Consider the following 143802-nt stretch of genomic DNA (forward strand, 5'->3'; position numbering starts at 1 on the left):
TGCTTTACCAGCCCTGTAAGTGTTTGATGGGACAGTGTAGAGGGAGCTTTACTCTGTATCTAACCCGTGCTGTACCTGCCCTGGGAGTCTTTGATGGGACAGTGTAGACGGAGCTTTACTCTGTATCTAACCCGTGCTGTACCTAACCTGGGAGTGTTTGATGGGACAGTGTGGAGGGAGCTTTTCTCTGTATCTAACCAGTGCTGTAACTGCCCTGGGAGTGTTGATGGGACAGTGAAGAGGGAGCTTTACTCTCTATCTAACCCGTGCTGTACCTGCCCTGGGAGTGTTTGATGGGACAGTGTAGAGGGAGCTTTACTCTGTATCTGACCCATGCTGTACCTGCCCTGGGAGTGTTTGATGGGACAGTGCAGAGGTAGTTTTACTCTGTATCTAACCCGTGCTGTACCAGCCCTGGAAGTGTTTGATGGGACAGTGTAGAGGAAGCTTTACTCTGCATCTAACCCGGGCTGTACCTGCCCTGGGAGTGTTTGATGGGACAGTGTAGAGGGAGCTTTACTCTGTATCTAACCCATGCTTTACCTGTCCAGGGAGTGTTTGATGGGACAGTGTAGAGGGAGGTTTACTCTGTATCTAACCCGTGCTGTTCCAGCCTGGGAGTGTTTGATGGGACAGTGTAGAGGGAGCTTTACTCTGTATCTAACCCGTGCTGTACCTGTCCTGGGAGTGTTTGATGGGACAGCGTAGAGGGAGCTTTACTCTGTATCTGACCCATGCTGTACCTGCCCTGGGAGTGTTTGATGGGACAGTGCAGAGGTAGTTTTACTCTGTATCTAACTCATGCTGTACCTGCCCTGGAAGTGTTTGATGCGACAGTGTAGAGGTTAGCTTTAATCTGTATCTAACCCGCGCTGTACCTGCCCTGGGAGTGTTTGATGGGACAGTGTAGAGGGAGCTTTACTCTGTATCTGACCCGTGCTGTACCTGCCCTGGGAGTGTTTGATGGGACAGTGTAGAGGGAGCTTTACTCTGTATCTAACCCGTGCTCTACCTTGTAAAGTCTGTGGGTTGTTTAGTTAATTAATACACAGACTCCAAGTGTAACTTAAAACAGGACTTTACTATTCGAAAGTCAGGGCGAATCTGCCCAATAACTCCTGGCACAACACTTATATACTGGTGTGGTCACCGTCGGTATTACCGTTTCCAGAAGCCAAACAAAGTAGTGCCACACCTAAAATAGTTCTCTTAAAGGTGAACGGTTACATACAATAGTTCTCTTAAAAGTACATGGGTACATACACTACAATCCTCCCTTTTTAGCTTACAACATACTTATTCCCCATTAAACATTACATATAATCAACTTCATGTAAAACAATTCACAGATATAGTCTCTGCGGGAAACAGTTCACAGATTCAGTCTCTGCAGGATCAGTTCACAGATTCAGTCTCTGGTCTTGACTCGGTCCGGACAACACCTCTGTGGTGTAGCTGGTTCACATTTCTAGCGTGACTCATCCAATAGTCTTTCCCTTGGCTTAACAGCTTGAACTTCCGTCCTGCTGAACCAGCAGTGCTGACTTTTACAAACAGCTGGACTGCCTTGGTAATTTTTCCTACTTTCCAATTGATTTGGCCCCCTTCGTGGGCCCACGTGCATGATCTGATAGAAGTGATAATGATTTAGATGGTTATCGTCTTCTGCTTCGACTTTTTCTTTTCTGCTTCTTGGAGACTCTCGGGGCTCCCTTATCCGCTGCCAGCTGTAGCGCCACCATCTCCCTATGTTCCTTAGACTTTAAGTGCTTCATCCTGATTTCTGCACTTTGGGAGTTTTCATCACAAGCTGGGCAGACCAAGTCATCGTAATATTCCGTGTCACTCAACAGGTCATGGTAATATTCGGTGTCGTCCTGAGCTAGTCTAGCGAGAGGGCCTGCTACTTCTTCCGTACCCAACTGTGCGTTAGCCGACTGTTGTTCCCTCCCTCGACATCTTTCCTGAAGAGACTTCTTCATGCGTTCATATTCATCCCACTCTTCCTGGGTTTCCTGCAAATCCTTCACTAATGACCTCGTTTGTGATTTCAATACTTCCCCTTCCCTCGGGGATTGATTGATCAGGCTATTCAATCCTTCTACTGGAGCAGCTGTTTCAACATTCTGCTGTTCACATTGACGTGATTCAGCGTACTTTTGGCATCCCTGTAAAATCTGTGTTGCAACCTCAGCTATTTCCATAACTTTTGAGAGCTCCGAACTCCTTCCCTTTGAAGATTGAAGCTCGTGTTCAGATTGTTCCCATTGCAGAGTCTTGTCCTTCAGCATATGAAGGAGTTGGCTGACCGTTAACTCTTCCACGGGAACACTGTGGGTCAGAGTCTTCTCCATTTCATCCACCTTTTCCTCCAATGCTTTCACCTTCTTTTCCTCTTGTACTTTGGCTTCCAGCGCTCGGAGAAGTTGCGCCTTGATGCTCTCTAGCTCATGTTCAGAGGCCATTCTTACAGTCTCTGTGTTTCTTACAGTTCCCTTTTCTTCCACTGAACGGATTCCCAGTTGAATCTGTTCTTCAAGTTGTTGAATCTCGGTCATTGCCGCCCCATATTTGTCTTGGGTTTCCTTTAATATTTTTATGAGTTCTTGTACATCTTGTCTTTCATGTTCTGCCATGTCTTTCACCTCTAATTTCTCATCTATGGATGGAACTTCTACCGATGAGTCTGTCTTGGCCTTGAGCTCATCAAGAATTTCCTGCAGCCTTTGGACTTCTTGCTCATGTTCAACCTTCAGTTGCTCATATGCTTCCACTGAAACTAGCTTTTCGGAGGTTGCCGAGTTAACCCCTTCCAGAATTGTAGCCTGGGCCTGTTCATACTGTTCTTTCAACTTCTCACACTCTGCTTGTAAGGAGTCGTAGAGAAGAACTGGAATAAAATCCTGGCTTCCTGAAGATTCCTCTTCATTTGCTTCTTCCTGCAAATATTCTAACTCCTGAACAGCATAAGGGAGATGTGATCGGTAATTGGTCACGATGGCTCTATGGTCGCTCTCTGCTTGAGCTGGCTGCTTCTGTTGTCTTTCCAGATTCTCCCATTCGGTGTCATAGAACTTTTTCATTGTTTTCATCTCTTGTACGAGACGGTAACTCAATTGTTCTAATTGTTGTCGTAATTTGAAATAAGTTTGAGTCCGAGCTCGGTGTTCTTCCGTCATGGATATGTCCGTAACTTGAACAGGCTCAGAATTTTCTGTCAAACTAGGTTGTCGTTGTTCGGTGGAGTTCTGCTCTGAAACTTTGTTCTTCTCTGGAGCATAAGCCTTTATGCATGCCTTCGTTTTTCCAACCTTCGTCGGCAAGTCCATTTCAGCCTTGTCTTTCATATTTGGGTTGGTCTTATCGTCATCCGTTTCAGAATCTGAGCTGATTGTCTGCACCGAGTCCTCACTCGTTATGGCTTTTAGATAGTGCCATTCCATGTCTATTTTCTTGATCCACTCCCGTCCTAGAAGTGGTGGTCCTCCCTCATGTAGTACGTATAAGTTCATTCTTGGGTGTTCTTTACCCCTATCTCTCACTTTGACTCTTATCTTTCCCATGGGGTATACTTTATGCCCCGTGTATGTCTGCAATACGAACTTGGTATCTCTTAAGGGTATATGTGAGAATAGCCGGTGGTAATCCCTTCGATTTATGACTGATAGAGCTGATCCAGTGTCCAACTCCATTTTCACTTGGATTCCAGCTATTTTTAGCATGACCCAGATAGTTTGTAGGTCAGCTTCCTTACTCACATTGTGAATTCTCAGACTACCCAGCTCCTGGCCATTTGGGTCTGAGTCTGAATTCTGTTCATCTGAACTCTCCTCAGCCACCTTGTGTACCTTGTTGTACTTTTCCTGTGATGGCTTCCTTTGGTTGTTGGTCCTTTGGTTGTTGGTCTTCTTCCCTGACCGGCATACCTTAGCTATGTGACCCAGTTTGCCACATTTCCTACATTCCTGGTTCTTAAACCAGCATTGGTTCTGGTCGTGTGTTGTCTTCCCACAACGATAGCATTTTGTTGTTGTCGAGGTAATTTGATCCACACTTAGTGCTGCTGTCTTTAGCTGCATTTCCGCAGTTCCCTTCACTGCGGCTCCGTGCGATGCTGCAATAAGGACAGCCCTGTCAAGTGTAAGGTCGTTCTCTTCGAGTAGTCGCTTTTGTGTTCCTTCCTTTGCCAACCCGCACACGAACTTGTCTCGCAATGCCTCTGTCAGATTCCCTCCAAACTGGCAGTATTTCGCTAGTCTACGCAGTTCGACCAAGTATTCTGCGTTGCTTTCGTCTTTCCGTTGCGTTCTCGCATAGAATTTGAATCGTTCCGCCAACATCAACGGTGTGGGGTTCAAGTGATCCTTCAAAACAGCCACAATATCATCGAAAGTCTGATCCGCCGGTTTAGCTGGTGATAGTAGATGCTTCAAGAGCCCGTATGTCTTCGCGCCCATCGAGTTTAGCAAGGTTATAGCTTTGTCATCTTCTTCTATTTTATTGGCCTCACAATAGATCTCGATGCGTTCCACGTACGTGGCCCAGTCTTCTACCTCGGCATTAAAATCGTTGATGTTTCCACGCTTAGGCATCTTCCTCTCTTTCTGATAACACCCCGAATTATTTCTTTAACTTATTTTTTTTTTCTAAGATGGCGGTTTTCCCGCGAAAATGGCGGTTTCCCGCGCTTATCTTCTCTCCCCGCCCACTTCAATGGCGGTTTCCCGCTTCTGTCTTCTTCCCCGCCTAATGGCGGCTTCCCGCGTTTCTTCCCTAGCGGGAGGGGTACACTTTCCCCCACAGGCGACGGCCGCTGGCTTTCAGATTCACAGCCTGCGCGTCGGCTTCAGTGCTTTCCCTTTTCTCGGCAAGGCAACCGGCGCTGGGTACACCCCGTTGACGGCGAACAGGTTCAGCCGCTGGGCTGGCTCTCGCTCAGTTCCCCTTGCTCGGGCTCGGTCTCTCTCCCGCTCTCTCGGCTCTACCGGCGCTGGGTACACCCCGTTGACGGAGAACAGTTTCAGCCGCTGGACTGGCTCTCGCGCAGTCTCCCTTGGTCGGCTCTGCCTCTCCCGCTCGCTCAGCTCTACCGGCGCTGGGTACACCCCGTTGACGGAGAACAGTTTCAGCCGCTGGACTGGCTCTCGCGCAGTCTCCCTTGGTCGGCTCTGCCTCTCCCGCTCGCTCGGCTCCCAAACGCCTCTCCCAGCCGTCTCGCAGTCTGGTGCTTCCCTCCCCGGCTGCGGCTGAGTTTTTATATCTTCCCGCGCCTACGCTCCTGGTCGCAGCGCTTCGTGGCTTCGGTCGCTGCCCGGCCTTTTTCGCCGGTCGCGGTCTAGCTGTCTCACGACGCCGTTGCGTCCCCAGCCTGTCTGTACCGCGGCTTCCTTGCTCCACGCTGCCCCAGTCTCAGTGCCTCTGGGCCCGACTTCTGTCCGGCTCCTTTCCCCCTCGACCGTGGTCGAGTGCACCGCCCTTATCCTCCGGTTATTCTTTTTACTTTTCCCTTACTCACAGTCACCGTGGCCGCCTTGCTTCTCGTGCTAATCGGCTCACTCCTCACCGTGGCAGAAGGGACAGTCAGTGCCTGTTGCTGATGGAAGCCTTTGTCTCTGAATTCTTCCTCCTTTCCAGCTCTGCAGGCTCGAGTTTTCTCCCAGCAGAATGACGAGGGCGGTTGCCTCTTCTCGACGCTCGTTAACTGCTTCGGAATTATTATTGCCGCAGGGTACGATCGGACTCATCGCCACTGTAAAGTCTGTGGGTTGTTTAGTTAATTAATAGACAGACTCCAAGAGTAACTTAAAACAGGACTTTACTATTCGAAGGTCAGGGCGAATCTGCCCAATAACTCCTGGCATAACACTTATATACTGGTGTGGTCACCGTTGGTATTACCGTATACAGAAGCCAAACAAAGTAGTGCCACACCTAAAATAGTTCTCTTAAAGGTGAACGGTTACATACAATAGTTCTCTTAAAGGTAGACGGGTACATACACTACATACCTGCCCTGGGAGTGTTTGATGGGACAGTGCAGAGGGAGCTTTACTCTGTATCTAACCCGTGCTGTACCTGCCCTGGGAGTGTTTGATGGGAGCTTGTAGAGGGAGCTTTACTCTGTATCTAACCTGTGCTGTACCTGCCCTGGGAGTGTTTGATGGGACAATGTAGAGGGAGCTTTACTCTGTATCTAACCCGTGCTGCACCTGTCCTGGGAGTGTTTGATGGGACAGTGTAGAGGGAGCTTTACTCTGTATCTAACCTGGGCTGTGCCTGCCCTGGGAGTGTTTGATGGGACAGTGTAGAGGGAGCTTTACTCTGTATCTAACCTGTGCTGTACCTGCCCTGGAAGTGTTTGATGGGACAGTGTAGAGGGAGTTTTACTCTGTATCTAACCCGTGCTGTACCTGCCCTGGCTGTGTTTGATGGGACGGTGTAGAGGGAGCTTTACTCTGTATCTAACCCGTGCTGTACCAGCCCTGGGAATGATGGGACAGTGTAGAGGAAGCTTTACTCTGTATCTAACCCGTGCTGTACCTGCCTTGGGATGTTTGATGGGACAGTGTAGAGGGAGCTTTACTCTGTACCTAACCAGTGCTGTACCTGCCCTGGGAGTGTTTGTTGGGACAGTGTAGAGGGAGATTTACTCTGTATCTAACCCGTGCTGTACCTGCCCTGGGAGTGTTTGATGGGACAGTGTTTTATGGGACCTATACTCTGTATCTAACCCGTGCTGTACCTGCCCTGGGAGTGTTTGATGGGACAGTGTAGATGGAGCTTTACTCTGTATCTAACCCGTGCTGTACCTGCCCTGGGAGTGTTTGATGGGACAGTGCAGAGGGAGTTTTACTCTGTATCTAACTCATGCTGTACCTGCCCTGGGAGTGTTTGATGGGACAGTGTGGAGGGAGCTTTACTCTGTATCTATCCCGTGCTGTACCTGCCCTGGGAGTGTTTGATGGGAGCTTGTAGAGGGAGCTTTACTCTGTATCTAACCTGTGCTGTACCTGCCCTGGGAGTGTTTGATGGGACAATGTAGAGGGAGCTTTACTCTGTATCTAACCCGTGCTGCACCTGTCCTGGGAGTGTTTGATGGGACAGTACAGAGGGAGCTTTACTCTGCATCTAACCTGTGCTGTACCTGCCCTGGGAGTGTTTGATGGGACAGTGTAGAGGGAGCTTTACTCTGTATCTAACCTGTGCTGTACCTGCCCTGGAAGTGTTTGATGGGACAGTGTAGAGGGAGTTTTACTCTGTATCTAACCCGTGCTGTACCTGCCCTGGCTGTGTTTGATGGGACGGTGTAGAGGGAGCTTTACTCTGTATCTAACCCGTGCTCTACCAGCCCTGGAAATGTTTGATGGGACAGTGTAGAGGAAGCTTTACTCTGTATCTAACCCGTGCTGTACCTGCCATGGGATGTTTGATGGGACAGTGTAGAGGGAGCTTTACTCTGTATCTAACCAGTGCTGTACCTGCCCTGGGAGTGTTTGTTGGGACAGTGTAGAGGGAGTTTTACTCTGTATTTAACTCATGCTGTACCTGCCCTGGGAGTGTTTGATGGGACAGTGTGGAGGGAGCTTTACTCTGTATCTATCCCGTGCTGTACCTGCCCTGGGAGTGTTTGATGGGACAGTGTAGAGGGAGCTTTACTCTGTATCTAACCCGTGCTGTACCAGCCCTGGGAGTGTTTGATGGGACAGTGTAGAGGACGCTTTACTCTGTATCTAACCTGGGCTGTACCTGCCCTGGGAGTGTTTGATGGGACAGTGTAGAGGGAGCTTTACTCTGTATCTAACCCATGCTGTACCTGCCCTGGGAGTGTTTGATGGGACAGTGTAGAGGGAGCTTTACTCTGTATCTAACCAGTGCTGTACCTGCCCTGGGAGTGTTTGATGGGACAGTGTAGAGGGAGTGTGATGAAATATGTCATTCATCAGACTCTGTATTTAACTACATACATTGTATTGCCTGCTCTGGTGTTTTACCTTGTATTGTATATAGTGCACCGCCCCCTTTCTCCCCATTGGGTGTGTCGGCGCCGCCCATACCTGGCCCTACTTATGACAAGCCCAGGCTTGTCTTGCAGCAGAACAGCAGAATGCTAGGTGAAGCTAGGTGAAGACACAGGCATTTTTCTTTGCTAATAAAAGCCTTGTTTTATCCAGTTAACTTTGAGCCTTGAAGTTATTGAGGCGCATCAATTTTAATAGCAAACTTTCAACGATGGATCAACTTTTGAAACCGGAACGCTTGGATTTGGATCCGCATGCTTCGGATGCATCGGCACGGTTTGGACACTGGTTCCAGTGCTTGGAATTTTTTATGGCCAACTCCGAAGCCGTCACAGCCTCTAAAGCCACCGGAGATGTGAAACTCGGGATCCTGCAGAATCGGGTAAGCCACCGGGTTTTTCCACTCAACCAAGATGCCGCCACCTACCTGGATACCTGCAACATTCTAAAGGCCCACTATCAGTGGCCTACCAATGAGGTGTACGCCAGGCATCTGCTTGCTACCTGCACACAGCGACCCGGAGAGTCGCTAGAGGACTTTCTAGTCACCCTAAAAATGCTTGGCAAAGACTGCAAATGCAAAGGCGTGAAAGCCACGGTATACACAGACGAGCTTATTCGGAATGCCTTTATCACAGGCCTTAGCTCTAATTATATCCGGCAGAGACTGCTAGAGAAAACGGGCCTAGATCTGACACAGGCTGTGGACACAGCGCGATCGCTGGATGTGGCTCAGAAGAACTCTGACTCCTACTCGTCAGGCTGCGCGGCCCACGCCGCCTCTGCTTCCCCGCCCGGTAGCCCAACACCGTCGGGGCCCTGCTCTCCCCCCAGAAGCCCTACGACCACCGCGACGCATCGGGGCCCCAAATGCTACTTCTGCGGGCAGCCGAAGCACATCAGGAACCTGTGCCCGGCGAAAGGCACCACCTGCTGTAAGTGCGGTAAGAAGGGGCACTTTGGGAAGGTGTGCAGAGGGAACCCCGCAGGCAAACCCGCCACCACCGCGTGCGCGCCGTGGGAGCGGCCATCTTGGACGCCATCTTGTCCGACCTCGTGGGGTCCGCCATCTCGCGAGCAGACATCGTGGACGCCATCTTACCCGGCCTCGTGTGGCACACCATCTTGTCCCGATCAGGGCCCTACAGTGGCGTCGATCACAGTGGAGCAGTCCAGACCGCACCCACTATCCAAATCGATGGTGGACATCGAGGTAAACGGGTGCAAAGTTAAATGTTTAATTGACAGCGGGAGCACGGAGAGCTTCATTCACCCTGGTCTGGTACAACGACTCTCTCTAACTATAGTCCCTACTCAGGGCACGATCTCTATGGCCGACAAAACACAGATATCGACTATTGCGGGTTACTGCGCGGTACTTTTGCGGAAGCATGTGAGGGGCCACAAGACGGACCCTCTCGTGGAGCCAGTGCACCTGCTCCACGCCAACCCACAATATGCGTATGTCCGGCACGCCGACGGACGGGAGGACACTGTGTCCATAAAAGACCTCGCCCCAGCCGGTAACAACAGCAACAACGACAACGACTACAACAACAACATCAACAACGACAACAACCACAACAACTGTTACCCACCCACTCCACCCACTATTCTTTCATCACCCCCGGAAGAACACCAGCCAACGGTACCCCCACCACCTACTCCTTCAACAACCCCGGTGGCGCCCCCGGCAGAGACCCAGGAGGTCACCTGGGACACCCAGCCGGCACCCGCGGCACCGCAACCGTTACGTCGGTCACAGAGGACTATCACACCCCTGGACAGGCTAAATCTGTAGAAGGGGTGAATGTGATGAAATATGTCATTCATCAGACTCTGTAATTAACTACATATATTGTATTGCCTGCTCCGGTGTTTCACCTTGTATTGTATATGGTGCACCGCCCCCTTTCTCCCCATTGGGTATGTCGGCTCCGCCCATACCTGGCCCTACTTAAGACAAGCCCAGGCTTGTCTTGCAGCAGAACAGCAGAATGCTAGGGGAAGCCACAGGCATCTTTCTTTGCTAATAAAAGCCTTGTTTTATCCAGTTAACTTTGAGCCTTGAAGTTATTGAGGCGCATCAGGGAGCATTACTCTGTATCTATCCCGTGCTGTACCTGCCCTGGGAGTGTTTGATGGGACAGTGTAGAGGGAGCTTTACTCTGTATCTAACCCGTGCTGTACCTGCCCTGGGAGTCTTTGATGGGACAGTGTAGAGGGAGTTTTACTCTGTACCTAACCCGTGCTGTACCTGCCCTGGGAGTGTTTGATGGGACAGTGTAGAGGGAGATTTACTCTGTATCTAACCCTTGCTGTATCTGCCCTGGGAGTCTTTGATGGGACAGTGTAGAGGGAGCTTTACTCTGTATCTAACCCGTGCTGTACCTGCCCTGGGAGTGTTTGATGGGACAGTGTAGAGGGAGCTTTACGCTGTATCTAACCCCATGCTGTACCTGCCCTGGGAGTGTTTGATGGCACAGTGTAGAGGGAGCTTTTCTCTGTATCTAACCCGTGCTATACCTGCCCTGGGAGTGTTTAATGGGACAGTGTAGAGGGAGCTTTACTCTGTATCTAACCCATGCTGTACCTGCCCTGGGAGTATTTGCTGGGACAGTGTAGAGGGAGCTTTACTCTGTATCTAACCCGTGCTGTACCTGCCCTGGGAGTGTTTGATGGGACAGTGTAGAGGGAGCTTTACTCTGTATCTAACCCGTGCTGTGCCTGCCCTGGGAGTGTTTGATGGGACAGTGTAGAGGGAACTTTACTCTGTATCTAACCCGTGCTGTACCTGCCCTGGGAGTCTTTGATGGGACAGTGTAGAGGGAGCTTTACTCTGTATCTAACCAGTGCTGTACCTCCCCTGGGAGTGTTTGATGGGACAGTGTAGAGGGAGCTTTACTCTGTATCTAACCTGTGCTGTACCTGCCCTGGGAGTGTTTGATGGGACAGTGTAGAGGGAGCTTTATTCTGTATCTAACCCTTGCTGTATCTGCCCTGGGAGTCTTTGATTGGACAGTGTAGAGGAAGCTTTACTCTATATCTAACCCGTGCTGTACCTGCCCTGGGAGTGTTTGATGGGACAGTGTAGAGGGAGCTTTACTCTGTATCTAACCCGTGCTGTACCTGCCCTGGGAGTGTTTGATGGGACAGTGTAGAGGGAGCTTTACTCTGTATCTAACCAGTGCTGTACCTGCCCTGGGAGTGTTTGATGGGACAGTGCAGAGGGAGCTTTACTCTGTATCTAACCTGTGCTGTACCTGCCCTGGGAGTGTTTGATGGGACAGTGTAGAGGGAGCTTTATTCTGTATCTAACCCTTGCTGTACCTGCGCTGGGAGTGTTTGATGGGACAGTGTAGAGGGAGCTTTATTCTATATCTAACCCGTGCTGTACCTGCCCTGGGAGTGTTTGATGGGACAGCGTAGGGGGTGCTTTACTCTGTATCTAACCCGTGCTGTACCTGCCCTGGGAGTGTTTGATGGGACAGTGTAGAGGGAGCTTTACTCTGTATCGAACCCGTGCTGTACCTGCCCTGGGAGAGTTTGATGGGACAGTGTAGAGGGCACATTACTCTGTATCTAACCCTGTGCTGTACCTGCCCTGGGAGTGTTTGATGGGACAGTGTAGAGGGAGCTTTACTCTGTATCGAACCCGTGCTGTACCTGCCCTGGGAGAGTTTGATGGGACAGTGCAGAGGGAGCTTTACTCTGTATCTAACCCCGTGCTGTACCTGCCCTGGGAATGTTTGATGGGACAGTGTCGAGGGAGCTTTACTCTGTATCTAACCCGTGCTGTACCTGCCCTGGGAGTGTTTGAAGGGACAGTGTAGAGGGAGCTTTACTCTGTATCGAACCCGCGCTGTACCTGCCCTGGGAGTGTTTGAAGGGACAGTGTAGAGGGAGCTTTACTCTGTATCGAACCCGTGCTGTACCTGCCCTGGGAGAGTTTGATGGGACAGTGCAGAGGGAGCTTTACTCTGTATCTAACCCCGTGCTGTACCTGCCCTGGGAATGTTTGATGGGACAGTGTCGAGGGAGCTTTACTCTGTATCTAACCCGTGCTGTACCTGCCCTGGGAATGTTTGATGGGACTCTACACTGGGCAGATACAGCACGGGTTAGATACAGAGTAAAGCTCCGTCTACACTGTCCCATCAACAGCAATTTTTATCAGCAATGTTAACCCACCCCAAACATGGAATCACCGACAAATATCACTCACTGAGTTACCATGATCTTTTCCAATGGGGACAGGTTCCTCACTGCTGTAGAAGCACAGAATGTTACAGCACAGAAGGAGGCCATTCGGCCCGACATGCCCGAGACGGCTCTTTGAAAGAGCTCTCCAATTAATCCCGCGCCCCTGCTCTTTCCTCATTGCCCTGTAAATTTTCCCCGTCAAGCATTTATCCAATTCTCTGTGGAAAGTTACTCTTGAATCTGCTCCCACCGCCCCTTCGGGCAGCGCATTCCAGATCACAACAACTCGCTGCGTAAACCATTTCTCCTCATGTCGCCTCTGGCTCTTTTGCGGTGTCATTCCAAATGTTGTTTTCAGGGTTTCAGAGATGTCATAATGATGTATATAAATACATATTGAAATCTTACTTTCTTGGGTGGCAATGACCTCTGAGTCATAAGATAGTGGGTTCAAGTCCCACTCCAGAAATGTGACCACATAATCGAGGCTGACACTCCAGTGCAGTACTGAGGGAGCGCCGCACTGTCGGAGGGGCAGTACTGAGGGAGCGCTGCACTGTCGGAGGGGCAGTACTGAGGGAGCGCTGCACTGTCGGAGGGGCAGTACTGAGGGAGCGCTGCACTGTCGGAGGGGCAGTACTGAGGGAGCGCTGCACTGTCGGAGGGGCAGTACTGAGGGAGCGCCGCACTGTCGGAGGGGCAGTACTGAGGGAGCGCTGCACTGTCGGAGGGGCAGTACTGAGGGAGCGCCGCACTGTCGGAGGGGCAGTACTGATGGAGCGCTGCACTGTCAGAGGGGCAGTACTGAGGGAGTGCTGCACTGTCGGAGGGGCAGTACTGAGGGAGCGCCGCACTGTCAGAGGGGCAGTACTGAGGGAGCGCCGCACTGTCAGAGGGGCAGTACTGAGGGAGTGCTGCACTGTCAGAGGGGCAGTACTGAGGGAACACTGCACTGGCGGAGGGGCAGTACTGAAGGAGCACTGCACTGTTGGAGGGGCAGTACTGAGGGAGTGCCGCACTGTCAGAGGGGCAGTACTGAGGGAGCGCCGCACTGTCAGAGGGGCAGGGCTGAGGGAGCGCCGCACTGTCAGAGGGGCAGGGCTGAGGGAGCGCTGCACTGTCGAAGGGTTAGATACAGAGTAAAGCTCCGTCTACACTGTCCCATCAACAGCACCTTTTATCAGCAATGTTAACCCACCCCAAACATGGAATCACCGACAAATATCACTCACTGAGTTACCATGATCTTTTCCGATGGGGACAGGTTCCTCACTGCTGTAGAATCACAGAATGTTACAGCACAGAAGGAGGCCATTCGGCCCGACATGCCCGAGACGGCTCTTTGAAAGAGCTCTCCAATTAATCCCGCACCCCTGCTCTTTCCTCATTGCCCTGTAAATTTTCCCCGTCAAGCATTTATCCAATTCTCTGTGGAAAGTTACTCTTGAATCTGCTCCCACCGCCCCTTCGGGCAGCGCATTCCAGATCACAACAACTCGCTGCGTAAACCATTTCTCCTCATGTTGCCTCTGGCTCTTTTGCGGTGTCATTCCAAATGTTGTTTTCAGGGTTTCAGAGATGTCATAATGATGTATATAAATACATATTGAAATCTTACTTTTTTGGGTGGCACTCACCTCAGAATATAAGGTCGTGGTTTCAAGTCCCACTCCAGAAATGTGATCACATAATCGAGGCTGACACTCCAGTGCAGTACTGAGGGAGCGCCGCACTGTCAGAGCGGCAGGGCTGAGGGAGTGCTGCACTGTCGGAGGGGCAGTACTGAGGGAGTGCTGCACTGTCGGAGGGGCAGTACTGAGGGAGTGCTGCACTGTCGGAGGGGCAGTACTGAGGGTGTGCTGCACTGTCGGAGGGGCAGTACTGAGGGAGTGCTGCACTGTTGGAGGGGCAGTACTGAGGGAGCGCCGCACTGTCAGAGGGGCAGTGCTGAGGGAGCACTGCACTGTCAGAGGGGCAGTACTGAGGGAGCACCACACTGTCGGAGGGGCAGTACTGAGGGAGTGCTGCACTGTCGGAGGGGCAGTACTGAGGGAGCGCCGCACTGTCGGAGGGTCAGTACTGAGGGAGCGCTGCACTGTCGGAGGGTGAGTACTGAGGGAGTGCTGCACTGTCGAAGGGGCAGTACTCAGGGAGCGCTGCACTGTCAGAGATACATTACTGAGAGAGCGCTGCACTGTCGGAGGGTCAGCACTGAGGGAGCGCTGCACTGTTGGAGGGTCAGTACTGAGGGAGCTCTGCACTGTCGGAGGGTCAGTACTGAGGGAGCGCTGCACTGTCGGAGGGGCAGTACTGAGGGAGCGCTGCACTGTCGGAGGGGCAGTACTGACCGAGTTCTGCACTGTCGGAGGGGCAGTACTTTGGTAGCGCTGCACTGTCGAAGGGGCAGTACTGAGGGAGCGCTGCACTGTCGAAGGGGCAGTACTGAGGGAGCGCTGCGCTGTCGGACGGGCATTACTGAGGGAGCGCTGCACTGTCGAAGGGGCAGTACTGAGGGAGCGCTGCACTGTCGGAGGGGCAGTACTGAGGGAGCGCTGCACTGTCGGAGAGTCAATACTGAGGGAGTGCTGCACTCTCAGAAGGGCAGTACTGAGGTAGTCTTTCTCTCTTAGGCAGTCCCTTGGAACCAAGAATGACTTGCTTCCACATTAAAAATGAGTTTGCAGGTGACTGATGAGTCCAATGCGAGACCTACAGTCTCTGTCACAGGTGGGGCAGATGGTGGTTGAAGGGGCGGGTGGGTGGGGTGCTTGGGCTGATGTATGCTCCTTCCGCTTGCTCCCGGCGAAGAGTCTCGAGGTGTACGGCTCCTTCCCGGCTGCTTCTCCTCCACTTTGTGCGGTCTTGGGCCAGGGACTCCCAGGTGTCGGTGGGGATGTTGCACTTTTTCAAGGAGGCTTTGAGGGTGTCCTTGAAGCATTTCCTCTGCCCACCTGGGGCTCTCTTGTCGTGTCGGTGATCTGAGTAGAGCGCTTGTTTTCGGAGTCTGGTATGGGGCATGCGGATAATGTGGCCCATCCATCAGAGCTGATCAAGCGTGGTCAAAGCTTTGATGCTGGGGATGTTGGCCTGAGCGACAACGCCGACGTTGGTGCGCCTATCCTGCCAATGGATTTGCAGGATCGTGTGGAGGCAGCGTTGGAGGTACCTCTCCAGTACTGAGGGAGCGCTTCACTGTCAGAGCGGCAGTAATGAGGGAGTTCGGCACAGTTGGAGGGGCAGTACTGGGGGAGCGCTGCACTGTCAGAGGGGCAGTACTGAGGGAGCGCCACACTGTCAGAGGGTCAGTACTGAGGGAGCGCCGCACTGTCAGAGGGGCAGTACTGAGGGAGCGCCGCACTGTCGGAGGGGCAATACTGAGGGAGCGCCGCACTGTCGGAGGGGCAGTACTGAGGGAGCGCCGCACTGTCGGAGGGGCAGTACTGAGGGAGTGCCGCACTGTCGGAGGGGCAGTACTGAGGGAGCGCCGCACTGTCGGAGCGGCAGTACTGAGGGAGCGCTGCACTGTCGGAGGGGCATTACTGAGGGAGAGCCGCAATGTCGGAGGGGCAGTACTGAGGGAGCGCTGCACTGTCGGAGGATTGTCCCGAGGGAGCGCTGCACTGTCGGAGGGGGATTACTGAGGGAGCGCTGCACTGTCGGAGGGGGATTACTGAGGGAGCGCTGCACTGTCGGAGGGGCAGTACTGAGGTAGCGCCGCACTGTCGGAGGGGCAGTACTGAGGGAGCGCCGCACTGTCGGAGGGGCAGTAGTGATGGAGCGCTGCGCTGTCAGAGGGGCAGTACTGAGGGAGAGCTGCACTCTAGGAGGAACAGTACTGAGGGAGCGCTGCACTGTGGAAGGGGCAGTACTGAGGGATTCTCTCTCCCTTAGGCAGTTCCACGGAACCGAGGACGACTTGCTTCCACATTAAAAATGAGTTCTCAGGTGACTGATGAGTCCAATGCGTGACCTACAGTCTCTGTCACAGGTGGGGCAGACGGTGGTTGAAGGGGCGGGTGGGTGGGGTGCTTGGGTTGACGTATGCTCCTTCCACTTGCTTCCGGCGAAGTGACTCGAGGTGTTCGGCGCCTTCCCGGATGCTTCTCCTCCACTTTGTGCGGTCTTGGGCCAGGGATTCCCAGGTGTCAGCGGGGATGTTGCACTATTTCAAGGAGGCTTAGAGAGTGTCCTTGAAGCGTTTCCTCTGCCCACCTCGGACTCTCTTGTCATGTCGGAGCTCTGAGTAGAGCGCTTGTTTTCGGAGTCTCGTATCGGGCATGCGGCCAAGGTGGCCCATCCAACAGAGCTGATCGAGCGTGGCCAAAGCTTCGATGCTGGCCTGAGCGAGAACACTGATGTTGGTGCGCCTATCCTGTCAATGGATTTGCAGGATCGTGTGGAAGCAGCATTGGTGGTACCTCTCCAGTGCTGGGGGAGCACTTCACCGTCGGAGGGGCAGTACTGAGGGAGTGCGGCACAGTCGGAGGGGCAGTACTGAGGGAATGCTGCACTGTTGGAGGGGCAGTATTGAGGGAGCGCTGCACTGTCGGAGGGGGAGTGCTGCACTATCGGAGGCACTGTACTGAGGGAGCGCTGCACTGTTTGAGGGGCAGTCCTGAGGGAGTGCTGCACTGTCGGAGGGTCAGTGCTGAGGGAGTGCTGCACCGTCGGAGGGGCAGTACTGAGGGAGTGCTGCACTGTCGAAGAGGCAGTATTGAGGGAGCGCTGCACTGTCGGAGGATTGTACTGAGGGAGCGCTGCACTTTCGAAGAGGGAGTACTGAGGGAGTGCTGCACTGTCGGAGGGGTAGTACTGAGGGAGCGCTGCACTGTCGGAGAGGCAGTACTGAGGGAGCGCTGCACTGTCGGAGGGGCAGTACTGAGGGAGCGCTGCACTGTCGGAGGGGCAGTACTGAGGGAGTGCTGCACTGTCGGAGGGGCGGTACTGAGGGAGTGCTGCACTGTCGGAGGGGCAGTACTGAGGGAGTGCTGCACTGTCGGAGGGGCAGTACTGAGGGAGCGCTGCACTGTCGGAGGGTCAGTACTGAGGGAGCGCTGCACTGTCGGAGGGGCAGTACTGAGGGAGCGCTGCACTGTCGGAGGGGCAGTACTGAGGGAGTGCTGCACTGTCGGAGGGGCGGTACTGAGGGAGCGCTGCACTGTCGGAGGGGCAGTACTGAGGGAGTGCTGCACTGTCGGAGGGGCAGTACTGAGGGAGTGCTGCACTGTCGGAGGAGCAGTACTGAGGGAGCGCTGCACTGTCGGAGGGTCAGTACTGAGGGAGCGCTGCACTGTCGGAGAGTCAGTACTGAGGGAGCGCTGCACTGTCAGAGGGGCATTACTGAGGGAGCGCCGCACTGTCAGATGGGCAGTACTGAGGGAGTGCCGCACTGTCGGAGGTGCCGTCTTTTGCATGAGACTTTAAACCGAGGCCTCATCTGAATTGTGAAGATGATGGAATTTCATTCAGCCTGCGTGGCAGTCCCCGAGTTGGATTGTGAATCTAAGGTCAGGTATGAGTCGCGAATTCATCAATCCTCGGAGTAATTGAGTGAAAATCGGTGCTGGTCCAGTGCGGTGTGTGAGTGAAACTCTGCTCTTACTCTCTGGGGTGCTGTGAGTTTACTGGTGATTTGGAATCACAATCCATAATTCTGTTTAATTTCCTGTAATAGCTAAAAACCATAATGAATGCGTCTCATCCCCAAAGCCCTGTAGCTCACCAGTGTGTGGGTGTTTACACACAACACATCAGGATATATACATCCATTTATTTTCAGATACAGGGATATATAATCAGTTACACACTAAGACTAGGAAAATATGTGAAATGGAAAACCAACTAAAGGACTAAAGTCTCCCAGAGAGCTTCCATATTCATAAACCATACATCCCAGTCTGGGCAGACGGTCTCTTTCTCTATATTCTTTGGGCTCATGAAGTGGAGGGTTATCAGTGCAAGGAATGGAATCATTTTCTCAAACCAATGTGGAGTCCCAGGACAGGTACAGCACGGGTTAGATACAGAGTAAAGCTCCCTCTACACTGTCCCATCAAACACTCCCAGGGCAGGTACAGCACGGGTTAAATACAGAGTAAAGCTCCCTCTACACTGTCCCATCAAACTCTGCAGGGCAGGTACAGCACGGGTTAGATACAGAATAAAGCTCCCTCTACACTGTCCCATCAAACACTCCCAGGGCAGGTACAGCACGGGTTAGATACAGAGTAAAGCTCCCTCTACACTGTCCCATCAAACACTCCCAGGGCAGGTACAGCACGGGTTAAATACAGAGTAAAGCTCCCTCTATACTGTCCCATCAAACTCTCGCAGGGCAGGTACAGCACGGGTTAGATACAGACTAAAGCTCCCTCTACATTGTCCCATCAAACGCTCCCAGGACAGGTACAGCACGGGTTAGATACAGAGTAAAGCTCCCTCTACACTGTCCCACCAAACACTCCCAGGACAGGTACAGCACGGGTTAGATACAGAGTAAAGCTCCCTCTACACTGTCCCATCACTCCCAGGACAGGTACAGCACGGGTTAGATACAGAGTAAAGCTCCCTCTACACTGTCCCATCAAACACTCCCAGGACAGGTACAGCACGGGTTAGATACAGAGTAAACCTCCCTCTACACTGTCCCATCAAACACTCCCAGGACAGGTACAGCACGGGTTAGATACAGAGTAAAGCTCCCTCTACACTGTCCCACCAAACACACCCAGGACAGGTACAGCACGGGTTAGATACAGAGTAAAGCTCCCTCTACATTGTCCCATCAAACACTCCCAGGGCAGGTACAGCACGGGTTAGATACAGAGTAAAGCTCCCTCTACACTGTCTCATCAAACACTCCCAGGACAGGTACAGCACGGGTTAGATACAGAGTAAAGCTCCCTCTACACTGTCCCATCAAACACTCCCAGGACAGTTACAGCACGGGTTAGATACAGAGTAAAGCTCCCTCTACACTGTCCCATCAAACACTCCCAGGGCAGGTACAGCATTGGTTAGATACAGAGTAAAGCTCCCTCTACACTGTGCCATCAAACACTCCCAGGGCAGGTACAGCATGGGTTAGATACAGAGTAAAGCTCCTTCTACACTGTCCCATCAAACACTGCCAGGGCAGGTACAGCACGGGTTAGATACAGAGTAAAGCTCCCTCTACACTGTCCCATCAAACACTCCCAGGGCAGGTACAGCACGGGTTAGATACAGAGTAAAGCTCCCTCTACACTGTCCCATCAAACACTCCCAGGGCAGGTACAGCACGGGTTAGATACAGAGTAAAGCTCCCTCTACACTGTCCCATCAAACACTCCCAGGGCAGGTACAGCACGGGTTAGATACAGAGTAAAGCTCCCTCTGCACTGTCCCATCAAACACTCCCAGGACAGGTACAGCACGGGTTAGATACAGAGTAAAGCTCCCTCTACACTGTCCCATCAAACACTCCCAGGGCAGGTACAGCACGGGTTAGATACAGAGTAAAGCTCCCTCTGCACTGTCCCATCAAACACTCACAGGACAGGTACAGCACGGGTTAGATACAGAGTAAAGCTCCCTCTACACTGTCCCTTCAAACACTCCCAGGACAGGTACAGCACGGGATAGATACAGAGTAAAGCTCCCTCTACACTGTCCCATCAAACACTCCCAGGGCTGGTACAGCAAGGGTTAGATACAGAGTAAAGCTCCCTCTACACTGTACTAATGAATAAGATGTGTCCTGCCCCTGTACCAGAGACCTCAGTAAAATTGGGAAGTCAGGTTGCGGCACTTGTGCATACGGTGAGATCTTACGATGCCCACAACTGGCAAAATAAATGGATGTTAAAGACCCAATCTTTGCTAGCAGACTCGCAGGAGAGCCCTGCTACTGTCATGGGCCAACACTGCTCCCTGAACCAACACCACCAGTGACAGGGCATTCATCTAACTTACTCTTTGTGGCAGCTTGCTGATGGAAAATAGCTGTCACCATTGCCCACAAAACAACAGTGACTACACTTCAAAGTAATTAATGGTATGTGATGCACTTTGAGAGATTGCTGGGAGGTGATAAAATACAAATCCTACTTTATGTAGTCATTAAGTATGGAGCAGTTCCAGACCATCAATGACTCATTACACACAAACACTTCACTCGTGCAGTTGACTCGTCCTTAAGCAGCAAAGGCCAAGGCAGCCGTTTTATAAACAAGAGAGCTGTTTTCTAATCGAGGGAGCCATTTTATAATCGAGGGAGCCATTTTATAAATGAGGGAGCCATTTTATAAATGAGGGAGCCATTTTATAATCGAGGGAGCCATTTTATAAACGAGGGAGCCATTTTATAAACGAAGTAGCCATTTTATAATCGAGGGAGCCATTTTATAAACGAGGGAGCCATTTTATAAATGTGGGAGCCATTTTATAAACGAGGGAGCCATTTTATAATCGAGGGAGCCATTTTATAATCGAGGGAGCCATTTTATAAACGAGGGAGTCATTTTATAAACGAGGGAGCCATTTTATAAATGAGGGAGCCATTTTATAATCAAGGGAGCCATTTTATAAACGAGGGAGCCATTTTATAATCGAGGGAGGCATTTTATAAACGAGGGAGCCATTTTATAAACGAGGGAGCCATTTTATAATCGAGGGAGCCATTTTATAAACGAGGGAGCCATTTTATAATCGAGGGAGGCATTTTATAAACGAGGGAGCCATTTTATAAACGAGGGAACCATTTTATAAATGAGGGAGCCATTTTATAATCGAGGGAGCCATTTTATAATCGAGGGAGCCATTTTATAAATCAGGGAGCCATTTTATAATCGAGGGAGCCATTTTATAAACGAGGGAGCCATTTTATAATCGAGGGAGGCATTTTATAAACGAGGGAGCCATTTTATAAACGAGGGAACCATTTTATAAATGAGGGAGCCATTTTATAAACGAGGGAGCCATTTTATAAACGAGGGAGCCATTTTATAAACGAGGGAGCCATTTTATAAACGAGGGAGCCATTTTATAAATGAGGGAACCATTTTATAAACGAGGGAGCCATTTTATAAACGAGGGAGCCATTTTATAATCGAGGGAGCCATTTTATAAACGAGGGAGCCATTTTATAATCGAGGGAGCCATTTTATAAACGAGGGAGCCATTTTATAAACGAGGGAACCATTTTATAAACGAGGGAGCCATTTTATAAACGAGGGAACCATTTTATAAACGAGGGAGCCATTTTATAGCGAACCAGTGCCTCTAACCATGCATTTAGAATAACAGACACCTTGGAAGGGAGGTAGAAAACCAATAAAGGTGTTGGAGTAGAATTAGCACCATACTGTGAGAGCAAATAAAGAATGTTAAGTTTATAGAGCCTTGTTTGTCCACTTTTATAAATATCGACTGAAGGCAGAAACTGTCCGTATCCTGTGTGGAGGGAGCCAGTCCTTCCCTCGTTCCCACGGGAACTGTCTTGACCTTTTAATTCTTATCCAGTCTCATTAAGTGCTACAATAACTTAAAGTAGTCCGTAAAAGGGTGGAGGTACGAGTCCCATTGGACAGGTTGGCCACATCCTCCTTAGCACCGTGAGTGATGTGAACGAGCACCCAACAAAAGACGGTGACTTGAGCAAGCGGAGAGATACAGGGCAGCACATCACAAGATAAACGGAGGGGTCACCAACACTCCAGGATTGTCTCAAAGTCTCCAGGAATTGAAGGCTAATTTCCGGGACACTGCTGCCAACAAAACCAGGGAAAGAAAATCACAGGGGCCTGGGAAAAAAATTGTGTTTTTTAAAAAAATTCCTTCGAACACTTTTGTTTATTAGATATAAAAATATCGGAGATGGGGGGAAGGCTGTTGATGAATCATTCAGTCAGGTAACAAAGAGTCTGTTGGATTTCCGATTGGTTAAGGAAGGCGGGGCACGGTTATGATTGACATGCTGGGCGATAAACAGAAGGAAAAACAGAAAGGCAGAGTATTATTTAAATGGTGATAGATTGGGAAATGCTGATGTACAAAGGGACCTGGGTGTCCTTGTACACCAGTCACTGAAAGCAAACATGCAGGTGCAGCAAGCAGTTAGGAAGGCAAATGGTATGTTGGCCTTCATTGCAAGAGGATTTGAGTACAGGAGCAAGGATGTCTTACTACAGTTATACAGGGCCTTGGTGAGACCACACCTGGAGTACTGTGCGCAGTTTTGGTCTCCTTACCTAAGAAAGGATATACTTGCCATAGAGGGAGTGCAGCAAAGGTTCACCAGACTGATTCCTGGGATGGCAGCACTGTCGTATGAGGAGCGATTGGGTTGACTAGGCCTGTATTCACTAGAGTTTAGAAGAATGAGAGGGGATCTCATTGAAATGTATAAAATTCTGACAGGGCTAGACAGACTGGATGCAGGGAGGATGTTTCCTCTGGCTGGGGGTTCTAGAACGAGGGGTCACAGTCTCAGGATACGGGGTAGGACATTTAGGACTGAGATGAGGAGAAATTTCTTCACTCAGAGGGTGGTGAACCTGTGGAATTCTCTACCACAGAAGGCTGTGGAGGCCAAGTCACTGAATATATTTAAGAAGGAGATAGATAGATTTCTAGACACAAAAGGCATCAAGGGGTATGGGGAGAGAGCGGGAATATGGTATTGAGATAGCGGATCAGCCATGATCATATTGAATGGCGGAGCAGGCTCGAAGGGCCGAATGGCCTACGCCTGCTCCTATTGTTCTATGTTTCTATAATGGAGTGAGTATGGGGGGCGGGGCGGTTGGTGGCGGGGGTCAAGCGAGGAATCATCCAGGAATGTGCCCAGTGAGGCGGTCAGAGAGTGACGCAGGCAGGACTTTCTCTCCGGGTCACGATGTGGGTGTAGGCTTGTTCTCCTTCTCTGGCCATTGGGCAGGCCATCCCTGGGCCTTTGCCTCATTTACTCGAATGGCTGGTCTGATGATGCGCTTGCTGTGGAGTTGAAACATCTCACAAGCTTCTGTGACAATCCCAAGGGCGGCAAGAAACCCTCAGAGAATGATGTTGCCCGTCAGGTTTTGTTCCCCCCTCTCCTGAAGGTGCCGACAGCTCCACAGACACCAGCTGACACCTCCAGACACCAGCAGGCCTCCACAGACACCAGCAGGCCTCCAGACACCAGCTGACACCTCCACAGACACCAGCTGACACCTCCACAGACACCAGCTGACACCTCCACAGACACCAGCTGACACCTCCTCCAGACACCAGCAGGCCTCCTCCAGACACCAGCTGACACCTCCAGACACCAGCGGGCCTCCTCCAGACACCAGCTGACACCTCCACAGACACCAGCCGACACCTCCACAGACACCAGCCGACACCTCCACAGGCACCAGCAGGCCTCCACAGACACCAGCTGACGCCCTCCACAAACACCAGCTGACGCCCTCCACCGACACCAGCTGACACTTCCAGACACCAGCTGACACCTCCAGACACCAGCTGACACCTCCAGACACCAGCTGACACCTACAGACACCAGCTGACACCTCCACAGATACCAGCTGACACCGCCACAGACACCAGCCGACACCGCCACAGACACCAGCCGACACCGCCAGACACCAGCCGACACCGCCACAGACACCAGCCGACACCGCCACAGACACCAGCCGACACCGCCACAGACACCAGCTGACACCTCCAGACACCAGCAGACCTCATCCAGACACCAGCTGACACCTCCACAGACACCAGCCGACACCTCCACAGACACCAGCCGACACCTCCACAGACACCAGCCGACACCTCCACAGACACCAGCAGGCCTCCACAGACACCAGCTGGCCTCCACAGACACCAGCTGGCCTCCACAGACACCAGCTGACACCTCCACAGACACCAGCTGACACCTCCACAGACACCAGCTGACGCCCTCCAGACACCAGCTGACACCTCCAGACACCAGCTGACTCCTCCACAGACACCAGCTGACACCTCCACAGACACCAGCCGACACCTCCACAGACACCAGCCGACACCTCCACAGACACCAGCCGACACCTCCACAGACACCAGCCGACACCTCCACAGACACCAGCAGGCCTCCACAGACACCAGCTGACACCTCCACAGACACCAGCTGACGCCCTCCACAGGCACCAGCTGACACCTCCAGACACCAGCCGACACCTCCACAGACACCAGCCGACACCTCCACAGACACCAGCCGACACCTCCACAGACACCAGCCGACACCTCCACAGACACCAGCCGACACCTCCACAGACACCAGCTGACACCTCCACAGACACCAGCCGACACCTCCACAGACACCAGCCGACACCTCCACAGACACCAGCAGGCCTCCACAGACACCAGCTGACACCTCCACAGACACCAGCTGACACCTCCAGACACCAGCTGACACCTCCAGACACCAGCTGACACCTCCAGTCACCAGCTGACACCTCCAGACACCAGCTGACACCTCCAGACACCAGCAGGCCTCCACAGACACCAGCTGGCCTCCACAGACACCAGCTGACGCCTCCACAGACACCAGCTGACACCTCCACAGACACCAGCTGACACCTCCACAGACACCAGCTGACACCTCCACAGACACCAGCTGACGCCCTCCACAGACACCAGCCGACACCTCCAGACACCAGCCGACACCTCCACAGACACCAGCCGACACCTCCACAGACACCAGCCGACACCTCCACAGACACCGGCAGGCCTCCACAGACACCAGCCGACACCTCCACAGACACCAGCTGACACCTCCACAGACACCAGCTGACACCTCCACAGACACCAGCTGACGCCCTCCACAGACACCAGCTGACACCTCCAGACACCAGCCGACACCTCCACAGACACCAGCCGACACCTCCACAGACACCAGCCGACACCTCCACAGACACCAGCCGACACCTCCACAGACACCAGCCGACACCTCCACAGACACCAGCCGACACCTCCACAGACACCAGCCGACACCTCCACAGACACCAGCCGACACCTCCACAGACACCAGCTGACACCTCCACAGACACCAGCTGACACCTCCAGTCACCAGCTGACACCTCCAGACACCAGCTGACACCTCCAGACACCAGCAGGCCTCCACAGACTCCGCTCAGTAAATGCCAATTGCCCTGTGCCAATTATCGATCCGTACGTAATGGAAATGGAGGGGTTCACATCCAGAGGAGAAAGGTGGGCACAACACGGAGCGAGGAAACCACAGAAACAGGCTGCAAACATGAAGAAAGAAACATTAAACTGTCTGGAGAGTGTCCGGAACATTCTCTGGCTCCACAGGCCAGCAGGAGCGGGTTGGAGCGCAGGCTGTGACGGGCACCGCTGGTTTACTCTGCGGGGGACAGGCTCGGACACAGCGACGGAGAGGAGACTTGGACAGATTCCGCTTCACCGCCTTACGCCTCTTGATGGTCGATCGGAAAAAGGGCTCATCCCCCTGCGGAGAGATAAAGAGAGTGAGAGTGAGAGAGAGTGAGAGAGAGTGAGAGATAGTGATAGAGAGAGTGAGAGAGAGAGAGAGAGAGTGAGAGAGAGAGTGAGAGAGAGAGTGAGAGAGAGTGAGAGAGAGCGAGAGAGAGTGAGAGAGAGAGAGAGAGAGAGTGAGAGAGAGAGAAAGAGAGAGTGAGAGAGAGTGAGAGAGAGAGAGTGAGAGAGAGTGAGAGAGAGTGAGAGAGAGAGAGTGAGAGAGAGCGAGAGAGAGTGAGAGAGAGAGAGTGAGAGAGAGTGAGAGATAGTGATAGAGAGAGTGAGAGAGAGAGAGAGAGATAGTGATAGAGAGTGAGAGAGAGACAGAGAGCCAGACAGAGAGCGAGAGTGAGGGAGAGAGAGGCAGTGAGAGCTAGAGATAGAAACAGAGAGAGAGAAACAGAGCGTGAGACAGAAAGAGACAGAGAGTTAAAGAAACAGAGAGACAGAGAGGTAGACAGACAGAAGGAGAGAGACATAGACTGAGATAGAGAGACAGAGAAACAAACAGAAAAATATTGAGTATTGCCCCTCCGACAGTGCGGCGCTCCCTCAGTACTGCCCCTCCGACAGTGCAGCGCTCCCTCAGTACTGCCCCTCCGACAGTGCAGCGCTCCCTCAGTACTGCCCCTCCGACAGTGCAGCGCTCCCTCAGTACTGCCCTTCCGACAGTGCAGCGCTCCCTCAGTACTGCACTGGAGTGTCAGCCTGGATTTTGTGCTCAAGTCCCTGGAGTGGGGACTTGAACTCACAACCTTCTGACTCTGAGGCGAGAGTGCTCCAACTGATCCATGGCTGACACCGTTTAGCAATTCAATGGCTGTGCTGGGTTACCTGATGGGAAGATGCCCAGTTGATATATAATGAGAGTTCCTTGCCTGTTTCTTGTAATAAAACCTTTTTACTTTAGTGTAGAACTGATCCAAACGGGTCTGTTTCTCTACGGTGAAAGCCTTGCTCCTCCGTTCGACAGTGCGTAACGACTCCCGGAGTTTCTGGATCCGATTCCGCACCCGCTTCTCCCTGGAAAACACAGTGTTGCAATAATTCTGTGGAAGGCGTAGCTGCCAGTCCCTGAAAATATTATATCAGATACCCAGCAGCGTTAGAACTCCGTAACACACAGTGTGCGGCTTATCTGAGGAAGGATGTCCTTGCCATGGAGGGACTTCAGCGAAGATTCACCAGGCTGATACCTGGGATGGCAGGAATGACGTATGAGGAGAGATTGGGTCGATTGGGCTTGTACTCGCTGGAGTTTAGAAGAATGAGAGGGGATCTCATTGAAACTTATAAAATTCTAACAGGACTGGACAGACTAGATGCAGGAAGGATGCTCCCGATGGTGGGGGAGTCCAGAACCAGGGGTCACAGTCTAAGGATAAGGGGTAAGCCATTTAGGACAGAGATGAGGAGGAATTTCTTCACCCAGAGAGTGGTGAACCTGTGGAATTCTCTACCACAGAAGGCAGTAGAGGCCAATTCATTAAATATATTCAAGAAGGAGTTGGATATATTTCTTAAAGCTAAAGGGATCAAGGGATATGGGGAGAAGGCAGGGACAGGGTACTGAATTTGGATGATCAGCCATGATCTCATTGAATGGCGGAGCAGGCTCGAGGGGCCGAATGGCCAACTCCTGCTCCTGTCTTCTATGTTTCTATGTTTCTCTGTTTCTCCACGACCCGCGACCTCGACCACCTACAAAGCCAAGGGCAGCAGGTGCCTGGGAATGCCAGCACCTCCTGGAGGGTGCAGTCAATGCTGGGGCGGACTGTAACAATTACAAGAAGGTATTAATAACCTTGCAGAATGGGCATAAGAATTAGGAGCAGGAGTTGGCCATTCGGCCCCTCGAGCCTGCTCCACCATTCAATGAGATCATAGCTGATCTTCGACCTCAGCTCCACTTTCGCGCCCGATCCCCATATCCCTCGATTCCCCTATTTAAGAAAAATAGGGAGGTCACTCATTACTTGGAGGGTGCGAGTCTAGGTGGGGGAGAGGAACAAAGGGATCTGGGAGTACAAATACACAAATCACTAAAAGTAGCGACACAGGTTAACAAGGCCATAAAAAAAGCAAACCAAGCACTAGGGTTTATTTCTAGAGGGATTGAATTGAAAAGTAGTGAAGTTATGCTAAACCTGTATCGAACCTTGGTTAGACCACACTTGGAGTACTGTGTGCAGTTCTGGTCGCCATATTATACAAAGGATATAGAGGCACTGGAGAGGGTGCAGAGAAGGTTTACAAGGATGATACCAGAAATGCGAGGGTTTACATATCAGGAAAGGATGAACAGGCTGGGTCTCTTTTCTCTTGAAAAAAGGCTGAGGGGTGACCGAATAGAGGTCTTTAAAATTATGAAAGGTTTTGATAGAGTGGATACAGAGAGAATGTTTCCACTTGTGGGGAAGAGCAAAACTCGAGGCCATCAATATAAGATAGTCACCAAGAAATCCAATAGGGAATTCAGAAGAAACTTCTTTACCCAGAGAGTGGTGAGAATGTGGAACTCGCTACCACAGGGAGTGGTTGAAGCGAATAGTACAGATACATTTAAGGGGAGGCTGGATAAACACATTAGGGAGAAAGGAATAGAGGGTTATGTTGATGGCCCAACACAATCGTCGCTAAGCAAAAGGAAAAATATCTGTCATATTGGGCAGAAACAACAAAAACCCAAAGCAAACTCAATTACTACTTGGCCCTAAACAGACAATACAACATGGCTGATTACCTGACCATGGTAAAGGATAGCAAACTGAGAAAAACTTTGACAATGTACAGACTTAGTGAACATAACCTGGCGATCGAAAAAGGTAGACAAAGGCAGACGGGGCTACCAAGAGAGGACAGGATATGCTCTCACTGCAGTCAGGGAGTGGTGGAGACAGAGATGCACTTCCTCACAGCTTGTAGAAAATATCAGGGCATAAGGGAGAATTTCTACCCAAAATTCACAAAAATATGCCCGGAATTCAGAAATTTGAATGACGACCAAAAACTCCCATACCTACTAGGGGAAGAGAGAAATTGCATAACACTAGCGGCACACTATGTTACAGCTTCCCATAAACAGAGGGACAACCACTAAATATAAGAAAAGAGTATATATAAATTATATGAAAGTATATATTTATACACTCAGGAATATATCTGTTTATACACCTACTGCTCACCTCTTGGCTGCAGCACAGTAGACTATATGATTACAGACTTGGACCCATCCTCTTTCAGAGCATTCACAGTCAAACCACAAACAACACTGTCAGATCACAGCCAAATTACTATGTTTCTCAAAAAGACAGAAACAAACAACATAGAAACACAACCCAGTAAACTGTACAACACCAAAAAATCGTACAGATGGGCCAAAAACGACACGGAAAAATACCAGAAAACAATTAGCAATGCATCAACTCAAGCTCTCTTAGACACCTTTCTGGATAACATATACACTCACAATAAAGAAGGCGTAAACCGGGCAGTTAGTAAACTAAACAATATTTTTGATAATTTGGCAACAAATGCAAACTTGAAAGCTCGCAAGAACAAACCCAAAACAAAAAACTATGAAAAATGGTTTGACCATGATTGCCATAACATGAGGAAAAAACTTAGAAAACTATCAAACCAAAAACACAGACATCCAGAAAACGAGGAATTACGCCTTACTTATTGTCAGACGCTAACACAATACAGAAACACACTCAGGACCAAAAAAGAGCAATTTATTAAGAATACACTCAGCTCCATGGAGGAATCCATTGAGTCGAATTGTTTCTGGGACAACTTGAAAACACTACACAAAAAACAACACGACGATTTGTCCATTCAAAATGGGGACACATGGGTAAACCACTTTGAAAAATTATACCAGAAAAACACACTAGGACCAGAGCAACACCAAATACGCAAAAAACTTGAAAAGCTTGAAATGGCCATAAAAGATAACCAAAACCCGCTAGACGCCATAATAACAGAAAAAGAACTTCTTGAAAAACTCAAGGACCTGCGACCAGGAAAAGCTTGCGGGACAGACGGCATACTAAACGAGATGATTAAACACGCAGACGACAAACTGAAACTGGCTATCCTAAAACTCTTCAACTTGGTTCTGAGTGTCGGTTATTTCCCTGACATCTGGAACAAAGGACTCATAACACCCATATACAAAAGTGGGGACAAAATCGACCCAAACAACTATCGAGGCATCTGTGTAAACAGTAACCTGGGGAAGGTATTCTGTAGCATCATAAACAAAAGACTTATAAACTTCCTTGAAGAGCACAATGTCTTGAGTAAAAGCCAAATTGGATTCCTGCCAAACTTTAGAACATCCGATCATATCTTCACCCTACAGACCCTAATTGACAAACACGTTCACCATAACAAAAGCAAAATCTACGCATGCTTTGTAGATTTCCAGAAGGCTTTCGACTCCATCTGGCATGACGGTTTATTCCTGAAACTTATCGAAAGCGGGGTAGGAGGTAAAACATATGATGTAATTAAATCAATGTATACAAACAATAAATGTGCAGTTAAAATTGGAGACAAACAAACAAAATACTTCCCACAGGGGCGGGGGGTGACGCAGGGCTCGCCAATCTCACCGACACTCTTTAATATTTACATTAATGGATTGGCAAAACTACTTGAACAATCTACAGCACCCGGCCTCACCCTATATGAATCCAAGGTTAAATTCCTCCTCTATGCCGACGACCTGGTTCTGCTGTCACCAACTAAGGAGGGTCTACAGCAGAACCTGGACCTGCTGGAGTCGTACTGCCAGACTTGGGCCCTGACAATAAATCCCCAAAAAACCAAAGTCCTTGTGTTCCAGCAAAGATCCAAACAACATGGACCCACAATAAATTTCACAGTAGGAACAACCAAAATTGAACAAACCACTCACTACACATACTTGGGCTTAAAAATCAGTTCTACGGGAAACTTCAAACTGGCTGTGAATGAACTGAAAGAGAAAGCAAGAAGGGCTTTCTATGCCATCAAAAAATCAATCCAAATAGAAATCCCAATTAGCATTTGGCTCAAAATTTTCAAATCAGTAATTGAACCAATTGCACTCTATGGCAGTGAGGTCTGGGGACCACTAACACAACAAGATTTTGCAAAATGGGACAAACACCCAATTGAGATCCTACATGCGGAATTCTGTAAAAGTATCCTCCGGACTCAAAGGAAAACAGTAAACAACGCATGCAGGGCGGAACTAGGCCAATACCCATTAATAATCACTATCCAAAAAAGAGCCACCAAATTTTGGAATCACCTACAAATGAGCAACCCCCAATGCTATCACTACGACGCCCTGAAATGCCAAGAGCTGACCATAAAGAACAATACCCTCAGTCAACTAGTCCTGGGACTCAATAAAGTAACTAATAACAATACTAACAATAACCAGTCCCAGGACAGTGACAGGGTAACACAAAGAATTCGACCCAACACAATCGTTGCTAAGCAAAAGGAAAAATATCTGTCATATTGGGCAGAAACAACAAAAACCCAAAGCAAACTCAATTGCTACTTGGCCCTAAACAGACAATACAACATAGCTGATTACCTGACCATGGTAAAGGATAACAAACTGAGAAGAACCTTGACAAGGTACAGACTTAGCGAACATAGCCTAGCGATCGAAAAAGGCAGACACAGGCAGACCAGGCTGCCAAGAGAAGACAGGATATGCTCTCACTGCAGTCAGGGAGTAGTTGAGACAGAGATGCACTTCCTCACAGCCTGTGGAAAATATCAGGGCATCAGAGAGAATTTCTATCAAAAATTCTCACAAATATGCCCTGAATTCAGAAATCTGACTGACAACCAAAAACTCCCATTCCTACTGGGGGAGGAGAGAAGCTGTGTAACACTGGCGGCACACTATGTTACAGCTTGCCATGAACAGAGGGACAACCAGTAAACTAAGACAAGAGTATATATAAACAAGGCGAAAATATATTTATAAACTCAGGGATATACCTGTTTATACACTGTATGAATGGAACCGCGTTTATGTGTTCAACCATAAATGTATTTTGATGCTTTGGCAACATAAGATGTACCTTATCATGCCAATAAAGCGATTTGTATTGTATTATTGTATTGTATTGTATGGATAGATCTGTATTTTTGTGAACAAACATGAATGTTTTCCGATGCTTTGGCAAAATAAGATGTAACTTGTCATGCCAATAAAGCGATTTGAATTGAATTGAATTGAATTGAATTGAGATGAAGAGGGGTGGGAGGAAGCTCGTGTGGAGCACAAACACCGGCACGGACCAGTTGGCCTGTTTCTGTGCTGTACATTCTATGTAGTTCCCCTCCAAGTCACAATCACCATCCTGCCTTGGACACGGATCTAGACTTGGGAATTCCAGGATTCAGACACAATGACACTAAAGTGGGTTGAGGTGTGTTCCCCATAACCGGACGCGTTGTGACGGGGCCGGTAATTACAAACGTTCAAAGTATTTAAAAACCTAAATATTTCACAAAGCAAAGGGTCAGCAAACAGCGTTGCACCCGAGGGGAGGGTCCCTTTAAATATCGCTGGGAGCAGCGCTCGCCAGTCGGGGCGAGGTGTTCAACTGACGGCGACAATACTGGCAGCACAAATCTGGGGCTCGGGGTGCTAAATCAAAGCAGGAAACCCCAGTTAACACAGTGACCGTACAACCACAGAATCACACAGCCCAGGAGGAGGGCAGTAGACAGAAGGCTGGAAACTATAGACCGGTTAGCCTAACATCTGTGGTAGGTAAAATTTTGGAGTCCATTATTAAGGAGACAGTAACAGGACATTTGGATAATCATAATTTAATAGGACAAAGTCAGCATGGTTTTATGAAGGGGAAGTCATGTTTGACAAATTTGCTGGAGTTCTTTGAGGAAGTAACATATAGGGTGGATAAAGGTGAACCAGTGGACGTAGTGTATTTAGATTTCCAAAAGGCATTTGACAAGGTGCCACACAAAAGATTATTGCTTAAGATAAAAAATCACGGGATTGGGGGTAATATTCTGGCATGGATAGAGGATTGGCTATCTAACAGAAGGCAGAGAGTTGGGATAAATGGTTCATTCTCAGACTGGCAATCAGTAACTAGTGGTGTTCCGCAGGGGTCAGTGCTGGGTCCCCGACTCTTTACAATCTATATTAACAATTTGGAGGAGGGGACCAAGCGTAACATATCAAAGTTTGCAGATGATACTAAGATGGGAGGGAAAGTAGTGAGTGAGGAGGACATAAATGTAGTGTATGTAACCTGTACCACCTTAAGAGGATACCTTAAGGTGATGGACTACTTTTTGATGGCTCCTGTACATTGTAGTACCGGTGGTGACCACACTGGTATATAAACCCTGTTGAGCAAAGTGTATTCCAGTTCAGCCCTGACCCTCAGTTACTAAAGACCTGTTTAAGTATTTCTGTAGTCTGTGTCCAGTTATTCAGCATAACTACATTTGAAAGCACAGACTCAACAGTGGCGACGAGTCTGATCTTACCTAGCGGCAGTTGCATCAAAGGAAGCTTCGCCTCTGAAACGGGCGTCGATCAAGGACATCCACCCTCAACATCCTGCTGGGCACTGCATAGCACGGGAGGCAATCGGGAACCCGGGTTGGGTTCTGGCCACGAAGTCTAACATCAGTGAACATCCCTTCGACGACAGCGGCGGGTAAGCCCGATCGAGCGGCACGGGGGGGAAGTCGGCCGAGTTGTCAGTAAGAGAAGGGGAGGGAAACGACGAAAAGGGCGGAGAACACGACCGCAGCCGGTGTCAGGGGCCGGACTGCAATCGGGGCAGAGACGCGCAGCAGCCAGAAAAGCGTTTATGTCCACAAGGACCGCGGGAGTGGCGGGGAACAAGAGCAGCAGCGTAGGGGAAAATAAAGGACCGCTGGGAGGCGAGAATGGCAACAGCGCAGTAATCGCCATTTTTAGTCGGCGGGGGAAGAAGACAAGCGCGGGAAAAGCCGCCAAGCGCGGGAAGCCGCCATTTTGAAAAATAAAATAAAATAATAATCATAATCCGAAGGAAAGGAAACTCAACAAGGATGCCAAAAACGGGTAACATCACTGCTTTTGATAGCGATGTGGAAGATTGGGCCACTTATGTGGAACGCGTTGAAGTTTACTGTACAGCGAATGAGGTACCGGTGGATAAGAAAGCACTAACCCTATTAAACTCGATGGGTGCGAAGACGTACGGGTTATTAAGGAACCTTGTAACACCAGATAAACCGGTAGGAAAGAGTTTCGCGGATATTGTTACTATCCTGCAAGCGCATTTAAACCCCACACCGCTGCTGATAGCGGAACGATTTAAATTCTACAAAAGAATTCAACTTAAAGAGGAAAGCAACGCTGAATTCTTAATCGAACTGCGCAAGTTATCAAAGTACTGTCAGTTCGGTACAGGACTAGCAGACGCACTGAGAGATAAGTTTGTGTGTGGGCTCCTAAGGGAAGGAACCCAGAAGCGACTGCTAGAGGAAAAGGATCTTACGCTGGACAAAGCTTTCAGCATTGCAGCATCGCACGAGGCAGCAGCACGAGGCACTGCAGAAATGCAACAAAGGCCATTGGAATTCAGCACCAATGAAATGGCATTGGGCGCAGTAAAGTGCTATCGTTGCGGAAGGACAACGCATGACCAGAACCAGTGCTGGTTCAAAGATAAAGAATGCAGGCAATGTGGCAAACTTGGTCACATAGCGGGAGTATGCCGGTCAGGAAAGAAGACCAGCAGCAAAAAGTCGCCGCAGGAGAAGTACAAAAAAGTACACAAGGTGACAGAGAACAGTTCGGATGAACAGAAGACGGATTCAGACTCCAGCAGTAAGGAACTGGGTTGTCTAAAAATACATAATGTGGGTAACACAGCAGACCACCAAACTATCTGGGTCATGCTTCGAATAGCAGGAGTCCAAGTGAAGATGGAATTGGACACTGGATCGGCATTGACGGTCATGAATAAGCAAGATTACAAAAGGTTATTCTCACACATTCCCCTGAGGGATACGGAGATTGTATTGAAAACATACACGGGGCAAAGAGTATACCCCATCGGAAAGATAAAGGTAAATGTGGTCTACAATGGTAAAGAAAGTCAGGAAATGGACTTGTATGTGTTACCTGATGGAGGTCCGCCACTACTGGGACGGGAATGGATCCGGAGAATAAATGTGGACTGGCATTCCATACAAGCACTAACTGTAGATTCCTGTAAAGAGGACGACGTCAAACCTAAACGACTGTCCAAAATATTGGACGATGCTAAGGAGGTGTTCCAACAGGGACTGGGAACACTGAAAGGAATTACGGCAAACATCAAGGTTGAAGAACATGCAAACCCAAAATTTTTCAAAGCCAGACCGGTGCCTTATGCGATACGACCTGCTGTGGAAGCAGAGCTGGAAGGGCTAGAACGTTCAGGAGTACTGTCAAAGGTGGACTGGAGCGAATGGGCCACACCCATTGTTCCCGTCATGAAGCGTTCGTTGAGCAACAAGCCGGGGGAACCTGGGAAGGTTCGCATCCGTGGCGATTTCAAGATCACTGTTAATCCGGTTCTTCACATGGTGCAATATCCGCTTCCGCGGATTGAAGATATCTTCGCTTCGCTGTCTGGCGGGAAACACTTCACCAAGATAGACCTGGCACAGGCGTACCTACAGATGGAAGTTGATGAAGCGTCACGCCAGTATCTCACGATCAACACACATAAGGGCTTATATCGGTATAATAGACTGGTTTTTGGAGTGGCATCGGCTCCAGCGATTTGGCAAAGGGCCATGGAGCAGGTATTACAGGGAATTCCAGGCACACAATGCTACCTGGACGACATTCTGATTACAGGAGATGATGATAAGGAGCACCTCGCGAATTTGGAGCAGGTGCTCACCAGATTGAAAGAATATGGACTCAGAGTTAATCGCCAGAAATGTGAGTTCTTTCAAAAGCGAATCTCGTACTGCGGCCACGTCATTGACCAGGAGGGGCTCCATAAGTCACCTGACAAGATCGGAGCTGTTGTGAAAGCTCCCGCTCCGGAAAATGTATCCCAGTTGAGGTCATTCCTTGGGTTGGTTAACTATTACCACAAGTTTCTTCCAAATTTATCCACGGTGTTACACCCGCTGAACACTCTTTTGCAAATGGGAGTACCATGGAAGTGGAGCGAGGACTGTAAGCGGGCTTTTCAAAAAAGCAAGGCACTGATCACCTCTAAGGAAGTGTTGGCTCACTTTAACCCAACGCTGCCTATTCGCTTAGCTTGTGATGCTTCTCCATATGGTATCGGGGCAGTGCTCTCACATAAGTTGCCAAATGGCTTGGAAAGGCCAGTCGCATTCGCATCCAGATCATTGACCTCCGCAGAGCGCAACTATGCTCAGATAGATAGGGAGGCTCTCAGCCTCGTGTGGGGAGTTAAGAAATGTAACCATTACCTGCAAGGCCAAAAGTTTACGCTGCTGACAGATCACCAGCCGTTGGTTTCCATTTTTAACCCTAAGAAGGGCGTTCCGGTTATGACGGCGCAGAGGCTTCAGAGATGGTCCCTTTTCCTAGGGGCACATCAATATGATATCGAATTCAAAGGTACAAAGCAACATGGTAATGCTGATGGGCTGTCGCGCCTGCCACTACCTATAGCGGAAGAGGCACCAGCAGTTGACCCTGTCGAGATATTTCACTCGACCATCATCGAATGCTTACCAGTCACCAATGCGAGTATTGAGAGAGAGACCCGAAACGACCCGACACTGTCTCGGGTCTACGATTTGACAGTGAAGGGATGGCCAGCACATGGCGACCCACTGTTACCAGCATTCTCAGCCAGACGAGAACAGCTGTCCGTCTGTCAAGGAACATTGATGTATGGAACAAGGGTGATTATTCCTCCTAAATTAAGGGAGAGAGTTCTGAAGGAACTGCATGAAGGTCATCTGGGGGGAGTCAAGATGAAAAGCCTTGCTAGGGCTTATGTGTGGTGGCCAGGTATCGACAAACAAATAGAGGATCTGACTAAAAGCTGCTCAGGGTGCCAAAAAGTTCAAAACGCACCTCCAATTGCACCTCTGCATCCGTGGGAATGGCCTTCAACCCCATGGCAACGTGTGCATATCGACTTTGCAGGTCCATTCATGGATTCCATGTTTTTGATAGCGGTAGACGCACATTCTAAATGGCCAGAAGTGATTAAGATGTCAACCACTACCTCGGAAAAGACGATCGCAGTTCTAAGAACCATATTTGCAAGGAATGGGTTGCCGGAACAAATATGTTCAGACAACGGACCACAGTTCGTGTCAGAAGAATTCCAGAAATTCATGAAAAAGAATGGGGTGAAACACTATACATCTGCCCCATATCATCCGGCTACCAATGGGTTGGCCGAGAGATTTGTACAAACGTTCAAAAAGGCGATAAAGGCCATGAGCGAAGACCATATTCCACTACAACACAAGGTGGACAATTTCCTGATGGCATATCGAAACGCCACGCATGCAGTGACAAATCAAAGCCCTGCCATAATGTTCTATAACAGGAGGTTGTGGTCCCGGTTGGATTTGTTAAAACCCAATGTGCGTAGGGAAGTCGAAAACAAGCAATTCCAGCACGTAAATAACAAGGCCACTCGGAGTTTCGAAATAGGACAACCAGTGTTGGCCAGGGACTATAGGAATGATAAATGGCAATCCGGAACAATTCGTGCCCGACAAGGACCCTTGATGTACACGGTAGACGTTGGAGAGAACGTAATACGACGTCATGCTGACCAACTTGTGGAATCGAGAACAAGGGTCGACCCCATGTCTACGGCAGAGACACCAGTTGAAGAAGTTATTGAGCCTGTAGCATCCACCTCAGACTCGAACGTACATGATGATGTTCAATCCATAGGAGATCAAATGGATGAGTCACCCCAGCAACGAGAACCAGAGACCCCTGAAAGGCGTTATCCGGCCCGGATCAGGAGGCCTCCTCAGAGACTGAATCTTTGAACAGTTTTGTGTGAAAGTTGTATATATGTTATCCATGTAATGTTTAAATTGGGGTGTACACTGTTCAGCTAAAAGGGGAGGAATTGTAGTGTATGTAACCTGTACCACCTTAAGAGGATACCTTAAGGTGATGGACTACTTTTTGATGGCTCCTGTACATTGTAGTACCGGTGGTGACCACACCAGTATATAGACCCTGTGGAGCAAAGTGTATTCCAGTTCAGCCCTGACCCTCAATTACTAAAGACCTGTTTAATTATTTCTGTAGTCTGTGTCCAGTTATTCAGCATAACTACATTTGAAAGCACAGACTCAACAATAAAAAACCTGCAAGGGGACATAGACAGGCTAATAAATGGGCAGAGATTTGGCAGATGGAATACAATACTGGAAGGTGTGAGGTTATGCACTTTGGCAGGAAAAATCGTAGAGCAAATTATTATCTTAATGGCAAGAAACTGGAAAGTACTGAAGTACTCGCAGAGAAGTGCGAAAATAATAGGGTAATAATAGTGGGGGATTTCAACTTCCCCAATATTAATTGGGATAGTCAGAGTGTGAAAGGCTTAGAGGGTGCAGAATTCTTAAAGTGCATCCAGGAGAGCTTTTTGAGCCAACATGTAGAAAGTCCTACAAGAGAGGGGGCGGTAGTGGACCTAATTCTAGGGAATGTAGCCGGGCAAGTGGTGGAAGTGTCAGTAGGAGAGCATTTTGGAGACAGTGACCATAATTCGGTGAGATTTAAGGTGGTCATGGAAAAAGACAAAGACGGCCCGGAAATAAGGGTTCTAAATTGGGGGAAGGCCGATTTTAATATGATAAGGCAGGATCTGGCCAAAGTGGACTGGGAGCAGCTACTTATAGGAAAATCCACATCAAAGCAGTGGGAGACTTTCAGAAGGGAAATAGAGAGAGTACAACGCCAACATGTTCCTGTAAAGGTCAAGGGTGGGACCAACAAGCAAAGGGAACCTTGGATGACAAGGGATATACAAAAATGCATTAGGAAAAAAAGGGGGGCTTTTGGCAGTTACAAAAGACTAAAGACGGAGGAAGCCCTAGAGGAGTATAAAAAGTGCAGGGGCATACTTAAAAAAGAAATTAGGAGGGCGAGGAGGGGCCATGAAATAACACTGGCGAGCAAAATAAAGGAAAATCCTAAGATGTTTTATAAGTATATTAAGGGCAAGAGGATAACCAGGGAAAGGGTAGGGCCCATTAGGGACCAAAGTGGCAATCTGTGTGTAGAGCCAGATGATGTAGGCGGGGTTTTAAATGAATTTTTTGCATCTGTGTTCACTATGGAGAAAGACGGTGTAGACATAGAAATCGGGCAAGGGGACTGTGACATACTTGAACATATTAGCATCGAGAGGGAGGAGGTACTAGCGGTTTTAGCAGGCCAAAAAGTGGATAAATCCCCAGGCCTGGACGAGATGTATCCCAGGCTGTTGTGTGAGGCAAAGGAGGAGATTGCAGGGGCTCTGACACAAATTTTCAGAACCTCTCTGGCCACAGGGGATGTACCAGAGGACTGGAGAACAGCTAACGTAGTACCATTATTCAAGAAGGGTAGCAAGGATAAACCAGGGAATTACAGGCCAGTGAGCCTAACATCTGTGGTAGGGAAATTATTGGAAAAAATTCTGAGGGACAAAATTAGTCTCCACTTGGAGAGGCAAGGATTAATCGGGGATAGTCAGCATGGCTTTGTCAAGGGTAAATCATGTCTGACAAATCTGATTGAATTTTTCGAGGGGGTGACTAGGTGTGTGGATGAGGGAAATGCTGTGGATGTGGTTTACATGGATTTCAGTAAAGCTTTTGACAAAGTCCCGCATAGGAGACTGGTCAAGAAGGTAAGAGCCCATGGGATCCAGGGTGCCTTGGCGCGTTGGATCCTAAACTGGCTGAGTGGCAGGAGGCAGAGGGTGATGGTCGAAGGTTGCTTTTGTGACTGGAAGCCTGTGTCCAGTGGGGTACCTCAGGGATCGGTGCTGGGTCCCTTGTTGTTCGTGATCTACATAAATGATTTGGATGAGAATGTAAAAGGTATGATCAGTAAGTTCGCAGATGACACGAAAATTGGTGGGGTGGTAAATTGCGAGGAGGAAAGCCTCAGGCTACAGGACGATATAAACGGGTTGGTCAGATGGGCGGAAAAGTGGCAAATGGAATTTAACCCTGAAAAGTGCGAGGTGATGCATTTTGGACGGACAAATAAGGCAAGGGAATACACAATGAGTGGTAGGACCCTAGGAAGTACAGAGGGTCAGAGGGACCTTGGTGTACATGTACATAGATCCCTGAAAGCAGCGGAACAGGTAGACAAGGTGGTTAAAAAGGCATATGGGATACTTGCCTTCATTAGCCGAGGCATAGAATATAAGAGCAGGGAGGTTATGATGGAGCTGTACAAAACGCTGGTGAGGCCACAGCTGGAGTACTGTGTGCAGTTCTGGTCGCCTCACTATAGGAAGGATGTGATTGCTTTGGAGAGGGTGCAGAGAAGATTCACCAGGATGTTACCTGGGATGGAGCGCCTCAGCTATGAAGAAAGACTAAACAGGCTGGGGTTGTTTTCCTTGGAGCAAAGAAGGCTGAGGGGGGACCTGATTGAGGTGTACAAAATGATGAGGGGCATAGATAGGGTAGATAAAGAGGAACTTTTCCCCTTAGTAAGGGGGTCAATAACAAGGGGGCATAGATTCAGGGTAAGGGGCAGGAGGTTTAGAGGGGATTTGAGGAGGAACTTTTTCACCCAGAGGGTCGTTGGAATCTGGAACTCACTGCCTGAAAGGGTGGTAGAGGCAGGAACCCTCATAACATTCAAGAAGCATTTGGATGAGCACTTGAAATGCCATTGCATACAAGGCTATGGACCAAATGCTGGAAAATGGGATTAGACTGGACAGGGGTTGATGGATGGCGCAGACACGATGGGCCGAAGGGCCTCTTTCTGTGCTGTATAACTCTATGACTCTATGACAAAGGGATCTGGGGGTCCTGGTGCACGAAACTCAAAAGGTTAGTATGCAGGTGCAGCAAGTGATTAAGAAGGCCAATGGAATGTTGGCTTTCATTGCTCGGGGGATAGAATATAAAAATAGGGAGGTATTGCTTCAGTTGTACAAGGTATTGGTGAGACCGCACCTGGAATACTGCATACAGTTTTGGTGTCCATACTTAAGAAAAGACATACTTGCTCTCGAGTCAGTACAAAGAAGGTTCACTCGGTTAATCCCGGGGATGAGGGGATGGACATATGAGGAGAGGTTGAGTAGATTGGGACTCTACTCATTTTGAGTTCAGAAGAATGAGAGGCGATCTTATTGAAACATATAAGGTTGTGAAGGGTTTGGATCGGGTGGATGCGGGGAGGATGTTCCCGATGATGGGTAAAACTAGAACTAGGGGGCATAGTCTTAGAATAAGGGGCTGCTCTTTCAAAACTGAGATGAGGAGGAACTACTTCACTCAGAGGGTGGTAGGTCCATGGAATATGCTGCCCCAAAAAGCTGGAGAAGCTACATCATTACGTAAATTTAAAACAGAAATAGACAGTTTCCTAGAAGTAAAGGGAATTAAGGGTTATGGGGAGCGGGCAGGAATTTGGACATGAGTCTAGGTTCGGATCGGTCATGGCCCTGTGGGTAGTGGAGTGGGCCCAGGGGCCGTGTAGCCTGATCCTGCTCCTATTTCATGTGTCTAATTCTGTTAGATTCAGGAGATAGTTCTGTGATAGTAGATTGGCGGTTAGGATCAGATCAGCCATGATCTTATTGAATGGCGGAGCAGGCTCGAGGGGCCGATTGGCCTACTCCTGCTCCTATTTCTTATGTTCTTATGTTATGTTCTTATCGTGCCTGCCCAGCTGTGTGAGTGAGCTCTCCAATTAGTCCCACTCCCCCTGCTCTTTCCCCATAGCTGTGCAAAATATTCCCTTCAAGTATTTCTCCAATTCCCTTTTGAAAGTTACTATTGAATCTGCCCTTTCAGGCAGCGCATTCCAGATCGCTGTGTAAAAAAAATTCTCCTCATCTCCCCTCTGGTTCCTTTGCCAATGATCTTAAATCTGTGTCCTCTGGTTACCGACCCTCCTGCCACTGGAAACAGTTTCTCCTTATTTACTCTACTGAAATCCTTCATGGTTTTGAACACCTCTATCAAATAAGAACATAAGAATTAGGGGCAGGAATAGGCCACTTGGCCCCTCGAGCCTGCTCCACCATTCAATAAGATCATGGCTGATCTTGGGCTCAAAGCCACTTCCCAGCCCGCTCCCCATAACCCTTCACTCCCTTATCTTGCAAAAATCTGTCTATCTCCACCTTAAATGTATTTCATGACCCAGCCTCTCCCCTTAACCCTCTGCTCTAAGGAGAACAATCCCAGCTTCTCCAGTCTCTCCATGTATCTTAAGTCCCTCATTCCTGGAACCATTCTAGTAAATCTCCTCTGCGCCCTCCCCAAGGCCTTGACATCCTTCCTAAAGTGTGGTGCCCAGAATTGGCCACAATACTCCAGCTCTCGCTGATTCTGGGCGAAGATCGCATCGCACAGTTTCTGCCACGATCATGAGCCAGAACGGTTTTGTCGCGTTTTGAGTCCCTGTTCTTGCCCCGATCACGGCGAAAGGTCGGAGAGACTGGGGGGGGGGGGGAGGAGGGAAATGGCGCCCGCAGGCGATGCTAGTCACGTACTTGGCGTTTTTCTCATGCACGAGTAACTGGACCAGGCCCTCCTCGTCCAGGCTCCTCCACTCCAGAGTCACCTCCTCGACGTTCACCACCTTGGGCTGCAGGAACAGTTCCCGGGCCTCTCTGAAAGGCCAGCCCTCTGGCGGACGGTATTTCTGCCAAGGCAAGAAAGAAAACTGAGCCAAGGGGTCGCCCTTGGGTTGCCGCCGCCAACGCATTTGTTTCTGCTTCTCGTTGTCCATCTGACCGTTTACCCACTTCGCCCGTGTCTCGCTTTACTCGGTCATCCTCCCCATGCCCCTGTCCTCCTCAGCGAAGGAGGCCATTTGGCCCATCGTTCCAGTGCCGTCTCTCTGAAAGAGCTCTCCAATCAGTCCCACTCCTCCTGCTCTTTCCCCACAGCTCTGCAAATTTTCCTTTTCAAGTATTTATCCAATTCCCTTTTGAAAGTTACTATTGAATCTGCTTCCTTTCAGGCAGCACGTTCCAGATCACAACGACTGCAGTGTGATGGAGTTGTAGTGGGATTTCTACGAGATAGCTGTGGGGTCCTGGTAGCAGTGTGGTGGGACATTTATGAGCAACATTGGAAGTACTTGAGATAAGTGTCCCTTACTCTAGGCTGGAATCGGTAGTGTTAACGGTGCCGAGTGATGACTGTAGTCATTGATTATCTGTGGCACAGTGCCCAACCTCTCAGAGTTAGCGATGTTTCTCCGGCACTTACCAAACAGTCAATGTTCCTGATAACCTCCTCGATGCTTTTGTGACTTTGAATAAGGGGTAGAGCTCGCTTTAGTCCGATGCCCTTAATCTTATCGCAGTAGTCGCATCCCATCAGAATGCAGAGATCAACGAACTAGAAAAGCGACGGAAGAAAAGAGGTGAAGTCAGGAACGAGAGGTCAGTTATCTTCCCTCTGGTGATGGTCAGAGGAATACCCTGCCAAAGGGCCACTCGTTTACAGAGAATGTACAGCACAGAAACAGGCCATTCAGCCCAACTGGTCCGTGCCAGTGTTCATGCTGCACACGAGCCTCCTCCCACCCCTCTTCATCTCACCTCTTCATCTCACCCTATCAACATATCCTTCGAATCTATCGAGCTTCCCCATAAACACATCTCTGCTATTCGCCTCAACCACTCCCTGTGGTAGCGAGTTCCACATTCTCACCACTCTCTGGGTAAAAGAAATTTCTCCTGATTGGATTTATTGGTGACTATCTTTGGACTCCCCACAAGTCTAGACATTCTCCATGTCCTAGTGTAGTCTAAGCTATCTTGCAGCCTTGATGTGGTCAGGTAACACTGGGTAAAACAAACTACCCGGATATTCCTCTCACTGGTGATTTTGTCTCCAAGCAGGTGAACAGGCTCTGCATTCTATCAGATTGCTGGCTTTGTTCCCCCCCCACAACCCCCTCCTCATCCCGTCACCCTCAGAGTCTTCATCCAAGTGGCCAATCTTCATCTGACTCGAGGCTACTTGTGTCAGGTTTCTCCGGCCTATCCTTCCTCGTTCCTCCCAAGTTACATAGATACATAGATACATAGAAGATAGGAGCAGGAGTAGGCCATTCGGCCCTTCGTGCCTGCTCCGCCATTCGATGAGATCATGGCTGATCCTTTAATTCAGTATCCCGTCCCCGCCTTCTCTCCGTAACCCTTAACCCCTTTTGCCCGTAGAAATATATCTAATTCCCTCTTAAATATATTTAATGAGCTGGCGTACACTGCCCTCTGTGGCAATGAGTTCCACAGGTTCACCACTCTCTGAGTGAAGAAATTCCCCCTCATCTCTGTCCTAAATGGTTTAGCCCTTATCCTTAAATTATGTCCTCTAGTTCTGTTCTCACCCGCCAAGGGAAACATTCCTTCTGCATCCAGTCTGTCTAGACCTGTCAGAATTTTATACACTTCTATGAGGTCCCCTCTCAATCTTCTAAACTCCAGTGTGTACATCCCTAAACTACATAGTCTCTCCTCATAGGTCATTCCCGCCATTCCTGGTATCAGCCTGGTGAATCGCCGCTGCACCCCCTCCATGGCAAGAACATCCTTCCTCAGATGAGGCGACCAAAACTGTACACAGTACTCGAGGTGTGGTCTCACCAGTGCCCTGTACAGCTGCAGCAAGGTATCCCTGTTCCTGTATTCTAACCCTTTTGCTATGAAGGCCAGCATACCGTTTGCCTTCTTGACCGCCTGTTGCACCTGCATGCTCGCCTTCAGTGACTGGTGTACAAGAACACCCAGGTCTCTCTGTACTTCCCCCTCTCCCAATCTATTGCCATTTAAATAATAATTTGCCCTCCCGTTCCTGCACCCAAGGTGGATAACTTCGCACTTGTCCACATTATAGTGCATCTGCCATTTATCCGCCCAATCGCCCAGTCTGTCCAAATCGCTCTGGAGCTTCCTGGTCTCTTCCTCTGAGCCCACCCCCCCTCCTAGTTTAGTGTCGTCTGCAAATTTGGAAATGCTGCATCCGACTCCCTGATCCAGGTCATTAATGTAAATTGTGAACAGCTGGGGGCCCAGGACAGATCCCTGTGGTACCCCACTTGTTACTGCCTGCCATTCAGAAAATGAGCCGTTTATTCCAACTCTCTGTTTTCTATCTGACAGCCAGTTCCCTATCCACGCCAAAACTTTCCCCTTTATCCCATGAGCCTCAATTTTCCATGCTAATCTTTTATGTGGGACCTTATCGAAGGCCTTTTGGAAGTCCAGGTACACCACATCTACTGGCTCTCCCCCATCTATTCTACCAGTTACTCCCTCAAAAAATTCCAATAGATTAGTCAAGCACGATTTACCCTTTGTAAATCCATGTTGACTCTGTCCTATCCTGTCCCCATTTGCTAAGTGCTCCGCTATTTCATCCTTAATGATGGACTCCAGCATTTTGCCCACAACTGATGTAAGGCTTACAGGTCTGTAATTACCTGCTTTTTCCCTACCCCCCTTTTTGAATAGTGGGGTAACGTTAGCTACCCTCCAATCCATCGGCACTGTTCCCGAGTCTAATGAATTCTGAAAAATCATCCTTAGTGCATCCGCTATCTCTAGGGCCACCTCCTTCAGTACCCTAGGATGCATGTTATCAGGCCCTGGGGATTTGTCCACCTTCAATCCCTTTAGCTTCCTTAACACCATATCCTTAGAGATATTGATTTGCGTCAGTTCCTCCTTTGCCAATGTCCCTATTTTTCCCGATATCCCAGGGAGGTTTTTTGTGTCTTCCTTCGTAAAGACTGACCCAAAGTATGCATTTAGTTGATCTGCCATTTCCTTATTTCCCATTATATATTCCCCCGTATCTGACTGCAATGGACCAACTTTGGTTTTCACCAGTCTTTTCCTTTTGATATATTTATAAAAGCTTTTGGAGTTAGTTTTTATATTTTCCGCCAGCTTGTTTTCGTAAGCTATTTTGCCCCTCTTGATCATGCCCTTTGCCCTCCTTTGCTCTATCTTAAACTGTTCCCAATCTTCCGCTCTGGCGCTTTTTTTGGCTATTTTATACGCCCTATCTTTGGATTTTATGCTGTCTCTAATTTCCCCTGTTATCCACGGTTGAGTCACCTTTTTAGATTTCCTTTTATGCCAGATTGGTATAAACAATTTTTGCAATTTTGTCATTCTATCTTTAAATGTTTGCCATTGTTTATCTACCTCCAGTCCTCCCAGGAACGTTGTCCAATCAGACCTACTCAGTTCCCGTCTCATGGCATCATAATTCCCCTTGTTTAAATTCAGGACCTTAGTCTCTGAGTCAATTTCTTCGCTCTCCATTTCGAGTGAGAAATCGATCATGTTATGATCGCTCTGACCCAAGGGTCCCCGTACAACAAGATTACTGATTAGTCCCTTCTCATTGCACAGTACCCAGTCCAATATAGCCTGTTCCCGAGTTGGTTCCTCGACATATTGATCCAGATAACCATCCCTTAAACACTCAAGGAATTCCTCCTCCTCATTATTTTTACTGATTAGGCTAGTCCAATCTATATGTAAGTTAAAGTCACCTATGATGACAGCTGTGCTCTTATTGCACGCTTCTCTAATTTCCCTCGTGATGCCCTCCCTAACCTCTATTTTACTATTTGGAGGCCTATATACCACTCCTATTAATGTTTTTCGCCCCTCGCTATTTCTTAGCTCCACCCATATAGATTCTGTATTAACTGAGTTAATATCCTTCTTTTCAATTGCATTTATCCCCTCTTTTACTAGCAATGCTACCCCTCCTCCCTTTCTATTCCCATCGTCACCTCTTCTTCCTCCCCACATCCTCACTGTGAAGAAGATCTTGCATTTATATAGCGCCTTCCACATCCTCGGGACGTCCCAAAGCGCTTTAGAGCCACTGAAGTACTTTTTGAAGTCTGGTCGCTGTTGTAATGTAGGAAACGCAGCAGCCAATTTGTGCACAGCAAGCTCCCACAAACATCAATGAGATAAATGACCAGACAATCTGTTTTAGTGATGTTGGTTGAGGGATAAATATTGGCCTTAGAACACCAGGGAGAACTTTCCTACTCTTGTAGGCTGATGCCCCCTTGTTCTGGACTCCCCCCACCAGAGGAAATAGTTTCTCCGTATCGACCCTATCAACTCCTTTAATCATCTTAAACACCTCAATTAGATCACCCCTTAAATATCTATACTGAAGGGAATACAAGCCCAGTCTGCGCAACCTCTCTTCATAATTTAACTCTTAGTCCCGGTGTCATTCTGGTGAATCTGAGCTGCACCCCCTCCAAGCCCAATATATCCTTCCTGAGGTGCGGGGCCCAGAACTGAACCCAGTGTCCAGATGGGGTCTGACCAGAGCTTTATACAACTGAAGCATCACTTCCTCCCCTTAGTATTCCTGCCCCGAGATAACCTTGGTGTTGTCCTGCCCACCCCCGCCGCCCCCCGAGGCCTCGGCCCTTCATCTAGATTTCTCCATTTAAAACGCAAAGCGAGCGTGAACTGTGGGACACGGTGCTCGCGAGCCGGATTCTAGTCTCACAGTCGCAGGATAAGGGAATGATTCTACCTTCACAGCCCAGGGACAAAGATGGATGGCATTTGAAGCTAGACGGATGGACAAATGGTCAGAAACTAACGGAGAACATGGTGACTTGAACTTTACGAACCTGCTCCTGACTGAGGTCCAGAGCTTTCAAGATATCCGGCAAAGAGAATTCTTCGACCCTTCTAAAAATGAGGGAAAAATGACTCAATCAATGGAACATGAGAATGTTTAGGTACAGAGAAGACTGTTAGTTCCAACAAGCGGAGGTCAATCCCACCAAACCTTCTAGCCTCTCTCTGTCTCTCTCCCGCGGTCTGTATGTCTCTCTGCCTCTCTGTGTGTATGTCCCTCCTTCTCTCTCTTTCTCCTTATCTCGGTTTAGATACCGAGTAAAGCTCCCTCTACACTGACCCATCAAACACTCCCAGAGCAGGTACAGCACGGGTTAGATACAGAGTAAAGCTCCCTCTACACTGTCCCATCAAACACTCCCAGGGCAGGTACAGCACGGGTTAGATACAGAGTAAAGCTCCCTCTACACTGACCCATCAAACACTCCCAGGGCAGGTACAGCATGGGTTAGATACAGAGTAAAGCTCTCTCTACACTGTCCCATCAAACACTCCCAGGGCAGGTACAGCACGGGTTAGATACAGAGTAAAGCTCCCTCTACACTGTCCCATCAAACACTCCCAGGGCAGGTAAAGCGCTGGTTAGACACAGAGTAAAGCTCCCTCTACACTGACCCATCAAACACTCCCAGGACAGGTACAGCACAGGGTTAGATACAGAGAAAAGCTCCCTCTACACTGTCCCATCAAACACTCCCAGGGCAGGTACAGCACGGGTTAGATACAGAGTAAAGCTCCCTCTACACTGTCCCATCAAACACTCCCAGGACAGGTACAGCTCGGGTTAGATACAGAGTAAAGCTCCCTCTACACTGTCCCATCAAACACTCCCAGGGCAGGTACAGCACGGGTTAGATACAGAGTAAAGTTCCCTCTACACTGTCCCATCAAACACTCCCAGGGCAGGTACAGCATGGGTTAGATACAGAGTAAAGCCCCCTCTACACTGTCCCATCAAACACTCCCAGGGCAGGTACAGCACGGGTTAGATACAGAGTAAAGCTCCCTCTACACTGTCCCATCAAACACTCCCAAGGCAGGTACAGCACGGATTAGATACAGAGTAAAGCTCCCTCTACACTGTCCCATCAAACACTCCCAGGGCAGGTACAGCACGGGTTAGATACAGAGTAAAGCTCCCTCTACACTGTCCCATCAGACACTCCCAGGGCAGGTACAGCACGGGTTAGATACAGAGTAAAGCTCCCTCTACACTGTCCCATCAAACACTCCCAGGGCAGGAACAGCACAGGTTAGATACAGAGTAAAGCTCCCTCTACACTGTCCCATCAAACACTCCCAGGGCAGGTACAGCACGGGTTAGATACAGAGTAAAGCTCCCTCTACACTGTCCCATCAGACACTCCCAGGGCAGGTACAGCACGGGTTAGATACAGAGTAAAGCTCCCTCTACACTGTCCCCATCAAACACTCCCAGGGCAGGTACAGCACGGGTTAGATACAGAGTAAAGCTCCCTCAACACTGTCCCATCAAACACTCGCTAACTGTTAATTGGTACGGTGGTGTAGTGGTTATGTTACTGGACCTCTCCGCGTGACTGGCTTTATCTGTAAAATCTGTGTGTTATATTGCAAATTATTACACAGACTACAAGGGTAAACTTTAACAGGACTTTACTATTCGAAGGTCAGGGCGAATCTGCCCAATCACTCATTACACAGCACTTATATGCCGGTGTGGTCACCACCGGTATTACAGTATACCGCAGCCAAGATAAAGTAGTGCAACACCTAAAATAGTTCTCTTAAAGGTGGACGGTTACATACAATAGTTCTCTTAAAGGTAGAACGGTTACATACACTACAATCTTCCCTTTTTAGCTTACAACATACTTATTCCCCATTAAACATAACATCATAACATATATCCAACTTCATGTAAAAACAGTTCACAGATGTAGTCTCTGCGGAAAACAGTTCACAGATTCAGTCTCTGTGGAAAACAGTTCACAGATTCAGTCTCTGTGGAGGCGCCTCCTGTGCTTCTTGACTCGGTCTGGACAACGCCTCGGTGGTGTAGCAGTTCCCTGTGGTGTAGTCGGTTCACTTTGCTGGGGTGACTCATCCAATAGTCCTTCACTGAACTTAACAGCTTGAACTTCCGTCACTTCTGAACCAGCATTGCTGACTTCTAAAAGCTTGAGTACCTTGGGAAGTTTTTCTACTTCCAAACTGATTTGGTTCCGTTCGGAGGGACCACGTGCGTGATCTGGTAGGGGTGATAATGGTTCAGATGGGTCATCTTCTTCTGTTTCGTCTTTTCCTTTCCTGCTTCTTGGAGACTCTCTGTGCTCCGCTGCCAGCCGCATGCACAGTTCCTCCTCCTCTTTCTCCTCTTGCCTTAGCAGCGCCACCATCTCCCGGTGTTTCTTAAGACTTTTTGTGATTCTTCAGGGTTTTTGCACTTCGGAAGATTTCCCCACAAGCTGGGCAGAACAGGTCATCGTTATATTCGGTGTCGTTCAACAGGACGTGGTAATAATCGGTGTCGTCCTGAGCTAGGCCAGCGAGAGGGTCTTTTATTTCCTCCATGCCCAGCTGGACGTTAGTCAGCTTTTGTTCCAATTCCAGACATCTCTCCTGAAGAGACTTCTTCATGTGTTCAGCTTCCTCCAGCTTTTTCTGGGCTTCCTGCAAGTCTCTTACTAATGACCTCATTCGTGATTTCAATACTTCAACTTCATTCGGAGATTTATTGATCGTATTATTCAATCCCTCTACTGGAGCAGTTGTTTCCGCATTCTGTTGTTCAACATTGACGTGAGTCAGCGTACTTTTGGCATCCAAGGGTTGCTCTGCTGCCATCTTCTCAGTCTGTGTTGCAACCTCAGCTATTTCAATAACTTTTGAGAGCTCCAACCCCCTCTCCTTTGAAGATTTAAGCTCATGTTCAAATTGTTCCCATTTCAGAGTCTTGTCCCTCAGCATATGAAGGAGTTGGCTGACTGTTAACTCTTCTAACATCATCCGTTTCCCAGTAGCTGCAGGGATGTTTATAACCTTGCCCTGGGGCTCCTTTGCTGTTTCTACTTCGCCATCATCCGCAGCCTCCACCATTCGAATTTCCACAAATGAATCGTCCGGTGATGCTGCACCCAACTTCAGTAGGAGCTCGGAATTCATGGCGACCAAATCAGCCTTTTCTGCCTGCAACCTGCTAACAAGCGCCTTCAGTTGCTGAACATCTTGCTCCACCAGATTAGAGCACGCACCTTCAGAAACCGAATCAGCTTTGATTCGTTTGGCCTCCTCGCGCAGACGGTTTGTGTGCTCCTGCTCCCTTTTCTCCATCAGCTGCTTCTGTTGTCTTTCCAGATTCTCCCACTCTGTGTCAAAGAACTTTTTCATTGCTTTCATCTCTTGCTCAAGACGGCAACTCAATTGTTCTAATTGCTGTTGTAATTTGAAATGGAGTTGAGTTCGAGCCCGGTGTTCCTCAGAATTGTGCATGTCTGTAAACTGGACAGGCTCAGAACTCTCTGTCAAACTATGTTGTTGTTGTTCAGTGGAATTCTGTTCTGAAACTTTGTTCTCCTCTGAAGCATAAGCATTTATGCACTCCTTCGTTTTTCCAACCTTAGTCAGCAAGTCCATTTTAGACTTGTCTTTCGCACCTGGGCTGGTCTTATCGTCATCAGTTTCAGAGTCTGAGCTGATTGTCTTCACCGAGTTCTCATTCGTTATTGCTTTTAGGTAGTGCCATTCCATGTTTATTTCCCTGATCCACTCCCGTCCCAGAAGTGGTGGACCTCCCTCAGGTAGTACATATAAGTCCATTCCTTGGTGTTCTTTGCCCTTGTCTCTCACCTTGACTTTTATCTTTCCGATGGGGTGTACTTTATGCCCCGTGTATGTCTGCAATACGATCTTGGTATCTCTCAAGGGTATATGTGAGAATAGCCGGTTGTAATCCCTTCGATTTATGACTGATAGGGCTGATCCTGTGTCCAATTCCATTTTTACTTGGACTCCGGCTATTTTTAGCATGACCCAGATAGTTCGTAGGTCAGCTTCCTTACTCACATTGTGAATTCTCAGACTACCCAGTTCCTGGCCGTTTGGGTCTGAATCCGAATTCTGTTCATCCGAACTCTTCTCAGCCACCTTGTGTACCTTGCTGTACTTTTCCTGCGGTGACTTTTTTTTGTTGCTGGTCTTCTTTCCTGACCGGCATACTTTAGCTATGTGACCAAGCTTGCCACATTTTCTACATTCCTGGTTTTTAAACCAGCATTGGTTCTGGTCGTGTGTTGTCTTCCCACAACGATAACATTTCGTTGTACCCGAAGTCATTTGATCCACGCTGAGTACCGCTGCCTTCAGCTGCATTTCTGCAGTGCCTCTCGCTGCGGCTTCGTGCGATGCTGCAATAAGGACAGCCTTATCAAGTGTAAGATCGTTCTCTTCTAGCAGTCGCTTTTGTGTTCCTTCCTTCGACAACCCGCACACGAACTTGTCTCTCAATGCCTCTGTCAGATTTTCCCCAAACTGACAGTATTTCGCTAATCTACGCAGTTCAACCAAGTATTCCGCGTTGCTTTCCTCTTTCCGTTGCATTCTCGCATAAAATTTGAATCGTTCCGCCAACATCAGCGGTGTGGGGTTCAAATGATCCTTCAGGACAGCAACAATATTAGCGAAAGTCTGATCCGCCGGTTTAGCTGGTGATAGAAGATGCTTCAATAGCCCGTATGTCTTCGCCCCCATTGAGTTTAGTAAGGTTAGAGCTTTATCATCATCTGCTATTTTATTGGCCTCACAATATATCTCGATGCGTTCTACATACGTGGCCCAATCTTCCACCTCGGAATCGAAGTCGTTGATGTTACCATGCTTAGGCATCTTCACTATCTTTCTGAGAAACAACAACGAATTTGGTCGTTACTTTTTTTTTTCCAAAAATGGCGGTTTCCCGCGCTTGTCTTCTTCCCCGCCCCTTTCAAAATGGCGGTTTCCCGCTCCTGTCTTCTTCCCCGCCTACTGGCGGCTTCCCGTGTTTCTTCCCCTGGCGGGAGGGGTAAGCTTTGCTCTCGGGTGACGACCGCTGGCTTTCGGGGTTCGCAGCCTGCGCGCCGGCTTCAGTGCGTTCCTTGTTCCCTTTTCTCGGCAGGGCAACCGGCGCTGGGGACAACCCGTTGGCGGCGAACAGTTCCAGCCGCTGGGCGGAATCTCGCTCGGTCTCCCTTGCTCGGTCCCGTTCCCCCTCGCTCGGGCTCTGTCTCTCCCGCTCGCTCGGGCTCTGTCTCTCCCTCAGCGGCTTCCAATCGCGCCTCCCAGCCCTCTCGCAGTCCGGTCCTTTCCTCCCCCGGCTGCGGCTGAGTTCTCCGCGGTTTTATTTATTTATTATTTTTTTTATTTCTTCCCGCGTCTTACGATCCCGGTCGCAGCGCCTCGCGGCCTCGGTAGCTGCCCGGCCTTTTTCGCCGGTCGCGGTCGAGCTGTCTCACGACGCTGTTGCGTCTCCCAGCCCACTTGTAGCCCGGTCTCTCACACCGGCTGCGTTCCCGCTTGTAGCCCGGTCTCTCACACCGGCTGCGTTCCCGCTTGTAGCCCGGTCTCTCACACCGGCTGCGTTCCCGCTTGTACCGCGGCTTCCGTGCCCTACGCTGCCCCAGTCTCAGCGTCTCTGGCCCCGACTTCTGTCCGGCTCCTTTCCCCCGACCATGGTCGAGTTCACCGCCCTTATCCTCCGCTTCTTTTTATTTCCCCCCTACTCACAGTCAACGTGGCCGACTTGCTTCTCGTGGCTGATCGGCTCACTCACCACCGTGACAGAAGGGACGATCATTGCCTGTTGCTGATGGAAGGCTTCGTGTTTGAATTCTTCCTTCTTCCTTGCTCTGCAGACTCGAGTCTTCTCTCAGCAGAACGACGAGGGCGGATGCCTCTTCTCGACGCTCGTTAACTGCTTCGGGTGTATCGCTGCCGCAGGGTAAGATCGAACTCGTCGCCACTGTAAAATCTGTGTGTTATATTGCAAATTATTACACAGACTACAAGAGTAAACTTTAACAGGACTTTACTATTCGAAGGTCAGGGCGAATCTGCCCAATCACTCATTACACAGCACTTATATGCCGGTGTGGTCACCACCGGTATTACAGTATACCGCAGCCAAGATAAAGTAGTGCAACACCTAAAATAGTTCTCTTAAAGGTGGACGGTTACATACAATAGTTCTCTTAAAGGTAGAACGGTTACACACACTACATTATCGATGTAAAGTTTCGCACATTCCGAGCTGTAAATTTAAGGTTTTTTCCTCTTGTCCTGGAGTCCCTAACCAGTGGAAAAAGTTTCCCTATCTACGCTATCAATTCATCTGCAAACCATGATGGTTGTACCCATGTTCAGATCCTTTTAGTGGTAGTGGGGGTGATGACGAGAGTTGGAATGTGCTGGGCCCGGGGCTGGAGGAGATTGGGACTGGGGGAGGTGGGCCTCTGGAGCTGGATTGAGTTTCTCTCGTGTCAGGCACAGAAGGCGGCCCAGCGCCATCATTGCAGATTTGCTCTCACTCCCGGGACTCTCTCTCCCTCACTCCCGGGACTCGCTCTCCCTCACTCCCGGGACTCGCTCTCCCTCACTCCCGGGACTCGCTCTCCCTCACTCCCGGGACTCGCTCTCCCTCACTCCCGGGACTCGCTCTCCCTCACTCCCGGGACTCGCTCTCCCTCACTCCCGGGACTCGCTCTCCCTCACTCCCGGGACTCGCTCTCCCTCACTCCCGGGACTCGCTCTCCCTCACTCCCGGAACTCGCTCTCCCTCACTCCCGGGACTCGCTCTCCCTCACTCCCGGGACTCGCTCTCCCTCACTCCCGGGACTCGCTCTCCCTCACTCCCGGGACTCGCTCTCCCTCACTCCCGGGACACTCTCTCCCTCACTCCCGGGACTCGCTCTCCCTCACTCCCGGGACTCGCTCTCCCTCACTCCCGGGACTCGCTCTCCCTCACTCCCGGGGCTCGCTCTCCCTCACTCCCGGGACTCGCTCTCCCTCACTCCCGGGACTCGCTCTCCCTCACTCCCGGGACTCGCTCTCCCTCACTCCCGGGACTCGCTCTCCCTCACTCCCGGGACTCGCTCTCCCTCACTCCCGGGACTCGCTCTCCCTCACTCCCGGGACTCGCTCTCCCTCACTCCCGGGACTCGCTCTCCCTCACTCCCGGGACTCTCTCTCCCTCACTCCCGGGACACTCTCTCCCTCACTCCCGGGACTCGCTCTCCCTCACTCCCGGGACTCGCTCTCCCTCACTCCCGGGACTCGCTCTCCCTCACTCCCGGGACTCGCTCTCCCTCACTCCCGGGACTCGCTCTCCCTCACTCCCGGGACTCGCTCTCCCTCACTCCCGGGACTCGCTCTCCCTCACTCCCGGGACACTCTCTCCCTCGCTCCCGGGACTCGCTCTCCCTCACTCCCGGGACACTCTCTCCCTCACTCCCGGGACTCGCTCTCCCTCACTCCCGGGACACTCTCTCCCTCACTCCCGGGACTCGCTCTTCCTCACTCCCGGGACTCTCTCTCCCTCACTCCCGGGGCACTCTCTCCCTCACTCCCGGGACTCGCTCTCCCTCACTCCCGGGACTCGCACTCCCTCACTCCCGGGACTCGCTCTCCCTCACTCCCGGGACACTCTCTCCCTCACTCCCGGGACTCGCTCTCCCTCACTCCCGGGACTCGCTCTCCCTCACTCCCGGGACTCTCTCTCCCTCACTCCTGGAACTCTCTCTCCCTCACTCCCGGGCCTCACTCTCTCTCTCTCTCTCCCGGGACTCTTTCTCTCTCACATAAGAACATAAGAAATAGGATTAGAAATAGGCCACTCGGCCCCCTCGAGCCTGCTCCGCCATTCAATAAGGTCATGGCTGATCTTGGGCTCAAAGCCACTTCCCTGCCCGCTCCCCATAACCCTTCACTCCCTTATCTTGCAAAAATCTGTCTATCTCCACCTTAAATGTATTTAATGACCCAGCCTCCACGGCTCTCTGGGCAGAGAATTCCACAGATTTACAACCCTCTGAGAGAAGAAATTCCTCCTCATCTCAGTTCTAAAAGTGCGACCCTTTATTCTGAAACTATGCCCCCGAGTTCTGGATTTCCCCACGAGGGGAAACATCCTCTCTGCATCTACCTTGTCGAGCCCCCTCAGTATCTTATATGTTTCAATAAGATCACCTCTCATTCTTCTAAATTCCAATGAGTATAGGCCCAGCCTGCTCAACCTTTCATAGAAACATAGAAGATAGGAGCAGGAGTAGGCCATTCGGCCCCTCGAGCCTGCTCCGCCATTCAATAAGATCATGGCTGATCATCCAAATTCAGTACCCTGTCCCTGCTTTCTCCCCATACCCCTTAATCCCTTTAGCCTTAAGAAATATATCCAACTCCTTCTTGAATATATTTAATGAATTGGCTTCTACTGGCTTCTGTGGTAGAGAATTCCACAGGTTCACCACTCTCTGGGTGAAGAAATTCCTCCTCATTTCTGTCCTAAATGGCTTACCCCTTATCCTTAGACTGTAACCCCTGGTTCTGGACTCCCCCGCCATCGGGAACATCCTTCCTGCATCTAGTCTGTCCAGTCCTGTCAGAATTTTATAAGTTTCAATGAGATCCCCTCTCATTCTTCATTTCCTCATAAGTCAACTCCCTCATCTCAGGAATCAACCTAGTGAACCTTCTCTGAACTGCCTCCAATGCAAGTATATCCTTCCTTAAATAAGGAGACCAAAACTGTACGCAGTACTCCAGGTGTGGTCTCACCATTACCCTGTACAGTTGTAGCAGGACTTCCCTGCATTTATATTCTAACCCCCTTGAAATAAAGGCCAACATTCCATTTGCGTTTTTGATTACTTGCTGCACCTGCATGCTAACTTTTTGTGTTCCATGTACAAGGACCCCCAGGTCCCTCTGAACTGCAGCATTTTGTAATCTCTCTCCATTTAAATAATAATTTGCTTTTTTATTTTTCCTGCCAAAGTGGATAACCTCGCACTTTCCCACATTATACTCCATCTGCCAAATGTTTGCCCACTCACTTAGCCTGTCTATATCCCTTTGCAGATTCTTTGAGTCCTCTGCACAACTTGCTTTCCCACCCATCTTTGTATCATCTGCAAACTTGGCTACATTACACTCGGTCCCTTCATCCAAGTCACTAATGTAGATTGTAAATAGTTGAGGCCCCAACACCGATCCCTGTGGCACCCACTAGTTACCGTTTGCCAACCGGAAAATGACCCATTGATCCCGACTCTCTGCTTTCTGTTAGTTAACCCTCTCCATGGGACTCTCTCTCTCTCTCTTGATTCGCTCTCTCATAGAATCATAGACATTTACAGCACAGAAGGAGGCCATTCGGCCCATCTTGTCCGTGCTGGCCGACAAAGAGCTATCCAGCCTAATCCCACTTTCCAGCTCTCGGTCCGTAGCCCTGTAGGTTACGGCACTTCAAGTGTACATCCAAGTACTTTTTAAATGCAATGAGGGTCTCTGCCTCTCCCACCCTTTCAGGCAGTGAGTTCCAGACCCCCACCACCCTCTGAGTGAAAACATTTCTCCTCAAATCTTCTCTAAACTTCTGACCAATTACTTTAAATCTCTGCCCCCGGGTTATTGGCCTCTCTGCTCAGGGAAATAGGTCCTTCCTATCCACTCTATCCAGGCCCCTCATCATTTTTATACACCTCAATTAGGTCTCCCGTCAGCCTCCTCTGTTCCAAAGAAAACAACCCCAGCCTCTCCAATCGTTCCTCAGGGCTAAAATTCCCCAGCCCAGGCAACATCCTCGTAAATCCAACATCTCTCTCTCTGGGATTCTCTCTCCCTGGGATTGCACTCCTGACTCTCGCCACCTCTGCCGGCGGAAGGACCGTGTGTCTTCGCGAGGCGCCTCGCCCTCCCGCGCTCGGGCCTGTTGATTTCAAACTCACGCGTCCTTCTTGGCGTTGACGTTCCGGACGAGCAAGGTACATCCGAACGGGAGAGCATCCATGTCCTCAGTGGCTGTGCAGTGAACCTTCCCGGCTTTCACCAGCGCCGCGCACGTGGCCTCTGCCTCGCCGGGGGCCTGTCACCGGTAAAGGAGAAAATCACCGCCGAGTCTGGCATAACCACGGCTCGCACAACACCAACTCTGCCTCCTCCCCTCTAACCCCATCCCCTCCAACCCCATCCCCTCCCCTCTGACCCCATCCCCTCCGACCCCATCCCCTCCGACCCCATTCCCTCCCCTCCGACCCCATCCCCTCGCCTCCGGCCCCATCCCCTCCCCTCCGGCCCCATCCCCTCCCCTCCGGCCCCATCCCCTCGCTTCCGGCCCCATCCCCTCCCCTCCGACCCCATCTCCTCCCCTCCGACCCCATCCCCATCCCCTCCGACCCCATCCCCTCCGACCCCATCCCCTCCCCTCCGGCCCCATCCCCTCCCCTCCGACCCCATCCCCTCCGACTCCATCCCCATCCCCTCCGACCCCATCCCCTCTGACCCGACCCCATCCCCTCCGACCCCATCCCCTCCCCTCCGACCCCATCCCCTCCGACCCCATCCCCCCACCTCCGACCCCATCCCCTCCCCTCCGACCCCATCCCCATCCCCTCCGACCCCATCACCATCCCCTCCGACCCCATCCCCATCCCCTCCGACCCCATCCCCATCCCCTCCGACCCCATCCCCTCCGACCCGATCCCATCGCCTCCGACCCCATCCCCTCCGACCCCATCCCCTCCCCTCCGACCCCATCCACTCCCCTCCGACCCCATCCCATCCCCTCCGGCCCCATCCCCATCCCCTCCGACCCCATCCACTCCCCTCCGACCCCATCCCATCCCCTCCGGCCCCATCCCCATCCCCTCGCCTCCGGTCCATCTACCCGCCTTTGCTCCACGTCCCTCGATACCCTTACCCAACAAAAATCTATCAATCCCAGTATTGAAAGCTCAATTGACCCCGGTATCCACAGCCTTCTGGGGGAGAGAGTTCCAGATTTCCAATACCCTTTGTGAAAAAGTGCTTCCTGACATCACCCCTGTACAGCCTGGCTCTAATTTTAAGATTATGGCCCCTTGTTCTGGACTCCCCCCACCACAGAAAACAGTTTCTCTCATTTTTTTTAATTCATTCCTGGGATGTGGGCGTCACTGGCAAGGCCAGCATTTATTGCCCATCCCTAATTGCCCTTGAGAAGGTGGTGGTGAGCCGCCTTCTTGAGCCGCTGCAGTCCGTGTGGTGAAGATACTCTGATCGTGCTATTCGGGAGGGAGTTCCAGGATTTTGACCCAGCGACGATGAAGGATCGGCGACATATTTCTAAGTCAGGATGGTGTGTGACTTGGAGGGGAACTTGGAGGTGGTGGTGTTCCCATGCGCCTGCTGCCCTTGTCCTTCTAGGTGGAAGAGGTCGCGGGTTTGGGAGGTGCTGCCGAAGAAGCCTTGGCGAGTTGCTGCAGTGCATCTTGTAGATGGTACACACGGCAGCCACGATGTGCCGGTGGTGGAGGGAGTGAATGTTTAAGGTGGTGGATGGGGTGCAAATCAAGCGGGCTGCTTTGACTTGGATGGTGTCGAGCTTCTTGAGTGTTGTCATGAATCTTATCAGTCATGAAGAAATGACTCATGAAGTAACACTGGGCGGCCAGCTGGTGGCGCCGTCCAAGGAGTATAAATACTCGGGCGTGGGCCCAGCTTGCTCAGGATGTTTTTGTAACCAGGAACTAGTGATGTAACTAGAATCTCATGGTTGTGAAACAGTTGATTAAAGCCTCGTTTTATACACAACCAAGTGCTTAGTGAGTTTTCTTACGTCAAGTGTTGCTGGAGCTGCACTCATCCAGGCAAGTGGAGAGTATTCCATCACACTCCTTACTTGTGCCTTGTAGATGGTGGAAAGGCTTTGGGGAGTCAGGAGGTGAGACACTCGCCACAGAATATCCAGCCTCTGACCTGCTCTTGTAGCCACGGTATTTATGTGGCTGGTCTAGCTAAGTTTCTGAGGGAGCGCTGCACTGTCGGAGGGTCAGTACTGAGGGAGCGCTGCACTGTCGGAGGGGCAGTGCTGAGGGAGCGCAGCACTGTCGGAGGGGCAGTACTGAGGGAGCGCTGCACTGTCGGAGGGGCAGTGCTGAGGGAGCGCAGCACTGTCGGAGGGGCAGTACTGAGGGAGCGCTGCACTGTCAGAGGGTCAGTACTGAGGGAGCGCTGCACTGTTAGAGGGTCAGTACTGAGGGAGCGCTGCACTGTCGGAGGGGCAGTACTGAGGGAGCGCTGCACTGTCGGAGGGGCAGTACTGAGGGAGCGCCACACTGTCGGAGGGGCAGTACTGAGGGAGCGCTGTACTGTCGGAGGGTCAGTACTGAGGGAGTGCTGCACTGTCGGAGGGTCAGTACTGAGGGAGCGCTGCACTGTCGGAGGGGCAGTACTGAGGGAGCGCTGCACTGTCGGAGGGGCAGTACTGAGGGAGAGCTGCACTGTCGGAGGGGCAGTACTGAGGGAGCGCTGCACCGTCGGAGGGGCAGTACTGAGGGAGCGCTGCACTGTCGGAGGGGCAGTACTGAGGGAGTGCTGCACTGTCGGAGGGGCAGTAATGAGGGAGCGCTGCAGTCAGAGGGGCAGTACTGAGGGAGCGCTGCACTGTCGGAGGGGCAGTACTGAGGGAGCGCTGCACTGTCGGAGGGGCAGTACTGAGGGAGTGCTGCACTGTCGGAGGGGCTGTGTTTTGGATGAGACGTTAAACCGAGCTGTGCGGAGTAGCGAGAGCAACAATTCAAAGTTCCAACAAGCATTAACATTGGCACGGAGCTGATGGGCCAAATGGCCGGTTTCTGTTCTGTGCATTCTGTGTAAGTCGAGATATTTACCTCAATATAAGGGACCCCGAGGAGGGTGAGCAGGCGCTGACAGTCTCTCCTTCCATTTCTTGCAACATATGCTGGTCTGCAGTCGTTTCGAGAGGGGGCTAATGGAGAGAAAGAATCAAACAGCTCTTGAGTAAGAGTTTGCCAGCCACCCTGTCCAGCTCGGAGACTGCAGGGGAAAGCCTCTCTCATGACCATTCTTGCCCCTAACCGAGGGAATTTGGGAGTTTTGTCATCTGTCTTGATCTGTTTCTGAAAAATGAATTAAGAAAGTCAGACTGCGCAAACTCCAGAGTTTATTTATTTCAGCTACACTGATGGCTCCCGTTCGCCCATCACCCCTGTGCTCGCTGACCTACATTGGCTTCCGGTCTGGCAACGCCTCAATTTTAAAATTCTCACCCTTGTTTCCAAATCCCTCCATGGCCTCACCCCCTCCCTATCTGTAATCTCCTACAGCCCCACAACCCCCTGAGATATCTGCGCTCCTCTAATTCTGCCCTCTTGAGCAACCCTGATTTTAATCGCTCAACCATTGGTGGCCGGGCCTTCAGCTGCCTGGGCCCTAAGCTCTGGAATTCCCTCCCTAAACCTCTCCGCCTCTCTATCCTCTTTCCTCCTTAAAACCTCCCTCTTTGACCAAGCTTTTGGTCACTTGTCCTAATTTCTCCTTATGTGGCTCGGTGTTAGATTTTGTTTGATAAACGCTCCTGTGAGGCGCTCTGGGACGTTTTACTACCTTAAAGGTGCTATATAAATACAGGTTGTTGCTGTGATGCGACTTTGGTGGGTCGGAGATTCTGCCGTCTGGTCGTCCCAGATCTCAGCCCGAGCTGGAATCTGCTCAGTGTCTGGGAGGTATCAGCAGGGTGGTCCGGTCAGTGGGGAGATTCAGGCCAATTGCAGCCCAGGCCTGTGAGAGAGGGGTCAGCGAGCAGGACTCTCACCCCAGGAATTCCTAATGTAAATGAAGCAAGTACGGCAAGTCCATGGTTTTGATGAGAATGATTACACTTCTGATGAATGTTGAAGGCGCTCAGTGAGATTGGTCATCCTGCTCGCTGGTCCTTCATTGGCAGCTTTCGGGTAATTGGTCATTGTTGATTGGTGGTTTGGTGCAGTGTAGTCACACTGAGTGTGACAAGAGAGTGACACTTTAATATTGAGTGTGGTATTGGACATGTGTTGGACACACGCCTTTACTTAGACAGATTCCGTGATCAACCTACTCAACAAACATCTATTAATTTAGTTATTCAAACAAACTTTTTCACACCGACTGCCTTACTGAGGGAGATCTCCATCCCCATCCCCATCTCACTGCGGTTGGTATGGGCCTTTCCCAGTTAACCCATCCCTCTCCCAGCCTCCAATCCCCTTCCCTCCTCCCAATTCCTTCCAGTCAATCCCATTCTCCTGACTCCCTCACTGACAAAACCTGGCCGAATTCTGTCGTCCTCGTCACTGCCCACGGAATGCCTTACCACAACATTGTGTTTCATAGGACTTTGGATAATCATTTGACACAGCGGAAAATACAGGGCTATGGGGAGAGAGCGGGGCAGTGGGATTAGTTTGGGATTGATACAGGACTATGGGGAGAGAGTGGGGCAGTGGGAATAGTTTGGGATTGATACAGGACTTTCGGGAGAGAGCGGGGCAGTGGGATTAGTTTGGGATTGATACAGGGCTATATGGAGAGAGTGGGGCAGTGGGATTAGTTTGGGATTGATACAGGACTTTGGGGAGAGAGCGGGGCAGTGGGAATAGTCTGGGATTGATACAGGGCTATGTGGAGAGAGCGGGGCAGTGGGATTAGTTGGGATTGATACAGGGCTATGGGGAGAGAGTGGGGCAGTGGGAATAGTCTGGGATTGATACAGGGCTATGGGGAGAGAGAGCGGGGCAGTGGGATTAGTTTGGGATTGATACAGGGCTATGGGGACAGAGCGGGGCAGTGGGATTAGTTTGGGATTGATACAGGGCTATGGGGAGAGAGAGCGGGGCAGTGGGATTAGTTTGGGATTGATACAGGGCTATGGGGACAGAGCGGGGCAGTGGGATTAGTTTGGGATTGATACAAGGCTATGGGGAGAGAGCGGGACAGTGGGATTAGTTTGGGATTGATACAGGGCTATGGGGGCAGTGCGGGGCAGTGGGGTTAGTTTGGGATTGATACAGGGCTATGGGGAGAGAGCGGGACAGTGGGATTAGTGTGGGATTGATACAGGTCTATGAGGAGAGAGCGGGGCAGTGGGATTAGTTTGGGATTGATACAGGGCTATGGGGAGAGAGCGGGGCAGTGGGATTAGATTGGGATTGATACAGGGCCATGGGGAGAGAGCGGAGCAGTGGGATTAGTTTGGGATTGATACAGGGCCATGGGGAGAGAGCGGAGCAGTGGGATTAGTTTGGGATTGATACAGGGCCATGGGGAGAGAGCGGAGCAGTGGGATTAGTTTGGGATTGATACAGGGCTATGGGGAGAGAGCGGGGCAGTGGGATTAGTTTGGGATTGACACAGGGCTATGGACAGAGAGCGGGGCAGTAGGATTAGTTTGGGATTGATACAGGGCTATGGGGAGAGAGCGGGGCAGTGGGATTAGTTTTGGATTGATACAATTCTATGGGGAGAGAGCGGGGCAGTGGGATTAGTTTGGGAATGATGCTGGGCGATGGGGAGAGAGCGGGGCAGTGGGATCAGTTTTCGACTGATACAGGCTATGGGGAGAGAGCAGGCAGTGGGATTAGTTTGGGATTGATACAGGGCTCTGGGGAGAGAGCGGGGCAGTGGGATTAGTTTGGGATTGATACAGGACTATGGGGAGACAGCGGGGCAGTGGGATAAGTTTGGGATTAATACAGGGCTATGGGGAGAGCACGGGGCCGTGGGATTAGTTTGGGTTTGATACATGGCTATGGGGAGAGAGCGGGGCAGTGGGATTAGTTTGGGATTCATACAGGGCTATGGGGAGAGAGCGGGGCAGTGGGATTAGTTTGGGATTGATACAGGGCTATGGGCATAGAGTGGGGCAGTGGAATTAGTTTGGGATTGATACAGGGCTATGGGGAGAGACCGGGGCAGTGGGATTAGTTTGGGATTGATACAGGGCGATGGGGAGAGTTGGGGAGTGGGATTAGTTTGGGATTGATACAGGGCTATGGGGAGGGAGCGGGGCAGTGGGATTAGTTTGGGATTGATATGGGGCTATGCGGAGAGAGCGGGACAGTGGGATTAGTTTGGGATTGATACGGGGCTATGCGGAGAGAGCGGGACAGTGGGATTAGTTTGGGATTGATGCGGGGCTATGGGGAGAGTGGGGCAGTGGGATTAGTTTGGGATTGATACAGGGCTATGGGGAGAGAGCAGGGCAGTGGGATTAGTTTGGGATTGATACAGGGCTATCGGGAGAGAGTGGGGCAGTGGGATTAGTTTGGGATTAATACAGGGCTCTGGGGAGAGAGCGGGGCAGTGGGATTAGTTTGGGATTGCTTTAGCAAAGGGCCGAATGGCCTCCCTCTGCCAGGCCCGTTCGCCTACCTAATATCATTCTCATCTCCTAACTCTCCATACCTGTCGTGGTCAGTCTTTGTGGCTGCGGTTCCACTCGTTCATTTGCCTGTGAAAGGGAATAACATGGCTTCAGAGAAGGACGCCAAGCAGCCATTGGGAAAAAAAATCAAAGATCACTTTCCAGTCCCCTCGCCTCCCTCTGGCCTACCTTGATTAGTTTCGCTCAAATCGTTTTGATGGCCACTTGGCTTTTCTTCTGCAATACCGTCCCTGCAGGGTCCACCTCTCTGGCACTGCCCAATGTGGTTCATCTCCTGCAATGGCTTCTACCATGACACACGGTCACTTTAAAAGTATTACTTCTAAGGCCCTTGCCTAACTGCCCTGGTGGGCCGCCTTCTTGAACCACTGGTGTCTGTTTGATACAACGGAGTGTCTTGCTCGGCCACTTCAGAGTCAACCACATTGCTGTGGGACTGGAGTCACATGTAGGCCCAGGCCGGGTAAGGACAGCAGGTTTCCTTCCTTAAAGGGCCTTAGTGAACCGGATGGGTTTTTAACGACAATCCGACAACCTCATGCTCACTTTTACTGAGACCAGATTTACAAATTCTCAAACTGTCATGGTGTGATTTGTAACTGCGTTCTCTGGATTACAAGTCCAGTAAGGTGAGAGAGCCGCACGCACTGCCAGAGAGGCTCCATGTTGGAGTCACTGTAGATATTGGTCAGTTTACATGTTATATTTGATCTGAGACAATGTCGTTTGCTAAAGCGTGGTCCGAGGTATTTAATGCCATTATGATAGAATGGGTTTTCATTCAATATGCCAGGCAGGGGGTTTAGCTGATGTACAAACCAAGATAGCAATTTTCAACAACAAAAAAAGGAGATAAGATGGCCCCAGGTAAATATAGGCCCATTAGTTTGACATTGGAGATAGGGACACTCTGCCAGAGAGACTCCACATTGGAGATAGGGACACTCTGCCAGAGAGACTCCACACTGGAGATAGGGACACTCTGCCAGAGAGGCTCCACACTGGAGATAGGGACACTCTGCCAGAGAGACTCCACACTGGAGATAGGGACACTCTGCCAGAGAGACTCCACACTGGAGATAGGGACACTCTGCCAGAGACTCCACACTGGAGATAGGGACACTCTGCCAGAGAGACTCCACACTGGAGATAGGGACACTCTGCCAGAGAGGCTCCACACTGGAGATAGGGACACTCTGCCAGGGAGACTCCACACTGGAGATAGGGACACTCTGCCAGAGAGACTCCACACTGGAGATAGGGACACTCTGCCAGAGAGACTCCACATTGGAGATAGGGACACTCTGCCAGAGAGACTCCACACTGGAGATAGGGACACTCTGCCAGAGAGGCTCCACACTGGAGATAGGGACACTCTGCCAGAGAGACTCCACACTGGAGATAGGGACACTCTGCCAGAGAGACTCCACACTGGAGATAGGGACACTCTGCCAGAGACTCCACACTGGAGATAGGGACACTCTGCCAGAGAGACTCCACACTGGAGATAGGGACACTCTGCCAGAGAGGCTCCACACTGGAGATAGGGACACTCTGCCAGGGAGACTCCACACTGGAGATAGGGACACTCTGCCAGAGAGACTCCACACTGGAGATAGGGACACTCTGCCAGAAATGCTCCACATTGGAGATAGGGACACTCTGCCAGAGAGACTCCACACTGGAGATAGGGACACTCTGCCAGAGAGGCTCCACACTGGAGATAGGGACACTCTGCCAGAGAGGCTCCACACTGGAGATAGGGACACTCTGCCAGAGAGGCTCCACACTGGAGATAGGGACACTCTGCCAGAGATGCTCCACACTGGAGATAGGGACACTCTGCCAGAGAGACTCCACACTGGAGATAGGGACACTCTGCCAGAGAGGCTCCACACTGGAGATAGGGACACTCTGCCAGAGAGGCTCCACACTGGAGATAGGGACACTCTGCCAGAGAGGCTCCACACTGGAGATAGGGACACTCTGCCAGAGAGACTCCACACTGGAGATAGGGACACTCTGCCAGAGAGGCTCCACACTGGAGATAGGGACACTCTGCCAGAGAGACTCCACACTGAGATAGGGACACTCTGCCAGAGAGACTCTACACTGGAGATAGGGACAAATGTGGGAAGTCACACAACACCAGGTTATAGTCCAACAGCTTTATTTGAAATCACAAGCTTTCGGAGCGCTGCTCCTTCGTCAGGTGAAGTGAAGAGATGCATAAAGACACAGCTTATATTGTCAGAGAATAATGCCAGATGATTACAGGTAATCTTTCTAACTGCCATTTATCACACCTCGGCAGAGAGATAATCACAGCAATCAAAGGTGTGAATGGTGTCCAAACAGGTCAGTCAGGAAAACATTACATCAAAGAACAATGAGGTGAGGTCACAAGGGGTCAAATGTTGCAGATGCTGGGGTCTGTATGAAAAACAAAAAACAAACAAACAAAAAAAAAAAAAAATATTTTTTTGCTGGAAATCACAGCAGGTCCGGCCGCATCTGTGTAGAGAGAACAAGCCAACGACGACTCAAGTCTGGATGACTACGTCAGGTGGGGTTACATGTAGCGTGACATGAACCCAAGATCCCGGTTGAGGCCGTCCTCATGAGTGCGAAACTTGGCTATCAGTTTCTGCTCGACGATTTTGTGCTGTCATGTGTCTCGAAGGCCGCCTTGGAGAATGCTTACCCGAAGATCGGAGGTTGAATGTCCTTGACTGCTGAAGTGTTCCCCGACTGGGAAGGAACACTCCTGCCTAGTGATTGTTGTGCGGTGTCCGTTCATCCGTTGTCGCAGTGTCTGCATGGTCTCGCCGATGTACCATGCTCCGGGGCATCCTTTCCTGCAACGTATGAGGTAGACAACGTTGGCCGAGTTACATGAGTATGTACCATGTACCTGGTGGGTGGTGTCCTCACGTGTGATGATGGTATCTGTGTTGATGATCTGGCAGGTCTTGCAGAGGTTGCCGTGGCAGGGTTGTGTGGTGTCATGGTCGCTGTTCTCCTGAAAGCTGGGTAATTTGCTGCGAACGATGGTCTGTTTGAGGTTAGGCGGCTGTTTGAAGGCGAGTAGTGGTGGCGTGGGGATGGCCTTAGCGAAGTGTTCGTTGTCATCGATGACACGTTGAAGGCTGTGAAGAACATGGCGTAGTTTCTCCGCTCCGGGGAAGTACTGGACGACGAAGGGTACTCTGTTGGTTGTGTCCCGTGTTTGTCTTCTGAGGAGGCCTATGCGATTTTTCACTATGGCCCGTCGGGACTGTTGATCGACGAGTCGAGCGTCATATCCCATTCTTAAGAGGGCGTCTTTCAGCGTCTGTAGGTGTCCATCGCGTTCCTCCTCGTCTGAGCAGATCCTGTGTATTCGCAGGGCTTGTCCATAGGGGATGGCTTCTTTAACGTGGTTAGGGTGGAAGCTGGAGAAGTGGAGCATCGTGAGGTTGTCCGTGGGTTTGCGGTAGAGTGAAGTGCTGAGGTGTCCGTCTTTGATGGAGATTCGTGTGTCCAAGAATGAAACCAATTATGAGTAGTAGTCCATGGTGAGTTTGATGGTGGGATGGAACTTGTTGATGTTATCGTGTAGTCTTTTCAGTGATTCTTCGCCGTGGGTCCATAGGAAGAAAATGTCGTCGATGTATCTGGTGTATAGCGTTGGTTGGAGGTCCTGTGCAGTGAAGAAGTCTTGCTCGAACTTGTGCATGAAGATGTTGGCGTATTGGGGTGCGAATTTGGTCCCCATGGCTGTTCCGTGTGTTTGGGTAAAGAACTGGTTGTCGAAGGTGAAGACATTGTGGTCAAGGATGAAGCGGATGAGTTGTAGGATGGCGTCTGGAGATTGGCTGTTGTTGGTGTTGAGTACTGAGGCTGTCGCAGCGATGCCGTCATCGTGGGGGATACTGGTGTAGAGTGCCGAGACGTCCATCGTGGCGAGGAGTGTTCCTGGTTCAACTGGTCCGTGGGTGCTGAGTTTCTGTAAGAAGTCTGTAGTGTCGCGACAGAAGCTGGGGGTTCCCTGTACGATGGGTTTCAGGATGCCCTCGACGTATCCAGAGAGGTTCTCACACAGGGTTCCATTGCCTGATACGATAGGACGTCCGGGTGTGTTGGCTTTGTGTATCTTTGCGAGGCAGTAGAAGTCTGGTGGTGATGCCTAGCAGCAACCAAGCCTCCCCCGGTACCACGGTTGAAACCACAGGGAAGTCCATCGTCAACTTGTCCGACCACACCCTTCAACCAGACGAAATCGAAGTTCTCAGCCGAGGGCTCAATTTCTACCCCACCACCAAAATGGACCCCATCGGTCTCGCGGCAGACACAGAGGAATTCATCAGGAGAATGAGGCTCCGGGAATTCTTCCACAAATCCCAAGATGTCAGCAGCGAACCCAATGAGACAATCAATGGTCCGGAACAGCAGGCAGAGGGATCCGCAGTGCAGCAACCGAAGAAGAAAGAGTCAAATTGGACCCCTCCGGAGGGTCGCTGCCCTAAGCTTGGCATGTATGCTCAAGCTGTCAGGAGATGCATCAACGCCAGATTCATCAGCCACACTCAAGACAGTCCAGAATGTCACCCGAGCACAACGCAACGCCATCCACGCTCTCAAGACCAACCGCAGACAAAGGAGGAGCCATCGTCATACAGAACAGAATGGACTATTGCAAAGAAGCATACCGACAACTGGACAACCAGGAACACTACAGACAGTTACCCGCAGATCCGACCAAAGAACACACCCGCCAACTCAACAGACTGATCAAGACCTTCGATCCAGACCTTCAAAGCATCCTACGCATTCTCATCCCACGTACTCCCCGCGTGGGAGACTTCTACTGCCTCCCAAAGATACACAAAGCTAACACACCCGGACGTCCTATCGTATCAGGCAACGGAACCCTGTGTGAGAACCTCTCTGGATACGTCGAGGGTATCCTGAAACCCATCGTACAGGGAAACCCCAGCTTCTGTCGCGACACTACAGACTTCTTACAGAAACTCAGCACCCACGGACCAGGTGAACCAGGAACACTCCTCGCCACGATGGACGTCTCGGCACTCTACACCAGTATCCCCCACGATGACGGCATCGTTGCGACAGCCTCAGTACTCAACACCAACAACAGCCAATCTCCAGACGCCATCCTACAACTCATCCGCTTCATCCTTGACCACAATGTCTTCACCTTCGACAACCAGTTCTTTACCCAAACACACGGAACAGCCATGGGGAACAAATTCGCACCCCAATACGCCAACATCTTCATGCACAAGTTCGAGCAAGACTTCTTCACTGCACAGGACCTCCAACCAACGCTATACACCAGATACATCGACGACATTTTCTTCCTATGGACCCACGGCAAAGAATCACTGAAAAGACTACACGATAACATCAACAAGTTCCATCCCACCATCAAACTCACCATGGACTACTCCTCATAATTGGTTTCATTCTTGGACACACGAACCTCCATCAAAGACGGACACCTCAGCACTTCACTCTACCGCAAACCCACGGACAACCTCACGATGCTCCACTTCTCCAGCTTCCACCCAAACCACATTAAAGAAGCCATCCCCTATGGACAAGCCCTGCGAATACACAGGATCTGCTCAGACGAGGAGGAACGCGATGGACACCTACAGACGCTAAAAGACGCCCTCGTAAGAACGGGATATGATGCTCGACTCGTCGATCGACAGTTCCGACGGGCCACAGCGAAAAAGCGCATAGACCTCCTCAGAAGACAAACACGGGACACAACCAACAGAGTACCCTTCGTCGTCCAGTACTTCTCCGGAGCGGAGAAACTACGCCATGTTCTTCGCAGCCTTCAACATGTCATCGATGACGACGAACACCTCACTAAGGCCATCCCCATGCCACCACTACTCGCCTTCAAACAGCCGCCTAACCTCAAACAGACCATCATTCGCAGCAAATTACCCAGCTTTCAGGAGAACAGCGACCACGACACCACACAACCCTGCTACGGCAACCTCTGCAAGACATGCCAGATCATCAACACAGATACCATCATCACACGTGAGGATACCACCCACCAGGTACATGGTACATACTCATATGACTCGGCCAACGTTGTCTACCTCATACGTTGCAGGAAAGGATGCCCCGGAGCATGGTACATCGCCGAGACCATGCAGACACTGCGACAACGGATGAACGGACACCACACAACAATCGCTAGGCAGGAGTGTTCCTTCCCAGTCGGGGAACACTTCAGCAGTCAAGGACATTCAGCCTCCGATCTTCGGGTAAGCATTCTCCAAGGCGGCCTTCGAGACACACGACAACGCAAAATCGTCGAGCAAAAACTGAGAGCCAAGTTTCGCACTCATGAGGACGGCCTCAACCGGGATCTTGGGTTCATGTCACGCTACATGTAACCCCACCTGACGTAGTCATCCAGACTTGAGTCGTCGTTGGCTTGTTCTCTCTACACACCTGCTGTGATTTCCAGCAAAAAAAAAATTTTGTTTTTTTGTTTGTTTGTTTTTCATACAGACCCCAGCATCTGCAACATTTAACCCCTTGTGACCTCACCTCATTGTTCTTTGATGTAATGTTTTCCTGACTGACCTGTTTGGACACCATTCACACCTTTGATTGCTGTGATTATCTCTCTGCCGAGGTGTGATAAAGGGCAGTTAGAAAGATTACCTGTAATCATCTTGCAGTGTTCTCTGACTATATATGCTGTGCCTATATGCATCTCTGCACTTCACCCGATGAAGGAGCAGCGCTCCGAAAGCTTGTGATTTCAAATAAAGCTGTTGGACTATAACCTGGTGTTGTGTGACTTCTCACATTTGTGCACCCCAGTCCACCACCGGCATCTCCACATCATGGAGATAGGGACACACTGCCAGAGAGGCTCCACACTGGAGATAGGGACACTCTGCCAGAGAGACTCCACACTGGAGATAGGGACACTCTGCCAGGGAGACTCCACACTGGAGATAGGGACACTCTGCCAGAGAGGCTCCACACTGGAGATAGGGACACTCTGCCAGGGAGACTCCACACTGGAGATAGGGACACTCTGCCAGAGAGGCTCCACACTGGAGATAGGGACACTCTGCCAGAGAGACTCCATATTGGAGATCTGGACACTCTGCCAGAGAGGCTCCACACTGGAGATAGGGACACTCTGCCAGAGAGACTCCACACTGGAGATAGGGACACTCTGCCAGAGAGGCTCCATATTGGAGATCTGGACACTCTGCCAGAGAGACTCCATATTGGAGATAGGGACACACTCTTGTTTTTGATTTGTTCCTGGGATGTGGGCGTCACTGGCAAGGCCAGCATTTATTGCCCATTCCTAGTTGCCCTTGAGAAGGTGGTGGTGAGCCGCCTTCTTGAACCGCTGCAGTCCGTGTGGTGAAGGTACGCCCACAGTGCTGTTCGGGAGGGAGTTCCAGGATTTTAACCCAGCGATGAAGAAGGATCGGCGATATATTTCCAAGTCAGGATGGTGTGTGACTTGGAGGGGAACTTGGAGGTGGTGGTGTTCCCATGCGCCTGCTGCCCTTGTCCTTCTAGGTGGAAGAGGTTGCGGGTTTGGGAGGTGCTGCCGAAGGAGCCTTGGCGAGTTGCTGCAGTGCATCTTGTAGATGGTACACACTGCAGCCACGGTGCGCCGGTGGTGGAGGGAGTGAATGTTTAAGGCATTGGATGGGGTGCCAATCAAGCCGGCTGCTTTGATATGGATGGTGTCGAGCTTCTTGAGTGTTGTTGGAGCTGCACTCATCCAGGCAAGTGGAGAGTATTCCATCGCACTCCTGACTTGTGCCTTGTAGATGGTGGAAAGGCTTTGGGGAGTCAGGAGGTGAGACACTCGCCGCAGAATATCCAGTCTCTGGCCTGCTCTTGTAGCCACAGTATTTATGTGGCTGGTCCAGTTAAGTTTCTGGTCAATGGTGACCCCCAGGATGTTGATGGTGGGGGATCTGGCGATGGTAATGCCGTTGAATGTCACTCCCAGAGAAGCTCCATATTGGAGGTCGGGACACACTCATTAACACAACCAATGGGTTCCTCATCAAAATTATAATAATTAAAGATTTAAAACTTTGAATTGCATGGTTAGATTAATGTTTCTCCTTTGTTCTTACCCCAGAGTCTGTCAGACATCTGGCTTGTTCCAGTGACACTCTGTCCTGTGCGCTGGGCTGGTCTGGAGTTGCAATAGGTCCATTGCTCCGACTTTCTGCAATAACTGCAACCCAAGCAAACAAGACACCTTTCACAAGCTCAGTAACCAGAACTTCACATCAAAACATGCGGGATGAGTGGAAGACGGTGGGGAGTGAGTGATAGACGGTGGGGAGTGAGTGATAGACGGTGGGGAATGAGTGATAGACGGTGGGGAGTGAGTGATAGACGGTGGGGAATGAGTGATAGACGGTGGGGAATGAGTGATAGACGGTGGGGAATGAGTGATAGACGGTGGGGAATGAGTGATAGACGGTGGGGAATGAGTGATAGACTGTGGGGAGTGAGTGATAGACGGTGAGGAATGAGTGATAGACGGTGAGGAATGAGTGATAGACGGTGGGGAATGAGTGATAGATGGTGGGGAGTGAGTGATAGACGGTGGAGAATGAGTGACAGACGGTGGGGAGTGAGTGATAGATGGTGGGGAGTGAGTGATAGATGGTGAGGAATGAGTGATAGACGGTGGGGAGTGAGTGATAGACGGTGGGGAGTGAGTGATAGACGGTGGGGAGTGAGTGATAGACGGTGGGGAGTGAGTGATAGACGGTGGGGAGTGAGTGATAGACGGTGGGGAATGAGTGATAGACGGTGGGGAATGAGTGACAGACGGTGGGGAGTGAGTGATAGACGGTGGGGAGTGAGTGATAGACGGTGGGGAGTGAGTGACAGACGGTGGGGAGTGAGTGATAGACGGTGGGGAATGAGTGATAGACGGTGAGGAGTGAGTGATAGACGGTGGGGAGTGAGTGGTAGACGGTGGGGAATGAGTGATAGACGGTGCGGAGTGAGTGATAGACGGTGGGGAGTGAGTGATAGACGGTGGGGAGTGAGTGATAGACGGTGGGGAGTGAGTGATAGACGGTGGGGAATGAGTGATAGACGGTGAGGAGTGAGTGATAGACGGTGGGGAGTGAGTGATAGACGGTGAGGAGTGAGTGATAGACGGTGGGGAGTGAGTGATAGACGGCGGGGAGTGAGTGATAGACGGTGGGGAGTGAGTGATAGACGGTGGGGAGTGAGTGATAGACGGTGGGGAGTGAGTGATAGACGGTGGGGAGTGAGTGATAGACGGTGGGGAGTGAGTGATAGACGGTGGGGAGTGAGTGATAGACGGTGGGGAGTGAGTGATAGACGGTGGGGAATGAGTGATAGACGGTGGGGAGTGAGTGACAGACGGTGGGGAGTGAGTGATAGACGGTGGGGAATGAGTGATAGACGGTGGGGAGTGAGTGATAGACGGTGGGGAGTGAGTGACAGACGGTGAGGAGTGAGTGACAGACGGTGGGGAGTGAGTGATAGACGGTGGGGAGTGAGTGATAGACGGTGGGGAATGAGTGATAGACGGTGGGGAGTGAGTGATAGACGGTGAGGAGTGAGTGATAGACGGTGGGGAGTGACTGATAGACGGTGAGGAGTGAGTGATAGACGGTGGGGAGTGAGTGATAGACGGTGGGGAATGAGTGATAGACGGTGGGGAGTGAGTGATAGATGGACAGTGGGGATGGAGATGATGGAAATGAAGAGAGAATATTCTAGAACCATCCAGGTGCCTCTCAGTGGGCCTCACAGATCCAAGTTGAAAGACCAATATTCCAGCACAGTTTCCTTCAGAGAGACTGTCCTTCATCTATACTGAAGAGGAGAGAGGACTCTGAGAAGGATGAGGAGATGTAGGAAGCTCAAAGGAAACTTCACAGCTCGAGGACCCGAAGGGTCGACCTTGGGGCACGTTTGTGCCTTAGTGCCTCCTCCAGAAAGACCTTCAATGCCTGACTTGGAGGAGAATCAGTGTCTCAGACCTCCCTGGGCGGTCGTGGTCCAAACAATCCAGGACTCGGGGTGTAAGTTGCCAGAGTCCCTGCTCCAAGTTCATTCCATGAAGAGAAGGCCAGTAAGAAAGAGGATTAAACATGACTGGGCTGTTTTAGCTGAATCTGCTGCCACAGGTTGGAAGGACTGGAGAATTTTAGCTATGAATAAAGACTGGATAGGCCGGGGTTGTTTGCTTTGGAACAGAGGAGGTCGAGGGGAGATTTAATTGAGGTGTATAAAATTATGAGGGGCCAAGATAGAGTGGATAGGAAGGACCTATTTCCCTTAGCAGAGAGGTCAATAACCAGGGGGCAGAGATTTAAAGTAATTGGTAGAAGGATTAGAGAGTTGAGCAGAACCTTTTTGAGGGTGGTGCAGTTGATGTAGTCTACATGGACATCAGTAAGGCTTTTGACAAGGTCCCACATGGGAGACTGGTCAAGAAGGTAAGAGCCCATGGGATCCAGGGCAATTTGGCACATTGGATCCAAAATTGGCTTAGTGACAGGAGGCAGAGGGTGATGGTGGAAGGTTGTTTTTGTGACTGGAAGCCTGTGTCCAGTGGTGTACCGCAGGGATCGGTGCTGGGTCCTTTGCTGTTTCTAGTGTACATTAATGATTTAGTTATGAATGTAGGAGGTATGATCAGTAAGTTCGCAGAGGACACGAAAATTGGTGGCGTGGTAAATAGCGAGGAGGGAAGCCTCAGGCTACAGGACGATATACCCGGGTTGGTCAGATGGGCAGAACAGTGGCAAATGGAATTTAACCCTGAAAAGTGTGAGGTGATGCATTTTGGGAGGACGAACAAGGCAAGGGGATACACAATGAATGGTAGGACCCTAGAAAGGACAGGATCAGAGGGACCTTGGTGTGCATGTACATAGATCCCTGAAGGCAGCAGGACAGGTAGATAAGGTGGTTAAAAAGGCATATGGGATACTTGCCTTCATTAGCCGAGGCATAGAATATAAGAGCAGGGAGGTTATGATGGAGCTGTACAAAACGCTAGTTAGGCCACAGCTGGAGTACTGTGTGCAGTTCTGGTCGCCACACTATAGAAAGGATGTGATTGCTTTGGAGAGGATGCAGAGGAGATTCACCAGGATGTTACCTGGGCTGGAGCGATTCAGCTATGAAGAAAGACTGGACAGGCTGGGGTTGTTTTCCTTGGAGCAGAGAAGGCTGAGGGGGGACCTGATTGAGGTGTACCAAATTATGAGGGGCATAGATAGGGTAGATAGAAAGGAACTTTTCCCCTTAGTAGAGGGGTCAATAACAAGGGGGCATAGATTCAGGGTAAGGGGCAGGAGGTTTAGAGGGGATTTGAGGAAAAACTTTTTCACCCAGAGGGTGGTTGGAACCTGGAACTCACTGCCTGAAAGGGTGGTAGAGGCAGGAACCCTCACAACATTCAAGAAGCATTTAGATGAGCACTTGAAACGCCATAGCATACAAGGCTACGGACCAAGTGCTGGAAAATGGGATTAGAATAGACGGGGCTTGATGGCCAGCGCGGACACGATGGGCCGAAGGGCCTCTTTCTGTGCCGTAAATTTCTATGACTCTATGATTCAAAGTCTGAACATCATCTTAGCACCAAAAAGTGTTCCCCGTCGGTAATCACCGTGACTTAAAAAATATCAAGTTTGTTTCCTCACCATTAGCAGCTGGTTCCTGCGTTCTTGGGACAGGGGCCCATCCATGCCTCTTACAGAGCTGCAAACAGGAAGACACACACCAGGTAAAGGTCAATCTGGGAATCCAGAGCATACTCACCATGGGCAGCCATGGAAACAGGGAACACTGAACGAGCTCCGGCAGTTTTATCCAAATTGTATCCAATACCTGGGATTTCTGTAACATTCTGATCAATTCATTGTGGGACCTTCACAAGAAACAGTGATTGACTAACTCATACACATCAATCTAACAATATCATTCTCAGTTCAGACCCACTCTGGCCCAATGTTAGTCTTCACCCTCCCACTCATAGAAATCCCCCCAACAACACCCCAGGGCAGGTACAGCACGGGTTAGACACAGAGTAAAGCTCCCTCTACACTGTCCCATCAAACACTCCCAGGGCAGGTACAGCACGGGTTAGATACAGAGTAAAGCTCCCTCTACACTGTCCCCATCAAACACTCCCAGGGCAGGTACAGCACGGGTTAGATAGAGTAAAGCTCCATCTGCACTGTCCCATCAAACACTCCCAGGGCAGGTACAGCACGGATTAGATACAGAGTAAAGCTCCCTCTACACCGTCCCATCAAACACTCCCAGGGCAGGTACAGCACGGGTTAGATACAGAGTAAAGCTCCCTCTACACTGTCCCATCAAACACTCCCAGGGCAGGTACAGCACGGGTTAGATACAGAGTAAAGCTCCCTCTACACTGGCCCATCAAACACTCCCAGGGCAGGTACAGCACGGGTTAGATACAGAGTAAAGCTCCATCTACACTGTCCCATCAAACACTCCCAGGGCAGGGACAGCACGGATTAGATACAGAGTAAAGCTCCCGCTACACTGTCCCATCAAACACTCCCAGGGCAGGTACAGCACGGGTTAGATACAGAGTAAAGCTCCCTCTACACTGTCCCATCAAACACTCCCAGGGCAGGTACAGCACGGGTTAGATACAGAGTAAAGCTCCCTCTGCACTGTCCCATCAAACACTCCCAGGGCAGGTACCACACGGGTTAGATACAGAGTAAAGCTCCCTCTACAGTGTCCCGTCAAACACTCCCAGGGCAGGTACAGCATGGGTTAGATACAGAGTAAAGCTCCCTCTACACTGTCCCATCAAACACTCCCAGGGCAGGTACCACACGGGTTAGATACAGAGTAAAGCTTCCTCTACACTGTCCCGTCAAACACTCCCAGGGCAGGTACAGCACGGGTTAGATACAGAGTAAAGCTCCCTCTACACTGTCCCGTCAAACACTCCCAGGGCAGGTACAGCATGGGTTAGATACAGAGTAAAGCTCCCTCTACACTGTCCCATCAAACACTCCCAGGGCAGGTACAGCACTGGTTAGATACAGAGTAAAGCTGAATAAATGTGATTGCCAAATTCTGGGTGTTTTTATATTTCACTACGGACTGAACTGATAATGACTGAAGTCACTCGAGGCCATGAACCCTGCCAGAGGATGTCCCAACGTGAGCTGGATTGGATCCGGTCTCGGAGGTGAGGAGTCATTTGTTACAGTGGAACTGCGCTGCCATCTATCGGTCACAGGCTACAAGAACAGCTCTCCCCAAATTCCCATTATAATTCTGAGTGTGAGCAACACACATGTACTGCTCGTACAACTGAGTGGCTGACTAGGCCACTTCAGAGGCCCATCCGTGTAAACCACACCTGCAATCGCACAGGAGGTTCACTTCCCGAAAGCCATTCGTGAACCAGTTGGTGTTTCAGGAGTTATCCGTGGCTCAGTGAGTAGTTCTCTCACATCTGAGTCAGAAGGTCGTACGTTCAAGCCCCACTCCAGAGACTTGAGCACAAAATCCAGGCTGACACTCCAGTGCAGTACTAATGGAGCGCTGCACTGTCGGAGGGGCAGTACTGAGGGAGCGCTGCACTGTCGGAGGGGCAGTACTGAGGGAGCGCTGCACTGTCGGAGGGGCAGTACTGAGGGAGCGCTGCACTGTCGGAGGGGCAGTACTGAGGGAGCGCTGCACTGTCAGAGGGGCAGTACTGAGGGAGCGCCGCACTGTCGGAGGGGCAGTACTAATGGAGCGCTGCACTGTCGGAGGGGCAGTACTGAGGGAGCGCTGCACTGTCGGAGGGGCAGTACTGAGGGAGCGCTGCACTGTCAGAGGGGCAGTACTGAGGGAGCGCCGCACTGTCGGAGGGGCAGTACTAATGGAGCGCTGCACTGTCGGAGGGGCAGTACTGAGGGAGCGCTGCACTGTCGGAGGGGCAGTACTGAGGGAGCGCTGCACTGTCGGAGGGGCAGTACTGAGGGAGCGCTGCACTGTCGGAGGGGCAGTACTGAGGGAACGCTGCACTGTCAGAGGGGCAGTACTGAGGGAGCGCTGCACAGTCGGAGGGGCAGTACTGAGGGAGCGCTGCACTGTCAGAGGGGCAGTACTGAGGGAGTGCTGCACTGTCGGAGGGGCAGTACTGAGGGAGCGCTGCACTGTCGGAGGGGCAGTACTGAGGGAGCGCCGCACTGTCGGAGGGGCAGTACTGAGGGAGCGCTGCACTGTCGGAGGGTCAGTACTGAGGGAGTGCTGCAGTGTCGGAGTGACAGTACTGAGGGAGCGCTGCACTGTCGGAGGGACGGTACTGAGGGAGAGCTGCACTGTCAGAGGTGGCATCTTTTGGATGAGACGTTAAACCGGGGTCCCATCTGTCCTTGCGGATGGATGTAAAAGATCCCATGGCACTATTTCGAAGAAGAGCAGGGGGAGTTCTCCCCAGTGTTCTGGCCAATATTTATTGCTGAACCAACATCAATAAAATGGATTATCTAGTCCTTTATCTCATTGTTGTTTGTGGGAGCTTGCTGTGCGCAAATTTTCTGCCACGTTTCCTACATTAGAAGTGACAACACTTCAAAAGTCCTTTTTTGGCTGTAAAGCGCTTTGGGACATCCCAAGGTGGTGAAAGGCGCTATATAAATGCAATTCTTTCTTCTTTACTTTTACCAATAATCCGACACCTCCCATGGTCTCTCCATCTAGTGCCAGGCCACAGGTGACTAGGTAAGAACATAAGAACTAGGAGCAGGCCATTCGGCCCCTCGAGCCTGCTCCGCCATTCAATGAGATCGTGGCTGATCTTCTGCCTCAACTCCATTCACCGGCCCTATCGCCATATGCCTTGATGCCCTTAATAGTCAGAAATCTGTCGACTTCTGTTTTGAATATGACCAATGACTGAGCCTCCACAGCCCTCTGGGGTAGAGAATTCCAAAGATTCACCACCTTCTGTGTGAAGAAATTTCTTCTCATCTCAGTCCTGAATGGCCTCCCATTTATCTTGAGGCTGTGGCCTCTGGTTCGAGACTCCCCAGCCAAGGGAAACATTCTCCCAGCATCCACCCTGTCAAGCCCTGTAATAATTTTGTATGTTTCAATGAGATCCCCTCTCATTCTTCTGAATTCAAGAGAATACAGGCCTAGTTTACTCAATCTCTTCTCATACGACAGTCCCGCCATCCCAGGAATCAACCTTGTGAACCTTCTTTGCACTCCCTCCATGGCAAGTATATCCTTCCTTAGGTAAGACCAAAATTGTGTACACAGTACTCCAGGTGTGGTCTCACCAAGGCCCTATATAATTGGAGTAAGACTTCTTTACTCCTGTACTCAAATCCTCTTGTAATGAAGGCCAGCATACCATTTGCCTTCCTAATGGCTTGCTGCACCTGCACATTCACTTTCAGTGACTCATGTACAAGGACACCCAGGTCCCTTTGAGCAACTGCATTCCCCAATCTTTCACCATTTAGGAAATACTCTGCCTTTCTGTTTTTTCTACCAAAGTGGATAACTTCACATTTATCCACATTATATTCCATCTGCCATGTTCTCGCCCACTCACTGAGCCTGTCGAGATCCTCTTGAAGCCTCTTCACATCCTCTTCACAACTAACACTGCCACCTAGCTTTGTATCATCAGCAAATTTGGAAATGTTACATTTAGTCCCCTCAAGCAAATCATTGATGTAGATTGTGAATAGCTGGGGCCCAAGCACCGATCCTTGCGGTACCCCACTAGTCACAGCTGCCATCCTAAAAAAGACCCATTTATCCCTACTCTTTGTTTTCTGTCTGTTAACCAATTCTCAATCCATGCTAGTATATTACCCCCAATTCCGTGTGTCCTAATTTTGTTCACTAACCTCTTGTGTGGGATCTTATCGAAGGCCTTCTGAAAATCCAGATACACCACATCTACCGGTTCCCCTTTGTCTACTCCACTAGTTACATCTTCAAAGAACTCCAATAGGTTTGTCAAACAGGATTTCCCTTTCATAAATCCATGTCAACTCTGCCCAATCTTACTACTAGTTTCTAAGTGCCCAGTTATTGCATCCTTTATAATAGATTCCAGCATTTTCCCAACTACTGATGTGAGGCTAACAGGTCTGTAGTTCCCCGTTTTCTCTCTCCCTCCTTTCTTAAATAGCGGGGTTACATTTGCTATCCTCCAATCTGCAGGAACCGTTCCAGAATCTATAGAATTTTGGAAAGATGACAACCAATGCGTCCACTATCCCAATGGCCACCTCTTTCAAAACCCTAGGATGTAGGTCATCCGGTCCTTGGGATTTATCGACTTTTAGTCCCATTAATTTTGCAAGTACTGTTTTTTTTACTAATAATTTCTTTAAGTTCCTCATTCTCATCACACCCTTGGTTTTCTCGTATTTCTGGGAGGTTTTTTGTGTCTTCCTCCGTGAAGACAGAAACAAAGTATTTATTTAATTTCTCTGCCATTTCCTCATTCCCCATTATAAATTCTCCCGTCTCTGACTGTAAAGGACCTACATTTACCTTCTCCAGTCTTTTCCTTTTCACATACCTATAGAAGCTTTTACAATCCGCTTTTATATTTTTCGCTAGTTAATATTCCATTTTCCCTTTCTTTATCAATTCTTTGGTCCCCCTTTGCTGATTTCTAAAAAGATCCCAATCCTCAGGCTGACCGCTTTTTCTGGCAACTTTATAAGCTTCCTCCTTTGACTCAATACTAGCTTTAATTTCTTTTGATTCCAGTTTGACAGCCTGTCGAGGTGGGAGTTGAACCCCTGACCTGTGGGCTGTTAGTCCAGTCCTGTAACCACCACAGCACCAGAGCTGTAACTGTCAGTGTTAAATGTTCAGAGAAAAGCATTGGCCACAAATCATGAGAACAGGAAGTGACGTTACTGTAAATCAAATGCACCCAAAACGCAAGACTTTTATTGCTAGGTTCCATATTCCCGCCCACCCGCTCCAACCCGCGGGGTGACGCTCAGTCTGTGTGAAGACAAGCTCAGCAGTTGAGAGAGAGAGAGAGAGAGAGAGAGTGAGAGTGAGGTGGAGGAAGCGGCACTGACCACGCGAGCTTTCATTCTCGGGGCGGGTCCATCGAAGACAAACACGGGCTTGATCCCCTTCTCCAGCAGACTGGCAGTGCGGTAAAAGACCCCAATAATCTGGCTGTAAGGAATCAAATCAACACTGTTACTGCAGAGACACTGGCACAAAGCTCACACTGTCCCATCAAACACACCCAGGGCAGGTACAGCACGGGTTAGATACAGAGTAAAGCTCCCTCTACACTGTCCCATCAAACACACCCAGGGCAGGTACAGCACGGGTTAGATACAGAGTAAAGCTCCCTCTACACTGTCCCATCAAACACACCCAGGGCAGGTACAGCACGGGTTAGATACAGAGTAAAGCTCCCTCTACACTGACCCATCAAACACTCCCAGGACAGGCACAGCACGGGTTAGATACAGAGTAAAGCTCCCTCTACACTGTCCCATCAAACACTCCCAGGACAGGTACAGCACGGGTTAGATACAGAGTAAAGCTCCCTCTGCACTGTCCCATCAAACACTCCCAGGGCAGGTATAGCACGGGTTAGATACAGAGTAAAGCTCCCTCTACACTGTCCCATCAAACACACCCAGGGCAGGCACAGCAGGCGTTAGATACAGAGTAAAGCTCCATCTACACTGTCCCATCAAACACTCCCAGGGCAGGTACAGCACGGGTTAGATACAGAGCAAACCTCCCTCTACATTGTCCCATCAAACACTCCCAGGGCAGGTACAGCACGGGTTAGATACAGAGTAAAGCTCCCTCTACACTGTCCCATCAAACACACCCAGGGCAGGCACAGCAGGCGTTAGATACAGAGTAAAGCTCCATCTACACTGTCCCATCAAACACTCCCAGGGCAGGTACAGCACGGGTTAGATACAGAGTAAAGCTCCCTCTACACTGTCCCATCAAACACACCCAGGGCAGGTACAGCTCGGGTTAGATACAGAGTAAAGCTCCCTCTACACTGTCCCATCAAACACACCCAGGGCAGGTACAGCACGGGTTAGATACAGAGTAAAGCTCCCTCTGCACTGTCCCATCAAACACTCCCAGGGCAGGTACAGCACAGGTTAGATACAGAGTAAAGCTCCCTCTACACTGTCCCATCAAACACTCCCAGCCATTGCCTGTAAAGCGCTTTGAGACATCCGGTGGTCGTGAAAGGCGCTATAGAAATGCAATCCCCCCCATGAGTAGACATGCAGGATGTCGAGTGCAGCTCACGTCTGGGTATCCAGGGTGCCAGGGACTGATGGGTCGTTTAAAAGGCCACCCCCTCGGCTGTGTTGTTTAGGTTGCAAGGATGTCTTGCTGCAGTTGTACAGGGCCTTGGTGAGACCACACCTTGAGTATTGTGTGCAGTTTTGGTCGCCTTCTCTGAGGAAGGATGCTCTTGCCATGGAGGGAGTGCAGCGAAGATTCACCAGGCTGATACCTGGGATGGCAGGAATGACGTATGAGGAGAGATTGGGTCGATTGGGCTTATACTCGCTGGAGTTTAGGAGAATGAGAGGGGATCTCATTGAAACTTATAACATTCTGACAGGCTGGACAGACTAGATGCAGGAAGGATGTTCCCGACGGCGGGGGAGTCCAGAACCAGGGGTCACAGTCTAAGGATAAGGGGTAAGCCATTTAGAACTGAGATGAGGAGGAATTTCTTCACCCAGAGAGTGGTGAACCTGTGGAATTCTCTACCACAGAAGGCAGTAGAGGCCAATTCATTAAATATATTCAAGAAGGAGTTGGATATATTTCTTAAGGCTAAAGGGATCAAGGGGTGTGGGGAGAAAGCAGGGACAGGGTACTGAATTTGGATGATCAGCCATGATCTCATTGAATGGCGGAGCAGGCTTGAGGGGCCAAATGGCCTACTCCTGCTCCTATCTTCTATGTTTCTATTTCTGCTGCCTCTCGTGCTCTCACACAGCCCTTTGTGCCAGTTGTTATCCGTGACTTTATTTTGCCCCCAGCACCAACAATGGGTTTTCCAATGGGAATTCCCTGAACTGACGTCTTTGGAAGAACCTGCGGAGCGATGCCGGGGAAAGGGGGGATGTGGGGTCAGGCTGCCTGAGGTTTGCTGTTTGCCCTCCCCCCTGCAGACAGTGGTGGGGACTTCCCCTCCCAAAGGAAGCTTTGACACTACTGCACCCCCCCAACCGCCTCCCACCAACCACCGCCAATGGCATCACTACGAGATGTGAAAACTTCTCCAATTCTGGTTCTTCAGAAGCAGCCTAATCACCATATGTATTTATTCATTCACGGGATGTGGGCCTCGCTGGCAAGACCAGCATTTATTGCCCATCCCTAATTGCCCTTGAGAAGGTGGTGGTGGGCCGCCTTCTTGAACCGCTGTAGTCCGTGTGGTGAAGGTGCTCCCACAGTGCTGTTAGGGAGGGAGTTCCAGGATTTTGACCCAGCGACGATGAAGGAGCGGCCGATATATTTCAGGATGGTATGTGGAACTTGGAGCGGGTTTGGGAGGTGCTGTCGAAGAAGCTGTCATGCTTTGCAGGGTATTGAATGAAAAAAGGCATGTCAAGGTGGCCACCTTAAACATTCACTCCCTCCACCACCGGCGCACTGTGGCTGCAGTGTGTACCATCTACAAGATGCACTGCAGCAACTCGCCAAGGCTTCTTCGGCAGCACCTCCCAAACCCGCGACCTCTTCCACCTAGAAGGACAAGGGCAGCAGACGCATGGGAACACCACCACCTCCAAGTTCCCCTCCAAGTCACACACCATCCTGACTTGGAAATATATCGCCGTTCCTTCATCATCGCTGGGTCAAAATCCTGGAACTCCCTCCCTAACAGCACTGTGGGAGCACCTTCACCACACGGACTGCAGCGGTTCAAGAAGGCGGCTCACCACCACCTTCTCAAGGGCAATTAGGAGATGGGCAATAAATGCCGGCCTTGCCAGCGACGCCCACATCCCATAAACGAATTTTAAAAAAGAGCGGACACCACTGTCGCTCTTCCTTGCACATTCAACCACCTTCTTTCCCATCTTCCCAAAATCTTTTTAATTTTCATAACCTTCAGTTCCCAATTTAATCGATCCACTTCATCCCTGTCTTTCTTGCACCCCATATGCACCCCCAGAACTTCCAAAACCACCACCACCTTAAAGGGACATTCCCCCAACCATTCCCCCCTACCCCTTCCAGCAACCAGGCATTGGGACTGACTATAATTCACTCTGGCTCCTGAAGTTCTACAATATTCCTCCACTACATCCATAGCTTTCCTCACTGACTCCCCATTTCTCAATGTTAAGGTTATATCATCTGCATATTGGCGTATCACCGACACCAGCCCGGAACTGGGAACCACAATCCCAACTACACCTTGTTTCTTTCGCATCATGTAACCTAATGGTTCTGCTACAATGTGTACAGCAATGGGGACAGGGGACAACCCTGTCTCACTGATCTCTGTATCAGAAAATACTTGGATAAAAAACCATTACATTTAACACAGCTAAATATGTTTGAATAAAAAAATCCTTATCCACTCAATGAAATTTTCCCCGAAACCAAATGCTTCCAAAACCATCAATAAAAACTCATAGGACTGAGAGGGCAAAACTATCTGCGGCAACGCCTCCTTCATTCGATTTGCCATAACCCTCGCCAAGATCTTATAATCCACATTTAATAATGTGATGGGCCTCCAATTCTTCAGATCCCTTCTATCCCCTTTATATTTTTATAAGCTAAGCTTATGACACCTCCCCTCATAGATGGGGCCAGGCTTCCCTCAATTTTAATTTCCTTAAAAACTTCTAAGAGCAATGGACTTAAAATGTCGAAAAATTCTTTATAAAATTCTGCACTTAGTCCATCGGACCCTGGGCTTCCCCCCCCACCTTCATTCCACTTATTGCTACTTTTATTTCCATGAATCCTCCTTTAAACCCTCCTTTAAACCCTCTTCAATAAAAGCAGTAACCTTCTCCATCGCCAAATTGGAAATGTCTTCTTTTGTATATAACTCTTGATAAAAGCTGCTAGCTGCCTCCAAAATCTCCCCACTTTCATGAATGATCTGATATACCTATCAATTCATTCCATGAAAAGCGACGAGTTAAGATAGTAACTATAGGTTTTTATTGGCTAAATAACAGAGCCCACCCTCGTGGGTGATCGGTTCCAACAAGGAAGAATACTAGCCAATCAGTCACCTTTATACCTGGGCAAGCAGGCGGAGCCATGGGCGGAGTCAGCTGAGGTATGCCTAGGTATAACAGCGTGCGTGGCAAGAGGTAACCTTGTGTAGTGATAACAACAGTGTAAACAGTGATAACAACAGTGTAACAATAGTGAACGGTTGTGAACGATAACAGTGGTTTACCACATTCACCCCTTGTTTAAAATTGAGTCCGGCGGGGTGAAGTGTACTACCAGTTCGTGTATGTCAGTCTATCAGGAGGCCTCGTAAGCCTTTCTGATCGGCGCAGCAGCGGCGGCGGTGGTGCAGTATCCGATGTTAGTGCTGGTGTCTGCGTGATCGACGAAGGCTCCTGGGGTTCCGGCATGCCGCCTACAGGAGCTGGATTTGGGGGAGTGGTGGGGGATAACGGTGGTATCTCAGGGGTGCCCGAGGGTGCGAGGTCTCGCAAGGAGACTGTGTCCTCCCGCCCGTCTGGGTATGCCACATAGGCATACTGGGGGTTGGGGTGCAGGAGGTTCACCCTCTCGACCAGGGGGTCCGTTTTATGGGTCCTCACGTGCTTCCGCAGCAGGACGGGCCCCGGAGAAGTCAGCCATGTTGGTAGCGAGGTTCCCGTAGTCGACTTCCTGGGGAAAACAAACATTTGCTCATGAGGGGTGGCGTTAATGGCAGTACAAGGCAGTGACCGGATGGAATGGAGCGCTGCCGGGAGGACTTCCTGCCAGCGAGAGGTTGGGAGGCCCTTAGACTTTAGGGCTAAGAGGACGGCCTTCCAAACTGTCGCGTTCTCTCTTTCCACCTGGCCGTTCCCCCGGGGGTTGTAGCTGGTGGTCCTGCTCGCAGCAATACCTCTCGCGAGCAGGAACTGGCGAAGTTCCTCGCTCATGAAGGATGAGCCCCGGTCGCTATGTATATAGTTCGGGAACCCGAACAAGGCGAAGAGGTCGTTCAGGCATTTGATGACCGTGGTACTGGTCATGTCTGGGCAGGGGATGGCAAAGGGGAAACGGGAGTACTCGTCAATAATGTTGAGGAAGTACACATTACGGTCAGAGGACGGGAGGAGCCCCTTAAAATCGATGCTCAAGCGCTCGAAGGGGCGGGTAGCCTTGATCAGGCTTGCTCTGTCCGGCCTATAGAAAAGCGGTTTGCATTCGGCACGGGCTTGGCAGTTCCTGGTCATGGTCCTGACCTCCTCGATGGAGTAGGGCAGGTTGCGGGCCTTAATGAAGTGGTAAAGTCTAGTGACCCCGGGGTGGCAGAGCTCGTTGTGGAGGGTCCGCAGTCTATCAACTTGCGCGTTGGCGCATGTACCTCGTGATAGAGCATCTGGGGGCTCGTTGAGTTTACCAGGCCGGTACAAGATATCGTAATCGTAGGTGGAGAGCTCAATTCTCCACCTCAAGATCTTGTCGTTCTTGATTTTGCCCCTCAGCTTGTTATTAAACATAAAAGCAACCGAACGCTGGTCGGTGAGGAGGGTAAATCGTTTGCCTGCCAGGTAATGCCTCCAGCGCCGTACCGCTTCCACAATCGCCTGGGCCTCCTTCTCGACAGAAGAGTGTCGGATCTCAGGGCCCTGGAGGGTCCTTGAGAAGAAGGCCACAGGTCTCCCCGCCTGTTTAAGGGTTGCAGCTAGGGCGAAGTCGGATGCATCGCTCTCCACTTGGAAAGGGATGGACTCATCCACTGCGTGCATTGTGGCCTTCGCAATGTCTCCTTTTATGAGGGAGAAGGCTGCGCATGCTTCTGCTGTCAGGGGGAAGGAGGTGGACTTCATGAGGGGTCTGGCTTTGTCTGCATAATTGGGCACCCATTGGGCATAGTAAGCGAAGAGCCCCAGGGTTCTCTTCAGTGCCTTTTGACAGTGGGGAAGGGGAAGCTCCATGAGGGGGCGCATTCTTTCGGGGTCAGGGCCGATGACTCCGTTCTCTACTACGCAGCCGAGGATGGCAAGGCGCGAGGTGTTAAACATACATTTCTCCTTATTGTAAGTGAGATTCAGCCGTTGGGCCGTACGGAGGAATTTCTCCAGATTAACATCGTGGTCCTGCTGGTCGTGGCCGCAGATGGTGACGTTATCTAGATAAGGAAACGTGGCCTGCAGCGCGTTCTGGTCAACCATCCAGTCCATCTCCCTTTGGAAGACCGAAACCCCGTTGGTGACGCCGAAGGGAACCCTAAGGAAGTGGTAGAGGCGGCCATTCGCCTCGAAGGCGGTATACTGGCGGTCCTCAGGGCGGATAGGGAGTTGGTGATAGGCCGACTTAAGGTCGATGGTGGAGAATACCCGGTACTGTCAATCTGGTTGACCATATCAGATATGCGGGGAAGGGGGTATGCGTCCAGCTGGGTGTACCGGTTTATGGTTTGGCTGTAGTCGATGACCAGGCGGTGTTTATTGCCGGTCTTAACGACTACGACCTGGGCACGCCAGGGGCTGGTGCTCCCCTCGATGATGCCCTCCTTCAGGATTCGCTGCACCTCAGAGCTAATAAAAGCTCTGTCCCCGGCGCTGTACCGCCTGCTCTTGGTAGCGACGGGTTTACAGTCGCGGGTGAGGTTAGCGAACAAGGAGGGGGCGGGACTTTGAGAGTGGAGAGGCCGCAGGTGGTACGCGGTGGGCGGTTTAAAAACTGCTGGTTGTAGACTGTGAGTGGGGGGAGGGATCCACCGTATGCCAAAGTGACACTTTGAAGGTGGCATTGGAAATCCAGCTCTAGTAGGATGGCAGCGCAGAGCTGGGGCAGGACGAGAAGTTTAAAGTTTTTATATTCCGTGCCCCTAACCGACAGGGTCACCACACAGTAGCCGCTGACGTCTGTTGAATGGGACTTCGACGCCATCGAGATCCGATGGCGCGTTGGCCGGACAGTGAGGGAGTAGCAGCGCACCATGTCTGGGTGAATAAAACTCTCCATGCTTCCGCTGTCGAACAGGCAGGTCGTGGCGTGGCCGTTTACTTCGATGTCCATCATGGACCTGGACAGATGATGCGGGAGAGCTTGGTCAAGCGTGACGGAGGCCAGTGTATGGCTGAGTGAGCTGCTGTAGTCGGCAGGTGAGGCGGTGGTCGGGTCTGGAGACAAAATGGCGGCCGAGTGCGGCGAACAAAATGGCGACGCCCATGACGCGGATCCCCACAAGGTCGAAGTTGGACAAAATGGCGGAGAAGATGGCCGCCCCCACGACTCACATGAGGCACTGCTGGCGTCTGTGGCCTTGATCAAAGATGGCCGCCCCCACGACTCACATGAGGCACTCACATGTGGCTTTCCCCCTGCAGGCGTTTGCGAAGTGGCCTTTTTTTCCGCATCCGGAGCAGGTCGCGTTCCTTGCAGGGCAGCGTGCCCTTTGATGTCTCGCCTGGCCACAGAAATAGCAGCTGGCGGCCCGATTGCGGGGCTCCGCTGCCGCAGCAGGTCCCGAGGGTGGCGGTCCCGATCGATTCCGGGACACCGACGCCGTAGTAGGTCCCAGGGGCGGCGGTGCGAGGTGGCGAGAGGCCAATAAAATTGATATACCTATCAATTCATTCCATGAAAAGCGACGAGTTAAGATAGTAACTATAGGTTTTTATTGGCTAAATAACAGAGCCCACCCTCGTGGGTGATCGGTTCCAACAAGGAAGAATACTAGCCAATCAGTCACCTTTATACCTGGGCAAGCAGGTGGAGCCATGGGCGGAGTCAGCTGAGGTATGCCTAGGTATAACAGCGTGCGTGGCAAGAGGTAACCTTGTGTAGTGATAACAACAGTGTAAATAGTGATAACAACAGTGTAACAATAGTGAACGGTTGTGAACGATAACAGTGGTTTACCACATGATCTTCTCCCCAACCTTCAACTCTCCAATTAACGATAATCTCTGTCGCAGCTTCTCTTGCTCTAGAAAATATCTAGTGCATCTTTCGCCCTCCAATGCATCTCTAGCCTTTGCACGGAGAATGGCCCCCTTGCATTTTTCAGCTTGCAATAATTCCCACTCTTCCTTTAGCACCCGGAACTTAGTCTCAGCTCCCTTATCCCTTCCGTCAACTGCTTTACAGACATCCGTAAACCTTTTGTTTATATTCTCTTCTTGACGCCGGTTAGCTGCTGCTCTCTTTTTCCCATAACAAACCGAAAAAACTTTTACCTCATATTTGAAATTGTCCCACCAAACTCTTCTTTCTTCCAAGAACAAAGGTTCCTTCCGAGCATTCTTTATTATATTTATAATCCCTTCTTTATAAGCTCTTTCCTTCAGGTATTGATTGTGTAAAATCCACACCCCTGAACCGATCTTAACTCTGCTGTTCCTAATTCTAAGAACCAAAGCCGAGTGATCACTAAAAAATACTTTTTTATAATAAATCTCCATCACCTCCGAACTTAACCCTTCCCGCATTAACACAAAATCTATTCGGCTCTGTTTTAAAACATCACCCACCCAACCTGTTCTGGAGAACTCCCTTTTTATGGGGTTCCAGTCCCTCCATAAGTCTCTCAAATTTAAATTTGCCCTAATTTTTACAATCATCCCTCTGGAGTTATCATCCTTAAAGGTCATCTGGGCTGAAATGTCCATCCGAGATAAAAATGCATTAAAATCCCCCAGTACACAAGGGTTTTCCACCTCTGCCGCTTCAGTGAATAACCCCCAAAAAAACTCGCGACGCTTGCAATGGTCGTTCGGTGCATAGATATTAAAGAGATCGCAATTATTTCTTCCATTTTTACCCTTAGCCATAAAAATCTCCCCCCCAGTGTCCTTGTCCACCAAGGCAATGTTCTCTTTTATGGACGGACTCACCAAAACAGCCACCCCTCTACGGTTATTGTTTGCATAACTTGCAAACACCTCTCCCTTCCAAACCTTCCGAACTCTTTCTAGGATATCCTCATCCCAAAAGGTTTCTTGCAGACACAAGTCGGTGCCTTTAAAACACTGCAACAGCTGCTGCAATTTCTTGGAAATACTCAGCAGGTCAGACAGCATCTGTGGAGAGACGCTGAGCTAACCTGCTGAGTATTTCCAGCATTTTCTGTTTTTATTTCAGATTTCCAGCATCCGCAGTATTTTGCTTTTGCTGCAATTTCTTCTCACCCCTCAGTCCATTCAGATTAATCGAGACCAATGTAATCATGGCTCCGAATAAGGGAAGTATACCTGATAATCTCCCCATCATTTAATCTCTGGCCCGTCCCAACTTTTCGGCCAGTTGTTGCTTTTTCCTGCAGTCTCTGGCTCTTTTTCACCTCCTGTTTGAACCTTCCCTGCTGTTTCAGCCTCTTCCTTGCATTAAGTTTGGGCCGAGGAGCTGCCCCGTCTCCCTCCCTCTGCCCCTCACTAACCTTTCCCTTTCCACACGATGCCACCCGCCCCCCCCCCACTTCCATGTCTCTGTCCCCCTCTGATTCCTCACTCTCGAGCTCTTCTGTAACCTTCTGTTCCTGCTCCCTGTCAGAAGATACATCATCTCCCATAGAGAGTCTTCCTGCTATCGTGGTTTTGCCAACAGTGCCGCTCCCTTCGACCTCATCGCCACCTCTGACCCTTGCTCCCTGATCCTTCTCTCTCTGGGACAATGGCGCACCTATATTGCTCCCTTCTGGCGTCTTTGTCTCGCCGCTCCCATCCTGCTGCCCCTTTAAGACTCCTGCCTCTTGCACCCTCTCTTTGTCTTGCCCCCTCCTGCTCACCGAGATGTCAGACTCCCCATCTTTCTTTGGAGTACTTACATTTACCACGCACCCCGCTCCCGCCTCCTCTCCCCCGCGGACACCAGGTTCTTTAGGGAGAGCTGAACAGTATTATGACTGGACTCTGCCCTCGACCCGTGCTGCCCTCTGCTGTCTTTGTTCTTTTCCACTGCACTTGGTGTGTTTTCCACCATCTCCATCCTGTTCTCTGCTCCGCAATTTTCTGCCTCTTCCTGTGCTCTTTTCTCCTTCAATTCACCAGCTGTGTCCTCCGCCTGCTCCGCTCCTCCAGCCGTTCCACTCACACCCCCTGCTCCTTCTCCCATCTCTTCGTCACTCATAGAGCTTCCTTCTGCCTCACGCTCACAGCGGGTGGGGCCTTTGTGACACACCCCACAGCTCTCCGCCTTGCAGCTCCGAGCGATGTGTCCAGACTTGCCGCAGTTATAACAGTACAAGTCTGGACAGCTTCTTACAAGATGGTCGTGTCCAAGACAATAATAACAAACCTTCACCTGGTTATCATGCAGTACCCGGGAGTACTGCACTCCTTCCATTGCCTTGAATTTCATGCTGTACGGTAGTGACTTCACCCCCTCTGGGAACCGCACCTTTACGTAACGGGTTCCATCTGCTACCTGTGGTCTTGGATAGTATCTCCTCTTTATTGCCGAGCAAATTTTAATGTCCCACGACTTCAACTTTTTGATTAGCGCATCGTCCTCAATATAAGTAGCAGGTTTAAGAATGAGACCACCACCTCTTCCGAATATAGCAGAGATACCTCCAAGAACTCATCACCAACCTTCAAACTGAGTAAAAGTCTTTCCACCTCCTCTCGGCCACTGACCGTCACCTCGAACCCAATATTCGACGTTGGTCGGCAGGCAAAGCAGCTTCCCTCGCCACAGTCCTCATGTACCGATTGGATAATATCCCAAGCTCGTATCTCCTTATCCTCGCACTGAACCACCACCGTGTTTTCTTTTCCAAACCTCCTGGGGTCCCGGCCCAAATCTTTGGGCCTTTTTTTCTCCCTTCCCCCAACATTTTCTCCCCTGATTAAATTCATCCTGAGAGCACTGTCCTCTGAGGGGCTCGGCACTCCGGGCCCAGCACCCCGGGCCCAGCACCCAGGGCCCAGCACCCCGGGCCCGGCACTCCGGGCCCCTCAGCCGCCATCTGGCTGCAGTTTATGGACCAAAAAGGCCCTAAAACCTGAAAAATGAACCCGAAAACCCACCATCGACTTTTTACAAACTCACTCCAACTCCCTGCAGCAATCAGGCAACCAGCAGCGCCTGCTCACTCCTAGCCCCTCCCACCTAGAGAGTGCCGCCCACTGAGCCACGGCTGACACACTCAGGGTGATCCCCACCTCCTGTTACACATCCTGGTGAAGCTCCCTCCCGTTTTGGAGGCAAGAAATCAATCGGCCCCAACGCCTTTGTTTTTGGAATCTCCCACAAGGGCTGCGGCAGCCCAGGGAGGGGGAGGCAGGGGGAAGTCTGGGAGACGGGACCCAGTTATTTGCTGGATGTCAGCAATGAAACACCCACCTGAGATGGTGCAGGTAGCGCTTATCAGGGCGAGCTGTGCGGAACTGGTTCATGACGACAGCGGCATCGAGAGCCATCACCCTCCCTAGGAAATCAATCACAAACAGTGTGCGTCAGTTGGGTTACAGTGGTACAGCGCTTACGTCTCTGGACTAGTAATCCTGGGAACGGGAGTTTAAATCCCGCCCTGGAAATACAGAGCCGGTCTCAGTAAAAGTGAGCATGAAGCTGTCGGATTGTTCACTGATGTCCCTTTAGGGAAGGGAACCTGCCGTCCTTACCCGGTCTGGGCCTACATGTGACTCCAGTCCCACACCAACATGGCTGACTCTTAAGAACATAATAAATAGGAGCAGGAGTCAGCCATTCGGCCCCTCGAGCCTGCTCCGCCATTCACCAAGATCATGGCTGATCTTCTACCTCAACTCCACTTTCCTGCCCGATCCCCATATCCCTCAATTCCCTTAATATCCAAAAATCTATCGATCTCTGTCTTGAATATACTCAACGACTGAGCCTCCACAGCCCTCTGGGGCAGAGAATTCCAAAGATTCACCGCCCTCTGAGTGAAGACATTTCTCCTCATCTCAGTCCGAAATGGCCGACCCTTTATTCTGAGACTGTGACCCCTGGTTCTAGACTCCCCAGCCATCGGGAACATCCTCCCTGTATCTACCCTGTCAAAGCCCTGTAAGAATTTTCAACCTCAATTTTAACAGCCCTCTGAAGTCGCCCAGCGAGCCTTCAGTTTGCAACAAACTGCACAGCAGTGGTTCAAGAAGATGGCCCCCACCACCACCTTCTCAAGACAAGGAGCGGGCAATAAACGCCGGCCTTGCCAGCGACGCCCACAGCCTGAGAATGTGCTCTCTCTCTGCTGTTCCTGTGCTCTCTCTCTGCTGTTCCTGTGCTCTCTCTCTGCTTTTCCTGTGCTCTCTCTCTGCTGTTCCTGAGCTGCCTCTCTCTGCTGTTCCTGAGCTCTCTCTCTCTCGCTCTGCTGTTCCTGTGCCCTCTGTTGTTCCTGAGCTCTCTCTCTCTGCTGCTTCTGAGCTCTCTCTGCTGTTCCTGAGCTCTCTCTGCTGTTCCTGTGCTCTCTCTGCTGTTCCTGTGCTCTCTCTGCTGTTCCTGTGCTCTCTGCTGCTCCTGTGCGCTCTCTGCTGTTCCAGTGCGCTCTCTGCTGTTCCTGAGCGCTCTCTGCTGTTCCTGTGCTCGCTCTGCTGTTCCTGTGCTCTCTCCCTGCTGTTCCTGAGCTCGCTCTCGCTCTTGTTCCTGTGCTCTCTCTCTGCTGTTCCTGAGCTCTCTCTGTTGTTCCTGTGGTTGTTCCTGTGCTCTCTCTGTTCTTCCTGTGCTCTCTCTGCTGTTCCTGTGCTCTCTCTCTGCTGTTCCTGTGCTCACTCTGCTGTTCCTTTGCTCTCTCTGCTGTTCCTGTTCTCTCTCTCTGCTGTTCCTGTGCTCGCTCTGCTGTTCCTGCGCTCTCTCTGTTGTTCCTGTGCTCTCTCTGCTGTTCCTGTGCTCTCTCTGCTGTTCCTGTGCTCTCTCTGCTGTTCCTTTGCTCTCTCTGCTGTTCCTGTGCTCTCTCTGCTGTTCCTGTGCTCTCGCTGTTGTTCCTGTGCTCTCTCTGCTGTTCCTGTGCTCTCTCTGCTGTTCCTGTGCTCTCTCTGTTGTTCCTGTGCTCTCTCTGCTGTTCCTGAGCTCTGTCTCTGCTGTTCCTGTGCTCTCTCTGCTGTTCCTGTGCTCGCTCTGCTGTTCCTGTGCTCTCTCTGCTGTTCCTTTACTCTCTCTGCTGTTCCTGTGCTCTCTCTGTTGTTTCTGAGCTCTCTCTGTTGTTCATGTGCTCTCTCTCTGCTGTTCCTGTGCTCTCTCTGCTGTTCCTGTGCTCTCTCTGCTGTTCCTGTGCTCTCTCTGTTGTTCCTGAGCTCTCTCTGTTGTTCCTGTGCTCTCTCTCTGTTGTTCCTGTGCTCTCTCTGCTGTTCCTGTGCTCTCTGTTGTTCCTGTGCTCGCTCTGCTGTTCCTGTGCTCTCTCTGCTGTTCCTGTGCTCGCTCTGCTGTTCCTGTGCTCGCTCTGCTGTTCCTGAGCTCTCTCTGCTGTTCCTGTGCTCTCTCTGCTGTTCCTCTGCTCGCTCTGCTATTCCTGTGCTCGCTCTGCTGTTCCTGTGCTCTCTCTGCTGTTCCTGTGCTCTCTGCTGTTCCTGTGCTCTCTCTCTCTGCTGTTCCTGTGCTCTCTCTCTCTGCTGTTCCTGTGCTCTCTCTCTCTGCTGTTCCTGTGCTCTCTCTCTCTGCTGTTCCTCTGCTCTCTCTCTGCTGTTCCTGAGCTTTCTCTGTTGTTCCTGTGCTCTCGCTGCTGTTCCTGTGCTCTCTCTGCTGTTCCTGTGCTCTCTCTGCTGTTCCTGTGCTCTCTCTGCTGTTCCTGTGCTCTCTCTGTTGTTCCCGTGCTCTCTCTGTTGTTCCCGTGCTCTCTCTGCTGTTCCCGTGCTCTCTCTGCTGTTCCCGTGCTCTCTCCGCTGTTCCCGTGCTCTCTCCGCTGTTCCCGTGCTCTCTCTGCTGTTCCCGTGCTCTCTCTGTTGTCCCTGTGCTCTCTCTGTTGTCCCTGTGCTCTCTCTGCTGTTCCCGTGCTCGCTCTGCTGTTCCCGTGCTCGCTCTGCTGTTCCTGTGCTCGCTCTGCTGTTCCTGTGCTCTCTCTGCTGTTCCTGTGCTCGCTCTGCTGTTCCCATGCTCTCTGTTGTTCCCGTGCTCTCTCTGCTGTTCCCGTGCTCTCTCTGTTGTTCCTGTGCTCTCTCTGCTGTTCCCGTGCTCTCTCTGTTGTTCCCGTGCTCTCTCTGCTGTTCCCGAGCTCGCCCTGCTGTTCCCGTGCTCTCTCTGCTGTTCCCGTGCGCGCTCTGCTGTTCCTGTGCACTGTTCCTGTGCTCTCTCTGTTGTTCCTGTGCTCTCTCTGCTGTTCCTGAGCTCTCCCTGCTGTTCCCGTGCTCTCTCTGCTGTTCCCGTGCTCTCTCTGTTGTCCCTGTGCTCTCTCTGTTGTCCCTGTGCTCTCTCTGCTGTTCCCGTGCTCGCTCTGCTGTTCCCGTGCTCGCTCTGCTGTTCCTGTGCTCGCTCTGCTGTTCCTGTGCTCTCTCTGCTGTTCCTGTGTTCGCTCTGCTGTTCCCATGCTCTCTGTTGTTCCCGTGCTCTCTCTGCTGTTCCCGTGCTCTCTCTGTTGTTCCTGTGCTCTCTCTGCTGTTCCCGTGCTCTCTCTGTTGTTCCCGTGCTCTCTCTGCTGTTCCCGAGCTCGCCCTGCTGTTCCCGTGCTCTCTCTGCTGTTCCCGTGCGCGCTCTGCTGTTCCTGTGCACTGTTCCTGTGCTCTCTCTGTTGTTCCTGTGCTCTCTGCTGTTCCTGTGCTCTCTCTGTTGTTCCTGTGCTCTCTCTGCTGTTCCTGTGCTCTCTCTGTTGTTTCTGAGCTCTCTCTGTTGTTCATGTGCTCTCTCTCTGCTGTTCCTGTGCTCTCTCTGCTGTTCCTGTGCTCTCTCTGCTGTTCCTGTGCTCTCTCTGTTGTTCCTGAGCTCTCTCTGTTGTTCCTGTGCTCTCTCTCTGTTGTTCCTGTGCTCTCTCTGCTGTTCCTGTGCTCTCTGTTGTTCCTGTGCTCGCTCTGCTGTTCCTGTGCTCTCTCTCTGCTGTTCCTGTGCTCGCTCTGCTGTTCCTGAGCTCTCTCTGCTGTTCCTGTGCTCTCTCTGCTGTTCCTCTGCTCGCTCTGCTCTTCCTGTGCTCGCTCTGCTGTTCCTGTGCTCTCTCTGCTGTTCCTGTGCTCTCTGCTGTTCCTGTGCTCTCTCTGCTGTTCCTGTGCTCTCTCTGCTGTTCCTGTGCTCTCTCTGCTGTTCCCGTGCTCTCTCTGTTGTTCCCGTGCTCTCTCTGTTGTTCCCGTGCTCTCTCTGCTGTTCCCGTGCTCTCTCTGCTGTTCCCGTGCTCTCTCCGCTGTTCCCGTGCTCTCTCCGCTGTTCCCGTGCTCTCTCCGCTGTTCCCGTGCTCTCTCCGTTGTCCCTGTGCTCTCTCTGTTGTCCCTGTGCTCTCTCTGCTGTTCCCGTGCTCGCTCTGCTGTTCCCGTGCTCGCTCTGCTGTTCCTGTGCTCGCTCTGCTGTTCCTGTGCTCTCTGCTGTTCCTGTGCTCGCTCTGCTGTTCCCATGCTCTCTGTTGTTCCCGTGCTCTCTCTGCTGTTCCCGTGCTCTCTCTGTTGTTCCTGTGCTCTCTCTGCTGTTCCCGTGCTCTCTCTGTTGTTCCCGTGCTCTCTCTGCTGTTCCCGAGCTCGCCCTGCTGTTCCCGTGCTCTCTCTGCTGTTCCCATGCGCGCTCTGCTGTTCCTGTGCACTGTTCCTGTGCACTGTTCCTGTGCTCTCTCTGTTGTTCCTGTGCTCTCTCTGCTGTTCCTGAGCTCTCCCTGCTGTTCCCGTGCTCTCTCTGCTGTTCCCGTGCTCTCTCTGTTGTCCCTGTGCTCTCTCTGTTGTCCCTGTGCTCTCTCTGCTGTTCCCGTGCTCGCTCTGCTGTTCCCGTGCTCGCTCTGCTGTTCCTGTGCTCGCTCTGCTGTTCCTGTGCTCTCTCTGCTGTTCCTGTGCTCGCTCTGCTGTTCCCATGCTCTCTGTTGTTCCCGTGCTCTCTCTGCTGTTCCCGTGCTCTCTCTGTTGTTCCTGTGCTCTCTCTGCTGTTCCCGTGCTCTCTCTGTTGTTCCCGTGCTCTCTCTGCTGTTCCCGAGCTCGCCCTGCTGTTCCCGTGCTCTCTCTGCTGTTCCCGTGCGCGCTCTGCTGTTCCTGTGCACTGTTCCTGTGCTCTCTCTGTTGTTCCTGTGCTCTCTCTGCTGTTCCTGAGCTCTCCCTGCTGTTCCCGAGCTCTCGCTGCTGTTCCCGTGCGCTCTCTGCTGTTCCTGTGCGCTGTTCCTGTGCTCTCTCTGTTGTTCCTGTGCTCTCTCTCCTGTTCCAGTGCTCTCTCTCCTGTTCCTGTGCTCTCTCCTGTTCCTGTGCTCTCTCTCCTGTTCCTGTGCTCTCTCTCTGCTGTTCCTGAGCACTCTCTCTCCTGTCCCTGTGCTCTCTCTCCTGTTCCTGTGCTCTCTCTCCTGTTCCTGTGCTCTCTCTCCTGTTCCCTTGCTCTCGCTGCTGTTCCCGTGCGCTCTCTGCTGTTCCTGTGCGCTGTTCCTGTGCTCTCTCTGTTGTTCCTGTGCTCTCTCTGCTGTTCCCGAGCTCTCCCTGCTGTTCCCGAGCTCTCTCTGCTGTTCCCATGCGCTCTCTGCTGTTCCTGTGCGCTGTTCCTGTGCTCTCTCTGTTGTTCCTGTGCTCTCGCTCATGTTCCTGTGCTCTCTCTCCTGTTCCTGTGCTCTCTCTCCTGTTCCTGTGCTCTCTCTCTGCTGTTCCTGAGCTCTCTCTCTGCTGTTCCTGAGCTCTCTCTCTCTCTGCTGTTCCTGTGCTCTCTGTTGTTCCTGAGCTCTCTCTCTCTGCTGTTCCTGAGCTCTGTCTCTGCTGTTCCTGAGCTCTCTCTGCTGTTCCTGTGCTCTCTCTGCTGTTCCTGTGCTCTCTCTCCTGTTCCTGTGCTCTCTCTCCTGTTCCTGTGCTCTCTCTCTGCTGTTCCTGAGCTCTCTCTCTGCTGTTCCTGAGCTCTCTCTCTCTCTCTGCTGTTCCTGTGCTCTCTGTTGTTCCTGAGCTCTCTCTCTCTGCTGTTCCTGAGCTCTGTCTCTGCTGTTCCTGAGCTCTCTCTGCTGTTCCTGTGCTCTCTCTGCTGTTCCTGTGCTCTCTCTGCTGTTCCTGTGCTCTCTCTGCTGCTCCTGTGCGCTCTCTGCTGTTCCTGAGCGCTCTCTGCTGTTCCTGTGCTCTCGCTGCTGTTCCTGTGCTCTCTCTCTGCTGTTCCTGAGCTCTCTCTGCTGTTCCTGTGCTCTCTCTGCTGTTCCTGTGCTCTCTCTGCTGTTCCTGTGCTCTCTCTGCTGTTCCTCTGCTCTCTCTCTGCTGTTCCTCTGCTCTCTCTCTGCTGTTCCTGAGCTCTCTCTGTTGTTCCTGTGCTTTCTCTGTTGTTCCTGTGCTCTCTGTGTTGTTCCTGAGCTCTCTCTGTTGTCCCTGTGCTCTCTCTGTTGTTCCTGTGCTCTCTCTGTTGTTCCTGTGCTCTCTCTGTTCCTGTTCTCTCTCTGTTGTTCCTGTGCTCTCTCTATTGTTCCTGAGCTCTCTCTGCTGTTCCTGTGCTCTCTCTGTGTTCCTGTGCTCTCTCTGTTGTTCCTGTGCTCTCTCTATTGTTCCTGAGCTCTCTGCTGTTCCCGTGCTCTCTGCTGTTCCTGTGCTCTCTCTGTTGTTCCTGTGCTCTCTGCTGTTCCTGTGCTCTCTCTGTTGTTCCTGAGCTCTCTCTGCTGTTCCTGTGCTCTCTCTGCTGTTCCTGTGCTCTCTCTGTTGTTCCTGTGCTCTCTGTTGTTCCTGTGCTCTCTCTCTGCTGTTCCTGTGCTCTCTCTGTTGTTCCTGTGCTCTCTCTCTCTGTTGCTCCTATGCTCTCTCTCTCTGCTGTTCCTGTGCTCTCTCTGTTGTTCCTGTGCTCTCTCTCTCTGTTGTTCCTGTGCTCTCTCTCTCTGTTGTTCCTGTGCTCTCTCTCTCTCTGTTCCTGTGCTCTCTCTCTGCTGTTCTGTGCTCTCTCTCTGCTGTTCCTGTGCTTTCTCTCTGCTGTTCCTGAGCTCTCTCTCTGCTGTTCCTGAGCTCTCTCTCTGCTGTTCCTGTGCTCTCTCTCTCTCTCTCTGCTGTTCCTGTGCTCTCTGTTGTTCCTGAGCTCTCTCTCTGCTGTTCCTGAGCTCTTTCTCTGCTGTTCCTGAGCTCTCTCTGCTGTTCCTGTGCTCTCTCTGCTGTTCCCGTGCTCTCTCTGCTGTTCCTGAACTCTCTCTCTCTCTTGTTCCTGTGCTCTCTCTCTGCTGTTCCTGAGCTCTCTCTGTTGTTCCTGTGCTCTCTCTGTTGTTCCCGTGCTCTCTCTCTTGTTCCTGTGCTCTCTCCTGTTCCCGTGCTCTCTCTGTTGTCCCTGTGCTCTCTCTGTTGTTCCCGTGCTCTCTCTCTTGTTCCTGTGCGCTCTCTGCTGTTCCTGTGCACTCTATTGTTCCTGTGCTCTCTCTCTGCTGTTCCTGTGCTCTCTCTCCCTGTTGTTCCTGTGCGCTCTCTGTTGTTCCTGTGCTCTCTCTGTTGTTCCTGTGCTCTCTCTGTTCCTGTTCTCTCTCTGTTGTTCCTGTGCTCTCTCTATTGTTCCTGAGCTCTCTCTGCTGTTCCTGTGCTCTCTCTGTGTTCCTGTGCTCTCTCTGTTGTTCCTGTGCTCTCTCTATTGTTCCTGAGCTCTCTGCTGTTCCCGTGCTCTCTGCTGTTCCTGTGCTCTCTCTGTTGTTCCTGTGCTCTCTGCTGTTCCTGTGCTCTCTCTGTTGTTCCTGAGCTCTCTCTGCTGTTCCTGTGCTCTCTCTGCTGTTCCTGTGCTCTCTCTGTTGTTCCTGTGCTCTCTGCTGTTCCTGTGCTCTCTCTCTGCTGTTCCTGTGCTCTCTCTGTTGTTCCTGTGCTCTCTCTCTCTGTTGCTCCTATGCTCTCTCTCTCTGCTGTTCCTGTGCTCTCTCTGTTGTTCCTGTGCTCTCTCTCTCTGTTGTTCCTGTGCTCTCTCTCTCTGTTGTTCCTGTGCTCTCTCTCTCTCTGTTCCTGTGCTCTCTCTCTGCTGTTCTGTGCTCTCTCTCTGCTGTTCCTGTGCTTTCTCTCTGCTGTTCCTGAGCTCTCTCTCTGCTGTTCCTGAGCTCTCTCTCTGCTGTTCCTGTGCTCTCTCTCTCTCTCTCTGCTGTTCCTGTGCTCTCTGTTGTTCCTGAGCTCTCTCTCTGCTGTTCCTGAGCTCTTTCTCTGCTGTTCCTGTGCTCTCTCTGCTGTTCCCGTGCTCTCTCTGCTGTTCCTGAACTCTCTCTCTCTCTTGTTCCTGTGCTCTCTCTCTGCTGTTCCTGTGCTCTCTCTGCTGTTCCTGTGCTCTCTCTGTTGTTCCTGTGCTCTCTCTCTGCTGTTCCTGTGCTCTCTCTGTTGTTCCTGTGCTCTCTCTCTCTGTTGCTCCTATGCTCTCTCTCTCTGCTGTTCCTGTGCTCTCTCTGTTGTTCCTGTGCTCTCTCTCTCTGTTGTTCCTGTGCTCTCTCTCTCTGTTGTTCCTGTGCTCTCTCTCTCTCTGTTCCTGTGCTCTCTCTCTGCTGTTCTGTGCTCTCTCTCTGCTGTTCCTGTGCTTTCTCTCTGCTGTTCCTGAGCTCTCTCTCTGCTGTTCCTGAGCTCTCTCTCTGCTGTTCCTGTGCTCTCTCTCTCTCTCTCTGCTGTTCCTGTGCTCTCTGTTGTTCCTGAGCTCTCTCTCTGCTGTTCCTGAGCTCTTTCTCTGCTGTTCCTGTGCTCTCTCTGCTGTTCCCGTGCTCTCTCTGCTGTTCCTGAACTCTCTCTCTCTCTTGTTCCTGTGCTCTCTCTCTGCTGTTCCTGAGCTCTCTCTGTTGTTCCTGTGCTTTCTCTGTTGTTCCTGTGCTCTCTCTGTTGTTCCCGTGCTCTCTCTCTTGTTCCTGTGCTCTCTCCTGTTCCCGTGCTCTCTCTGTTGTCCCTGTGCTCTCTCTGTTGTTCCCGTGCTCTCTCTCTTGTTCCTGTGCGCTCTCTGCTGTTCCTGTGCACTCTATTGTTCCTGTGCTCTCTCTCTGCTGTTCCTGTGCTCTCTCTCCCTGTTGTTCCTGTGCGCTCTCTCTCTGCTGTTCCTGTGCTCTCTCTGCTGTTCCTGTGCTCTCTCTCTGCTGTTCCTGTGCTCTCTGTTGTTCCTGAGCTCTCTCTCTCTGCTGTTCCTGTGCTCTCTCTGTGCTGTTCCTGTGCTCTCTCTGCTGTTCCTGTGCTCTCTCTGTGTTGTTCCTGTGCTCTCTCTGCTGTTCCTGTGCTCTCTCTCTGTTGTTCCTGTGCTCTCTCTGTGTTGTTCCTGTGCTCTCTCTCTTGTTCCTGTGCTCTCTCTCTGTTGTTCCTGAGCTCTCTCTGTTGTTCCTGTGCTCTCTGTGCTGTTCCTGTTCCCGAGCTCTCTCTCTCTGTTGTCCCTGTGCTCTCTCTCTCTCTCTGTTGTTCCTGTCCCTGTGCCCTCTCTCTCTCTCTGCTGTTTTGCTGTGTTGTGAAGCTCTGTATCGCTTTCTTTGTTCACATTCTCCAGTCCCAGCTCCCCGGCTCTCTCACCCTCGTACGCGTGGATGGTTTTGCTGGTGATCGCCTCCCCGGCCCGGTCCCGGAGCAGCTCCGAGAGCCGGTTGATGCCCATGGCGGAGGAACGGTCGGCGGCGGGCCCGGGGTCCGCTCTCCCCGGCTACACAGTGAGCTGGAAGCCGCCGCCCACAACTGGAACTGAGAGACTGCAGCGACCGACAGAGCGGCGCTAAACACAGAGAGAGAGAGAGTCCTAGGAGAAGGAGACAGACCATACCTTGGGGCTAAATATGTAACAACATGTCACAACCTGAGGACTGTTTAAAAGTAAGACTGTTTAAAATTAATATTGAACGTACCAAATGAAGTAGAAAGACTGTTTAAAATTAATATTGTTTAAAAGTAATATTGTATATACCCAACAAATGTCAAATCGATTGACACCTACAGAATGTTGGAAAACTGTACCTTTTTGCTATGTAAGCTTTGGCAATATGGTTCTCTGTAAACTTTCATGCCAATAAAGCATTTGAACTGAACTGAACTGAACTGAGAGCGAGAGAGTGAGAGACAGAGCGAGAGAGAGTGAGTGAGTGAGACAGAGAGAGTGAGACAGTGAGTGAAAGAGAGTGTGAGAGAGAGGGAGAGAAAGAGAGACAGAGAGAGTGAAAGAGAGACAGAGAGACACAGAGAGAGGAGAGAGACAGAGAGAGAGCGTGAGTGAGTGAATTTTCAAATCAGTAATTGAACCAATTGCACTCTATGGCAGTGAGGTATGGGGACCGCTAACACAACAAGAATTTGAAAAATGGGACAAACACCCAATTGAGATCCTACATGCAGAATTCTGTAAAAGTATCCTCCGGACTCAAAGGAAAACAGTAAACAATGCATGCAGGGCGGAACTAGGCCAATATCCATTAATAATCACTATCCAAAAAAGAGCCACCAAATTTTGGAATCACCTACAAATGAGCAACCCCCAATGCTATCACTACGACGCCCTGAAATGCCAAGAGCTGACCATAAAGAAGAATACCCTCAGTCAACTAGTCCTGGGACTCAGTGAAGTAACTACTAACAATACTAACAATAACCAGCCCCAGGACAGTGACAGGGTAACACAAAGAATTCGACCCAACACAATCGTCGCTAAGCAAAAGGAAAAATATCTGACATATTGGGCAGAAACAACAAAAACCCAAAGCAAACTCAATTGCTACTTGGCCCTAAACAGACAATACAACATAGCTGATTACCTGACCATGGTAAAGGATAACAAACTGAGAAGAACCTTGACAAGGTACAGACTTAGCGAACATAGCCTAGCGATCGAAAAAGGCAGACACAGGCAGACCAGGCTGCCAAGAGAGGAGAGGATATGCTCTCACTGCAGTCAGGGAGTAGTGGAGACAGAGATGCACTTCCTCACAGCCTGTGGAAAATATCAGGGCATCAGGGAGAATTTCTACCAAAAATTCTCACAAATATGCCCTGAATTCAGAAATCTGAATGACAACCAAAAACTCCCATTCCTACTGGGGGAGGAGAGAAGCTGTGTAACACTGGCGGCACACTATGTTACAGCTTGCCATGTACAGAGGGACAACCAGTAAACTAAGAAAAGAGTATATATAAACAATGCGAATGTATATTTATACACTCGGGGATATACCTGTTTATACACTGTATGAATAGAACTGCGTTTATGTGTTCAACCATAAATGTATTTTGATGCTTTGGCAACATAAGATGTACCTTATCATGCCAATAAAGCGATTTGAATTTGAATTTGAATTGAGTGAGAGGGAGACAGAGATAAAGAGAGAGTGAAAGGGACAGTGGCAGAGAGAGTGTGAAAAAGAGTGAGAAACAGAGAAAGTGAGAGAGAGAGAGAGAGACCGAGCGAGACAGAATGAGAGACATGGCTGATTACCTGACCATGGTAAAGGATAGCAAACTGAGAAAAACCTTGACAATGTACAGACTTAGTGAACATAGCCTGGCGATCGAAAAAGGCAGACACAGACAGACCCGGCTGCCAAGAGAGGACAGGATATGCTCTCACTGCAGTCAGGGAGTGGTGGAGACAGAGATGCACTTCCTCACAGCTTGTAGAAAATATCAGGGCATAAGGGAGAATTTCTACCTAAAATTCACAAAAATATGCCCGGAATTCAGAAATTTGAATGACGACCAAAAACTCCCATACCTACTAGGGGAAGAGAGAAATTGTGTAACCTTAGCGGCACACTACATTACAGCTTGCCATAAACAGAGGGACAACCACTAAATATAAGAAAAGAGTATATACAAATTATATGAATGTATATTTATACACTCAGGGATATATCTGTTTATACACTGTATGGATAGATCTGTATTTTTGTGTACAACCATGAATGTTTTTTGATGCTTTGGCAACATAAGATGTAACTTGTCATGCCAATAAAGCGATTTGAATTGAATTGAATTGAATTGAGAGACAGACAGAGAGTGGGAAACAGAAAGGGACAGAGAGAGAAACCTAGAAGATAGGAGCAGGAGTAGGCCATTCGGCCCCTCGAGCCTGCTCCGTCATTCAATAAGATCATGGCTGATCATCCAAATTCAGTACCCGGTCCCTGCTTTCTCCCCATATCCCTTGATCCCTTTAGCCTTAAGAAATATATCCAACTCCTTCTTGAATATATTTAATGAATTGGCCTCAACTGCCTTCTGTGGTAGAGAATTCCACAGGTTCACCACTCTCTGGGTGAAGAAATTCCTCATCATTTCTGTCCTAAATAGCCTACCCCTTATCCTTAGAATGTGACCCCTGGTTCTGGACTCCCCGACCATCGGGAACATCCTTCCTGCATCTAGTCTGTCCAGTGCTGTCAGAATTTTATAAGTTTCAATGAGATCCCCTCTCATTCTTCTAAACTCCAGCGAGTACAAGACCAATCGACCCAATCTCTCCTCATACGTCATTCCTGCCATCCCAGGAATTAGCCTGGTGAATCTTTGCTGAACTCCCTCCATGGCAAGAACATCCTTCCTCAGATAAGGCGACCAAAGCTGCACACAATACTCAAGGTGCGTCCTCACCAAGGCCCTGTACAACTGCAGCAAGACATCCTTGTTCCTGTAATCAAACCCTCTCGCTACGAAGGCCAACATACCATTTGCCTTCTTAACCGCCTGCTGCACCTGCATGCTTACCTTCAGCGACTGGTGCACAAGGACACCCAGGTCTCGTTGCACTTCCCCTTCTCCCAATCTATTGCCATTCAGATAATAATCTGCCTTCCTGTTTTTGCCTCCAAAGTGGATAACCTCGCATTTATCCACGTTATATTGCATCTGCCATGCTTTTGCCCAATCACCCAACATGTCCAAATCATCCTGGAGTTTCTCGGCATCCTCCTCACAGCACACACGCCCACCCAGCTTTGTGTCATCTGCAAATTTGGAGATATTACATCTAGTTCCCTTGTCTAGATCATTAATATATATTGTGAATAGAGAGAGTGGGAGACAGAGAGAGACAGAGACAAAGACAGAGTGAGAAAGAGAGAGAGCGGAGAGTGAGTGTGGGACAGAGTCAGAGTGAGAGAGAGACTGAGGCCCCGATTTTCTCTCAGCCGTCGGGCGGATTTTCAGGCGGGCGGGGGCCGAAAATCGCAGAAATAGGAGGTTGCGACCCCCCCTGCCCAACTTTCGCCCCCGTGTTTCAGCAGGACCCGAATCAGTCCCGCCCGCCGCAGGCGGGAATGGTCGGCGGGAGCCTAATGACCAATTATTAGCATATTTAAACCTATTTTCAAGGGCCCTTGCAATTTTCTGGCTTTCCCCACGTAACATACGCCTGGTGGGAACACCGCTGATGAAACCTGGTGTGAACAGAGCTGGCTTGCTTGCTTTCAGCTGCAGGTCAGTCAGGACTGAAGAGATTTAATCAGGCAGCATTTGCAGGCTGCAGGACCTTGTTGCTGAAGGCTTGGGGCAACTTTTTGAAGGCTTAGGCACAGCTGTGGAAGGTTGGAGCCTCACACACTTCTCGAGTGTGAGCTCCTGGGAAGCCCCTCTCGGCACCCTAACTCAGCGCCTTCTCAACGGAGGCATCTGCCAGAAGCATGGGAGGCCTTTTGTTCCTTCCCTTCCTGGCATTAGAGGATCTCCAACAGCAGAGGAGGCTGGAGCAACTCCAGCAACAGCATCACCAGCAACAACAGCAGCACCAGCAGGAGCGACAGGCTGCGGCTCAGCCACCTGAGGCAGCACAGGCCAGAAATGGTCAGCGCGTGGAAGGCCGTCGGCGCAGGAGATACCCCCCCAAACAGGGTCTACAGACACAGGGTCAGCTACCTCAACATGACTGAGCAGCAGTGCCAGAGGCGGCTCTGACTTTCGCGAGAGGTTGTGACTGACATCTGCGCAATGCTGCAGCAAGACCTGGAGCCCAGAGCAACAGGTCCACACTACTTGCCAGTGGCCATTAAAGTCACCACTGCACTCAACTTTTATGCCTCAGGCTCCTTCCAGGGATCAGCAGCAGACATCAGCGGCATCTCCCAGGCTGCTGCACACACTTGCATCAAACAGGTAACCGATGCCCTCTTTGCCATCGTGCACAATCACATCCATTTCACCAGGGATCGCGCAAGTGTGAGGGCGCGAGCGCGTGGATTAGCTCAGCTGGCAGACTTTCCAAGGGTGCAGGGCGACATTGACTGCACACATGTGGCCGTTAGGGCATCCCACCGCAATCCAGGAGTTTTTGTCAACCGTAAGGGCTTCCACTCCCTTAATGTTCAGCTGGTGTGTGACCACAAGAAGGTGATTTTGCATGTTTGTGCCAGGTTCCCTGGCAGCTGCCATGACTCCTTCATACTGCGCCAGTCTACTGTGCCTCCGCTATTCAGTCCGCCAAACGAACTTCAAGGATGGCTACTTGGAGACAAGGGATATCCCCTGCGCTCTTGGCTAATGACGCCGTTGAGGAGACCAGCCAGCGAAGCTGAGGAGCGCTACAACTCCAGCCACATTACCACCAGATACATTATCGAGCAAACCATCGGATTGCTGAAGATGCGCTTCAGATGCCTCGATAGATCAGGTGGAGCCCTACAGTACTCATCAGCCAGGGTCTCCAAAATCGTTGTGGTATACTGTGTGCTTCACAACATGGCACAGCGTCATGGCTTGCCGATTCCGCAGGACCAAGAGGCTCCTCACAGAGCCGCCTCGGATGAGGATGATGCTGAGGAGGAGGAGGACGGAAACGAGCATCCTGCAGGGGCCCGCCAACCAGCGGCACCAGTGCGCGAGAACATTGCTGGGTGGAATGCAAGGAACACACTCATCCTGGGCAGATTTGCCTAGCCTGGTACATCAAACACTGCAGCCTCACTGCTTCTTAACTGACCATGGACAGTGGCCCATGCCTGCACATTCCTACCTATTTGACCAGCTTGCTGACATCTGCAAGTTATCCTAAGGCCTCTATGTGACATCCCCATTCGCCAAATGACAGACGCCATAACTGCAGCAGCTGGCACCAGATTTTTTATGTACAGGAAAATGATGGCATTAAAACTATTTACAAGACTGGATGGTGGAATAGTTCTGTGAATGTGAGCATAGAGAGAGACGGAATGGGTAAGGGTGCATGGATGTGACTGTGAAGTGGGATGTGGAGGAAGAGATTGCTGAAGCCGAGTGCTGTTGGGGAAAGGCAATGGGGATCAGGTTGAGGGTGATGGAAACTTCGTACTTGCTTTCCCTGTGCGGTGAAGGTCATGGAAGCGCTTCCTGCACTGCATCCAGGTGCGACGGGTGACTCCCAGAGAGTTTACCTCTGCTGCCACCTCCATCCATGCAGCCGTGGACTCTTTGGGAGGCCTCTTCCTCCCTGAGCGAGGGTAGAGGACCGCCCTGTGGGCCCTTACCCCATCCACCAAGGTCTGCAGTGACATCTTGTTGAATTTGGCGGCAGCTCGGCCTCTGCCGCTGGCAGCAGCTGGTGCAGGCTCCTCTGCCATTGTGCAAGAGTGGTTGAGAAGCCTGCAAAGGTGGAGAAGCTTGCTGGACACTTTGAAAGCACCACGAATGATGACATCATACTGTGGGGCTTTCTGACTGGAAATGGACAATTAGCAAGGCTGCCCACAGGCTGGAACTTAATTGGCCACTTGAGGGAAAATTGCGTCCAGCTGGCTGACACATTTTTTTGTGTGTCAGAACCTGAAATTCGGGGAAACCCGACCATTTCCCGCACGATCCAGAAAATCGGGCCCTGAGAGAGAGAGAGTGAGACAGAGAGAGTGGGAGAGATGGAGATACAAAGAAACAGACACACACAGGGAGAGAGACATGAACAGCAACAGTGTCATAGAGATAGATGGAGTGGGACAGAAAGTTAGACAGAGACAGAAACAGTCAGGTAGAGGCAGAGATAGACAACAATACTGAGAAACAGACACAGATATAGGCAGAGGCGGAGAAAGTGGGGAGAGACAAAGTTAGATACAGAAACAGAGAGTGAGAGACAAGTGCAGAGAGATAAAAAGTGAGAGACAGATAAAAACAGAGCAACACAGAGACAGTGAGATATGGAATAACAGTGAGAGAGACAGTGAGATACGGAGTAACACAAGAGACAGAGAGATATGGAGTAACATGGGTGACAGTGAGATACGGAGTAACACAGGATACAGAGAGATACAGAGGAACACAGTGAGATATGGAGTAACACGGTGAGACAGTGAGATACGGAGTAACACGGTGAGACAGTGAGATACAGAGTAACATGGTGAGAGACAGTGAGATGCAGAGTAACACGGTGAGACAGAGAGACAGTGAGATACAGAGTAACACGGTGAGACAGTGAGATACAGAGTAACACGGTGAGACAGAGAGACAGTGAGATACAGAGTAACATGGTGAGACAGTGAGATACAGAGTAACACGGTGAGAGACAGTGAGATACAGAGTAACACGGTGAGACAGTGAGATACAGAGTAACACGGTGAGACAGTGAGATACAGAGTAACACGGTGAGAGAGACAGTGAGATACAGAGTAACACGGTGAGAGAGTGAGATACAGAGTAACATGGTGAGAGTGACAGTGAGATAGAGTAATATGGTGAGAGACAGTGAGATACAGATTAACACGGTGAGAGAGACAGTGAGATACAGAGTAACATGGTGAGAGACAGTGAGATACAGAGTAACACGGTGAGACAGAGAGACAGTGAGATACAGAGTAACACGGTGAGACAGTGAGATACAGAGTAACACAGTGAGACAGTGAGATACAGAGTAACACGGTGAGACAGTGAGATACAGAGTAACACGGTGAGACAGTGAGATACAGAGTAACACGGTGAGACAGTGAGATACAGAGTAACACGGTGAGAGTGACAGTGAGATCCAGAGTAACACGGTGAGAGAGACAGTGAGATACAGAGTAACACGGTGAGAGACAGTGAGATACAGAGTAACACGGTGAGACAGTGAGATACAGAGTAACACGGTGAGAGAGACAGTGAGATACAGAGTAACACGGTGAGAGACAGTGAGATACAGAGTAACACGGTGAGACAGTGAGATACAGAGTAACACGGTGAGAGTGACAGTGAGATACAGAGTAACACGGTGAGACGGTGAGATACAGAGTAACACGGTGAGAGACAGTGAGATACAGAGTAACACGGTGAGAGAGAGTGAGATACAGAGTAACACGGTGAGAGTGACAGTGAGATAGAGTAACATGGTGAGAGACAGTGGCTACAGATTAACACGGTGAGAGAGACAGTGAGATACAGAGTAACACGGTGAGACAGACAGTGAGATACAGAGTAACATGGTGAGAGAGACTGAGATACAGAGTAACACGGTGAGAGAGAGACAGTGAGATACAGAGTAACACGGTGAGACAGTGAGATACAGAGTAACACGGTGAGAGAGACAGTGAGATACAGAGTAACACGGTGAGAGAGACACAGAGTAACACGGTGAGAGAGAGACACGGAGTAAGACAGACAGCGATACAGAAACTAAAAGTAACAGACATACTCAGTAGCACAGCAAGACACACAGGGAGCTATAAAGTAAGAGAGATAGCGAGACACAGAAAGATACACTGATCAATAGAGAAGGCTCAACATACCTTCTGGAGAAGGTAGCATTCACAGATCACAGATCACAGAAACCCCACAGTGCAGATAGAGGCCATTTCGGCCCATCGAGCGTGCACCGACACATATCCCACAAGATCCCCGTAACCCCTACACCAACACATATCCCACCCTATCTCCGTAACCCCACACATTTTAATCCCCCCTAACACTAAGGGTCAATTTATCATGGCCAATCAACCTAACCTGCACATCTTTGGACTGTGGGAGGAAACCGGAGCACCCGGAGGAAACCCACGCAAACACGGGGAGAATGTGCAAACTCCACACAGACAGTCACCCGAGGCCGGATTCGAACCCGGGTCCCTGGCGCTGTGAAGCAACAGTGCTAACCACTATGCCACCGTTGGAGGAGCCTCAGCCCTTGCACTTGTCCAACTGGTACGAGGTTCTTGCAGCCTTTGTGGATGAGAGCAGGGACTGCAGGCAGGATGAGCAAACCAAACACAGCACCGTGGTACAGGGTGCCATTCAAGTTATGGGAGTAAAAAAGGAGGGGACAGTATAGTTAGGGGGATAGATACTGTTCTCTGAGCGTGAGTCCCGAAGGCTGTGCCAGGGTTAAGGACATCTTCTTGGGGCTGGAGAGGAACTTGGAGTGGGAGGGGAAAGATCCAGTTGTGGTCCACATAGGTACCAATGACATAGGTAGGACTAAGAAGGAGGTTCTGCTGAGGGAGTATGAGCAGCTAGGGGCTAAATTAAAAAACAGAACCACAAAGGTAATAATCTCTGGATTACTACCTGAGCCACGAGCAAATTGGCATAGGGTCAATAAGATCAGAGAGATCAATGCGTGCCTCAAAGAGTGGTGTAGCAGAAATGAGTTTCGATTCATGGGGCATTGGCACCAGTACTGGGGAAAGAGGGAACTGTTCCATTGGGACGGGCTTCACTTGAGCCGGGCTGGGACCAGTGTCCTGGTGAATCGAATAACTAGGGCTGTAGAGAGGGCTTTAAACTAAATAGCGGGGACGGTTCAGGTGAGGGGAAATTTAGAAAGTTAAAGAGAAAGGACAAGGCAATAGAGCAGGGTAGCAATAGGGGTAATGATAACCAGAGTGTGACAGGAAGGGACAGAACGTACAAACATAATACTGCACCGGCAAATAGGGTCAGAGTAGGGAAAAATGGTTTAAAGGCTCTTTATCTGAATGCACGCAGCATTCGTAACAAGATAGACAAATTGACGGTACAAATAGAAATAAATGAGTATGATCTGATAGCCATTAGAGACGTGATTGCAGGGTGACCAAAGCTGGGAACTGGCGCATGAGAACACCACCGCCTGCAAGTTCCCCTCCAAGTCACACACCATTCTGACTTGGAAATATATCGCCGATCCTTCATCATCGCTGGGTCAAAATCCTGGAACTATCTCCCTAACAGCACTGTGGGAGTACCTTCACCAAATGGACTGCAGCGGTTCAAGGAGGCAGCTCACCACCACCTTCTCAAGGGCAATTAGGGATGGGCAATAAATGCCGGCCTTGCCAGCGACGCCCACATCCCATGAACGAATGATAAAAAAGGGTTGGTAACCCAAGGAGGCAGAGTTAAGGTAATTGGCAAAAGAACCAGAGGTGAGAATTCTTTTACAGTTCAGACCAGGGACCAGCGAGGCAGAGCGCGGTATAAAAACCGGCGCGAGCAGCGAGGCCCGACCAGTTCGGACCAGGGAGCAGCGAGGAGGAGCGCGGTATAAAAACCGGCGCGAGTACCGAGGCCCGACCAGTTCGGACCAGGGAGCAGCGAGGCGAGGAGCGCGGTATAAAAACCGGTGTGAGCAGAGAGGCCCGACCAGTTCGGACCAGGGAGCAGCGAGGCGAGGAGCGCGGTATAAAAACCGGTGTGAGCAGAGAGGCCCGACCAGTTCCAGGGAGCAGCGAGGCCCGACCAACTCAGCAGCGGGGAGAGAGGTAAAAAGTAATCAGAGTGTGACGTCACCAGGGAGCAGGTAAGTGATTGGTTGGTGAGTATTTCTCTTTTTTAAACTTTAACTCTGTGGTTTATAGTTGCTAAGGTCTTTCTGGTGTAGCGGGGACTGTTGGTAAAGCATACAAGCGCCTTAGAGTTTATCTTTAATTGGTGGTAGTGAATTAATTTAAATTAATTAAAGGGTAAGTTATGTCAGGACAGCCCAGCCCCGTGTTATGCTCCTCTTGCTCTATGTGGGAATTCAGGGACGCTGCCTGTGTCCCTGACGCCCATGTGTGCCAGAAATGCATCCAGCTGCGGCTACTAGCAGACCGCATTGTGGCACTGGAGCTGTGGATGGATGGGCTTTGGAGCATTCACGATGCTGAGAAGGTCGTGGATAACACGTTTAGTGAGTTGGTCACACCGCAGGTAAGGGCTGCACAGGCAGAAGGGAAATGGGTGACCATCAGGCAGATGTAGCCCATGGTCAGGGACAGGACGGTGTGACCACGAGTGAGGCAGGTACGGGGATCCAGAAGGTAGTGTTGGAGGAGCCGCAGCCCTTGCTCTTGTCCAACAGGTTCGAGCTTCTTACTCCCTGTGGAGACGGAAGCAGGGGCTGCAGGGAGGATGAGCAACCTGGCCACAGCACCGTGGAGAGGGGGGCCATTCAAGAGGGGGGAGTAAATAGAAATGTTGTAGTGGTAGGGGATAGTATTATTAGGGGGATAGATAGAGTTCTCTGCAGCCAAGAGCGAGAGTCCCGTAGGCTGTGTTGCCTACCCGGTGCCAGGGTTAAGGACATCTCCTCTGGGCTGGACAGAAACTTGGAGTGGGAGGGGGAGGATCCAGTTGTCGTGGTCCATGTTGGTACCAACGACATAGATAGGACAAGGAAGGAGGTTCTGCTGAGGGAGTTTGAGCAGCTAGGGGCCAAATTAAAAAGCAGAACCACAAGGGTAATAATCTCTGGATTATTACCTGAGCCACGAGCGAATTTGGCTAGGACAAATAAAATAAGAGAGTTAAATGCGTGGCTCAAAGACTGGTGTGGGAGAAATGGGTTTTGCTTCCTGGGACACTGGCACCAGTACTGGGACAGGAGGGAGCTGTTCTGTTGGGACGGGCTTCACTTGGCCAGTGCTGGGACTAGAGTCCTGGCGGATCATATAACTAGGGCTGTAGAGAGGGCTTTAAACTAACTAGTGGGGGGGAGGTTCCTAGAGAGCAAATAATAAAAATGACAACAGAGAAGGTCAAAGACTTAGGTAGCAGTGGGGAAATTAAAAACCAGAGCGTGTCAGGAAGGGGTAGAAGGTGTGGAGTAAAAGCTAAAGTAATAAAAAGGGCAATAGCAGGAACTAAGTGTCACAAAACATATTTGAAAGTTCTCTATCTGAATGCACGTAGCATTCGTAACAAAATAGACGAGTTAAAGGCAGAAATAGCTACATATGGGTATGATCTTGTGGCCATTACAGAAACATGGCTGCAGGGTGACAATGCCTGGGAATTAAACATACCAGGTTATTTAACAATCAGGAAGGACAGGCAGGAAGGAAGGGGAGGTGGGGTGGCTATGTTAATGAAGGAAGGAATCACTGTAATACAGAGAAATGATATTGGGTCAAAGGATCAGGATAATGAAACAGTTTGGGTGGAGATAAGGAATAATAAGGGGAAAAAAACACTAGTGGGTGTAGTATATAGGCCTCCGAACAGTCGCAACTCGGTTGGACGGAGTATCAATCAGGAAATAGTTGAGGCTTGTAATAAGGGAACATCTATAATTATGGGGGATTTTAACTATCATATAAATTGGACGAATCAAATTGGGCAGGGCTGCCTTGAGGATGAGTTCATTGAGTGTATTAGGGATGGGTTTCTTGAGCAGTATGTAACTGAACCAACCAGGGGGCAAGCAACCTTAGATCTGGTCCTGTGTAACGAGACAGGATTAATTAAAAATGTCCCAGTAAAGGATCCCCTTGGAATGAGTGACCATAACATGGTTGAATTCCATATTCAGTTAGAGGGTGAGGAGGCTGTATCTCAAACAAGCGTGCTAAGCTTGAATAAAGGAGACTATGAAGGTATGAGAGCGGAATTGAGTAAAGTGGATTGGGAAAATAGGTTAAAGGATAAGACGATACATGATCAGTGGTGTACAGTTAAGGAGTTATTTTACAAATTCCAAAAAAAGTATATTCCACTGAGAAAAAAAGGGTGTAAAAGAAAAGACAGCCATCCGTGGCTAAGTAAAGAAATTAAGGATAGTATTCGACTAAAAACAAGGGCATATAAGGTAGCCAAATCTAGTGGGAGGATAGAGGATTGGGAAAACTTTAAAAGACAGCAAAAAATAACAAAAAGATTGATTAAGAAAGAGAAGATAGATTATGAAAGTAAATTAGCAAAAAATATAAAGACAGATAGTAAGAGTTTTTATAGTTATATAAAAAGAAAAAGGGTGGCTAAAGTAAATGTTGGTCCCTTAGAGGATGAGACCGGGAAATTAATGGTGGGAAATATGGAGATGGCAAAAACACTGAATGAATATTTTGTATCAGTCTTTACAGTAGAGGACACCAAGAATATCCCAACACTTGACAAGCAGGGGGCTATAGGGGGGGAGGAGCTAAATACGATTAAAATCACTAAGGAAGTAGTACTTGGTAAAATAATGGGACTCAAGGCGGATAAATCACCTGGACCTGATGGCTTACATCCCAGGGTTTTGAGGGAAGTGGCGGTAGGGATTGTGGATGCATTGGTAATAATCTTCCAAAACTCCCTGGACTCAGCAAAGGTCCCGGCAGACTGGAAAACTGCTAATGTAACACCCTTATTTAAAAAGGGCAGTAGACAGAAGGCTGGAAACTATAGACCGGTTAGCCTAACATCTGTGGTAGGTAAAATTTTGGAGTCCATTATTAAGGAGACAGTAACAGGACATTTGGATAATCATAATTTAATAAGACAAAGTCAGCATGGTTTTATGAAGGGGAAGTCATGTTTGACAAATTTGCTGGAGTTCTTTGAGGAAGTAACATATAGGGTGGATAAAGGTGAACCAGTGGACGTAGTGTATTTAGACTTCCAAAAGGCATTTGACAAGGTGCCACACAAAAGATTATTGCTTAAGATAAAAAATCACGGGATTGGGGGTAATATTCTGGCATGGATAGAGGATTGGCTATCTAACAGAAGGCAGAGAGTTGGGATAAATGGTTCATATTCAGACTGGCAATCAGTAACCAGTGGTGTTCCGCAGGGGTCAGTGCTGGGTCCCCAACTCTTTACAATCTATATTAACGATTTGGAGGAGGGGACCGAGCATCAAAGTTTGCAGATGATACTAAGATGGGAGGGAAAGTAGTGAGTGAGGAGGACATAAAAAACCTGCAAGGGGACATAGACAGGCTAAGTAAGTGGGCAGAGATTTGGCAGATGGAATACAATACTGTAAAGTGTGAGGTTATGCACTTTGGCAGGAAAAATCGTAGAGCAAGTTATTATCTTAATGGCAAGAAACTTGAAAGTACTGAAGTACAAAGGGATCTGGGGGTCCTGGTGCACGAAACTCAAAAGGTTAGTATGCAGGTGCAGCAAGTGATTAAGAAGGCCAATGGAATGTTGGCTTTCATTGCTAGGGGGATAGAATATAAAAATAGGGAGGTATTGCTTCAGTTGTACAAGGTATTGGTGAGACCGCACCTGGAATACTGCATACAGTTTTGGTGTCCATACTTAAGAAAGGACATACTTGCTCTCGAGTCAGTACAAAGAAGGTTCACTCGATTAATCCCGGGGATGAGGGGATGGACATATGAGGAGAGGTTGAGTAGATTGGGACTCTACTCATTGGAGTTCAGAAGAATGAGAGGCGATCTTATTGAAACATATAAGATTATGAAGGGGTTGGATCGGGTGGATGCAGGGAGGATGTTCCAGATGATGGGTGAAACTAGAACTAGGGGGCATAGTCTTAGAATAAGGGGCTGCTCTTTCAAAACTGAGATGAGGAGGAACTACTTCACTCAGAGGGTGGTAGGTCCATGGAATATGCTGCCCCAAAAAGCTGTCGAAGCTACATCATTACATAAATTTAAAACAGAAATAGACAGTTTCCTAGTAGAAAAGGGAATTAAGGGTTACGGGGAGCGGGCAGGAATTTGGACATGAGTCTAGGTTCGGATCGGTCATGGCCCTGTGGGTAGCGGAGCGGGCCCAGGGGCTGTGTAGCCTGATCCTGCTCCTGTTTTCGTGTGTCTAATGCTGTTAGATTCAGGAGATAGTCCTGTCATAGTGGAATGGCGGTTAGGATCAGATCAGCCATGATCTTATTGAATGGCGGAGCAGGCTCGAGGGGCCAATTGGCCTACTCCTGCTCCTATATCTTATGTTCTTATCAGTAAAGGCAGGCAGGTAGTGCAGGGGACCCCTGTGGCCATCCCACTCTCAAACAGGTATACCGATTTGGATACTGTTGAGGGGGATGACTTACCAGAGGAAGGCAGCAGCAGCCAGCTTCCTGGCACCAGGGGTGCTTCTGCTGCTCAGGAAGGGAGGAAAAAGAGTGGGAAAGCAATAGTGGTAGGGAATTCTATCATAAGGGGAACAGATAGGTGTTTCTGTGGCCGTAGACGTGACTCCAGGATGGTTTGTTGCCTCCCTGGTGCCAGGGTCAAGGATGTCACTGAACGGCTGCAGGGCATTCTGAAGGGGGAGGGTGAACAGTCAGAGGTCGTAGTTCACATTGGGACCAATGACATGGGTAGGAAGAGGGATGAGGTCCTGCAGCAAGAATTTAGGGAGCTAGGTAGCAGATTAAAGAGCACGACCTCAAAGGTTGTAATCTCTGGATTACTCCCGGTGCCATGTGCTAGTGTGTATAGGAATAGGAGGATAGAGCAGATGAATGCGTGGCTAAAGAGTTGGTGCAGGAGGGAGGGCTTTAGTTTCCTGGATCACTGGGTCTGCTTCTGGGGAAGGTGGGACTTGTACAAGTCGGACGGGTTGCACCTGAACCAGAACGGGACAAATATCCTTGCGGGGAGGTTTGCTAGCACTGTTCGGGGGTGTTTAAACTAAAATGGCAGGGGGTTGGGAACCTGAGCAGGGAGACAGAGGAAAGGGAAACAGGGATAAAAGCAAAATATAGGAAGCAGAAAAACAAAAGTGGCAGTCAGAGAAATCAACGGTTTAAATCAAACGTGGCCACAGTAAATAATAATTCTAATAGGTCTAAGAGCGTTAAAAAAACAAGCCTGAAGGCTTTGTGTCTTAATGCGAGGAGCATTTGTAATAAGGTGGATGAATTGGCTGCGCAAATAGAGGTAAACGAATATGATTTGGTTGGGATTACGGAAACATGGCTCAAGGATGGCCAAGACTGGGAACTCAACATCCAGGGGTATTTGATATTTAGGAAAGATAGGAAAAAAGGAAAGGGAGGTGGGGTAGCATTATTGGTTAAAGAAGGATATTAGCTCTGATGATGTGGAATCTGTATGGGTAGAATTGAGAAATACTAAGGGGAAAAAAACATTAGTGGGAGTGGTATGTAGTTTATAGTTACTAGGGTCTTTTCTGGTGTAGCAGGTACTGTTGGTAGACTACACAAGCGCCTTAGAGATATCCTTAATTGGTGATAGTAAATTAATCTAAATTAAATAAGGGGTAAGTCATGCCAGGAGAGCCCAGCCCCGTGATGTGCTCCGCCTGCTCTATGTGGGAATTCAGGGGCACTGCCCCTGATGACTACGTGTGCAGGAAATGCATCCATCTGCAGCTTTTAACAGACCGCGTTGAGGAGCTGGAGCTGCGGGTGGATGGGTTGTGGAGCATTCACGAGGCTGAGAAGTTGGTGGATAGCACGTTTAGTGAGTTGGTCACACCGCAGGGAAGGGCTACACAGGAAGAAAGGAAAGGGGTGACCATCAGGCGGAGCAATAGAAGTAGGCAGGTAATGCAGAAAACCCCTGTGGCCATTCCCCTCTCAAACAGGTATACCATTTTGGATACTGTTGGGGGGGATGACCCACCAGGGGTAGGCAGCAGCAGCCAGCTTCCTGGCACTGGGGGCGCTCCTGCTGCCCAGGAGGGGAGGGAAAAGAGTGGGAGAGCAATAGTGGTAGGGGATTCTATAGTAAGGGGAACGGATAGGCGTTTCTGTGGCCGTAGACGTGAATCCAGGATGGTTTGTTGCCTCCCTGGTGCCAGGGTCAAGGATGTCACTGAGCGGCTGCAGGGCATTCTGGAGGGGGAGGGTGAACAGCCAGAGGTCGTGGTCCACATTGGTACCAACGACATAGGTAAAAAGAGGAATGAGGTCCTGCAGCAAGAATTTAGGGAGCTAGGGGCAGGGTTAAGGAGCAGGACCTCAAAGGTTGTAATCTCTGGATTACTCCCGGTGCCACGTGCTAGTGAGTATAGGAATAGGAGGATAGAACAGATGAATGCGTGGCTGAAGGGATGGTGCAGGAGGGAGGGCTTTAGTTTCCTGGATCACTGGGACTGCTTCTGGGGCAGGTGGGACTTGTACAAGTCGGACGGTTTACACCTGAACCAGAGGGGAACCAATATCCTTGCGGGGAGGTTTGCTAGCACTGCTGGGGGGGGTTTAAACTAACTCGGCAGGGGGATGGGATACAGAGTGGAGCTATAGTAGGGGGTGAGGTACAGCCAAATACGGAGGAAAAAACAAGTCAGCAGGGAAGGCAGAGCAAAGATGTGAAGGCAAAAGGGAATATGGCAGGGCTGGAATGCATTTATTTTAATGCAAGGAGTCTTGCAAATAAGGTGGATGAACTGAAGTTGTTGATGAACACATGGGAGTACGATATTGTGGCTATCACGGAGACATGGTTGAGGGAGGGTCAGGACTGGCAGCTGAATATTCCGGGGTATAGAATCTTCAGGCGAGACAGAGGGGGGGGTAAAAGGGGAGGGGGTGTTGCAATATTAATTAAGGAGTCTATTACTGCTGTAAGGAGGGATGATATATTAGCGGGTTCCTCTAATGAGGCCATATGGGTAGAACTTAAAAACAAAAAGGGGGCAAGCACCTTGCTGGGAGTGTACTATAGGCCCCCAAACAGCCAGGGGGAGATAGAGGAACAGATATGCAGGCAAATCTCAGAGAAGTGTGAAAATAATAGGGTAATAATAGTGGGGGATTTCAACTTCCCCAATATAAATTGGGATAGTCAGAGTGTGAAAGGCTTGGAGGGTGAAAAATTCTTAAAGTGCATTCAGGAAAGCTTTTTGAGCCAACATGTAGAAGGTCCTACAAGAGAGGGAGCGGTGCTGGACCTAATTCTAGGGAATGGAGACGGGCAGGTGGTGGACGTGTCTGTAGGAGAGCATTTTGGCGATAGTGACCACAATTCGGTGAGATTTAAGGTGGTCATGGAAAAAGACAAAGACGGCCCGGAAATAAGGGTTCTAAATTGGGGGAAGGCAGATTTTAATAAGATAAGACAGGATCTGGCCAAAGTGGACTGGGAGCAGCTACTTATAGGAAAATCCACATCAAAACAGTGGGAGGCTTTCAGAAGGGAAATAGAGAGAGTACAACACCAACATGTTCCTGTAAGGGTCAAGGGTGGGACCAACAAGCAAAGGGAACCTTGGATGACAAAGGACATACAAAAATGCATTAGGAAAAAAAGGGGGGCTTTTGGCAGTTACAAAAGACAAAAGACGGTGGAAGCCCTAGAGGAGTATAAGAGGTGCAGGGGCATACTTAAAAAGGAAATTAGGAGGGCGAGGAGGGGCCATGAAATAACACTGGCGAGCAAGATAAAGGAAAATCCTAAGATGTTTTATAAATATATTAAGGGCAAGAGGATAACCAGGGAAAGGGTAGGGCCCATTAGGGACCAAAGTGGCAAGCTGTGTGTAGAGCCAGAAGAAGTAGGTGGGGTTTTAAATGAATTTTTTGCCTCCGTGTTCACTGTGGAGAAAGATGATGTAGGCATAGAAATCGGGCAAGGGGACTGTGACATACTTGAACATATTAGCATCGAGAGGGAGGAGGTACTAGCGGTTTTAGCAGGCCAAAAAGTGGATAAATCCCCAGGCCCGGACGAGATGTATCCCAGGCTGTTGTGTGAGGCAAGGGAGGAGATTGCGGGGGCTCTGACACAAATTTTCAGAACCTCTCTGGCCACAGGGGATGTACCAGAGGACTGGAGAACAGCTAACGTAGTACCATTATTCAAGAAGGGTAGCAGGGATAAACCAGGGAATTACAGGCCAGTGAGCCTAACATCTGTGGTAGGGAAATTATTGGAAAAAATTCTGAGGGACAGAATTAGTCTCCACTTGGAGAGGCAAGGATTAATCGGGGATAGTCAGCATGGCTTTGTCAAGGGTAAATCATGTCTGACCAATCTGATTGAATTTTTCGAGGGGGTGACTAGCTGTGTAGATGAGGGAAATGCTGTGGATGTGGTTTACATGGACTTCAGTAAAGCTTTTGACAAAGTCCCGCATAGGAGACTGGTCAAGAAGGTAAGAGCCCATGGGATCCAGGGGGCCTTGGCGCGTTGGATCCTAAACTGGCTGAGTGGCAGGAGGCAGAGGGTGATGGTCGAAGGTTGCTTTTGTGACTGGAAGCCTGTGTCCAGTGGGGTACCTCAGGGATCGGTGCTGGGTCCCTTGCTGTTTGTGATCTACATTAACGATTTGGATGAGAATGTAAAGGGTATGATCAGTAAGTTCGCGGATGACACGAAAATTGGTGGGGTGGTAAATTGCGAGGAGGAAAGTCTCAGGCTACAGGACGATATTAACGGGTTGGTCAGATGGGCGGAAAAGTGGCAAATGGAATTTAACCCGGAAAAATGCGAGGTGATGCATTTTGGACGGTCAAATAAGGCAAGGGAATACACAATGGGTGGTAGGGCCCTAGGAAGTACAGAGGGTCAGAGGGACCTTGGTGTACATGTACATAGATCCCTGAAGGCAGCGGAGCAGGTAGATAAGGTGGTTAAAAAGGCATATGGGATACTTGCCTTCATTAGCAGAGGCATAGAATATAAGAGTAGGGAGGTTATGATGGAGCTGTACAAAACGCTGGTGAGGCCACAGCTGGAGTACTGTGTGCAGTTCTGGTCGCCTCACTATAGGAAGGATGTGATTGCTCTGGAGAGGGTGCAGAGAAGATTCACCAGGATGTTACCTGGGATGGAGCGCCTTAGCTATGAAGAGAGACTCTACAGGCTGGGGTTGTTTTCCTTGGAGCAAAGGAGGCTGAGGGGGGACCTGATTGAGGTGTACAAAATGATGAGGGGCATAGATAGGGTAGATAAAGAGGAACTTTTCCCCTTAGTAGGGGGGTCAATAACAAGGGGGCACAGATTCAGGGTAAGGGGCAGGAGATTTAGGGGGGATTTGAGGAGGAACTTTTTCACCCAGAGGGTGGTTGGAAGCTGGAACTCACTGCCTGAAAGGGTGGTAGAGGCAGGAACCCTCACAACATTCAAGAAGCATTTGGATGAGCACTTGAAATGCCATTGCATACAAGGCTATGGACCAAATGCTGGAAAATGGGATTAGACTGGACAGGGATGGATGGGCGGCGCAGACACGATGGGCCGAAGGGCCTCTTTCTGTGCTGTAAAACTCTATGACTCTATAGACCTCCCAACAGTAAGGCGGAGGTTGGGGATGGCATTAAAAGGGAAATTAGAGAAGCGTGCAATAAGTGCACAGCAGTCATCATGGGTGACTTTAATCTACATATAGATTGGGCCAACCAAATTAGTAACAATACTGTGGAGGAGGAATTCCTGGAGTGTTTCCGGGATGGTTTCCTGGACCAATATGTCGAGGAACCAACCAGAGATCAGGCCATCTTAGATTGGGTATTATGCAACGAGAAAGGATTAATTAGCAATCTTGTTGTACGAGGCCCCTTGGGTCGGAGCGATCATAATACGATCGAATTCTTCATTAAGATGGAGAATGAAGTAGTTGACTCAGAGACTCGGGTCCTCAATTTAAATAAAGGAAACTACGATGGTCTGAGGAGCGAGTTGGGTAGGATTGATTGGGGAATGGCACTCAAAGGGTTGACGGTGGATAGGCAATGGCAAACATTCAAAGACCGCATGTATGAACTACAGAATTTGTTCATCCCAGTTTGGCATAAAAATAAAACAAAAAAGGTGACTCAACCGTGGCTAACAAGGGAAATTAGGGATAGCATAAGATCCAAGGAGACGACACATAAATTGGCCAGAAAAAGCAGTAAACCTGAGGATTGGGAGCAGTTTAGGATTCAACAAAGGAGGACAAAGGGATTAATTAAGAAAGGGAAAATTGAATATGAGAGTAAGCTAGCAGGGAACATAAAAACTGACTGTAAAAGCTTTTATAGATATGTAAAGAGAAAAAGATTGGTGAAGTCAAGCTTAGGTCCCTTGCAGTCAGAATCAGGGGAATTTATAATGGGAAACAAATAAATGGCAGACCAATTAAATACATATTTTGGTTCTGTCTTCACAAAGGAGGACACAAATAACCTCCCAGAGATGCCGGGGAACATAGGGTCTGATGAAAGGGTGGAACTGAAAGAAATCAGGATTTGTAGGGAAATGGTGTTAGGAAAATTGATGGGACTGAAGGCCGATAAATCCCCAGGGCCTGATAATCTACATCCCAGGGTGCTTAAGGAAGTGGCCCTGGAAATAGTAGATGCATTGCTGGTCATCTTCCAGAACTCGATAGACTCTGGAACAGTACCCATGGATTGGAGGGTAGCTAATGTTACCCCACTATTCAAAAAAGGTGGTAGAGAAAAAGCGGGGAATTATAGACCGGTAAGCCTGACATCGGTAGTGGGGAAAATGCTAGAGTCTATTATAAAAGATGTAATAGCAGAGCACTTGGAAAGCAGTGACAGGATCGGACAAAGTCAACATGGATTTACAAAAGGTAAATCATGCTTGACTAATCTACTGGAATTTTTTGAGGATGTAACTGGTAAAATAGATAAGGGAGAACCAGTGGATGTGGTGTATTTGGACTTTCAGAAGGCTTTCGATAAGGTCCCACATAAGAGATTAGCATGCAAAATTAAGGCACATGGGATTGGGGGCAAGGTATTGACTCGGATAGAGAATTGGTTGGCGGACAGAAAGCAAAGAGTTGGAATAAACGGGTCATTTTCCAAGTGGCAGGCAGTGACTAGTGGGGTACCGCAAGGATCGGTCCTAGGACCCCAGCTGTTCACAATATATATTAATGATCTGGACGAGGGAATTGGATGTAATATCTCCAAATTTGCAGACGACACAAAGCTGGGTGGGAGGGTAAGCTGTGAGGAGGATGTCGTGAAACTCCAGTACGATTTGAACAGGTTGGGTGATTGGGCAGAAACATGGCAAATGCACTATAATGTGGATAAATGTAAGGTTATCCACTTTGGTGGCAAAAACAGGAAGGCAGATTATTATTTGAATGGCAATAGATTGGGAGAAGGGGAAGTGCAAAGAGACCTGGGTGTTCTTGTGCACCAGTCGCTGAAGGTAAGCATGGTCGCTGAAGGTAAGCATGCAGGTGCAGCAGGCGGTTAAGAAGGCAAATGGTATGTTGGCCTTCGTAGCAAGAGGGTTTGAGTACAGGAACAAGGATGTCTTGCTGCAGTTGTACAGGGTCTTGGTGAGACCACATCTTGAGTATTGTGTGCGGTTTTGGTCGCCTTACCTGAGGAAGGACATTCTTGCCATGGAAGGAGTGCAGCGAAGATTCACCAGGCTGATACCTGGGATGGCAGGAATGACGTATGAGGAGAGATTGTGTCGATTGGGCTTATACTCACTGGAGTTTAGAAGATTGAGAGGGGATCTCATCGAAACCTATAAAATTCTGTCAGGACTGGACAGACTAGATGCAGTAAGGATGTTTCTGATGGCTGGGGAGTCCAGAACCAGGGGTCATAGTCTAAGGGTAAGGGGTAAGCCATTTAGGACTGAAATGAGGAGGAATTTCTTCACCCAGAGAGTGGTGAACCTGTGGAATTCTCTGCCACAGAGGGCGGTGGAGGCCAGTTCATTAAATATATTCAAGAAGGAGTTAGATATATTTCTTAAGGCTAAAGGGATCAGGGGATATGGGGAGAAGGCAGGGACAGGGTACTGAATTTGGATGATCAGCCATGATCTCATTAAATGGCGGAGCAGGCTCGAGGGGCCGAATGGCCTACTCCTGCTCCTATCTTCTATGTTTCTATGTTTACAGTGAGTTGTTCTGGAATGCGCTGCCTGAAAGGGCGGTGGAAGCAGATTCAATAATAACTTTCAAAAGGGAAATGGATAAATAGTTAAAAGGGGAAATATTTGTAGGGCTCTGGGGCAAGAGAAGGGGACTGAGACTAATTGGAGAGCTCTTTCAAAGAGCCGGCACAGGCACAATGGGCCGAACGGCCTCCTTCTGTGACATACAATTCTAAGCCAGAGAGTCTTCTGTTATACCTGAATGAGAGGAACAACCCCATTAAAGATCCCTCCTGCAACAATAAACATGGTGAAGGTCTAAAACAGGTTTTGTAAGTTGCAAGGTTGAAATTGTGAAATGGGGAGGTGCAGTGAGCTGGAGCAGGATGGCGGCGCGATATCATTCCAGCTCCCTTCATCAGCAATGGCAACCCATCCCAAACATGGGATCACCGACACAATTCACTCACCGAGGGAGCACCATCTCCTCCAGTGGTGACAGGCTTCCTCACTGCTGCAGATGCGATGAACTCTCGAGCCGGTATAGGGAGATTGAACGCAGGTCACAACCTCACAGTATAGGTCTACAACACGTTAGTAGTATCCAGGTTTAAATATGGCTCAGCCAGCACAGGTACGATGGGCCGAATGGCCTCCTGCTGAGTGCTGTATGATTCTCTGAACAATCTGCCTGCACCAACTCGGTCAGATACCTTGGTGGGTGGTGAAATAGTGAATCGGAACACAACAACAACAACTTGCATTTATATAGCGCCTTAAAGGTAGTAAACCGTCCCAAGGCGCTTCACAGGAGTGATTATCAGACAAAATTTGACACCCAGCCACATAAGCAGAAAACCGGACAGGTGATCAAAAGCTTGGTCAAAGAGGTAGGATTTAAGGAGGGTCTTAAAGGAGGAGAGAGGTAGCGAGGCGGAGAGGTTTAGGGAGGGAACTTCCAGAGTTTGGACCCTTGGCAGCTGAAGGCACGGCCGCCAATGGTGGGGCGATGGAAATACGGGATGCTCAAGAGGGCAGAATTAGAGGCACACAGATATCTCGGGGGGGGGGGGGTTGTGGGGCTGGCGATTACAGAGAGGGGGAGGGGGCGAGGGCCATGAAGTGATTTGAAAACAAGGATGAAAAGTTTAAAACTGAGGCGTTGCTGGACCGGGAGCCAGTGTAGGTCAGCGAGCACAGGGGGTGATGGGTGAACGGGACTGGGTGCGAGTTAGGACACGGGGCAGTGAGCACAGGGGGTGATGGGTGAACGGGACTGGGTGAGAGTTAGGACACGGGGCAGTGAGCACAGGGGGTGATGGGTGAACGGGACTGGGTGTGAGTTAGGACACGGGGCAGTGAGCACAGGGGGTGATGGGTGAACGGGACTGGGTGTGAGTTAGGACATGGGGCAGTGAGCACAGGGGGTGATGGGAGAACGGGACTGGGTGCGAGTTAGGACACGGGGCAGTGAGCACAGGGGGTGATGGGTGAACGGGACTGGGTGTGAGTTAGGACACGGGGCAGTGAGCACAGGGGGTGATGGGTGAACGGGACTGGGTGTGAGTTAGGACACGGGGCAGTGAGCACCGGGGGTGATGGGTGAACGGGACAGGGTGTGAGTTAGGACACGGGGCAGCAGAGTTTTGGATGAGCTGAAGTTTATGGAGGGTGGAACTAGGAGGCCGGCCAGGAATGCGCTGGAACAGTCACCTTGCTAGAATCACGGCACACGGACAACTCTCGGATATTTCTGGTTTAATACACACTGTACAAAAAATTACAAAGTGCAACATCGATAAAAATACTAATTACATATAAACACGGCGACACGTGTGCGTGGGAGGCACACGTACAGGAGCTGCTTCAACAGTGGCTGCTGGGCACAGCTCTGACCAGGCACTTGTGGAGACGGGACACGGTGTGGACCTCACGCCCTGCCGCCTCCCGCCAGGCGCTCGCCAGGCTCTCCTTCTCACACTTGTTGAGCTGGCTGCTGCAGAGTCGCAGCTCCCCGAGTTTCGCCCCGATGACCTCCGTGTTCGATGGCCCCTGGACCGAGGAGCCTGAAAGACAGAGGGGCGTGAACCCCAGGTTAGTGCATCCTCTCGGAGACCGGCGCACACCCATTTCATTCTTCTTTCTCGCACTTTTCCCTCCTGATTTGAGTGAGAAGGTTTTTTTTTTAATTTAATTCGTTCTCGGGGTGTGGACGTCGCTGGCAAGGTCGACATTTACTGCCCATCCCTAGTTGCCCCTGAGGTCGTGGGTTGAAGCCCCACGCCAGAGACTTGAGCACATAATCCAGGCTGACACTCCCAGTGCAGTACTGAGGGAGTGCTGCACTGTCGGAGGGGCAGTACTGAGGGAGTGCCGCACTGTCGGAGGGTCAGTACTGAGGGAGTGCTGCACTGTCGGAGGGGCAGTACTGAGGGAGTGCTGCACTGTCGGAGGGGCAGTACTGAGGGAGTGCCGCACTGTCAGAGGGTCAGTACTGAGGGAGTGCCGCACTGTCGGAGGGTCAGTACTGAGGGAGCGCTGCACTGTCGGAGGGGCAGTACCGAGTGAGCGCTGCACTGTCGGAGGGTCAGTACCGAGGGGGTGCTGCACTGTCGGAGGGGCAGCACTGAGGGAGCGCCGCACTGTCGGAGGGGCAGTACTGAGCGAGTGCTGCACTGTCGGAGGGGCAGTACTGAGGGAGCGCCGCACTGTCGGAGGGGCAGTACTGAGGGAGTGCTGCACTGTTGGAGGGGCAGTACTGAGGGAGCGCCGCACTGTCGGAGGGGCAGTACTGAGGGAGTGCTGCACTGTTGGAGGGGCAGTACTGAGGGAGCGCCGCACTGTCGGAGGGGCAGTACAGAGGGAGAGCTGCACTGTCGGAGGGGCAGTACCGAGGGAGAGCTGCACTGTCGGAGGGGCAGTACTGAGGGAGAGCTGCACTGTCGGAGGGGCAGCACTGAGGGAGTGCTGCACTGTCGGAGGGGCAGTACTGAGGGAGTGCTGCACTGTCGGAGGGGCAGTACTGAGGGAGAGCTGCACTGTCGGAGGGGCAGTACTGAGGGAGAGCTGCACTGTCGGAGGGGCAGTACTGAGGGAGTGCTGCACTGTCGGAGGGGCAGTAGTAGGGTTCTCTGCCGCCAAGCGCATGACCCAGGGAACCTTTTCCGCGGGGAGGGGGGAAGGCACAGTGATCATCGAGTCCAATCAGACGTTGATCATTTGAAACCAGTGCCACCTGAAGTAATCGTACCACCGGCCAACAACAGCTTGTATTTATATAGTGCCTTTCACTTAGTAAAACGTCGCAAGGCGCTTCACAGGAGTGCACTCAGACAAAATTTGACACCGAACCACATAAGGACAGGTGTCCAAAAACTGGGTCAAAGAGGGAGGTTTTAAGGAGCATCTTAAAGGAGGAGAGAGAGGTAAAACGGCAGAGGGGTTTAGAGAGCTCAGCGCCTTGGCAGCTGAAGGCACGGCCGCCAGTGGTGGAGCGATTAAAATCGGGGATGTTCAAGAGGCAGAGATCTCGGGGGGTTGTGGGACTGGGGGAGTTACAGAGATAGGAAGGGGCGAGGCCATGGAGGGATTTGAACACAAGGATGAGAATTATAAAATGGAGGCGTTGCCGGACCGGGAGCCAATGTAGGTCAGCGAGCACAGGGGTGATGGGTGAACGGGACTGGGTGTGAGTTAGGACACGGGGCAGTGAGCACAGGGGGTGATGGGTGAACGGGACTGGGTGTGAGTTAGGACACGGGGCAGTGAGCACAGGGGGTGATGGGTGAACGGGACTGGGTGTGAGTTAGGACACGGGGCAGTGAGCACAGGGGTGATGGGTGAACGGGACTGGGTGTGAGTTAGGACACAGGGCAGTGAGCACAGGGGTGATGGGTGAACGGGACTGGGTGTGAGTTAGGACACGGGGCAGTGAGCACAGGGGTGATGGGTGAACGGGACTGGGTGTGAGTTAGGGCACGGGGCAGTGAGCACAGGGGGTGATGGGTGAACGGGACTGGGTGTGAGTTAGGACACGGGGCAGTGAGCACGGGGTGATGGGTGAACGGGACTGGGTGTGAGTTAGGACACGGGGCAGTGAGCACAGGGGTGATGGGTGAACGGGACTGGGTGTGAGTTAGGACACGGGGCAGTGAGCACAGGGGGGCGATGGGTGAACGGGACTTGGTGTGAGTTAGGACACGGGGCAGTGAGCACAGGGGGTGATGGGTGAACGGGACTGGGTGCGAGTTAGGACACGGGGCAGTGAGCACAGGGGGCGATGGGTGAACGGGACTGGGTGTGAGTTAGGACACGGGGCAGGGAGCCCAGGGGTGATGGGTGAATGGGACTGAGTGTGAGTTAGGACACGGGGCAGTGAGCACGGGGGGGGGGTGATGGGTGAACGGGACTGGGTGAGAGTTAGGACACGGGGCAGTGAGCACAGGGGGTGATGGGTGAACGGGACTGGGTGCGAGTTAGGACACGGGGCAGTGAGCACAGGGGGTGATGGGTGAACGGGACTTGGTGTGAGTTAGGACACGGGGCAGTGAGCACAGGGGGTGATGGGTGAACGGGACTGGGTGTGAGTTAGGACACGGGGCAGTGAGCACAGGGGGTGATGGGTGAACGGGACTGGGTGCGAGTTAGGACACGGGGCAGTGAGCACAGTGGGTGATGGGTGAACGGGACTGGGTGTGAGTTAGGACACGGGGCAGTGAGCACAGGGGGTGATGGGTGAACGGGACTTGGTGTGAGTTAGGACACGGGGCAGTGAGCACAGTGGGTGATGGGTGAATGGGACTGAGTGTGAGTTAGGACACGGGGCAGTGAGCACGGGGGGGTGATGGGTGAACGGGACTGGGTGAGAGTTAGGACACGGGGCAGTGAGCACAGGGGGTGATGGGTGAACGGGACTGGGTGTGAGTTAGGACACGGGGCAGTGAGCACGGGGTGATGGGTGAACGGGACTGGGTGCGAGTTAGGACACGGGGCAGTGAGCACAGGGGGTGATGGGTGAACGGGACTGGGTGCGAGTTAGGACACGGGGCAGTGAGCACAGGGGGTGATGGGTGAACGGGACTGGGTGTGAGTTAGGACACGGGGCAGTGAGCACAGGGGGTGATGGGTGAACAGGACTGGGTGAGAGTTAGGACACGGGGCAGTGAGCACAGGGGGTGATGGGTGAACGGGACTGGGTGAGAGTTAGGACACGGGGCAGTGAGCACAGGGGGTGATGGGTGAGCGGGACTGGGTGTGAGTGAGGACACGGGTCAGTGAGCACAGTGGGTGATGGGTGAACGGGACTGGGTGTGAGTTAGGACACGGGGCAGGGAGCCCAGGGGTGATGGGTGAACGGGACTGGGTGCGAGTTAGGACACGGGGCAGTGAGCACAGGGGGTGATGGGTGAACGGGACTGGGTGTGAGTTAGGACACAGGGCAGTGAGCACAGGGGGTGATGGGTGAACAGGACTGGGTGAGTTAGGACACGGGGCAGTGAGCACAGGGGGTGATGGGTGAACGGGACTGGGTGAGAGTTAGGACACGGGGCAGTGAGCACAGGGGGTGATGGGTGAGCGGGACTGGGTGTGAGTTAGGACACGGGTCAGTGAGCACAGTGGGTGATGGGTGAACGGGACTGGGTGTGAGTTAGGACACGGGTCAGTGAGCACAGGGGGTGATGGGTGAACGGGACTGGGTGTGAGTTAGGACACGGGGCAGGGAGCCCAGGGGTGATGGGTGAACGGGACTTGGTGTGAGTTAGGACACGGGGCAGTGAGCACAGGGGGTGATGGGTGAACGGGACTGGGTGTGAGTTAGGACACGGGGCAGTGAGCACAGTGGGTGATGGGTGAACGGGACTGGGTGTGAGTTAGCACACGGGCCAGTGAGCACAGGGGGTGATGGGTGAATGGGACTGGGTGCGAGTTAGGACACGGGGCAGTGAGCACAGGGGGTGATGTGTGACCAGGACTGGGTGTGAGTTAGGACACGGGGCAGTGAGCAGAGGGGGGTGATGGGTGAACGGGACTGGGTGTGCGTTAGGACACGGGGCAGTGAGCACAGGGGGTGATGGGTGAACGGGACTGGGTGTGAGTTAGGACACGGGGCAGTGAGCACAGGGGGGTGATGGGTCAACGGGACTGGGTGTGAGTTAGGACACGGGGCAGTGAGCACAGGGGGTGATGGGTGAACGGGACTGGGTGCGAGTTAGGACACGGGGCAGTGAGCACAGGGGGTGGTGGGTGAACGGGACTGGGTGAGAGTTAGGACACGGGGCAGTGAGCACAGGGGGTGATGGGTGAACGGGACTGGGTGCGAGTTAGGACACGGGGCAGTGAGCACAGGGGGTGATGGGTGAACGGGACTGGGTGCGAGTTAGGACACGGGTCAGTGAGCACAGTGGGTGATGGGTGAACGGGACTGGGTGTGAGTTAGGACACGGGTCAGTGAGCACAGGGGGTGATGGGTGAACGGGACTGGGTGTGAGTTAGGACACGGGGCAGGGAGCCCAGGGGTGATGGGTGAACGGGACTGCGTGTGAGTTAGGACACGGGGCAGTGAGCACGGGGGGTGATGGGTGAACGGGACTGGGTGAGAGTTAGGACACGGGGCAGTGAGCACATGGGGTGATGGGTGAACGGGACTGGGTGTGAGTTAGGACACGGGGCAGTGAGCACAGGGGGTGATGGGTGAACGGGACTTGGTGTGAGTTAGGACACGGGGCAGTGAGCACAGGGGGTGATGGGTGAACGGGACTGGGTGTGAGTTAGGACACGGGGCAGTGAGCACAGTGGGTGATGGGTGAACGGGACTGGGTGTGAGTTAGCACACGGGCCAGTGAGCACAGGGGGTGATGGGTGAATGGGACTGGGTGCGAGTTAGGACACGGGGCAGTGAGCACAGGGGGTGATGTGTGACCAGGACTGGGTGTGAGTTAGGACACGGGGCAGTGAGCAGAGGGGGGTGATGGGTGAACGGGACTGGGTGTGCGTTAGGACACGGGGCAGTGAGCACAGGGGGTGATGGGTGAACGGGACTGGGTGTGAGTTAGGACACGGGGCAGTGAGCACAGGGGGGTGATGGGTCAACGGGACTGGGTGTGAGTTAGGACACGGGGCAGTGAGCACAGGGGGTGATGGGTGAACGGGACTGGGTGCGAGTTAGGACACGGGGCAGTGAGCACAGGGGGTGGTGGGTGAACGGGACTGGGTGAGAGTTAGGACACGGGGCAGTGAGCACAGGGGGTGATGGGTGAACGGGACTGGGTGCGAGTTAGGACACGGGGCAGTGAGCACAGGGGGTGATGGGTGAACGGGACTGGGTGCGAGTTAGGACACGGGGCAGTGATCACAGGGGGTGATGGGTGAACGGGACTGGGTGCGAGTTAGGACACGGGCAGTGAGCACGGGGTGATGGGTGAACGGGACTGGGTGTGAGTTAGGACACGGGGCAGTGAGCACAGGGGGTGATGGGTGACCAGGACTGGGTGTGAGTTAGGACACGGGGCAGTGAGCACAGGGGGTGATGGGTGAACGGGACTTGGTGTGAGTTACGACACGGGGCAGTGAGCACAGTGGGTGGTGGGTGAACGGGACTGGGTGTGAGTTTGGACACGGGGCAGTGAGCACAGGGGGTGATGGGTGAACGGGACTGGGTGTGAGTTAGGACGCGGGGCAGGGAGCGCAGGGGGTGATCGGTGAATGGGACTGGGTGCGAGTTAGGACACGGGCCTGTGAGCACGGGGTGATGGGTGAATGGGACTGGGTGTAAGTTAGGACACGGGGCAGTGAGCACAGGGGGTGATGGGTGAACGGGACTGGGTGTGAGTTAGGACACGGGGCAGTGAGCACAGTGGGTGATGGGTGAACGGGACTGGGTGTGAGTTAGGACACGGGGCAGTGAGCACAGTGGGTGATCGGTGAACGGGACTGGGTGTGAGTTCGGACACGGGGCAGTGAGCACAGTGGGTGATGGGTGAACGGGACTGGGTGTGAGTTCGGACATGGGGCAGGGAGCACAGGGGGTGATGGGTGAACGGGACATGGTGTGAGTTAGGACACGGGGCAGTGAGCACGGGGGGGTGATGGGTGAACGGGACTGGGTGAGAGTTAGGACACGGGGCAGTGCGCACAGGGGGTGATGGGTGAACGGGACTGGGTGTGAGTTAGGACACGGGGCAGTGAGCACGGGGTGATGGGTGAACGGGACTGGGTGCGAGTTAGGACACGGGGCAGTGAGCACAGGGGGTGATGGGTGAACGGGACTGGGTGCGAGTTAGGACACGGGGCAGTGAGCACAGGGGGTGATGGGTGAACGGGACTGGGTGTGAGTTAGGACACGGGGCAGTGAGCACAGGGGGTGATGGGTGAACAGGACTGGGTGAGAGTTAGGACACGGGGCAGTGAGCACAGGGGGTGATGGGTGAACGGGACTGGGTGAGAGTTAGGACACGGGGCAGTGAGCACAGGGGGTGATGGGTGAGCGGGACTGGGTGTGAGTGAGGACACGGGTCAGTGAGCACAGTGGGTGATGGGTGAACGGGACTGGGTGTGAGTTAGGACACGGGGCAGGGAGCCCAGGGGTGATGGGTGAACGGGACTGGGTGCGAGTTAGGACACGGGGCAGTGAGCACAGGGGGTGATGGGTGAACGGGACTGGGTGTGAGTTAGGACACAGGGCAGTGAGCACAGGGGGTGATGGGTGAACAGGACTGGGTGAGTTAGGACACGGGGCAGTGAGCACAGGGGGTGATGGGTGAACGGGACTGGGTGAGAGTTAGGACACGGGGCAGTGAGCACAGGGGGTGATGGGTGAGCGGGACTGGGTGTGAGTTAGGACACGGGTCAGTGAGCACAGTGGGTGATGGGTGAACGGGACTGGGTGTGAGTTAGGACACGGGTCAGTGAGCACAGGGGGTGATGGGTGAACGGGACTGGGTGTGAGTTAGGACACGGGGCAGGGAGCCCAGGGGTGATGGGTGAACGGGACTGCGTGTGAGTTAGGACACGGGGCAGTGAGCACGGGGGGTGATGGGTGAACGGGACTGGGTGAGAGTTAGGACACGGGGCAGTGAGCACAGGGGGTGATGGGTGAACGGGACTGGGTGTGAGTTAGGACACGGGGCAGTGAGCACAGGGGGTGATGGGTGAACGGGACTGGGTGTGAGTTAGGACACGGGGCAGTGAGAACAGGGGGTGATGGGTGAACGGGACTGGGTGTGAGTTAGGACACGGGGCAGTGAGCATATGGGGTGATGGGTGAACGGGACTGGGTGTGAGTTAGGACACGGGGCAGTGAGCACAGGGGGTGATGGGTGAACGGGACTTGGTGTGAGTTAGGACACGGGGCAGTGAGCACAGGGGGTGATGGGTGAACGGGACTGGGTGTGAGTTAGGACACGGGGCAGTGAGCACAGTGGGTGATGGGTGAACGGGACTGGGTGTGAGTTAGCACACGGGCCAGTGAGCACAGGGGGTGATGGGTGAATGGGACTGGGTGCGAGTTAGGACACGGGGCAGTGAGCACAGGGGGTGATGTGTGACCAGGACTGGGTGTGAGTTAGGACACGGGGCAGTGAGCAGAGGGGGGTGATGGGTGAACGGGACTGGGTGTGCGTTAGGACACGGGGCAGTGAGCACAGGGGGTGATGGGTGAACGGGACTGGGTGTGAGTTAGGACACGGGGCAGTGAGCACAGGGGGGTGATGGGTCAACGGGACTGGGTGTGAGTTAGGACACGGGGCAGTGAGCACAGGGGGTGATGGGTGAACGGGACTGGGTGCGAGTTAGGACACGGGGCAGTGAGCACAGGGGGTGGTGGGTGAACGGGACTGGGTGAGAGTTAGGACACGGGGCAGTGAGCACAGGGGGTGATGGGTGAACGGGACTGGGTGCGAGTTAGGACACGGGGCAGTGAGCACAGGGGGTGATGGGTGAACGGGACTGGGTGCGAGTTAGGACACGGGGCAGTGATCACAGGGGGTGATGGGTGAACGGGACTGGGTGCGAGTTAGGACACGGGCAGTGAGCACGGGGTGATGGGTGAACGGGACTGGGTGTGAGTTAGGACACGGGGCAGTGAGCACAGGGGGTGATGGGTGACCAGGACTGGGTGTGAGTTAGGACACGGGGCAGTGAGCACAGGGGGTGATGGGTGAACGGGACTTGGTGTGAGTTACGACACGGGGCAGTGAGCACAGTGGGTGGTGGGTGAACGGGACTGGGTGTGAGTTTGGACACGGGGCAGTGAGCACAGGGGGTGATGGGTGAACGGGACTGGGTGTGAGTTAGGACGCGGGGCAGGGAGCACAGTGGGTGATCGGTGAACGGGACTGGGTGTGAGTTCGGACACGGGGCAGTGAGCACAGTGGGTGATGGGTGAACGGGACTGGGTGTGAGTTCGGACATGGGGCAAGGAGCACAGGGGGTGATGGGTGAACGGGACTGGGTGTGAGTTAGGACACGGGGCAGTGAGCACAGCGGGTGAGGGGTCAACGGGACTGGGTGTGAGTTAGGACACGGGGCAGTGAGCACAGGGGGTGATGGGTCAACGGGACTGGGTGTGAGTTAGGACACGGGGCAGTGAGCACAGGGGGTGATGGGTGAACGGGACTTGGTGTGAGTTAGGACACGGGGCAGTGAGCACAGGGGGTGATGGGTGAACGGGACTGGGTGTGAGTTAGGACACGGGGCAGTGAGCACAGGGGGTGATGGGTGAACGGGACTGGGTGTGAGTTAGGACACAGGGCAGTGAGCACAGGGGGTGATGGGTGAACAGGACTGGGTGAGTTAGGACACGGGGCAGTGAGCACAGGGGGTGATGGGTGAACGGGACTGGGTGCGAGTTAGGACACGGGGCAGTGAGCACAGGGGGTGATGGGTGAACGGGACTGGGTGTGAGTTAGGACACGGGGCAGTGAGCACAGGGGGTGATGGGTGAACGGGACTGGGTGAGAGTTAGGACACGGGGCAGTGAGCACAGGGGGTGATGGGTGAGCGGGACTGGGTGTGAGTTAGGACACGGGTCAGTGAGCACAGGGGGTGATGGGTGAACGGGACTGGGTGAGAGTTAGGACACGGGGCAGTGAGCACAGGGGGTGATGGGTGAGCGGGACTGGGTGTGAGTTAGGACACGGGTCAGTGAGCACAGTGGGTGATGGGTGAACGGGACTGGGTGTGAGTTAGGACACGGGTCAGTGAGCACAGGGGGTGATGGGTGAACGGGACTGGGTGTGAGTTAGGACACGGGGCAGGGAGCCCAGGGGTGATGGGTGAACGGGACTGCGTGTGAGTTAGGACACGGGGCAGTGAGCACGGGGGGTGATGGGTGAACGGGACTGGGTGAGAGTTAGGACACGGGGCAGTGAGCACAGGGGGTGATGGGTGAACGGGACTGGGTGTGAGTTAGGACACGGGGCAGTGAGCACAGGGGGTGATGGGTGAACGGGACTGGGTGTGAGTTAGGACACGGGGCAGTGAGAACAGGGGGTGATGGGTGAACGGGACTGGGTGTGAGTTAGGACACGGGGCAGTGAGCATATGGGGTGATGGGTGAACGGGACTGGGTGTGAGTTAGGACACGGGGCAGTGAGCACAGGGGGTGATGGGTGAACGGGACTTGGTGTGAGTTAGGACACGGGGCAGTGAGCACAGGGGGTGATGGGTGAACGGGACTGGGTGTGAGTTAGGACACGGGGCAGTGAGCACAGTGGGTGATGGGTGAACGGGACTGGGTGTGAGTTAGCACACGGGCCAGTGAGCACAGGGGGTGATGGGTGAATGGGACTGGGTGCGAGTTAGGACACGGGGCAGTGAGCACAGGGGGTGATGTGTGACCAGGACTGGGTGTGAGTTAGGACACGGGGCAGTGAGCAGAGGGGGGTGATGGGTGAACGGGACTGGGTGTGCGTTAGGACACGGGGCAGTGAGCACAGGGGGTGATGGGTGAACGGGACTGGGTGTGAGTTAGGACACGGGGCAGTGAGCACAGGGGGGTGATGGGTCAACGGGACTGGGTGTGAGTTAGGACACGGGGCAGTGAGCACAGGGGGTGATGGGTGAACGGGACTGGGTGCGAGTTAGGACACGGGGCAGTGAGCACAGGGGGTGGTGGGTGAACGGGACTGGGTGAGAGTTAGGACACGGGGCAGTGAGCACAGGGGGTGATGGGTGAACGGGACTGGGTGCGAGTTAGGACACGGGGCAGTGAGCACAGGGGGTGATGGGTGAACGGGACTGGGTGCGAGTTAGGACACGGGGCAGTGATCACAGGGGGTGATGGGTGAACGGGACTGGGTGCGAGTTAGGACACGGGCAGTGAGCACGGGGTGATGGGTGAACGGGACTGGGTGTGAGTTAGGACACGGGGCAGTGAGCACAGGGGGTGATGGGTGACCAGGACTGGGTGTGAGTTAGGACACGGGGCAGTGAGCACAGGGGGTGATGGGTGAACGGGACTTGGTGTGAGTTACGACACGGGGCAGTGAGCACAGTGGGTGGTGGGTGAACGGGACTGGGTGTGAGTTTGGACACGGGGCAGTGAGCACAGGGGGTGATGGGTGAACGGGACTGGGTGTGAGTTAGGACGCGGGGCAGGGAGCGCAGGGGGTGATCGGTGAATGGGACTGGGTGCGAGTTAGGACACGGGCCTGTGAGCACGGGGTGATGGGTGAATGGGACTGGGTGTAAGTTAGGACACGGGGCAGTGAGCACAGGGGGTGATGGGTGAACGGGACTGGGTGTGAGTTAGGACACGGGGCAGTGAGCACAGTGGGTGATGGGTGAACGGGACTGGGTGTGAGTTAGGACACGGGGCAGTGAGCACAGTGGGTGATCGGTGAACGGGACTGGGTGTGAGTTCGGACACGGGGCAGTGAGCACAGTGGGTGATGGGTGAACGGGACTGGGTGTGAGTTCGGACATGGGGCAAGGAGCACAGGGGGTGATGGGTGAACGGGACTGGGTGTGAGTTAGGACACGGGGCAGTGAGCACAGCGGGTGAGGGGTCAACGGGACTGGGTGTGAGTTAGGACACGGGGCAGTGAGCACAGGGGGTGATGGGTCAACGGGACTGGGTGTGAGTTAGGACACGGGGCAGTGAGCACAGGGGGTGATGGGTGAACGGGACTTGGTGTGAGTTAGGACACGGGGCAGTGAGCACAGGGGGTGATGGGTGAACGGGACTGGGTGTGAGTTAGGACACGGGGCAGTGAGCACAGGGGGTGATGGGTCAACGGGACTGGGTGCGAGTTAGGACACGGGGCAGTGAGCACAGGGGGTGATGGGTCAACGGGACTGGGTGCGAGTTAGGACAGGGGGCAGTGAGCACAGGGGGTGATGGGTGAACGGGACTGGGTGTGAGTTAGGACATAGGGCAGTGAGCACAGGGGGTGATGGGTGAACGGGACTGGGTGTGAGTTAGGACACGGGGCAGTGAGCACAGGGGGTGATGGGTGAACGGGACTGGGTGTGAGTTAGGACACGGGGCAGTGAGCACAGGGGGTGATGGGTGACCGGGACTGGGTGTGAGTTAGGACACGGGGCAGTGAGCACAGGGGGTGATGGGTGACCAGGACTGGGTGTGAGTTAGGACACGGGCAGGGAGCACGGGGTGATGGGTGAATGGGACTGGGTGTGAGTTAGGACACGGGGCAGTGAGCACAGGGGGTGATGGGTGAACGGGACTGGGTGTGAGTTAGGACACGGGGCAGTGAGCACAGGGGGTGATGGGTGAACGGGACTTGGTGTGAGTTAGGACACGGGGCAGTGAGCACAGCGCGGTGATGGGTGAACGGGACTGGGTGTGAGTTAGGACACGGGGCAGTGAGCACAGGGGGTGATGGGTGAACGGGACTGGGTGCGAGTTAGGACACGGGCAGTGAGCACAGGGGGTGATGGGTGAACGGGACTGGGTGTGAGTTAGGACACGGGGCAGTGAGCACAGGGGGTGATGGGTGACCAGGACTGGGTGTGAGTTAGGACACGGGGCAGTGAGCACAGGGGGTGATGGGTGAACGGGACTTGGTGTGAGTTTGGACACGGGGCAGTGAGCACAGTGGGTGATGGGTGAATGGGACTGAGTGTGAGTTTGGACACGGGGCAGTGAGCACAGGGGGTGATGGGTGAACGGGACTGGGTGTGAGTTTGGACACGGGGCAGTGAGCACAGGGGGTGATGGGTGAACGGGACTGGGTGTGAGTTAGGACGCGGGGCAGGGAGCGCAGGGGGTGATCGGTGAATGGGACTGGGTGTGAGTTAGGACACGGGCCTGTGAGCACGGGGTGATGGGTGAATGGGACTGGGTGTAAGTTAGGACACGGGGCAGTGAGCACAGGGGGTGATGGGTGAACGGGACTGGGTGTGAGTTAGGACACGGGGCAGTGAGCACAGTGGGTGATGGGTGAACGGGACTGGGTGTGAGTTAGGACACGGGGCAGTGAGCACAGTGGGTGATCGGTGAACGGGACTGGGTGTGAGTTCGGACACGGGGCAGTGAGCACAGTGGGTGATGGGTGAACGGGACTGGGTGTGAGTTCGGACATGGGGCAGGGAGCACAGGGGGTGATGGGTGAACGGGACTGGGTGTGAGTTAGGACACGGGGCAGTGAGCACAGCGGGTGAGGGGTGAGCAGGACTGGGTGTGAGTTAGGAGACGGGCAGGGAGCACGGGGTGATGGGTGAATGGGACTAAGTGTGAGTTAGGACACAGGGCAGGGAGCACGGGGTGATGGGTGAACGGGACTGGGTGTGAGTTAGGAAACGGGGCAGTGAGCACAGGGGGTGATGGGTGAACGGGGCTGGGTGTGAGTTAGGACACGGGGCAGTGAGCACAGGGGGTGATGGGTGAACGGGACTGGGTGTGAGTTAGGACACGGGGCAGTGAGCACAGTGGGTGATGGGTGAACGGGACTGGGTGTGAGTAAGGACACGGGGCAGTGAGCACAGGGGGTGATGGGTGAAAGGGACTGGGTGTGAGTTAGGACACGGGGCAGTGAGCACAGGGGGTGATGGGTGAACTGGACTGGGTGTGAGTTAGGACACGGGGCAGTGAGCACAGTGGGTGATGGGTGAACAGGACTGGGTGTGAGTTAGGACACGGGGCAGTGAGCACAGGGGGTGATGGGTGAACGGGACTGGGTGTGAGTTCGGACACGGGGCAGTGAGCAGAGGGGGTGATGGGTGAACGGGACTGGGTGTGAGTTAGGACACGGGGCAGTGAGCACAGTGGGTGATGGGTGAACGGGACTGGGTGTGAGTTCGGACACGGGGCAGTGAGCAGAGGGGGTGATGGGTGAACGGGACTGGGTGTGAGTTCGGACATGGGGCAGGGAGCACAGGGGGTGATGGGTGAACGGGACTGGGTGTGAGTTAGGACACGGGGCAGTGAGCAGAGGGGGTGATGGGTGAACGGGACTGGGTGTGAGTTCGGACACGGGGCAGTGAGCAGAGGGGTGATGGGTGAACGGGACTGGGTGTGAGTTAGGACACGGGGCAGTGAGCACAGTGGGTGATGGGTGAACGGGACTGGGTGTGAGTTCGGACACGGGGCAGTGAGCAGAGGGGGTGATGGGTGAACGGGACTGGGTGTGAGTTCGGACATGGGGCAGGGAGCACAGGGGGTGATGGGTGAACGGGACTGGGTGCGAGTTAGGACACGGGGCAGTGAGCACAGGGGGTGATGGGTGAACGGGACTGGGTGTGAGTTAGGACACAGGGCAGCGAGCATAGGGGTGATGGGTGAACGGGACTGGGTGAGAGTTAGGCCACCGGGCAGTGAGCACAGGGGGTGATGGGTGAACGGGACTGGGTGAGAGTTAGGACACGGGGCAGTGAGCACAGGGGGTGATGGGTGAACGGGACTGGGTGCGAGTTAGGACACGGGCAGTGAGCACAGGGGGCGATGGGTGAACGGGACTGGGTGTGAGTTAGGACACGGGGCAGTGAGCACAGGGGGCGATGGGTGAACGGGACTGGGTGTGAGTTAGGACACGGGGCAATGAGCACAGTGGGTGATGGGTGAATGGGACTGAGTGTGAGTTAGGACACGGGGCAGTGAGCACAGGGGGTGATGGGTGAACGGGACTGGGTGTGAGTTAGGACACGGGGCAGTGAGCACAGGGGGTGATGGGTCAACGGGACTGGGTGCGAGTTAGGACACGGGGCAGTGAGCACAAGGGGTGATGGGTCAACGGGACTGGGTGCGAGTTAGGATAGGGGGCAGTGAGCACAGGGGGTGATGGGTGAACGGGACTGGGTGTGAGTTAGGACATGGGGCAGTGAGCACAGGGGGTGATGGGTGAACGGGAATGGGTGTGAGTTAGGACACGGGGCAGTGAGCACAGGGGGTGATGGGTGACCAGGACTGGGTGTGAGTTAGGACACGGGCAGGGAGCACGGGGTGATGGGTGAATGGAACTGGGTGTGAGTTAGGACACGGGGCAGTGAGCACAGGGGGTGATGGGTGAACGGGACTGGGTGCGAGTTAGGACATGGGGCAGTGAGCACAGGGGGGTGATGGGTGAACGGGACTGGGTGTGAGTTAGGACACGGGGCAGTGAGCACAGTGGGTGATGGGTGAACGGGACTGGGTGTGAGTTAGGACACGGGGCAGTGAGCACAGGGGGTGATGGGTGAACGGGACTGGGTGTGAGTTAGGACACGAGGCAGTGAGCACAGGGGGTGATGGGTGAACGGGACTTGGTGTGAGTTAGGACACGGGGCAGTGAGCACAGGGGGTGATGGGTGACCAGGACTGGGTGTGAGTTAGGACACGGGGCAGTGAGCACAGGGGGTGATGGGTCAACGGGACTGGGTGTGAGTTAGGACACGGGGCAGTGAGCACAGGGGGTGATGGGTGAACGGGACTGGGCGTGAGTTAGGACAGGGGGCAGTGAGCACAGGGGGTGATGGGTGAACGGGACTGGGTGTGAGTTAGGACACGGGGCAGTGAGCACAGGGGGTGATGGGTGAACGGGACTGGGTGTGAGTGAGGACACGGGGCAGTGAGCACAGGGGGTGATGGGTGAACGGGACTGGGTGTGAGTTAGGACACGGGGCAGTGAGCACAGCGGGTGAGGGGTCAACGGGACTGGGTGTGAGTTAGGACACGGGGCAGTGAGCACAGTGGGTGATGGGTCAACGGGACTGGGTGTGAGTTAGGACACGGGGCAGTGAGCACAGGGGGTGATGGGTGAACGGGACTTGGTGTGAGTTAGGACACGGGGCAGTGAGCACAGGGGGTGATGGGTGAACGGGACTGGGTGTGAGTTAGGACACGGGGCAGTGAGCACAGGGGGTGATGGGTCAACAGGACTGGGTGCGAGTTAGGACACGGGGCAGTGAGCACAGGGGGTGATGGGTCAACGGGACTGGGTGCGAGTTAGGACAGGGGGCAGTGAGCACAGGGGGTGATGGGTGAACGGGACTGGGTGTGAGTTAGGACATAGGGCAGTGAGCACAGGGGGTGATGGGTGAACGGGACTGGGTGTGAGTTAGGACACGGGGCAGTAAGCACAGGGGGTGATGGGTGAACGGGACTGGGTGTGAGTTAGGACACGGGGCAGTGAGCACAGGGGGTGATGGGTGACCAGGACTGGGTGTGAGTTAGGACACGGGCAGGGAGCACGGGGTGATGGGTGAATGGGACTGGGTGTGAGTTAGGACACGGGGCAGTGAGCACAGGGGGTGATGGGTGAACGGGACTGGGTGTGAGTTAGGACACGGGGCAGTGAGCACAGGGGGTGATGGGTGAACGGGACTTGGTGTGAGTTAGGACACGGGGCAGTGAGCACAGCGGGGTGATGGGTGAACGGGACTGGGTGTGAGTTAGGACACGGGGCAGTGAGCACAGGGGGTGATGGGTGAACGGGACTGGGTGCGAGTTAGGACACGGGCAGTGAGCACAGGGGGTGATGGGTGAACGGGACTGGGTGTGAGTTAGGACACGGGGCAGTGAGCACAGGGGGTGATGGGTGACCAGGACTGGGTGTGAGTTAGGACACGGGGCAGTGAGCACAGGGGGTGATGGGTGAACGGGACTTGGTGTGAGTTGGGACACGGGGCAGTGAGCACAGTGGGTGATGGGTGAATGGGACTGGGTGTGAGTTTGGACACGGGGCAGTGAGCACAGGGGGTGATGGGTGAACGGGACTGGGTGTGAGTTTGGACACGGGGCAGTGAGCACAGGGGGTGATGGGTGAACGGGACTGGGTGTGAGTAAGGACACGGGGCAGTGAGCACAGGGGGTGATGGGTGAAAGGGACTGGGTGTGAGTTAGGACACGGGGCAGTGAGCACAGGGGGTGATGGGTGAACTGGACTGGGTGTGAGTTAGGACACGGGGCAGTGAGCACAGTGGGTGATGGGTGAACAGGACTGGGTGTGATTTAGGACACGGGGCAGTGAGCACAGGGGGTGATGGGTGAACGGGACTGGGTGTGAGTTCGGACACGGGGCAGTGAGCACAGTGGGTGATGGGTGAACGGGACTGGGTGTGAGTTAGGACACGGGGCAGTGAGCAGAGGGGGTGATGGGTGAACGGGACTGGGTGTGAGTTCGGACACGGGGCAGTGAGCAGAGGGGTGATGGGTGAACGGGACTGGGTGTGAGTTAGGACACGGGGCAGTGAGCACAGTGGGTGATGGGTGAACGGGACTGGGTGTGAGTTCGGACACGGGGCAGTGAGCAGAGGGGGTGATGGGTGAACGGGACTGGGTGTGAGTTCGGACATGGGGCAGGGAGCACAGGGGGTGATGGGTGAACGGGACTGGGTGCGAGTTAGAACACGGGGCAGTGAGCACAGGGGGTGATGGGTGAACGGGACTGGGTGTGAGTTAGGACACAGGGCAGCGAGCATAGGGGTGATGGGTGAACGGGACTGGGTGAGAGTTAGGCCACCGGGCAGTGAGCACAGGGGGTGATGGGTGAACGGGACTGGGTGAGAGTTAGGACACGGGGCAGTGAGCACAGGGGGTGATGGGTGAACGGGACTGGGTGCGAGTTAGGACACGGGCAGTGAGCACAGGGGGCGATGGGTGAACGGGACTGGGTGTGAGTTAGGACACGGGGCAGTGAGCACAGGGGGCGATGGGTGAACGGGACTGGGTGTGAGTTAGGACACGGGGCAGTGAGCACAGTGGGTGATGGGTGAATGGGACTGAGTGTGAGTTAGGACACGGGGCAGTGAGCACAGGGGGTGATGGGTGAACGGGACTGGGTGTGAGTTAGGACACGGGGCAGTGAGCACAGGGGGTGATGGGTCAACGGGACTGGGTGCGAGTTAGGACACGGGGCAGTGTGCACAAGGGGTGATGGGTCAACGGGACTGGGTGCGAGTTAGGATAGGGGGCAGTGAGCACAGGGGGTGATGGGTGAACGGGACTGGGTGTGAGTTAGGACATGGGGCAGTGAGCACAGGGGGTGATGGGTGAACGGGAATGGGTGTGAGTTAGGACACGGGGCAGTGAGCACAGGGGGTGATGGGTGACCAGGACTGGGTGTGAGTTAGGACACGGGCAGGGAGCACGGGGTGATGGGTGAATGGAACTGGGTGTGAGTTAGGACACGGGGCAGTGAGCACAGGGGGTGATGGGTGAACGGGACTGGGTGCGAGTTAGGACATGGGGCAGTGAGCACAGGGGGGTGATGGGTGAACGGGACTGGGTGTGAGTTAGGACACGGGGCAGTGAGCACAGTGGGTGATGGGTGAACGGGACTG

The 143802-nt window shown here is 51.8% G+C and overlaps 2 protein-coding genes across 2 annotated transcripts in view; both read right to left on the minus strand.

Annotated features, from left to right (window-relative positions):
* Positions 1–25201: 25201 nt before the first annotated feature.
* On the minus strand, positions 25202–102003 carry LOC147116846 (flap endonuclease 1-like). Its single transcript, XM_085987249.1, has 13 exons — positions 101792–102003; positions 92628–92712; positions 81200–81302; positions 75797–75854; positions 72221–72324; positions 64085–64130; positions 60514–60611; positions 57592–57728; positions 47626–47686; positions 43203–43334; positions 42479–42630; positions 26603–26747; positions 25202–25695 (listed from the first exon to the last, which is right to left on the minus strand). The coding sequence occupies exons 1-13, from the start codon at positions 101871–101873 to the stop codon at positions 25495–25497; spliced, it is 1404 nt and encodes a 467-aa protein (XP_085843375.1). The 5' UTR covers positions 101874–102003; the 3' UTR covers positions 25202–25494.
* Positions 102004–125834: 23831 nt separating this feature from the next.
* The window catches only part of LOC147116847 (tonsoku-like protein), a 57858-nt gene continuing 39890 nt past the window's right edge, over positions 125835–143802 (minus strand). The window contains exon 4 of the mRNA XM_085987097.1: positions 125835–126155. Coding sequence (XP_085843223.1) covers positions 125956–126155 — 200 coding nt within the window. The 3' untranslated portion in view covers positions 125835–125955. The remainder of the gene's footprint in view (positions 126156–143802) is intronic.

This window comes from Somniosus microcephalus, chromosome 5 (assembly GCF_052327205.1).
Source record: "Somniosus microcephalus isolate GS21.2 chromosome 5, FLI_Smic_1.0, whole genome shotgun sequence".
Taxonomy (NCBI): Eukaryota; Metazoa; Chordata; class Chondrichthyes; order Squaliformes; family Somniosidae; genus Somniosus; species Somniosus microcephalus.

Bases quoted from the DNA above. Each gene is read 5' to 3' on its own strand.
- LOC147116846 (XM_085987249.1), bottom strand. From the start codon at position 101,873: ATGGGCATCAACCGGCTCTCGGAGCTGCTCCGGGACCGGGCCGGGGAG. The intron at 72,325-75,796 runs GTGAGGAAACAA...CTTGGGTTGCAG, and splicing joins GCAGGAACCAGCTGCTAATG to TTATTGCAGAAAGTCGGAGC. The intron at 60,612-64,084 runs GTATGGAGAGTT...TCTCTCCATTAG, and splicing joins ACAAAGACTGACCACGACAG to CCCCCTCTCGAAACGACTGC.